The 144,179-nt window shown below is 45.2% G+C and overlaps 1 protein-coding gene across 3 annotated transcripts; it reads right to left on the bottom strand.

The window, feature by feature from the left end:
- Positions 1 to 28,741: 28,741 nt before the first annotated feature.
- PICK1 (protein interacting with PRKCA 1) lies at positions 28,742 to 131,864 on the bottom strand. 3 transcript variants are annotated; one of them, XM_069205206.1, is made up of 13 exons: positions 131,761 to 131,864; positions 101,895 to 101,985; positions 101,313 to 101,424; positions 100,499 to 100,627; positions 99,974 to 100,040; positions 85,067 to 85,156; positions 81,239 to 81,292; positions 80,666 to 80,728; positions 79,582 to 79,715; positions 78,629 to 78,721; positions 66,694 to 66,744; positions 57,000 to 57,144; positions 28,742 to 35,007 (listed from the first exon to the last, which is right to left on the bottom strand). In XM_069205206.1, the coding sequence occupies exons 2-13, from the start codon at positions 101,933 to 101,935 to the stop codon at positions 34,757 to 34,759; spliced, it is 1,230 nt and encodes a 409-aa protein (XP_069061307.1). In that variant the 5' UTR covers positions 101,936 to 101,985; positions 131,761 to 131,864; the 3' UTR covers positions 28,742 to 34,756. The 3 variants fall into 3 exon arrangements, with proteins under 3 accessions (XP_069061307.1, XP_069061306.1, XP_069061305.1); XM_069205205.1 differs by having other exon boundaries at positions 131,738 to 131,774; XM_069205204.1 differs by lacking the exon at positions 131,761 to 131,864 and adding an exon at positions 131,515 to 131,717.
- Positions 131,865 to 144,179: the final 12,315 nt, after the last annotated feature.

The raw sequence follows: 144,179 nt of genomic DNA, 5'->3' as shown, positions 1-144,179 counted from the left end.
AGGATTTAGAGCAGCCATCACGTAGCTGTGAAACTCGTACTGACCAGTGTCCAGCACATGCATTAAAATGACTGCTCTGTTCACTTACTATGCCCCAGGTTTGGCAAAGACACAGAAGGGGCCTATTGCTCATACATCTATGTACACACATACAGTACAGTGCAATCTCACTTAAGAGCACTGTCTAAGAAAGTTGCTTACACTTATTTTCCTCAAGGCCAGTAGAGGTTCAGGTGCTGCATTCCTATTTTTTTTGTCCGACTACTGCTGGTTGGAGATAATCTGTGTTTCATTCAGTGCAACTAAGTATAAGCGGACTCTTCCCGTAAGCTGGACTTGGGGAAGTTGAGTCTTTGACTTCATGAGATGATCGGGGAGGCAGCACCTATGGTGGCTGGTGGGTCTGTCTGCTCTAACTGGAAACTACTGCTGCTGCTATTTCTGAGGGAAGAGTTAGGTTTCTCCTTTTACCTCATTCAACCTGGTGAAGGTGTGGTTTCATGTAAGTGGTATTATGCCATGTGTAGAGTTACGTTTCACATCCGTAGGTGAGAATTTAAGAGCATGGCTCTTTCCTGTAGCGTGTTCTAGAAAGCAGGGTCCTAATGTACAATGGTAAGTTCACAAAGCTGAGGGTATTTTTGTACTCATTATTTATTCACAGGTTATAATTTCAAGCATATCAAATCAGTAAAACATACAATATCAGGAGACTAACATCGACACAAGAGAATATTAAGAGGGGAGGAGCACAAAGGAAATGCAGAGGTAAGTTCAGGACAATCCGACCCTTGCAAGCTTTCTCCAAGCCCACATAATTACACCAGCCACCATGGTTTCCCCCTACTTACTATCTTGGAGTGCCCAGGCTGCCATATGCCTTAAATGGTAGACACATCAATTACTGGGCAGTTCTCATATAAACTCTGCATTTTTATTCTGAGAAGGTTGCAAATGTATTTGATGTATTCATTGCCTCAGGATCAAAATAGTTCTTATGGAGGAAATGCTTCCATAAAATCTTTGAACGTACCCTTCCTGAGAACAGAGCCTATACATAGCGTATATCATATATTATTCATAGTTCAATCTATCCTTCTATAGAAAGACATCCAGGCATGTGGTGAGATCAACCTTACTGCAATGATCATTAGATGCATTATTCAAGAAAATGTCTGCACCCCCATATGAATTGCTAGAATACCAAAAGCAGTCATCAGTTGATCTAACAGAAACAGTATGTCTAGTTCTAACTGAATTCGCCAAAGGACATCTATCCTAGTACTCCTGGGCTTCTCTGCATCCCCAATACACATGATCATACGATCCTCAAAGGAGACACCACCTAGGACATATTTCAGAGGCTCCAACAACCACTAAGCTGCCACAGATCCTAGTGTACGCTATAAAATTGTTTGAATGCAATCATTAGTGCTGGAGTAAAAGTTCACATTCTGACACATCCTCTCGTAAGTAAGTCATTTATTTATTTGTATAGTTAATTGAAACTAGTGCAATAAAAGTGAAGCTTAAATAGAGATATAAAATACAATATAAAACCATGGTTAAAAAATGCATATTTTAGCAACTACATCATAACTTTTAAAAATTGCATGATCAGTTGGAGAATGGACCTCTATATGAGCAGAATGTTACGGGCCGCTCTTGTTCACCAGGAGCCCCAATATGCCATATTTCCTTATATGATAGGCTTAGAAAAGTGCAATGTGCAATATGTTTGTTAAAAGAGGGTATTTGCTCACTGTTTGTCCATCGGGGAACCATGGTTTAAAGTGAACGTCTTATAGGCCCAGTTCCAATATTGCAGGTCGAGGGTCTCCCACATTTGTTTCGACTGCAGATGCAGAAGGTGTGGGTAAGCTGGCTTTTATCATTTTATTTTCTACCAAATCAAGAAATTTTACCAGCTTGCAATAGAGTAGTGGATCCTCTGGCTTAAAGCAGCCCAGAACTGCCTGTCTCCACGTACGGATCCTTGTAACTTGTACTGTACTTTAAGCAGACAGATCCTTTCTCTCTTTGGTTCATTGTAGATGCAGAGTAAGTGCTGCAGGTCATCCATACCTTTGCCACCCAAGCAGCAGCAGGTTGGGGTTTGCTTCCTCTGCCAATGTGGAAGGAAGGTGTAGAGCAGACAGGAGTATGCCCAAATGGTGTTTCAGAAATGTTTTCTTGTGTCTAGAGTGGCCTAGGCTGAAGAATTTTGAGAGGCAAGTGTGCGATAGCCATTGACCGTGATCCAGGCCTGGCTTCGGCATGCCAATGTGGCTTTAACTTCTGCCAGTGAGAGGCTTTTGATTGTTCTCCAAACCAATTTGTTTTTAAAGGCTGTGTGACTGATTGGGATGTCCCAGGCCTGCGACAGCCCAGAGTTAGCGAAGAATTCCTGGAGGAAACGTCTGGCAGGTAATGTATTCCTGTACTGCAGCTCCAGCCAGAGTAAACGGTGAGTGTGTTGGGAAAGGCGTTCCTGATCTTATGCCAGCAAACCATGAATGCTCCTTGCCTGGCCAGAGACTGCTTTGTTAAGCTGAACACCATCTGGATCTGTGCTGCAGATGAGTAGTTTGGGATGCTGAACGTAATTCTATCAGCCTTGACCAGGGTACTGTCCAAGATTTTAGAATCTGTGCTTCTTAATGCTTCACTTCCATAAGTGATTGTTGGTGATATTTTGGCTTGGGCTAGCCGGAGGAGAGGTTGCCACGTCGGGTTGTAATTTTCAATGTTAGGTTTCTTAGTGTTACTGCCAACGTCAGCCCTTGTCTTTTAATCATTTCTCTGTGTGTTGAATTGGCCCCCCTTATCAATGGCTATGCCTAGGTACTTAGAATTTGCTCTATCTGGATATGTGTGTTCCACATACCAGACTCAGGGTTTTTTCCTGACACCATTAATGGTCATTGCTTTTGTCGTTTCGAAATTTACTTCCAGGAAGTTCTCCTCTGCATAAGTCTGCATTTCATTGAAGAGGCATTGTGGACCTACTTGGGTGTGGCTGACCAGGACCACATCATCCGCATGTAGGAAGCTGGATAGTGCAGTGTCCCCCAACCTGGGGGCATGCAAATTGCAGTTGAGTTCTGCATCAGATTCAACATGTACAGGTTGAATAACATGGAGGTGAGCATGCACCCCTGTTTTAATCCTTTGGTGTTGGAGATTCGCCTCAAAAGGTGTGTGCCCTCACCCAGTTTCACCTGTACCTAGATGTCTGAATGGAGTACAATTAGCATGTCCAGCAGTGGCCGCGAGATGTGTCAATGAGCCAGTTTCCTCAAAAAGCCTAGCCTGGTCTATGTTATCGAATGCTGCTCCGAAGTCTATGAAGCAGAGACTGCTTAGAAGACCTTGTCATGTCTATGAGCATTCCCATGGCAAGGATGGTGGTTGTTGTGCCAGTGGATTTGGTGAACGCAGTTTGGTTGAGTGGAACGATTACATTTGCTTATGTCCAAGCTTGTAGTTTTTCTAGCAAAGTGCTTCATTACTGATCAGGGCGACCAGGCAATAGCTTTTGGTGAGGATTTGTCTCCACATCTGTGTGTTGGGAAGATGACTGAGCCTTTCCAGGAGGCGGATAGTTCCCCCAGTGATCTAATTTCATGAAAAAGAGGATCCAGGGTCGCCGCCCAGTATTCTGCACCCTGCTTAAAGAGGAAAGGGTGGGATGGCATTTGGTCCCGGGGTCCCTTCCCTCCTACTTTTCACAATTTGACAATTAATTATAGTTGTGTGGGATGGCCAGGGCTCGAGCTGGCGACTGCCGTTGGTGCAAGAGTGCTGTTGCTTGCTCAGTCAGTGGACAAGATGTCTTCTGCTGCCGTAGTCGCGGGCTGGCTGATGAGTTGCTGATTGAAGTGGGCCCTCAAGAATTATGCCCAGTTCTCTTCTAGTTCTGTTGACAGTCCATTTTTATTTTTTAAGTATGCTTCTTTGTTGGCGAGGTAGTAATTGCAAGTAAGAATCACCAGGTTTGCATCTCAGTAATCTCAGTGTGCTGTGTATAGCCCTTGTGAGTTGTTTCAGTTGTTTCTGCTAGGCAGTGGGGTTCCATACAGTTTCCCTAGGTGTTGGGTGAGTTCTTGTTTGGACTGATGTGGAGAAGGAAAATACTAAGGTGACGTGAAGCTTTTGCATCCTTTAGTGAGGCTGCATGTGGTTGTTTCTTGAGCTTGAAGTAAATCCTTCACCAACTGAAGCACCTCCTCGATCATTGCTAGCAAAGTTTTTATTAGCTTAAAATTGATCGTAAAGCTGGAATACAGGACTTCTGCCAGGCGTTTTGGTGCAGGCGCAGGTGCTAGGAAAAGTGTCTGCAGTAGCTGATGATCACATCCCTTTGTCCCCTAGTTGTAATGAGGTGACACAATGGGAGGGAACATAGAACAACTGGAAGGACACAAAAGTGTAATCTAATGTTGAGTAGGTGGATGTGGAGTAAAAAAAAAAAAAAAAAAAAAGCTGCCGACGGAAAATCATCACAAAATCTTCTGTTGAGTGCCCTAAAATTGATTTGGTCCAAGTTGTCCAGTAGGTGTCTGGCAGTTTTGCTCACCCTGCTGTAGGGGTTTCTGCTTTGTTCTGGGATGTTCCAGTGTAAGGACTGACTCCTTACTTTGTCGTCCGCAGATGAGCCCAGGAGGTGTAAATGTAGGTCCTCTGAAAGAATGAAGTTGGAAGTGTTGAGCTTACTTATATGCATCAGAAGCTAGTCCACAAGGTATTCATAGTCTTGTTCCTTGTGTTTGAGACGGATGTAAGTGTTGAAAATTACCTCTGTGGTAGTTTGGACTCTTGATCTAGGCAAGACTGCTGGTTAAAGGATGACAGTACTTTCGTTTGTAGGCGATTTTGCCTATCCTACAACAAATTGCAATTGTCGTCCCAATCTTACCGGCACAGTAGCAGCACCTCACCAAAAACACAATAGTAAAAAGGTGATTTGTGGCAGCCTTTACGCATGGACTCAAAACAAGACATCTCAGGAAGTGTTGTGGTTAAACTTAGATTACCCCTTTCTCACAGATATATCATGTCTCATATAAACACAGGTAATGACAAAGATGCAATAAAGTTTCAAATAGTTTTTATTTAACACAACTGTAATTTGCGATAAGTTGCATGGGCTGCAATGATTAGGATAATGAATAATGCAAGAAACAGAATTCTGAAGACAAGAGTCATTATTACAAAGACCCCCAACATCTTGCAATGCATGTAAAAGACATACAAGATGTAATATGCCCTAATACCCTAATGTGATAGGCCTAACATCCTACCTAAAGGAGAGCTGGGTTTGCTAAACCTAATCTGCCAATGACATGTCCATGAGAGGAGCCCCCAACCCTTGTTACCTTGGAATGAGGTCTCTATCTCAGACTCCGCAGCGTCAAGATGACGTGTAGCATTGATATCAGCGATGGTGGTGATGCCCTCTGGTCAGAATCCCTCTGATTATCTGTCTAAAGTGTGATGTATTTATACAGATATACCAGGACCCCTCACGTAGGTGTGTTCCCAAACAATAGATAACAGACATGCTTGGGACGGCAATTATTATAAACAATCCCTCCAAAGTATAGAGAGGGAAAATCCCTAGGTGTGAACACCTACTGTTTGTTTGTCTTTATTGCTTGATCTTGACGCCTTAGCGTGGTGGCACTGATAATGTAAAACATAACAAGTGGCCTAACTATAAACAAGGCAGCCATCTTAGATGAATTAACTAATTAAATGGCTAAGACAGAGCAAGCTAAGTAGGTTAAAAGTCAATAGGTGTCGGGGGAAGGATTCTGCAAGCCAGAGGCTAAGCTATCTCCTGTTATCCCATTAAAACAAACTAGGATTCACTACACCTCCTTCTTCTTTCTATCAAAAATTAGGCTTGCCTTGACTGTGATTATGGATCGTGAAGTTGGGTGGACTTCCTCTGCCATGGTTGTGCAACTTGATGATATGTAGGTTGCCAGCCCACCTGATAGGTGACTGTATTAAGACTGCTTGACTGCTGGTGTGAAAAAAGACATGAATCACTGTAGTTGTAATGGTTCGGACAACCAGGTTTCCTGAACCAGAATCACGTCAAAGGATTTAACATAGGACGGGAACTCTGGCTCCATAACTTTGCTTGCCAGGACCACTACCGTTCCATGAGCCCAAGCAGAGTGCAGATTTACTCTGTGAGGGTGGTGTGCTCCGGTGCACGATTTGTCATTGGCTGCCAGAGTCACAGTTAATAGTTCTAGTTATCCGCCTGACGTCGAGTACATATTTGAGTAATGAGAACGAAAGTGAGATTGATTATACCTGTCACTGGGCACCTGCCTCCTTTCAGGCAACTGACCCTGAGAGCTCCCGTAAGTACCAAGCTGGTAGTTTTTGCTCTGCCATTAGCTGCAATGACCTAGTTGGTGAGTAGGGGAGCAAGATCACCTGTGTTATGATGAAGAGTAATGTTTATGCCCCACTCCTTAAATATTTGATGTTCAGCAAGCACTTTTTGGGGAATTGATAGCGATTGCTAAGTGGTCTTTGTAACCTCCTGTGCTGATATGGCTACTGGTCAGATAACCTCTTTCGCAAGCAAGTCAGTTGACCTTATGCCCGCTAAGGTTTGAATAGTTGACAGTAGCAGTAAGATCACAATTGCCCTTCTACTTACACTCAGGTTTGAAAAGGAGGATACTGGAGTCCAGGTGTGAATTAGGAGGGGTGTGTGTTGGATTGCCCCGCCCCCTTGGGTGCTGCCTGGCTGCTTCATACCTGTTGACGGATTTAGATCATTTTCACTTGGATTGTTTTGACCTACAGGCAGGGAGTGGCAATTGGTAAATGAAGGCCTGGCCTCTCCTGCCTCTTGACCAGACAGGCCTTCTATGTGGAGGTCCCTAAATGAAGAACCCTGTATACTCCTGGAAGATGTTTGAGTGCCTAGGCCCAAACGGGGATATCCTCATGTGGGGCTGGGGAACTGATAGACCTATATTGCGCTTCTGTTGGCGCTCTCCTGAGACTGCCCCCAGCAGGGATAGATCCCCTGACCACTGCTGGGTTACTTGCTGGATTCCCTTCCCATATTGGATACTTTCTGAAGGAAGGCAAGGGTATGCTCGTAATTTGTGGCCTGGGTGGAGTAGCATTGTTCCTTGAGGAATAACTTTGAAGATCTCTGTTTGAAGTAGTCCTTTTGTCCGCAGATGATGATGTTTCTGGTTCTTCCTGCATGTCAGCCCGCTTGAGATCTTGATGGGAGGGGAGGGGTTCTTCCAGGGACAGTTGGTTGGTGGCTCTTACGCTGTCTGGAGATTGTGGGGCTGGGCCAGAAGGTGTCCCCTCCATGTTGGTTTGTAGTGGACAAAAGAGGGGGTACATGGCTGGTTGTTTGAGTCTCTCTTTTATTCCGGCCCTTCCTCCTTTGCATTTGTCTTTGTTTTGCGTTTTTTGGCTGGGATGACCTCAGACAGTTGTGACATTTTGACAAGCTCTGTGTTAGTCTGCAGTGGGATGAACGGCGGAACTCCCAAGCAGGCTGCCAGTGTGTGTGGAGACTGGATGTTTTTGGGGTCAAATGACTCAGGGTGTGGCTTGCTGTGAGCTGGCTCTCTTGGGCCACAGTTGTCCACTCTAATGATAGACACTTACTTGAATTATTTTAGGACGTTACTGAGCATGGTAGGAAGAGTGGACAATTTGTCCACAATCGGGCCGCAGCTACAGACCAATTTTGCTTATGACTGTGCCGGTTTAATCAATGAGTTAAGGTCCCCCAGCTTCTCATCAATGCCCGTAACGTGGATAGCAAAAGTGTTGAGTAAATTCAACTGTATATACATCTTGTCAGACTGGTATTGGAGATCCTCAACTGACAATTGCATGTTGTTTAGCGGGGATGTCCACGCATTGTCCATCTGCAATGGAGCCGTTTTGCCCAAGTTCGCCCCACTCCTATTGACCGATTCTGGCGTTTCTATTTAACTTTGAGCTGCAGCAAGGTACGAGAATTCCTGTGGTGAGCCCAGCGACTAGGAGGCCAACATTTCTGCCCACTCCTGGTTGCTCAGATATGAGAGGGCCCCCTGCTCATTCACCTGATGTTCACAATCCCCAGAGACCTCTTTAGACTCTGGCGATTCTCGGTGCTCGGGTGGTGGCGAGTTTAAGATCCTAATTTTTAGCAGTAGGCCTTAAAAGGATTTTGAAGCAGTTGAACTTGGACAACGTTAGTCGCCAGGGCCATGGCCATGCTGTGGTCCCGAGGTGAGGCCAGGAGGTCTTCCTTGTCAAATATATGATATTCTGCCTCAAAGGCCTGGTTTGTCGGTAACAGTTCTGCCCCCTGGGGTCTGCGGCCAGTCAGTCCTCTTGTCCCTCTAGGCTTGACTGCAAATACTTTAGGGTAGATTTTACTGGAGCTGAGTTGCTGCCCTCCCCATGAGAGTGCTTCCTGTGCTCTATGGGACATGGGGTTCATGGGAGTCTCCTCTGCATGATTGACTGTCTCTTGCGATTGTGAGAGCTGTAGGGGCTGAAGTGATGGTTGGAAGCCATGCCATGGATTTCATGCTGGTTGAAAAGATGGTGGAGCCTGCGTCTTTCAGATGAAAGAGTGAGTGGGGCTTCTCTTAGCAATGGTCCCTGACTGGTCTGTGCTCCTGCTTGATGTGATGAGTGGTTCTGATTCAAATGTGATTAGGGGGTCCGGAGATTGTGCTTGGTTCTTTACTTTTGCAGATTCCGACTTTTTCTGCTTTACTCTTCCCAAGCTCGTATGGGGTGGTCCCCTTGTCTTTCCTGACTTCATTAGGATTCAATTGGCTGTCCCCCTTACAGTAAAAAGTTCCACTGTAATGTGTCTCATAATCCTTTTACTTCCCTTCACTTCGCTTTTTCCCATTCTTTTAATTGATTGTTTTGCTGTGTGTTGCTTCACTTTAATCTGCTTTGCTTTAACTTTTTTGATTATTTTCCTTGGCTCCTTTAACTTTGACTTCATTTAACTTTGATTTTCCATTTTGTCATTTGATTGTTTTGATAGTTTGGGATGTTTTAGAGGAGAGCAAGCTATGGTTGGGCTGATGCTGGAATTGGTGCAGAGGTGGCGGACGTAATGTGCGGAGGATTAAGGTCCTTGTCCCTTCTCCTATCCCATGGTAATTATAGTGCCTGCTTCTCAATGCAAATATCTCAGGACCCAGTGGATTCTGCCCATTCAGTGCCGCCTCACTCCTCCTGTGAGATGCCAACCTACCAGGATGTCTTGGCACCTTATTACAAAGGGAGGGGACACAAGCATGTGGGTCTTGTTGCTGGATTGGAGTGTCAATGATTAGTTGAAGATTTGGTGATAAGGGCAGGCTGAGGTGGTCGTAGGAAGTGTGGGTGAGCGGGCTGCACCAGGACCTGCTTGGCTGCCTCCACAATGTGTGAACCCACCTCTCCTTTTGCAGTCGATTGGAAACCCTTTCCCCAGGTCGACTGCGTGAAGTCCAGGTCCTAGTCCTGACAGCTCTAGTGCTCCCCTCGATATGCTCTGATGGCAGTGTACTGGTGGAGGGAGAGGACGAGATAGGGCAAATCAAAATCAAATCAGGGAGGACGAGCAAATCAGATGTAGTCCTAGGCCTGAGGGGGATGAGCTGAGGCAGTAAGGAAGCATGGCAGCTCGGACCAAGGAAGGTGCAGACCACAGGCTGCGGATAGCCGGAGCAAGTTTCTGGAGCCGGAGTGCAGGGTTTAGCTTGTCAGAAAGCTGCCAAAAGGGGTGTAGATGACAAAAAATATTCTCTTTACCTGCACTCGCTGCTGGCTATGCGCTCCCCACTCGTCAGCCCAAGCCGAGCAGCCTAGCGTTGCAGACCTGAGACATCCTCTCATATATGTTGGTCCAAAGCTTATGCAGTAGGGTTTTTGAGTCCATCACATATTTTAGGTTGTCCAGGGAGTCTCACATCAATGCAGTTTAATGCTCAGTCACACCACTTGAACAGGTGAGGTTCTTCTCTTTGTTGGTTAGCTTTCTGTTTAGCCTCCTACTCCTTTTCCGAACTCCTACACCACTTAAATGTAGATATGCCAATGCATCTATTAAACTTAAGCAAAGCTCAGCTTTGAGGACTTTGAATTTCACTATTCAACCTATTAATTCGGCTTACTATCTTTAGCTTGTTGAACTACCAGAGGTATCCTCGCGCCAGATTAACCTGTCAATCCATTGTGACTAAAAAGTTCATGCTTCTTCTCCACTCACTCAGAGAGGGTGAACACCCCAGACTGCTACCTACATGCAATGTCTCCCTTTGCTACTATGCACAATAGACCCACAAAGATATGGATGTGTCTGGAACACCCATCTCCTCCAGCATGCCGAGGAGTGGTGATCTTTGGCTGCATCTCTGTCAGACCTTCAAGTACCTCTCGAAGGGTGCCCTCAACTCTGCACTATAATCTTTGGACAGTGGTACATGACCAGACCATATGCAGGAAGGTGACCCCACTCCTGACCACACCTGGTGCAGCGTAGGGTACGTCCTGTGTAAATAATTAAGTTGAATCAACCGCAGTTGAGCTGAAATGGCCAACTCCCTGGGTGCTATGCATGCATGCATCCCTACAATCATCGTCATCAAGGTTGCAGATGCCTTCCTGCCATCTGGCCCTCAGTGGGACCATAAGGTCAGGCTCATTTAGTACAAAAGGCTGGTACAGCCTGGAGACGCCCAACTTCCCCAGCAGTTTCAATGTCAGTCTGGCCTCCGGGGGCTATATTCCGCTATCATTTGGGCACCTCTACTTAGTAGCCCCAGGAGGCTGCTCAGCTGCAAATACCTGTAGAACTGCAAATTGTTCATATTCCTGTTTCAGATCAGTAAAGGATTTCATTGTGCACCTTGACCATACATCATCCAAACTAGAGATGCCGATACAATTCTATTTTCTGAATTCGCTCTCTACTCATGCTTGGAAGTCAGTGACCAACCCACTGTGGAGTCTCCCTGGCAGGTCTCTGGTTTCTCTTGTATCATATAAATGAGGAACTCCAAAAAAAAGCTCAAAATGTTACATGAAGAGATTCACATTTGCCGACGTGTCCAAACATACTGACCATGGTATCATCAGTAAGTAGTGTTTACACAACGCTTTTAGGCCTCACTTATGAAATGCACAATTTCACCCGGAGTGATAACTCTGGGTGCAATTATGCCACCTGCAATTAGAAGTCTGTCTGGGGCTGGATTTATGTGGTCCACAAACTTAGGACCCAATATTTCCAGGCCCAGGAACACAGGTCCTATTTTTGATGCTGTGGGGGCAGTGGTTGCATGTAGCTGAACAGTGGGGATCAAGACATTATCCGTGCACGAGCATGAGGAAGCCAGTGGAGTAACGAAACTTGAGTGGGGGTCTCCCCCCCCCCCCTCCTTGGACTCACTCAGGAGCTCTCAGGCCAGGATACTATGCTGAGGGGGACCCCATGGAGATCGGAGCACCTCGCACTGCGGGGACCTTTATTACGCTACTGATGGGAGCAGAAAAAGCTGGTACAGAGACAATGAACCTTGCAACAATGGAGAGGTTGTGTAGCAGGGTGGGTCACTTCTATACAAGATCGAATGGCAGAGCTGTGAATGAATATGATGCACAGACCACAAATCTTAAAACCTACCTGTGATTTTTGACTAATAAGTGAAGTTAATCGTACTGCAGAACGAAATATGTTAGCTAGTCCTTCGGGACCGAATTTTGCAGGATCTCAGTCAGTGACACCGTTTTCAATTTTTGTATTCTTAATTTAAGAATTGTACGTTCCAAATGGGGCCCAGTTCTAAGCCTTTCCAGCTAAAAAAAAGAAATACCTTGAATTGTATTCATTGCTCAAATGACTGCAAGACCCTCTTCCACAGTTTATTTCTTTGACATAGTGAAGTCCTTAGCTATCAAGATGTTTGTGTGGAGGAGGACAGAGTGGAGAATGAATAGGACATCAAAGGGTATTGTAGGGAGTCTACACCAATACACGATCTATTCAAACAAGTAATCCAAGGAAATCTCCCACAGTAAGACTGTTACCAGACCTTCTGTGAAGGAAAGCCCGAGTCCCTTTCCTCCCACTACTGTTTTGTGTAGAAATTACAACCCTATTAAGATTCAGTGTGAAAAGGTAATCGGTTGCCTCTATAGACCCCTATTCAAATATTTTCCCCCAACAGATCAGAAGAGTTAGTGTTATTACGTTTGGCAGGTGAAGTTATGAACAAGCACTGGGAAGACCAACAGGTATTGCTTTCCCAATGCAGTTTGTCGATATTGCACAGCACTAGTAACAAGCATTTACAATGCAACGGGTCTCACGTTTGCTCATGTTAGAGCTGATCGCGTTGTAAACTCCTAACCCGACTTTTCACCTATCGGGCAAAAGTGCATTTATGTGCATAACCCGAAAAAGTGAAATTAACTACGTAAAGAGCTCGACTTCTGCCAAGCGAGATCGTGCTCGTAAATTAGAGAAAAAGAAGTCCACGAGCCCGATGGAAAACAGCGAGCCTCGCATGTTTTCTGTACTTGGTCACTGCGCTCGAGGAGGGCTAGCCACCGGAAAAGGCATGACCCATGCGTGCCTTCCACTAATGAAAGCAAGCAGATTTTATTAGGCAAGCCCATGAACCAATAAAAAACACTGACGTGAAGTTGACAGGGCTCCGAGCCCTTTTCTAAATACTAAAGCGTCTCGCTGCGATACGCATGCGCGAGCGCATGCAACGCAGGCTCGACCCTAAAAAACGAAATGCTTTTTGTCAATGCACCACTGCATCAGCAAGGAAATAAAAGTTCTACAGAATGACAAGTGCCATTTTCCCTTTTCATTTTAAAGTTAATGATCCAAGATGGAGGATGCCACCTGGCTAGATAAGTCTAAAAAATAAAATAATAGAAAATGCTAAATAAAAAACTACCATGTGGGCAATGGAGGAGTGGGCAGGGGGAGACGCACATGAGAAGTAGAGCAACATGGGGGGTGGGAGAGAAGCACACAACAGAACGGCATGGAGTGCAGGAGGATTTAGCACGAGAAGCGCACAGGAGAGAGCAGCAAACAAGACAGCAAGCAGTTCAGCACGCAGTGAGTGGGTACCTGGTAGGGGATTAGTACAAGGGAGACATCTGCAAAACATGTGCCATCTCAACGAATGCTTAACCAAAAAGAAATAGGTTGTGACCTAAAAGTGAGCAATGGAAGGATACAAGTGAGCAAATCAAAAGGATTGTAAAGTGGCAATGCTCCAGAGGTGGGAAAAACACAAGAGGAAAGCAGCCATTGAATAATAAGAAGCAAGGACATGAGAGTGACAAATCCAACCAACAGTATGCAATGGACAGTTCACAATAGGTCTTAAGCTATCATATTGTGCTGCCTGGTAGGCAAGACCTAAGAAGCAGTGCTATGTAATCTCTAAATGTTCAATCCTGTTACACCTTTTCTCTAGGCCCTAAGGCAGTCAATGGCTACTGGGCAGTTCCAGGGTGGATAATTTTTTTTTGCTTAGTTGTAAATTTAGTTAGGTATCAAGGGTAACTTCTCTGAACTCCCAAATAGTGAAGTATTTTTCTTAATGTGCGGGATTGTGGAGTACATTTTAAATACAGATTTCCAGATTATGAAAATATTGCACATAAAACAAACATACCTAAGGCAGGAAGCTTTTTTGTCATTTTATAATAAAGACCCAATTAAAACAATTTCAGTCATATTAAAGTATATCTAATTGAAAATCGGTGTCCTTAAGCATACTGTATATGCACTAACAACCTTTTGAGGGGAACTTTGCAATCACTCAATGTCTTTTGTCATCTAGCTGAATTTTAATACTTTTTATAACATGATTTATTTTCCCCCATTTCTGTCAAAGTGTTTCCCGACTCAACTAGTTTCACCAGTTTTGATGCCTGCTCTCTTACCTCATGCCCCACCAAAACAAAATACATAAACCCCCCACAGATGGTGTGTTGCATCATGAAGGCTGGCAATTGTACCAATTCTGGCTTCCTTTGGGTGTCCAGCCAGCCTTCATGAAAATAAGGTCTGCCCCCTTGCCCGAAATGAGAGAACATTGGAGAAGGGCAGCAAAAAGGAATAAGGAAGTGATGAAGGGAAGTAAATGAGCCACAATGCTGTATGTGAACCGTCACAGGGAAATTCCCTTTTTAAAATTACTAGGTAACGGGTAAAAAGAAATCACGGTGGGGACGTCACTTGCAATGTGTGAAGGTGAAGTTTCTGCAATGAAATCACCTTCAATTGTTCTCTGATGTCCTGCGAAACATTCAAGCCTCAGTCTTACTATGGCTTTGTTTAAAGTAAAATGTACAAAGGTCCCACACAGAATGCCACAATGACTGAAGTATTCTATGATAGGTCTGTCATTCGTCTTAATTTCTCAGTAACCCTTACAGAGAGATAGGTGGGACAATTTAGCACGTTTTATCCAAGGCTGGGGAGAACCTGCCAAAATTGTTTGAACACTCAAAGATCCACCATCAAATGTGAGCTAGGATTTACAGCAACAGAAAACTGATAGACTTACAATGCCAAAGAACTGTCCAAAGTTCAATGTTTCAGTGTCCTTTAATGAAGCTACCAGTGCTCTGTGCCAAGCGGGTACTGTAAAGATCAATGGGCAATCAGTTAACTCTCCAATTGGTCTCAAAAATCACAGATGAGATGGGGGCACAACTGGCAAGTGAGTTGCCAGAAAAAAAATACTTCCCACTTTGAACCAAAGCTCTTATGGTACCCAGCAGGCGAAGGAAGTCATCGGGACCCTTCCCAAAAAAGTTTAATTGTCTTTTCTATCCAAGCATCTATCCATTCATCCTTCCATACACCCACTGATATCAACCATTTCATCTTTATATTCTGTCATCCATTCATTCCTTCATCCAGCAGTCTTCAGTCTTTCACCATTCTGTTCACCCATCCGTCCATCCAAATCCATCCATCTCAAAATCTATCCGTCCTTTCAGTCATCCATTCATCCCATCCACCATTTCATTCATTCATCCTTCCTCACCTATCCACCTTTCCACCATCCGTTCATTCACTCATCCATCCAGTTAGCCTGTCACTCATTCATCATTTTACTCAATCATTCATTCTTTCACCCACCTATCCATTCACACTTGCACTCATCAATCCAACTATCTGTCCATCCACCACCCCTTTCACTCATTCACCCATTCTTTCACTCATCCATCCTTACACCCATCGCTGCCACCCGTTTACCCTTTCATTCAGCCAACCATCCTTCTATCTATCCATTCATTCACCCCTTCACTCATCCGTCCAACCTGTCACTTAACCATCCACCCACCCACCCATCGACGCTTTTACTCAGCCAGCCATGGGCTCAAGACGCTTCCGAGTCTACTCAGACTAGAAACTGGCTAGCAAAGCAGTTGTGACTCATGGCAAGGGAATCCATAATTAGAGGTCTGTATTTTATTAACTTCTAGCTACTCTCAAACGAGGGGTGAAGACACAGGAATGATGGCACACACTGGCTCCCAATTTAACCAGTGAATTTAACTTTAGAGTCAAGGCACACATTTTTATATGAAATGTGATATCTGTGTAAAAGTAGGTCACAGAATAACAGGCCGGAATAAACGAGACCTATTTCAGCCCACGTAAGACTAACCCCATTTATAGCCTGAAAGTAGAAAACCTATCTACTCCACTTGGATTAGATGTGCCTCATTTGGGCTCGAAATAATAAAAGCGTGTGTAATACTTTGTTATTCTATTTACAGACATATAAAGCTGCTGATATTTTAAACCTTTGGTTACTTATATGTCTGTTTTTGACTAAAGATTTGGGAATATGGATTTGCTTTTCAGTTAGTTCGTAGTGTATTTTCTACATCTGTTCTACAAAACCATTAAAAAAACACTCACACAAACACACGAATTGGTAACGCGCCTGTATTTCCCTGAAGAGGCTAATAATTAAATCCAAACGACCGGAATTGATGCACACAGCAGACTGTATGATAAAGGTTTCAATGCTCTGTGGAATGTCAGCTTTGAGTACTGTTACCCATCCCTACACAGAACCATAATGGACACCTCGCATTGAGCTCCCTTTAAGATGTCATGAAAAATAACATTTGGAAAGATGAAAAGATGCGTATTTCTGTCCAAAGCATTGATTTTTTATTAATATTACAGACCGTTCTATCGCTTCTCACAGAGATGCGGAGCACAGCATTCCAGTGTAAGAAAAGGCACAAAATAAAACACATTTGAGTTCCTGCGAAATAAAATCTTGATTCGGACCGTGTGGAACAAGAGTGCCATCCACTGGCCACTAGGGATAATGCACAACTTCCACTATCCTGTTAAAAAGAGGACACCCACGCTTTAAATTGTGCAATATATCCTAGCAACCAGGATAAACCAATGGAATTGAAAGAAATATATAAAGCGCTGTAATGACAGTAGGGGCATTCTGGTGCAAGGACCATCAAAAACAGTTGCAGAGGACACATTAGGCTGGCAGATCTCAATTTGGCTTTCTTCTGATGCTGCAACAGGTTGTAAATGGAAAAGGTTTCGGGGGAATATGACATTTAAGCTAGAACCGAAGAAGCTGTCCTTCCCGCCCCTAAACAGCATCTGTCAAAAGTCGCCCACAGACCTTTATTTTCAGAATAAGCCAGGACCACTCGAGAACTCCTTAACTGAGGCCAAAGCTCCACTTCGACTGGCTGATTCAGTGAATATATTACCTCGATTAAAAGCTAGTGAGACTAAATTTCAGGACAATTTTCACCAGAAAGGATCTGCTTGAGAAGCTGTAGATTATGTAATTGGCCACTAATGCAGGGTGGGGAATGCTCTACAAGTACATGGTGCATCACAGTCATGCATGCAGGGAGTGAAGCGTCTGATCAAAAATATCTTTGATACAAAATAGTACGAAACACTGCTCAGAGCATTTCTTGATTCACTTTCAATAAATCCTATGGAGAACGGAGAGAATACAGGAGGTGAACTTATACTTGTTTAGGTCCTCTTCCACTATTTCCCCAACAGTGTCCATGTTCCTCTTTAAATCCTGTGTCTATGCACTGCATGAGAGCTGCAGCAATGCTACCCTTCTAAGAAGTGTCAGGCACAAGAAAGAGTACAAACTTGCATAAAATAAACAAAGCACAATAGTAAAATCCATCACAAATACTAACATGCCTTACAAGGAATTCCGAGCATTTCAAACTAATATTTAAGAAAGGGTTGAACTGGGTGCATTGGTGAAGGGAAAAATATTAAGATGTGGTCATGGCTTTGAAATTATTCAAATATCCTAATTTAAATTATTTGGGCAAGCTGAATGTGGCACAACTGTTTCCGTATTACCTATCTTTGGGCTGGGAGGGGGAGGTGGGCAGGTTTTCAAAAATACCATAATAAGCATTTCAAATTCAGAAGATCACATATTCTCAAGTCTTTCCTCTTTTTAAATGTCTTTGCTGTTATCTTTATATATTTTTGTAAAATACTGGGTGCATGCTTTTGAAATAAATAATATTCAATTAGCTTATATGGGAGTGCTCTGGTGTTTCATCGTTCTATCCCTAAACTGAGGTCCCATTAAGAAACCGAGGCTCTGAGAGTGGACAAGAATGTCAGACAAAAATCCAACTGTCAGTCTTCTGTGCTCTTCCAAGTTAAGTCCGTAGAGACAAACATTTTTTTAAAAACTCTACTTTACAAAACAAATAGTATAACATAATTAAAATGCAACAAGTAAAGGGGCACATTCAAAAGTGGAGATTACACAATTGTTCCCGAGACAGACACAAAACGAGAAAGAGTGGTTCAGAAAAGGCAGATTTGCTACACATGGAAAAGGACTGCTTCAAAGCCGTCTTCGGAATTTTTTGAAAATGCTGAGACAGCTATTTTGACTCATGTGCTTGTCACAAAGTGGCAGCTCTATGGAAGTTTATACCTAACAATATTAAAATAGAGAGGAGCTAAAGGTATGCAACAATTGTGATCGAAGTGTAACCTATACATCTATAAAAATATTAAAATATGAGCTGCCAGTTTCTTGGAAAAGGACCAGACATTAATCACTTCACAGGTGCCCCCTATATCAGTGTGTTAACTCCAGAACTGGGGAGGGGTGAGGGCTAAGGGTGGGGCTTAGTTTATTTTTAAACATATGTGGATATAATTGCGCAATATTTACCAACAATAAAACTATTTTCCATTGCAGCTTCTGGCATACCTCCAGGAAGATGTCTGTAGCTGGGAAATATGATGAGATAGAGATTAAACAATCTACAAATGTCTATAAAACAAGAACATAATCTGCATTCTCCTCTAAAATAGAAATTCGTGCAAAAGCCAAGCTAGGTGGGACACCTCACTCAATGTCACCATGGACACTGCTTCCGAGCTGGGCTTCTAATCTACAAATCTTTGGTAAAAGGTGTGTTAATCTAACTAGTTCAGTGGAAGCACATGAAGTTGACACCACTCGGAATGTATATGTACTCAAAGTAAAGAACTGGGTGGAAAAATGTCTGTCATGACATTAAACGAATGTAATGTCCCTAAGAGACCTCGAGTCTGACAGGCTGGTTTAGAGCTTAAACAACTCCAATCTAAAGCAGGCTAGGACAAAGTTCTGGACACGTTTCTCTTGCGTGGTTAGGTTGGAGAAACTGGCAGATACACAAGCATGCATGGCTATTAAAGCAAAACGGGCTTGCGGATACAAGTCCAGCAACATGCAGGATGCTAAGAAAAGAAACACTCAAATCTTTCAATGCAGCCTCTACTGGCTTTCAAAAACTCTATGGAGAAAGAACTAACTGGAAATAGGCTGAACTCAAACTTCTGGTAAGATTCAAGTATTTTTCCATAGATGCTTCAGTGTCCAACTTTCTTCTGTAGCAGCAGTGCTGACATACGAGGCACTGGTAGGGGAAAGAAGGCTTGCTTTAAATTACACAAAGCGTTCCTGATCTTATGCCAGCAAACTATGAATGCTCCTTGCCTGGCCAGAGACTGCTTTGTTAAGCTGAACACCATCTGTGCTGCAGATGAGTAGTTTGGGATGCTGAACGTAATTCTATTAGCCTTGACCAGGGTACTGTCCAAGATTATAGAATCTCTGCCTCTTAGTGCTTCACTTCCATAAGTGATTGTTGGTAGAATTTTGGTTTGGGCTAGCCGGAAGAGAGGTTGCCACGTCGGGTTGTAATTTTCAATGTTAGATTTCTTAGCCTTACTGCCAACGGCAGCCCTTGGCTTTTAATCATTTCTCGGTGTGTTGAATTGCCCCCCCTTATCGATGGTTATGCCTAGGTACTTAGAATTTGCTCTATCTGGATATGTGTGTTTCACAGATACCAGACTCAGGGTTTTTTCCTGACACCATTAATGGTCAGTGCTTTTGTTGTTTCGAAATTTACTTCCAGGAAGTTCTACTCTGCATAAGTCTGCATTTCACTGAAGAGGCATTGTGTACCTACTTGGGTGTGGCTGACCAGGACCACACCATCGGCTTGTAGGAGGCTGGATAGTGCAGTGTCCCCCAACCTGGGGGCATGCAAATTGCAGGAGTTGAGTTCTGCATCAGATTCAACATGTACAGGTTGAATAACATGGAGGTGAGCATGCACCCCTGTTTTAATCCTTCGTTGTTGGAGATTCGCCTCAAAAGGTGTGTGCCCTCACCCAGTTTCACCTATACCCAGATGTCTGAATGGAGTACAATTAGCATGTCCAGCAGTGGCCGCGAGATGTGTCAATGAGCCAGTTTCCTCAAAAAGCCTAGCCTGGTCTATGCTATCGAATGCTGCTCTGAAGTCTATGAAGCAGAGACGGAGGGGCTGCTTAGAAGACCTTGTCATGTCTATGAGCATTGCCATGGCAAGGATGGTGGTTGTTGTGCCTCTGGATTTGGTGAACCCAGTTTGGTTGAGTGGAACGATTACATTTGCTTATGTCCAAGCTTGTAGTTTTTCTAGCAAAGTGCTTCATTATTGATCAGGGCGACCAGGCAATAGCTTTTGGTGAGGATTTGTCTCCACATCTGTGTATTGGGAAGATGACTGATCCTTTCCAGGAGGCGGATAGTTCCCCAAATAATCAAATTTCATGAAAAAGAGGATCCAGGGTCGCCGCCCAGTATTCTGCACCCTGCTTAAAGAGGACCGTTGGGATGGCGTTTGGTCCCGGGGTCCCTCCCCTCCTACTTTTTACAATTTGATAATTAATTATAGTTGTGTGGGATGGCCAGGGCTCGAGCTGGCGACTGCCGATGGTGCAAGAGTGCTGTTGCTTGCTCAATCAGTGGACAAGATGTCTTCTGCCGCCGTAGTCGCGGGCTGGCTGATGAGTTGCTGATTGAAGTGGGCCCTCAAGAATTATGCCCAGTTCTCTTCTGAGATGGGTGATGCTGTACCCCCATGGGAAGGACACATTATTTTGTTTACTGTACCCCAGAAGCGAATGTTGTTTTTTGATTTGATGTTGGAGAAAAGCTATGACCAGAGCTCGTCTTCTCGAGTTATGTTGACAGTCCATTTTTATTTTTTTAAGTATGCTTCTTTGTTGGCGAGGTAGTAATTGGAAGTAAGAATCACCAGGTTTGCATCTCAGTAATTTCAGTGTGCTGTTTATAGCCCTTGTGAGTTGTTTCAGTTGTTTCTGCTAGGCAGTGGGGTTCCATCCAGTTTCCCTAGGTGTTGGGTGAGTTCTTGTTTTGACTGATGTGGAGAAGGAAAATATTAAGGTGACGTGAAACTTTTGCATCCTTTAGTGAGGCTACATGTGGTTGTTTCTTGAGCTTGAAGTAAATCCTTCTCCAACTAAAACACCTCCTCCATCATTGCTAGCAAAGCTTTTATTCTCTTAAAATTGATTGTAAAGCTGGAATACAGGACTTCTGCCAAGCGTTTTGGTGCAGGCGCAGGTGCTAGGAAAAGTGTCTTCTGTGGCCGATGATCACATCCCTTTGTCCCCTAGCTGTAATGAGGTGACACAAAGGGAGGGAACATAGAACAACTGGAAGGACACAAAAGTGTAATCTAATGTTGAGTAGGTGAATGTGGAGTAAAAAAAAAAAAAAAAAAAAAAAAAGCTGCTGACGGAAAATCCTCACAAAATCTTCTGTTGAGTGCCCTAAAATTGATGTGCTCCAAGTTGTCCAGTAGGTGTCTGGCAGTTTTGCTCACCCTGCTGTAGGGGTTTCTGCTTTGTTCTGGGATGTTCCAGTGTAAGGACTGACTCCTTACTTCGTCGTCCACAGATGAGCCCAGGAGGGGTAAATGTAGGTCCCCTGAAAGAATGAAGTTGGAAGTGTCCAGCTTACTTATATGCATCAGAAGCTAGTCCACAAGGTATTCATAGTCTTGTTCCTTGTGTTTCAGATGGATGTAAGTGTTGAAAATTACCTCTGTCATAGTTTGGACTCTTGCTCTAGGCAAGACTGCTGGTTAAAGGATGACAGTACTTTAGTTCATAGCAGCACCTCACCAAAAACACAATAGTAAAAAGGTGATTTGTGGCAGCCTTTACGCATGGACTCAAGAACAAGACATCTCAGGGAGTGTAGTGGTTAAACGGAGATTACCCCTTTCTCACAGATATATCATGTCTCATATAAACACAGGTAATGACAAAGATGCAGTAAAGTTTCAAATAGTTTTTATTTAACACAACTGCAATTTGCGATAAGTTGCATGGGCTGCAATGATTAGGATAATAAATAATGCAAGAAACAGAATTCTGAAGACAAGAGTCATTATTAAAAAGACCCCCACCATCTTGCAATGCATGTAAAATACATACAAGATGTAATATGCCCTTATACCCTAATGTGATAGGCCTAACCTCCTACTTAAAGGAGAGCTGGGTTTGCTAAACCTAATCTGCCAATGCCATGTCCATGAGAGGAGACCCCAACCCTCGTTACCTTGGAATGGGGTCTCTATCTCAGACTCCGCAGGGACACGAAGACTGGGTCAGCGTAAAGATGACGTGCAGCATCGATATCAGCGATGTTGGCGATGCCCTCTGGTCAGAATCCCTCTGATTATCTGTCTAAAGTGTGATGTATTTATACAGATCTACTAGGACCCCTGACGTAGGTGTGTTCCCAAACAATAGATAACAGACATGCTTGGGACGGCAATTATTATAAACAATCCCTCGAAAGTATAGAGAGGGAAAATCCCTAAGAGTGAACACCTACTGTTTGTTTGTCTTTATTGCTTGATCTTGACGCCTTAGCGTGGTGGCACTGATAATGTAAAACATAACAAGTGGCTTAACTATAAACAAGGCAGCCATCTTAGATGAATTAAATAATTAAATGGCTAGGACAGAGCAAGCTAAGTAGGTTAAAAGTCACTAGGTGACGGGGGAATGAGTCTGCAAGCCAGAGGCTAAGCTAACTCCTGTTATCCCATTAAAATAAACTAGGATTCACTACACCTCCTCCTTCTTTTTATAAAAAATTAGGCTTGCCTTGACTGTGGTTATGGATCGTGAAGTTGGGTGGACTTCCTCTGCAATGGTTGTGAAAGTTGATGATATGTAGGATGCCAGCCCACCTGATAGGTGACTGTATTAAGACTGCTTGACTGCTGGTGTGAAAAAAGACATGAATCACTGTAGTTGTAATGGTTCGGACAACCAGGTTTCCTGAACCACAATTATGTCAAAGGATTTAACATAGGACAGGAACTCTGGCACCATAACTTTGCTTGCCAGACCACTACCGTTCCATGAGCCCAAGCAGAGTGTAGATTTACTCTGTGAGGGTGGTGTGCTCCGGTGCACGATTTGTCATTGGCTGCCAGAGTCACAGTTAATAGTTCTAGTTATCCGCCTGAGGTCAGAGTACATATTTGAGTAATGAGAACGAAAGTGAGATTTACTATACCTGTCACTGGGCACCTGCCTCCTTTCAGGCGAATGACCCTGAGCTCCCGTAAGTACCAAGCTGGTAGTTTTTGATCTGCCATTAGCTGCAATGACCTAGTTGGTGAGTAGGGGAGCGGGATCACCTGTGTTATGATGTAGAGTAATTTTTATGCCCCACTCCTTAAATATTTGATGTTCAGCTAGCACTTTTTGGGGAATTGATAGCGATCGGGAAGTGGTCTTTGTAACTTCCTGTGCTGATATGGCTACTGGTTAGATAACCTCTTTCGCAAGCAAGTCAGTTGACCTTATGCCCGCTAAGGTTTGAATAGTTGACAGTAGCAGTAAGATCACAATTGCTTTTCTACTTGCACTCTGGTTTGAAAAGGAGGATACTGGAGTCCAGGTGTGAATTAGGAGGGGTGTGTGTTGGATTGCCCCGCCCCCTTGGGTGCTGCCTGGCGGCTTCATACCTGTTGATGGATTTAGATCGTTTTCAATTGGATTGTTTTGACCTACAGGCAGGGTGTGGCAATTGGCTAATGAAGGCCTGGCCTCTCCTGCCTCTTGACCAGACAGGCCTGCTATGTGGAAGTCCCTAAATGAAGAACCCTGTATACTCCTGGAAGATGTTTGAGCGCCTAGGCCCAAACGGGGATATCCTCATTTGGGGTTGGGGAACTGATAGACCTATATGGCGCTTATGTTGGCGCTCTCCTGAGACTGCCCCCAGCGGGGATAGATCCCCTGACCACTGCTGGGTTACTTACTGGATTCCCCTCCCATATTGGATACTTTCTGAAGGAAGGCAAGGGTATGCTCGTAATTTGTGGCCTGGGTGGAGTAGTATTGTTCCTTGAGGAATAACTTTGAAGATCTCTGTTTGAAGTAGTCCTTTTGTCCGCAGATGATGATGTTTCTGGTTCTTCCTGCATGTCAGCCCGCTTGAGATCTTGATGGGAGGGGAGGGGTTCTTCCAGAGACAGTTGGTTGGTGGCTCTTACGCTGTCTGGAGATTGTGGGGCTGGGCCAGAAGGTGTCCCCTCCATGTTGGTTTGTAGTGGACAAAAGAGGGGGTACATGGCTGGTTGTTTGAGTCTCTCTTTTATTCCGGCCCTTCCTCCTTTGCATTTGTCTTTATTTTGCTTTTTTGGCTGGGATGACCTCAGACAGTTGTGATGCTTTGACAAGCTCTGTGTTGGTCTGCAGTGGTATGAAGGGCGGAACTCCCAAGCAGGCTGCCAGTGTGTGTGAAGACTGGATGTTTTGGGGTCAAATGACTCAGGGTGTGGCATGTTGTGATCTGGCTCTCTTGGGCCACAGTTGTCCACTCTAATGATAGACACTTACTTGAATTATTTTAGGACGTTACTGAGCACGGTAGGAAGAGTGGACAATTTGTCCACAATCGGGCCACAGCTACAGATCAATTTTGCTTATGACTGTGCCGGTTTAATCAATGAGTTAAGGTCCCCCAGCTTCTCATCAATGCCCACAACGTGGATAGCAAAAGTGTTGAGTAAATTCAACTGTATATCCATCTTGTCAGACTGGTATTGGAGGTCCTCAACTGACAATTGCATGTTGTTTAGCGGGTATGTCCACGCATTGTCCATCTGCAATGGAGCCGTTTTGCCCAACTTCGCCCCACTCCTAGTGACCGATTCTGGCGTTTCTATTTAACTTTGAGCTGCAGCAAGGTACGAGAATTCCTGTTGTGAGCCCAGCAACTAAAAGGCCAACATTTCTGCCCACTCCTGGTTGCTCATATATGAGAGGGCCCCCTGCTCATTCACCTGATGTTCACAATCCCCAGGGACCTCTTTAGACTCTGGCGATTCTCGGTGCTCGGGTGGTGGCGAGTTTAAGATCCTAATTTTTTGCGGTAGGCCTTGAAAGGATTTTGAAGCAGTTGAACTTGGACAACGTTAGTCGCCAAGGCCATGGCCATGCTATGGTCCCGAGGTGAGGCCAGGAGGTCTTCCTCGTCAAATATCCAATATTCTGCCTCAAAGGCCTGGTTTGTCGTGAACAGTTCTGCCCCCTGGGGTCTGCGGACAGTCAGTCCTCTTGTCCCTCTAGGCTTGACTGCATATACTTTAGGGTAGATTTTACTGGAGCTGAGTTGCTGCCCTCCCCATGAGAGTGCTGCCTGTGCTCTATGGGACATGGGGTTCATGGGAGCCTCCTCTGCATGACTGACTGTCTCTTGCGATTGTGAGAGCTGTAGGGGCTGAAGTGATGGTTGTAAGCCATGCCATGGATTTCATACTGGTTGAAAAGATGGTGGAGCCTGCGTCTTTCAGAAAGAAAAAAACTTTGAGTACATTTTTGGTTTGAAAGAGTGAGTGGGGCTTCTCTTAGCAATGGTCCCTGACTGGTCTGTGCTCCAGCTTGATGTGACGAGTGGTTCTGATTCAAACGTGACTAGGGGGTCCAGAGATTACGCTTGGCTCTTTATTTTTGCAGATTCCATCTTTTCTGCTTTACTCTTCCCAAGCTGGTATGGGATGGTCTCCTTGTCTTTCCTGACCTCATTAGGATTCAATTGGCTGTCCCCCTTACAGTAAAAAGTTCCACCGTAATGTGTCTCATAATCATTTTGCTTCCCTTCATTTCGCTTTTTCCCATTCCTTTAATTTATTGTTTTGCTGTGCGTTGCTTCACTTTAATCTGCTTTGCTTTAAAAATAATTATTTTTTTCCTTGGCTCCTTTAACTTTGACTTCATTTAACTTTGATTTTCCATTTTGTCATTTGATTGTTTTGATAGTTTGGGATGTTTTAGAGGAGAGCAAGCTATGGTTGGGCTGATGCTGGAATTGGTGCAGAGGTGGCGGACGTAATGTGCGGAGGATTAAGGTCCCTGTCCCTTCTCATATCCCATGGTAATAATAGTGCCTGCTTCTCAATGCAAATATCTCAGGAGCCAGCTGATTCTGCCCATTCAGTGCCGCCTCACTCCTCCTGTGAAATGCCAACCTGCCAGGATGTCTTGGCACCTTATTACAAAGGGAGGGGGCACAAGCATGTGTCTTGTTGCTGGATTGGAGTGTCAATTATTAGGTGAAGATTTGGTGATAAGGATAGGCTGAGGTGGTTGTAGGAAGTGTGGGTCAGCAGGCTGCACCAGGACCTGCTTGGCTGCCTCCACAATGTGTGAGCCCACCTCTCCTTTTGCAGTCGATTGGAAACCCTTTCCCCAGGTCGACTGCGTGAAGTCCAGGTCCTAGTCCTGACAGCTCTAGTGCTCCCCTCGATATGCTCCGACGGCAGTGTACTGGTGGAGGGAGAGGCCGAGATAGGGCGAATCAAAACCAAATCAGGGAGGACTAGCAAATCAGATGTAGTCCTAGGCCTGAGGGGGGATGAGCGGAGGCAGTAGGGAAGCACGGCAGCTCGGACCAAGGAAGGTGCAGACCACAGGCTGCGGATAGCCAGAGCAAGTTTCTGGAGCCGGAGTGCAGGGTTTAGCTTGTCAGAAAGCTGCCAAAAGTGGTGTAGATGACAAAAAAATATTCTCTTTACCTGCTGCTGGCCATGCGCTCCCCACTCGTCAGACCAAGCCGAGCAGCCTAGCGTTGCAGACCTGAGACAACCTCTCATATATGTTGGTCAAAAGCTTATGCAGTAGAGTTTGAGTCCATCACACATCTTAGGTTGTCCCGGGAGTCTCACATCAATGCAGTTTAATGATCAGCCACACCACTCGACTGAACAGGTGAGGTTCTTCTCGATGTTGGTTAGCTTGCTGTTTAGCCTCCTACTCCTTTTCCGGACTCCTACACCACTTAAATGTAGATATGCCAATGCATCTATTAAACTTAAGCAAAGCTCAGCTTTGAGGACTTTGAATTTCACTACTCAACCTATTAATTTGGCTTACTTTCTTTAGCTTGTTGAACTACCAGAGGCATCCTTGCGCCAGATTAATTTGTCAATCCAGTCACCCATTCATCCCATCCACCATTTCATTCATTCATCCTTCCTCATCTATCCACCTTTCCACCATCCGTTCATTCACTCATCCATCCATTTAGACTGTCACTCATTCATCATTTTATTCACTCATTCATTCACCTAGCCATTCACCCTTGCACTCATCAATCCAAATATCTGTCCATCCACCACCCCTTTCACTCATTCATCCATCCTTTCACTCATTCATTCATCCACCCAACCTTTTATTCACCCCTGTATCCACCCTTTCACTCATGCATTCATCCATCCATTCACTAACTCACCCACCCTTACACATTATAATCCTTTGTCTGCCGAGTTGTAGACAGAAGAGGCCCACCAAGAACTCCATACTCACTCTAGCTGCTAAAGCGGGGGGTCACAACACCCTTCTCCAAACCTATCCATTCATCTCCAAAACTATCCACCCATCCACTAACTCACCCATCCTACCTTCACTCCATCCATTCTCCCTTTCACCTATCCATCCACCCTTTCACTCAAACACCCATCCATCCACCCAAACATCATCCATCCCTCCCAACCATCAATACACCCTTAAATGCGGCCACCCGTTTACCCTTTCATTCAGCCAACCATCCTTTTATCTATCCGTTCATTCACCCCTGCACTATCCATCCACCCTGTCACTAAACCATTCACCCATCCATCCAAGCCTTTAATCAGCCATCACTCCATCCTTTCAATCATCCATCAACCCTTTCACCCAATTCATTCAATCATCCATCCACCCTTCACCCAGCAACCATTCTTCACTTAACCACCCTTTCACTCATTCATCCATCCATCTCTCTATCCACCCTCTTACTCACTTATCCACCCTTTTGTTCACACATCCATCCTTCAGTTCATCCACTCACTTATCCAGCCACCTTTTCAAATTAATTAAGAGCCTTTGTCGGCCGACCTGCAGACAGAAGAGGCCCATCATGAACTCCACCCCCGCTGTAGCTGCTAACCCGGAGTGTGGGGAGGGGGGAGGAGGCGGGTGTTGGAGGGTTGGGGTCAAGACGCTTCCGAGTCTACTCAGACTAGAAACTGGCTAGCACAGCAGTAGTGACTCATCGCAAGGGAATCCATAATTAGAGGCCTGTATCTTATGAACTGCTAGCTACTCTCAAACGAGGGGCGAAGACACAGGAATGATGGCACACAGTGGCTCCCAATTTAACCAGTGAATTTAATTTTAGAGTCAAGGCACACATTTTTATATGAAATGTGATACCTGTGTAAAAGTAGGTCACAGAGTAACAGGTCCGGAATAAACTAGACCTATTTCAGCCCACGGAAGACTAACCCCATTTATAGCCTGAAAGTAGAAAACCTATCTACTCCACTTGGATTAGATGTGCCTCATTTGGGCTCGAAAGAATAAAGGCGTGTGTAATACTTTGTTATTCTATTTACAGACATATAAAGCTGCTGATATTTTAAACCTTTGGTTACTTATACCTGTTTTTGTTAAAGGTTTGACTAAAGATTTGCGAATATGGATTTGCTTTTCAGTTAGTTCGTAGTGTATTTTCTACATCTGTTCTACAAAACCATTAAAAACACTCTCACACAAACACACGAATTGGTAACGCGCCTGTATTTCCCTGAAGAGGCTAATAATTAAATCCAAACGACCGGAATTGATGCACACAGCAGACTGTATGATTAAGGTTTCAATGCTTTGTAGAATGTCAGCTTTGAGTACTGTTACCCATCCCTACACAGAACCATAATTGACACCACGCATTGAGCTCCCTTTAAGATGTCATGAAAAATAACATTTGGAAAGATGAAAAGGTGCGTATTTCTGTCCAAAGCATTGATTTTTAATTAATATTATTACAGACCGTTCTATCGCTTCTCACAGAGATGCGGAGCACAACATTCCAGTGTAAGAAAAGGCACAAACATAAAACACATTTGAGTTCCTGCGAAAGAAAATCTTGATTCGGACCGTGTGGAACAAGAGTGCCAGCCACTGGCCACTAGGGATAATGCACAACTTCCACTATCCTGTTAAAAAGAGGACACCCACGCTTTAAATTGTGAAATATATCCTAGCAACCAGGATAACCCAATGGAACTGAAAGAAATATATAAAGCGCTGTAATGACAGTAGGGGCATTCTGGTGCAAGGACCATCAAAAACAGTTGCAGAGGACACATTAGGCTGGCAGATCTCAATTTGGCTTTCTTCTGATGCTGCAAGAGGCTGTAAATGGAAAAGGTTTCGGGGGAATATGACATTTAAGTTAGAACCGAAGAAGCTGTCCTTCCCGCCCCTAAACAGCATCTGTCAAAAGTCGCCTACAGACCTTTATTTCAGAATAAGCCAGGACCACTCGAGAACTCCTTAACTGAGGCCAAAGCTCCACTTCGACTGACTGATTCAATGAATATATTACCTCGATGATTAAAAGCTGGTGAGGCTGTTTCAGGACAATTTTCCACAGAAAGGATCTGCTTGAGATGCTGTAGATTATGTAATTGGCCACTAATGCAGGGTGGAGAATGCTCTACAAGTACATGGTGCATCACAGTCATGCATGCAGGGAGTGAAGCGTCTGATCAAAAACATCTTTGATACAAAATAGTACGAAACACTGCTCAGAGCATTTCTTGATTCACTTTCAATAAATCCTATGGAGAACGGAGAGAATACAGGAGGTGAACTTATACTTGTTTAGGTCCTCTTCCACTATTTCCCCAACAGTGTCCATGTTCCTCTTTAAATCCTGTGTCTATGCACTGCATGAGAGCTGCAGCAATGCTACCCTTCTAAGAAGTGTCAGGCACAAGAAAGAGTACAAACTTGCATAAAATAAACAAAGCACAATAGTAAAATCTATCACAAATACTAACATGCCTTACAAGGAACTCCGAGCATTTAAAGCTAGTATTTAAGAAAAGGCTGAACTGGGTGTATTGGTGAAGGGAAAAATATAAAGATGTGGTCATGGCTTGGAAATTATTCAAATATCCTAATTTAAAGACCCTGGCTTGAGAATGATTTGGGCAAGCTAAATGTGGCACAACTGTTTCCGTATTACCTATCTTTGGGCTGGGAGGGGGGTGGGCAGGTTTTCAAACATACCATAATAAACATTTCAAATTCAGAAGATCACATATTCTCAAGTCTTTCCTCTTTTGAAATGTCTTTGCTGTTGTCTTTATATATTTTTGTAAAATACTGGGTGCATGCTTTTGAAATAAATAATATTCCATTAGCTTATATGGGAGTGCTCTGGCTTTTCTGGTGTTTCATCGTTCTATCCCTAAACTGAGGTCCCATTAAGAAACCGAGGCTTTAAGAGCGGACAAGAATGTCAGATAAAAATCCAACTGTCAGTCTTCTGTGCTCTTCAAAGTTAAGTCCGTAGAGACAAACATTTTTAAGAAAACTGTACTTTACAAAACAAATAGTATAACATAATTAAAATGCAACGAGTAAAATGCACATTCAAAAGTGGAGATTACACAATTGTTCCCGAGACAGACACAAAACGAGAAAGAGTGGTTCAGAAAAGGCAGATTTGCTACACATCGAAAAGGACTGCTTCAAAGCCGTCTTCGGAATTTTTTGAAAATGCTGAGACAGCTATTTTGACTCATGTGCTTGTCACAAAGTGGCAGCTCTATGGAAGTTTATACCTAACAATATTAAAATAGAGAGGAGCAAAAGGTATGCAACAATTGTGATCAAAGTGCAACCTATAAATCTATTAAAAAACAAAAATATGAGCTGCCAGTTTCCTGGAAAAGGACCAGACATTAATCACTTCACAGGTGCCCCCTATATCAGTGTGTTAACTCCAGAACTGGGGAGGGGTGAGGGCTAAGGGTGGGGCTTAGTTTATTTTTAAACATATGTGGATATAATTGCGCAATATTTACCAACAATAAAAATATTTTCCATTGCAGTTTCTGGCATACTTCCAGGAAGATGTCTGTAGCTGGGAAATATGATGAGATAGAGATTAAACAATCTACAAATGTATAGGCAACAAGAACATAACCTGCATTCTCCTCTAAAATGGAATTTCGTGCAAAAGCCAAGCTAGGTGGGACACCTCACTCAATGTCACCATGGACACTGCTTCCGAGCTGGGCTTCCAATCTACAAATCTTTGGTAAAAGGTGTGTTAATCTAACTAGTTCAATGGAAGCACATGAAGTTGATACCACTCAGAATGTATATGTACTCAAAGTAAAAAAAAACTGGTGGAAAAATATCTGGCATGACATAAAACGAGGGTTATGTCCCTAAGAGACCTCGAGTCTGACCGGCTGGTTTAGAGCTTAAACAACTCCAACCTAAAGCAGGCTAGGACAAAGTTCTGGACACGTTTCTCTAGCGTGGTTAGGTTGGAGAAACTGGCAGATACACAAGCATGCATGGCTATTAAAGCAAAACGGGTTTGCGGATACAAGTCCAGCAACATGCAGGATGCTAAGAAAAGAAACACTCAACGAACAAATCTTTCAATGCAGCCTCTACTGGCTTTCAAAAACTGTATGGAGAAAGGAATAACTAGAAATAGGCTAAACTCAAACTTCTGGTAAGATTCAAGTATTTTTCCATAGATGCTTCAGTTTCCAACTTTCTTCTGTAGCAGCAGTGCTGACATACGAGGCACTGGTAGGGGAAAGAAAGCTTGCTTTAAATTATACAAGGCATCCAAACAGAGAAAATCTACAATTTCAAATCTATGAACTCAGTTCTTCATTTTCCTGGTTTTAAATATCCAAGAAATGGGTGTTTTTCTTATTTAAAACCTTCCAAAAACGAAGACCGAAGCCAAGAGAAAAACCACAGTAGGTTTGGCACCTTCAAAGTTTTATTTTAACGATATTTTTGGGTAACTGCATCAATATTTATGGCCAAGCATAAAATGCAGAATACCTGTTTTGGATGAGATTCAAAGTAATTAAAGACTAGAAAACACAAACTTTCTCCCAAGCAGTAGGGCCTGTCCTTCGAGAAACAGAACAGGTGGGAACCCTAGGTCACCGTTAAATTGTAAACAACCATTACAAATCTATCAGGACAGGAGCTATGCGCTGCATGCAGCTTGGTGCATGTCAAACTAGAGTTTAAAAAAATAAATAGCGTTGTAAACATGTATGCACCAAACTGTGTGTTATGGAAGTGGGATAACCTTAAAGAGAAGAGAAAATGTAGTTGTGCTTGTGGCAAACTAATGTTTGAAAAATCCTTGTTTTAGGAGAACAGGCACGGGTGGTTTGGGTAAACTCTAATGTGACAAATGCCTATTTTCCAGACTACAAGAATACTGGGCATATATTTAACTTCAGAGCATGAGAGTTCTCTATTTTACATTTAAATGTGTCTATAGGAGCATCATTAAATATTTGTAAAGGTCTGAATGAATGTACGGTTTAGAAATAAAAACATTTTGCCAACCCATAGATTTGCTTAGCAAGAACCTTGGCTCTTCTGGAGGTACAACGTACAATTCCTGAAAATATGTCCAAGTCTAGACATTCTGGGCTCAGATCCCTACAAAATTTCCCCCCTGTCTGGACTTTCTGGGCTCTGAGACGCAGCTAAGACTTCTGTCAAAGAACCGTTAGTGCTTTTTCTAGATCTCTTCGAAAAAAGTCCACAGAGTCTAAGTAGAATCTGACAGAAAATTCCCCCCCCCCAAAATATTAAAATGATCATTAAAATATTAGGTAAGAGGAAATTAATTAGAGATAGGGTACTAAATGGAGATTACGCTAGAGCAACTCATCAGACACCGCAAGGCATAATGGTGGGGGAGAGAGCCTAAGCCAGCCTACTGCACTTTGGTAGGGACCCAGTGACTGTCAACAGGCAACAGACAAATAATACACTTACAAACTGGGAGAAAGTAGCCAATCAGCTGTCCAATAAGGCAAAAGTGGTGGGTAGTGAAAATGAGCAGACACACTGTGGGATGTTCACTTCGACACAGACGGTGAGACTGAGTGAGCAGGGTAGAGGACAGGCTAGTGAAAAGTAGCAGTTACTCGAGGACAGTACATGCACAAGACATCATAGACTCACTCAGGCTAGAAAACTACTCCACATCTCATCCGGGAAAGTACAGTCTGTGACCCACATTAGAACAATGGAATGTTAGGGGCAGCACAAAAGAACAAGGGAGAGCCGGGGGTGGGGGGGGACTGGGGCAATAATGGCTGATGTAGGCCTTATTCTGCAATCCAAAGTGTTTTCCTTTTTCTTTTGGGTTAATGTAGAACATCCTACCTTCAGTGGGGTGGAAAGTTGTTATGGCTCAGGCTGTACCCACTGTTAAAGTGTTTCCATCGCACTAGTGGTGTTCTCACGCATCTCAGGCCTACAACTCGAGAAAGGATCTTTGATGGCTGGTACATCCCCTCTCGACGGGCTTTAACGCTATAATTAAAACACTCTAGCTGCACCCTATAACACACTACATCACCTGTCAGATATGCTTGTCTTTAGACAGACAAATGTCCAGACAACCTTCACACTGGGGCCAGAGGAAGGGTACAATGCATTGTTATTAGACAGATTTGGCCCACCCTCTTGTTTCAACTGTAAATTACAAAGTGTTTTTTCAGCTGTGTAGTTTCAATCCCCCCTTATATTATTAAATCCTCCCAAAAACAACGCCAACACTTCTGCCCAATTTGCAACGTGATGTCCTCTATCAAAAATAGGGAACTGTACAAGAGAACCTGAAAGGTGCTTCAGCGGCAATTTGCTAGGCCAGCAGTCTTTAAAGTCCCCGTTGAGGTAAGAGATGTATACAGCATGTATTCTTGGATCAGAACTGCTTGACTTGTCATGCATGTACAACAGCTTTTACAATATCTTTGAGGAGGGATAGAGCCTGTCACAGCAACTCCACTCCCAGGAGGAGAATGATTGGGACACATTCAACAGCAGTGTGTGGGTGCTTGGAAGGACTGTAAGCTTGTCCGCGCACGTTCAATACAGCCACTGCCTCAAAAAACTACTGCTACTGCAAAAGTGCATCCTAAAGCAAACCGGAAGTGCAGCAGCTTTCTCAGTACCAGGGGATGCGTGTACTTTTCTGACCAGAACTAATGTACCTGCATGCACCCACAACGAAGTCCTAAGACTCCTACTGGGAGGGTCCTGGCACCTATGATTGCTCAAATGTCTGCAGCACTCCAACCACTAGGAGTTCACCGGATGTTTAAACAATGCAGAGGTACTCTATGACACAGAACGCATGGACCTGGAATGTACTGTAAGGATGCCTGCAATAGTACGAAGCAAATACATCAGTTTCCACAACCCCTACAAGAGGAGCCTCTAATATACTTCACCGATACATCATAAACAAGGCAGAGCACAGCGAACTCTGCAGTTCCACAGTTCTTTCCTGGTATGCAAGACTCCTCCAGAGGTTTGAGAGTAGGCAAGGAAGAGCTTTGCCATTTCCACTGTACAGGCACCTAGGCTGAAAACCATCATGTTACTTTTCAATCTTCTAATCTGTAGTGCCATCGGCTTACAAATACCATCTTCCTCATAAAGATGTGGCTGGACAGGATGTTCCAGGGAACTGCTCTATCAAACACTACAACAAAAGTAAATAAATACCCCTCCAAAGAGACTTAAATACAGAATCCCAGCACCCACACCCTAAAGAAACAATGGAATGAAGAATCCTTCCAACAGTGAATCATTTGTGGGATGGGAAAGATAAAAGCATACATTTTTATATCTCTGTCATAGACCCATACCCGCACACCAACCATTGTCACTAGGCATGATTCATCAGTGAACAACAAAGTTGAGGCAGTTAGTGCAGCACTACGCATCATCAATTAGTTTCTCTCCATTTTCTTCGGCTTGTGGCTTTGGCCTGCAGTCCTCCTCCTCCTCCTCTTCCTCATCTTCTGCCCCATCTGTGAAAATGTCCTTCTGCCCATAAGTCAGAGTGGTGCGAGCAAGGTCCACCTCAATGGGGAAGACATCAGCATCTCTCAGCACAGCGTAGCAATCATCGTAGTATCGAGACATAGTGGAGACAAACCGCTGAAGCTGGAACACAATATCCTGGACTGGAAGGGAGTGGGACATGGGAAGACGTGTTGGTACAGTTAGAAATTCCACACCAGTTTATCTCTAATAGAAACACGTTCCTGGATAATATATCACAACAGAGTAGATCATAGGAGTTAGCGGGGACTGCTGTACAACTTGTTGCTTGCTTTGGATGGACTAAGTTCTAAAAAAAAAATTTCTCTGCTACCTAACTGACCAAACGGAACAGTTCTGAAGGAATGAGGGCAAGCAGCCCTAGATGCATCCCAGAGTTAAGAGTCCCATACCACACACACAAAGACAAGTGTAAATATATAGAAAATAACATTTCTACACAAGCTCTTTTTTAATTATTATTTTTAAAAGAAACAAAAAGAAGGAAAGCTGTTTATGTACAATCCTCAACAGATGTGAAAATGCACTGTAGCTTTAAGAAAGCAAGGGACCATTGCCACCCTATGTTGCTGCACTGTTAAAGTTAGGGGCCTTAGTCCATTTTGACAAATGGCTGAAAAACAAAAACTAACAACTCTTGATTCCAATTCACTGGCTCTATTAAGGAGGGCTATATAGTGGTTTATGAATATATCCTTGATAGGAAAACTGGGATAAGAGGCAAGTTGGTTTTGTTTCTTTTTTATGGGATCTTCACTAATGTTTAAAAACATGGAATAAAATGAGAAGCTTACTTTTACTAAAGGAGGTCAGAGAACTGTAAGCAAAAGTAAATAGGATAAGACCAAGTTGGCATAGAATACTTGATATATGTATTTACAAACTATTGGATCTTATATATCAACGGAATGGACTATTATTATTGTCCTGTAAGACAGGTTTATTATTTCAGACAAGGACTGGAAGGATAATCCTTGAGAGAAGTAGGGATATGGAAAATGTCACTTACTTATCTGTTTGTGGCATGAGACACTGCAGATTCACATGCTGTGCATTATCCTGCCATCTAGTGTTGGGCTCGGAGTGTTACAAGTTGTTTTTCTTCGAAGAAGTCTTTTCGAGTCACGAGACCGAGGTACTCCTCCCTTTCGGCTCCATTGCGCATGGGTGTCGACTCCATCTTAGATTGTATTCCCCGCAGAGGGTGAGGTAAGAGTTGTGAATATACTAAAAGTGCCCATGCAATGGAGTAAGTATGTATGTACATAATGTGTATTAAAATAGTATTTATTTACAAATTTACAATTTTCATTCAACTTGCAACAGCTAGAGGCTCCCGGGGAGGTGGGAGGGCGCATGTGAATCTTCAGCGTCTCATGCCACGAACAGATGTACACTGGGTAAGTGACATTTTCTGTTCGATGGCATGTGTAGCTGCAGATACACATGCTGTGCATAGACTAATAAGCAGTGATCTCCCCAAAAGCGGTGGCTTAGCCTGTAGGAGTTGAAGTTGTTTGAAATAATGTTCGTAATACAGCCTGTCCTACTGTGGCTTGTTGTGTTGTTAACACATCTACACAGTAATGTTTTGTGAATGTATGAGGCGTAGACCATGTGGCTGCCTTACAAATTTCTGTCATAGGTATATTTCCTAGAAAAGCCATTGTGGCGCCTTTTTTCCTAGTGGAATGCGCTTTTGGTGTAATAGGTAGATCTCTTTTTGCTTTAATATAGCAAGTTTGAATACATTTCACTATCCATCTGGCAATGCCTTGCTTGGAAATAGGATTTCCTGCATGAGGTTTTTGGAAGGCTACAAACAACTGTTTTGTTTTGCTAAACTGTTTTGTTCTGTCAATGTAATACATTAGTGCTCTTTTTATGTCTAATGTATGTAAGGCTCTTTCGGCTACTGAGTCTGGTTGTGGAAAGAAGACTGGGAGTTCCAATGTTTGGTTTAGGTGGAATGGTGATATAACCTTTGGTAAGAATTTGGGATTTGTACGGAGAACCACTTTATGTATTTGTATAAAGGGTTCTTGTATAGTGAATGCTTGTATCTCACTTACTCTAAGAGATGTGATAGCTATTAGGAAGGCTACCTTCCAAGTTAAGTATTGCATTTCACAAGAGTGCATGGGCTCAAATGGTGGTCCCATGAGTCTTGTTAATATAATATTAAGGTTCCACGAAGGTACTGGTGGTGTTCTCGGTGGTATGATTCTCTTTAATCCCTCCATAAATGCTTTGATACCTGGGATTCTAAAAAGAGATGTTGAATGTGTAATCTGCAGATAAGCAGATATTGCTGTGAGATGTATTTTAATAGAAGAGAATGCTAATTTAGACTTTTGTAAGCGTAGTAAGTAACTTACAATGTTCTTTGCGGAAGCATGTAGTGGTTGAATTTGATTATTATGGCAGTAGTCAAATCTTTTCCATTTGTTTGCACAACAATGTCTTGTAGTAGGTTTCCTAGCTTGTTTAATGATCTCCATACATTCTTGTGTAAGGTCTAAGTGTCCAAATTCTAAGACTTCAGGAGCCAGATTGCTAGATTGAGCGATGCTGGATTCGGGTGTCTGATCTGTTGTTTGTGTTGAGTTAACATATCTGGCCTGTTTGGTAATTTGACGTGAGGTACTACTGATAGGTCCAGCAGAGTTGTGTACCACGGTTGGCGAGCCCAAGTTGGTGCTATGAGTATTAGTTTGAGTCTGTTTTGACTAAGTTTGTTTACCAGATAAGGAATGAGTGGGAGAGGGGGAAAAGCGTAAGCAAATTTCCCTGACCAAGTGATCCATAACGCATTGCCCTTGGACTGAGGGTGTGGGTACCTGGATGTGAAGTTTTGGCATTTTGCGTTTTCTTTTGTTGCGAATAGGTCTATTTTTGGTGTTCCCCAGCGTAGAAATTAATCTTGTAGGATCTGGGGCTGAATTTCCCATTCGTGTGTTTGTTGATGATCTCGACTGAGATTGTCGGCTAACTGGTTTTGAATGCCTGGGATGTATTGTGCTATTAGGCGAATGTGATTGTGAATTGCCCAATGCCAAATTTTCTGTGCTAAGAGACACAGTTGTGACGAGTGTGTCCCTCCTTGTTTGTTGAGGTAATACATTGTCGTCATGTTGTCGGTTTTGACAAGAATGTGTTTGTGGGCTATCAGTGGTTGAAATGCTTTCAATGCTAGAAACACTGCCAACAGTTCTAAATGATTTATGTGCATTTGTTTTTGTTGATTGTCCCATTGTCCCTGTATACTGTGCTGGTTGAGGTGTGCTCCCCACCTCATCATGGAAGCATCTGTTGTGATCACGTATTGAGGCAATGGGTCTTGGAATGGCCGCCCTTGGTTTAAATTTATAGGGTTCTACCATTGAAGCGAAAAGTGTGTCTGGCGGTCTACCAACACTAGATCTTGGAGTTGACCGTGTGCTTGCATCCATTGTTTTGCTAGGTACTGTTGTAAGGGCCGCATGTGTAATCTTGATTTTGGGACAATGGCTATGCATGAAGACATCATGCCTAGAAGTTTAATTACAAACCTCACTTGGTAGTGTTGGTTTGGCTGCATGTTTAATGCTATATTTTGGAACGCTTGTACCCTTTGCGGACTTGGAGTGGCAATCTCTTTTTGTGTATTGAGTGTTGCTCCCAAGTATTGTTGTATTTGGGATGGTTGTAGATGTGATTTTTGGTAATTTATAGAAAACCCTAGTTTTTGTAGAGTTTCTATAACGTATTGCGTGTGAAGAAGACACTGTTGCTAAGTGCTGGTTTTTATTAACCAATCGTCTAAGTATGGGAATACGTGCATGTGCTGTCTCCTTATATCAGCAGCTACTACTGCAAGGCATTTTGTGAATACCCTTGGGGCTGTTGTTATCCCGAACGGTAGCACCTTGAATTGATAATGCACGCCGTGGATTACAAACCTTAAGTATTTCCTGTGCGAAGGATGTATGGGTATGTGGAAATATGCATCTTTGAGATCTAACGTTGACATGTAGTCATGTTTTATGAGCAAGGGAATCACATCTTGAAGTGTTACCATGTGGAAGTGATCTGATTTGATGTAGAGATTCAGCGTTCTGAGGTCTAATATGGGTCTCAACGTTTTGTCTTTTTTTGGAATTAGGAAATATAGTGAGTAGACACCTGTTCCTTTTTGATGGTTGGGTACTAATTCTATTGCTTGTTTTTGTAACAATGCTTGGACTTCTAGTTGTAACAGGTCTAAGTGTTGTTTGGATATTGTGTGCTCTTGGGGGCACATCTGGTGGGAAATTTATGAATTCTATGCAATAACCATGTTGGATAATGGCTAGGACCCATGCGTCCGAAGTTATGTTTGTCCAGTTTTTGTAGTATGCAGTAAGTCGCCCCCCCACTGGTGTTAATTGTTGGGGGTTTGTGATATTGAAGTCACTGTTTGGTTTGACTTGTTTTAGGGCTTTGGAATTTTCCCCGTGCTCTTGGGAATTGTCCACCCCTGTATGAGCCTCGAAACCCTCCTCTCTGGTACTGCCCCTGATAGGTGGGTCTGGTTTGTGAGGTGGAAGGCTCTGGTGTTTGCGTACGAAACCCCCCTCTAAATTGTGGCTTTCTAAATGTGCCTCTGCTTTGTGGGGAGTAGAGCGCGCCCATGGCTTTGGCCGTGTCTGTGTCCTTCTTTAATTTCTCAATTGCCGTGTCCACCTCCGGGCCAAACAATTGTTCCTGGTTAAAAGGCATGTTTAACACAGCTTGCTGGATTTCCGGTTTAAATCCTGAGCTCTGTAACCATGCATGCCTGCGAATGGTTACCGCAGTGTTGACTGTCCGTGCTGCTGTGTCTGCCGAATCCAATGCGGACCTTATCTGGTTGTTGGAAATAGCTTGTCCTTCTTCAACAACCTGTTGGGCACGTTTCTGGTGTTCCTTGGGCAAGTGCTGTATAGTGTGTTGTATCTCATCCCAGTGTGCCCTGTCGTAGCGAGCCAGTAGGGCTTGCGAGTTTGCGATGCGCCATTGATTAGCTGCCTGTGCTGCCACTCGTTTGCCCGCTGCATCGAACTTCCTACTCTCTTTGTCAGGCGGTGGCGCATCTCCTGGCGACTGAGAGTTTGCCCTCTTTCTTGCTGCTCCCACGACCACCGAATCTGGTGTCAGTTGCTGTGTTATAAACACAGGGTCCATTGGGGGAGGTTTGTATTTTTTCTCCACCCTAGGCATGATTGCCCTTCCTTTCACTGGCTCCTGGAAGACTTGTTTTGCGTGCTTGAGCATGCCTGGGAGCATTGGCAGACTTTGGTAGGGACTGTGGGTGGATGCCAAGGTGTTAAATAGAAGTCATCCTCTATTGGCTCCGAATGCATTGCTACATTGTGGAATGTAGCTGCCCTTGATAATACCTGCGTGAATGCAGTGCTGTCCTCTGGAGGTGACGGCCTTGTCGGGTATCAATCTGGACTGTTGTCGGAGACCGGTGCATCATATAAGTCCCATGCATCCGGGTCATCCTGTGTCATCCCTGTATGTGTCGGTGACTGCATTGGGGGAGTTGTTACCGGGAACCACTGTGGTGAATGTAGTGGAGAAGGCTGTGGCGAAAACCTTGGTGGTGGTGTTTTAACTCTTGCCACCTTTGCCTTTGGCTGCATTTCTGACTCCTGAAATGCCAGCTTTCTTTTGATTTTAATTGGAGGAAGAGTTTGTATTTTACCAGTCTCTTTCTGGATATACAGCCTCCTTTGGGTATGGTCTGGTTCTCCCATACTTATTTCCTGCTCAAATCTATGTTCATGCATTTGGCCGGAAAGTCCTTGCTCTTCCGTGTAAGAGCCTAATTTCGGCTCCGAGGCTGCTTTTTTCGGTACCAAAGGTTTCGAAACACTCTTTTTCGGTTCCGAGGTAACTTTTTTCACCTTGGGTGTGTCGAACTCTCGGTGCCGAGATCGTTCGGAGCCTGAATCTCGACCGGAGTCGGATGTCTTCGGCAGTTGTGTGGCCTTTTTCGGTGCCGATGGTTGGTCACCGTGTCTTCGATGGGTTAAGCCATGGCCTGCTGGCGGTGGCATCCCCTTGGCCTTTATGATCTTGGAGTGAGTCTTGGACGGGGCAGTTTTACTCACAGTTTTCTGCGTTGTCCCCGGTCGCTCACTTTCGGAGTCGTCTGAGTCCGTTTCCTGGATGGAGATTCTTTCCTCCTCTTCGACCTTGATCTGTTCTCTTGGTGTCTACGCCATTTGCAGTCTTCTGGCTCTTCGATCGCGTAGGGTCTTTTTCGATCGAAATGCCCGACAGGCCTCGCAAGTATCCTCCCTGTGTTCCGGTGATAGACACAGATTACAGACCAAGTGTTGGTCTGTATAAGGATACTTCGCGTGGCACTCCGGACAGAAGCGGAAGGGGGTCCGGTCCATTAGTTTCGACGATGAACGTGGTCAGGCCGAGCAGGCCCCGCTCAAGAGTGGAAGCCCCGAAGGGTCGCCGGAGCGCTTCTACTATCGGTGCTGATATACTAACACTAAACCGGTACCGAGCGTGAACAATACCGTCAAATTTTCGATATTTAGCTAACTTTCCCGATTCGAAATACGGAGCGAAGAGGAACACGTCCGAACCCGATGGCGGAAAGAAAACAATCTAAGATGGAGTCAACGCCCATGCACAATGGAGCCGAAAGGGAGGAGTCCCTCGGTCTCGTGACTCGAAAAGACTTCTTCGAAGAAAAACAACTTGTAACACTCCGAGCCCAACACTAGATGGCAGGATAATGCACAGCATGTTTATCTGCAGCTACACATGCCATCGAACATGTAATGTCTTATGATTTTTTAATGCGTTGTTAAAAAAAATATAAAAAAGAAATTAAAGAATCTTTTAGGCTACATAAAATTTGATATTATGCAACAATAACGTATGTTGAATTTGCTCCCCTTTATTAGTGCATTATAAAATGGAAGCCAGAATAGGTTTCTGATGGTTTAAGAACTAATGCAGGTCCATTTGACCAGAGTAGCCCGCTGCTTATGATTACTGGAGTACCTGCCTTTTGCTGGTAAGTAGGAGTGACTTCCAGTGAAAAGGATGCATTGCAATGACAAATGTTATGACCACTGTTGCAGTGACCTACAACCGTTTGGTACAGGTAGGAGCATTAGAACTCTGACTTTCACCACTCCTTATCCCTAGGTTTCCTTTTGTATGTACACCTTTTCATTTATAAAGCATACCGTTATTTTCATTATTACCATTCACTCTCTCCTTAACATTTCCCTAAGCACATGGTTTGGTTCCTGGTTACTTTATAATTCTGGTAAGGGTGAATTATCTGTTTTCTCCTGTCCATTTTACCTAGAGTAGAAGTGATTATATTTTGTCAAGGACAAATGTAATAGTGAATTACTACTCTATGTTTCCATCTTAATCTCAGATCATGGCCCAACCCTCTCTTTATACTGGCATTCTTCCTTCAAAAAAGGGATATAACAACTAGTGGTTCACACTGATCTTTTGAACGAGCCTAATTTCAGACTGGAATTTTGTACCTCCCCTAAGGATTTAATGGATAGTAAAAATAACTTCCCTAATTCCAAATCACTTGGGATGCTTATAAAGCTTTGTCTTGTGGCTGTCAGTTTATAGAACCACTTATGGAGCAGGGAATGGAATTGTCTAGAGTTGAGGTAATATTTGTGTCCATACGTTAATGCTGTTCAAACTTGTATTTATGGTTCATTAATGCAAAGCCCTTATTATTAGGGTGAGTGCTTTAAATAAATGTTGGAAGTTGGACTGCACTACTGACAGTAGTCCCAGTAAAAGAATGTGTACACACGTTTGCAAACTTTAGCAATATGAAGCTATCTATAATGCTCCCAGAATGCTCTCTCATTCGATGCAAATATTTGCAGAAGCTTGAAAGCAAGATTTGTGATTCTTTGTTTTCAAAATAAAATGTTCACAAAAAATGCAACTGGGAAAAAAAAAGTTTTGCTAAATTATTATTAATGTTAGGTAACATTTCTTTGAAGCATCATTTAGTAAAGTGTGTTGATGCCTGCTAGTGTTTCCCAAACATATTCATAATGGAAAACCAGTTTCAACAAGATGATAAGAAACATGAAAATAAACAAGCATTGGCAAAGCAAATAGGTCTGACATTGGTGGTCAATCTTTTGGTTTTGTCAAAGCTTGTCTTGTTTTGACATGGATTTTGTAAGTGTAGGAAGTTGGCTCTGTATGTGCTATTTCAAAGTAAGGAATAGCATGCACAGAGTCCAAGGGTTCCCCTTAGAGGTAAAATAGTGGTAAAAATAGATAATACTAATGCTCTATTTTGTGGTAGTGTGGTCGAGCAGTAGGCTTATCCAAGGAGTAGTGTTAAGCATTTGTTGTACATACACATAGACAATAAATGAGGTACACACACTCAGAGACAAATCCAGCCAATAGGTTTTTGTATAGAAAAATATCTTTTCTTAGTTTATTTTAAGAACCACAGGTTCAAATTCTACATGTAATATCTCATTCGAAAGGTATTGCAGGTAAGTACTTTAGGAACTTCAAATCATCAAAATTGCATGTATACTTTTCAAGTTATTCACAAATAGCTGTTTTAAAAGTGGACACTTAGTGCAATTTTCACAGTTCCTAGGGGAGGTAAGTATTTGTTAGGTTAACCAGGTAAGTAAGACACTTACAGGGCTTAGTTCTTGGTCCAAGGTAGCCCACCGTTGGGGGTTCAGAGCAACCCCAAAGTCACCACACCAGCAGCTCAGGGCCGGTCAGGTGCAGAGTTCAAAGTGGTGCCCAAAACACATAGGCTAGAATGGAGAGAAGGGGGTGCCCCGGTTCCGGTCTGCTTGCAGGTAAGTACCCGCGTCTTCGGAGGGCAGACCAGGGGGGTTTTGTAGGGCACCGGGGGGGACACAAGTCCACACAGAAATTTCACCCTCAGCAGCGCGGGGGCGGCCGGGTGCAGTGTAGAAACAAGCGTCGGGTTTGTAATGGAAGTCAATGGGAGATCTCGGGATCTCTTCAGCGCTGCAGGCAGGCAAGGGGGGGGTTCCTCGGGGAAACCTTCACTTGGTCAAGGGAGAGGGACTCCTGGGGGTCACTCCTCCAGTGAAAGTCCGGTCCTTCAGGTCCTGGGGGCTGCGGGTGCAGGGTCTCTCCCAGGTGTCGGGACTTAGGATTCAAAGAGTCGCGGTCAGGGGAAGCCTCGGGATTCCCTCTGCAGGCGGCGCTGTGGAGGCTCAGGGGGGACAGTTTTTGTACTCACAGTCTTAGAGTAGTCCTGGGGTCCCTCCTGAGGTGTTGGATCGCCACCAGCCGAGTCGGGGTCGCCGGGTGCAGTGTTGCAAGTCTCACGCTTCTTGCGGGGAGCTTGCAGGGTTCTTTAAAGCTGCTGGAAACAAAGTTGCAGCTTTTCTTGGAGCAGGTCCGCTGTCCTCTGGAGTTTCTTGTCTTTTCGAAGCAGGGGCAGTCCTCAGAGGATGTCGAGGTCGCTGGTCCCTTTGGAAGGCGTCGCTGGAGCAGGATCTTTGGAAGGCAGGAGACAGGCCGGTGAGTTTCTGGAGCCAAGGCAGTTGTCGTCTTCTGGTCTTCCTCTGCAGGGGTTTTCAGCTAGGCAGTCCTTCTTCTTGTAGTTGCAGGAATCTAATTTTCTAGGGTTCAGGGTAGCCCTTAAATACTAAATTTAAGGGCGTGTTTAGGTCTGGGGGGTTAGTAGCCAATGGCTACTAGCCCTGAGGGTGGGTACACCCTCTTTGTGCCTCCTCCCAAGGGGAGGGGGTCACAATCCTAACCCTACTGGGGGAATCCTCCATCTGCAAGATGGAGGATTTCTAAAAGTCAGAGTCACCTCAGCTCAGGACACCTTAGGGGCTGTCCTGACTGGCCAGTGACTCCTCCTTGTTGCTTTCTTTGTTCCCTCCAGCCTTGCCGCCAAAAGTGGGGGCCGTGGCCGGAGGGGGCGGGCAACTCCACTAAGCTGGAGTGCCCTGCTGGGCTGTGACAAAGGGGTGAGCCTGTGAGGCTCACCGCCAGGTGTCACAGCTCCTGCCTGGGGGAGGTGTTAGCATCTCCACCCAGTGCAGGCTTTGTTACTGGCCTCAGAGTGACAAAGGCACTCTCCCCATGGGGCCAGCAACATGTCTCTGGTGTGGCAGGCTGCTGGAACTAGTCAGCCTACACAGACAGTCGGTTAAGTTTCAGGGGGCACCTCTAAGGTGCCCTCTGTGGTGTATTTTACAATAAAATGTACACTGGCATCAGTGTGCATTTATTGTGCTGAGAAGTTTGATACCAAACTTCCCAGTTTTCAGTGTAGCCATTATGGTGCTGTGGAGTTCGTGTTTGACAGACTCCCAGACCATATACTCTTATGGCTACCCTGCACTTACAATGTCTAAGGTTTTGCTTAGACACTGTAGGGGTACCATGCTCATGCACTGGTACCCTCACCTATGGTATAGTGCACCCTGCCTTAGGGCTGTAAGGCCTGCTAGAGGGGTGTCTTACCTATACTGCATAGGCAGTGAGAGGCTGGCATGGCACCCTGAGGGGAGTGCCATGTCGACTTACTCGTTTTGTCCTCACTAGCACACACAAGCTGGCAAGCAGTGTGTCTGTGCTGAGTGAGAGGTCTCCAGGGTGGCACAAGACATGCTGCAGCCCTTAGAGACCTTCCTTGGCATCAGGGCCCTTGGTACTAGAAGTACCAGTTACAAGGGACTTATCTGGATGCCAGGGTCTGCCAATTGTGGATACAAAAGTACAGGTTAGGGAAAGAACACTGGTGCTGGGGCCTGGTTAGCAGGCCTCAGCACACTTGCAATTGTAAACATAGCATCAGCAAAGGCAAAAAGTCAGGGGGCAACCATGCCAAGGAGGCATTTCCTTACACAACCCCCCCCCAAACGAAAGAGGATGAGACTAACCTTTCCCAAGAGAGTCTTCATTTTCTAAGTGGAAGAACCTGGAAAGGCCATCTGCATTGGCATGGGCAGTCCCAGGTCTGTGTTCCACTATAAAGTCCATTCCCTGTAGGGAGATGGACCACCTCAACAGTTTAGGATTTTCACCTTTCATTTGCATCAGCCATTTGAGAGGTCTGTGGTCAGTTTGAGCTAGGAAGTGAGTCCCAAAGAGGTATGGTCTCAGCTTCTTCAGGGACCAAACCACAGCAAAGGCCTCCCTCTCAATGGCACTCCAACGCCGCTCCCTGGGGAGTAACCTCCTGCTAATGAAAGCAACAGGCTGGTCAAGGCCATCATCATTTGTTTGGGACAAAACTGCCCCTATCCCATGTTCAGAGGCATCAGTCTGCACAATGAACTGCTTAGAATAATCTGGAGCTTTTAGAACTGGTGCTGAGCACATTGCCTGTTTCAGGGTGTCAAAGGCCTGTTGGCATTCCACAGTCCAGTTCACTTTCTTGGGCATTTTCTTGGAGGTGAGTTCAGTGAGGGCTGTCACAATGGATCCATATCCCTTCACAAACCTCCTGTAATACCCAGTCAAGCCAAGGAATGCCCTGACTTGAGTCTGGGTTTTTGGAGCTACCCAATCCAGAATAGTCTGGATCTTGGGTTGGAGTGGCTGAACTTGGCCTCCACCTACAAGGTGTCCCAAGTAAACCACAGTTCGCTGCCCTATCTGGCATTTGGATGCCTTGATAGAGAGGCCTGCAGATTGCAGAGCCTTCAAAACCTTCTTCAGGTGGACCAGGTGATCCTGCCAGGTGGAGCTAAAGACAGCAATATCATCAAGATAAGCTGTGCTAAAGGACTCCAAACCAGCAAGGACTTGATTCACCAACCTTTGGAAGGTGGCAGGGGCATTCTTTAAACCAAAGGGCATAACAGTAAACTGATAATGCCCATCAGGTGTGGAGAATGCTGTTTTCTCTTTTGCTCCAGGTGCCATTTTTATTTGCCAGTACCCTGCTGTCAAGTCAAAGGTACTTAAGAATTTGGCAGCACCTAATTTATCTATGAGCTCATCAGCTCTGGGAATTGGATGAGCATCTGTCTTGGTGACAGAATTGAGCCCTCTGTAGTCCACACAAAACCTCATCTCTTTCTTTCCATCTTTGGTGTGAGGTTTGGGGACTAAGACCACTGGGCTAGCCCAGGGGCTGTCAGAGCGCTCAATTACTCCCAATTCCAGCATCTTGTGGACTTCCACCTTGATGCTTTCCTTAACATGGTCAGACTGTCTAAAGATTTTGTTTTTGACAGGCATGCTGTCTCCTGTGTCCACATCATGGGTACACAGGTGTGTCTGACCAGGGGTTAAGGAGAAGAGTTCAGGAAACTGTTGTAGGACTCTCCTACAATCAGCTTGCTGTTGGCCAGAGAGGGTGTCTGAGTAGATCACTCCATCTACTGTGCCATCTTTTGGGTCTGATGACAGAAGATCAGGGAGAGGTTCACTCTCTGCCTCCTGATCCTCATCTGTTACCATCAACAGATTCACATCAGCCCTGTCATGGAAGAGCTTAAGGCGGTTTACATGGATCACCCTCTTGGGGCTCCTGCTTGTGCCCAGGTCCACCAGGTAGGGGACCTGACTCTTCCTTTCTAGCACTGGGTAAGGGCCACTCCATTTGTCCTGGAGTGCCCTGGGAGCCACAGGCTCCAGAACCCAGACTTTCTGCCCTGGTTGGAACTCAACCAGTGCAGCCTTTTGGTCATACCAAAACTTCTGGAGCTGTTGGCTGGCCTCAAGGTTTTTGGTTGCCTTTTCCATGTACTCTGCCATTCTAGAGCGAAGGCCAAGTACATAGTCCACTATGTCCTGTTTAGGCTCATGGAGAGGTCTCTCCCAGCCTTCTTTAACAAGGCCAAGTGGTCCCCTTACAGGATGACCAAACAGAAGTTCAAAGGGTGAGAATCCTACTCCCTTCTGTGGCACCTCTCTGTAAGCGAAAAGCAGACATGGCAAGAGGACATCCCATCTCCTTTTGAGTTTTTCTGGGAGCCCCATGATCATGCCTTTTAATGTCTTGTTGAATCTCTCAACCAAGCCATTAGTTTGCGGATGGTATGGTGTAGTGAATTTGTAAGTCACTCCACACTCATTCCACATGTGCTTTAGGTATGCTGACATGAAGTTGGTACCTCTGTCAGACACCACCTCCTTAGGGAAACCCACTCTGGTAAAGATACCAATGAGGGCCTTGGCTACTGCAGGGGCAGTAGTCGACCTAAGGGGAATAGCTTCAGGATACCTGGTAGCATGATCCACTACTACCAGGATATACATATTTCCTGAGGCTGTGGGAGGTTCTAGTGGACCAACTATGTCCACACCCACTCTTTCAAAGGGAACCCCCACCACTGGAAGTGGAATGAGGGGGGCCTTTGGATGCCCACCTGTCTTACCACTGGCTTGACAGGTGGGGCAGGAGAGGCAAAACTCCTTAACCATGTTGGACATATTGGGCCAGTAGAAGTGGTTGACTAACCTCTCCCACGTCTTGGTTTGTCCCAAATGTCCAGCAAGGGGAATGTCATGGGCCAATGTTAGGATGAACTTCCTGAACAGCTGAGGCACTACCACTCTCCTAGTGGCACCAGGTTTGGGGTCTCTGGCCTCAGTGTACAGGAGTCCATCTTCCCAATAGACCCTATGTGTTCCATTTTTCTTGCCTTTGGACTCTTCAGCAGCTTGCTGCCTAAGGCCTTCAAGAGAGGGACAGGTTTCTTGTCCCTTACACAGCTCCTCCCTTGAGGGTCCCCCTGGGCCTAAGAGCTCAACCTGGTAAGGTTCAAGCTCCAAAGGCTCAGTTCCCTCAGAGGGCAGAACTTCTTCCTGAGAAGAGAGGTTCCCTTTCTTTTGCTGTGTTGCAGTTGGTTTCCCAACTGACTTTCCTGTTCTCTTGGTAGGCTGGGCCATTCTTCCAGACTCCAGCTCTACTTGTTCACCCTGTGCCTTGCATTGTGCTCTTGTTTTCACACACACCAGTTCAGGGATACCCAGCATTGCTGCATGGGTTTTTAGTTCTACCTCAGCCCATGCTGAGGACTCCAGGTCATTTCCAAGCAGACAGTCCACTGGGATATTTGAGGAGACCACCACCTGTTTCAGGCCATTGACCCCTCCCCATTCTAAAGTAACCATTGCCATGGGATGTACTTTTCTCTGATTGTCAGCGTTGGTGACTGTGTAAGTTTTTCCAGTCAGGTATTGGCCAGGGGAAACCAGTTTCTCTGTCACCATGGTGACACTGGCACCTGTATCCCTCAGGCCCTCTATTCTAGTCCCATTAATTAAGAGTTGCTGTCTGTATTTTTGCATGTTAGGCGGCCAGACAGCTAGTGTGGCTAAATCCACCCCACCCTCAGAAACTAGAGTAGCTTCAGTGTGGACCCTGATTTGCTCTGGGCACACTGTTGATCCCACTTGGAGACTAGCCATACCAGTGTTACCTGGATGGGAGTTTGGAGTGGAACCTTTCTTGGGACAGGCCTTGTCTCCAGTTTGGTGTCCATGCTGTTTACAGCTATGACACCAGGCCTTTTTGGGATCAAAGTTTTTACCCTTGTACCCATTGTTTTGTGAAGAGGCTCTGGGCCCACCCTCCTGTGCAGGTTTTTGGGGGCCTGTAGAAGACTCTTTACTATTTTTAGTTTTGGTTGTCTCATCACCCTTCCCCTGGGGAGTCTTTGTGACCCCTTTCTTTTGGTCACCCCCTGTTGAAGTCTTGGACACCCTTGTCTTGACCCAATGGTCCGCCTTCCTTCCCAATTCTTGGGGAGAAATTGGTCCTAGGTCTACCAGATGCTGATGCAGTTTATCATTGAAACAATTACTCAATAGGTGTTCTTTCACAAATAAATTGTACAGCCCATCATAATTACTTACACCACTGCCTTGAATCCAACCATCTAGTGTTTTCACTGAGTAGTCAACAAAGTCAACCCAGGTCTGGCTCGAGGATTTTTGAGCCCCCCTGAACCTAATCCTGTACTCCTCAGTGGAGAATCCAAAGCCCTCAATCAGGGTACCCTTCATGAGGTCATAAGATTCTGCATCTTTTCCAGAGAGTGTGAGGAGTCTATCCCTACACTTTCCAGTGAACATTTCCCAAAGGAGAGCACCCCAGTGAGATCTGTTCACTTTTCTGGTTACACAAGCCCTCTCAAAAGCTGTGAACCATTTGGTGATGTCATCACCATCTTCATATTTTGTCACAATCCCTTTGGGGATTTTTAACATGTCAGGAGAATCTCTGACCCTATTTATATTGCTGCCACCATTGATGGGTCCTAGGCCCATCTCTTGTCTTTCCCTTTCTATGGCTAGGAGCTGTCTCTCTAAAGCCAATCTTCTGGCCATCCTGGCTAACAGGAGGTCATCTTCACTGAGAGCATCCTCAGTGATTTCAGAAATGTGGGACCCTCCTGTGAGGGACTCACTATTTCTGACTAACACAGTTGGAGACAGGACTTGAGGGGTCCTGTTCTCCCTATTTAGGACTGGAGGAGGGACATTGGCCTCCAAGTCACTAATTTCTTCCTCTGTGATGTCATCATCAGAGGGGTTGGCTTTTTCAAACTCTGCCAACAGCTCCTGGAGCTGAATTTTGGTAGGTCTGGAGCCAATGGTTATTTTTTTGATATTACAGAGAGACCTTAGCTCCCTCATCTTAAGATGGAGGTAAGGTGTGGTGTCGAGTTCCACCACCTGCATCTCTGTATCAGACATTATTCTGCTAAGAGTTGGAATACTTTTTTAAGAATCTAAAACTGTTTCTAGAGTCTAATTCAAACTTTTAACAAACTTTTAAACTCTAAAAAGACAATGCTAAACAGGGACTTAACACACAAGGCCCTAGCAGGACTTTTAAGAATTTAGAAAAATTTCAAATTGCAAAAATGAATTTCTAATGACAATTTTGGAATTTGTTGTGTGATCAGGTATTGGCTGAGTAGTCCAGCAAATGCAAAGTCTTGTACCCCACCGCTGATCCACCAATGTAGGAAGTTGGCTCTGTATGTGCTATTTCAAAGTAAGGAATAGCATGCACAGAGTCCAAGGGTTCCCCTTAGAGGTAAAATAGTGGTAAAAATAGATAATACTAATGCTCTATTTTGTGGTAGTGTGGTCGAGCAGTAGGCTTATCCAAGGAGTAGTGTTAAGCATTTGTTGTACATACACATAGACAATAAATGAGGTACACACACTCAGAGACAAATCCAGCCAATAGGTTTTTGTATAGAAAAATATCTTTTCTTAGTTTATTTTAAGAACCACAGGTTCAAATTCTACATGTAATATCTCATTCGAAAGGTATTGCAGGTAAGTACTTTAGGAACTTCAAATCATCAAAATTGCATGTATACTTTTCAAGTTATTCACAAATAGCTGTTTTAAAAGTGGACACTTAGTGCAATTTTCACAGTTCCTAGGGGAGGTAAGTATTTGTTAGGTTAACCAGGTAAGTAAGACACTTACAGGGCTTAGTTCTTGGTCCAAGGTAGCCCACCGTTGGGGGTTCAGAGCAACCCCAAAGTCACCACACCAGCAGCTCAGGGCCGGTCAGGTGCAGAGTTCAAAGTGGTGCCCAAAACACATAGGCTAGAATGGAGAGAAGGGGGTGCCCCGGTTCCGGTCTGCTTGCAGGTAAGTACCCGCGTCTTCGGAGGGCAGACCAGGGGGGTTTTGTAGGGCACCGGGGGGGACACAAGTCCACACAGAAATTTCACCCTCAGCAGCGCGGGGGCGGCCGGGTGCAGTGTAGAAACAAGCGTCGGGTTTGTAATGGAAGTCAATGGGAGATCTCGGGATCTCTTCAGCGCTGCAGGCAGGCAAGGGGGGGGTTCCTCGGGGAAACCTCCACTTGGTCAAGGGAGAGGGACTCCTGGGGGTCACTCCTCCAGTGAAAGTCCGGTCCTTCAGGTCCTGGGGGCTGCGGGTGCAGGGTCTCTCCCAGGTGTCGGGACTTAGGATTCAAAGAGTCGCGGTCAGGGGAAGCCTCGGGATTCCCTCTGCAGGCGGCGCTGTGGGGGCTCAGGGGGGACAGGTTTTTGTACTCACAGTCTTAGAGTAGTCCTGGGGTCCCTCCTGAGGTGTTGGATCGCCACCAGCCGAGTCGGGGTCGCCGGGTGCAGTGTTGCAAGTCTCACGCTTCTTGCGGGGAGCTTGCAGGGTTCTTTAAAGCTGCTGGAAACAAAGTTGCAGCTTTTCTTGGAGCAGGTCCGCTGTCCTCGGGAGTTTCTTGTCTTTTCGAAGCAGGGGCAGTCCTCAGAGGATGTCGAGGTCGCTGGTCCCTTTGGAAGGCGTCGCTGGAGCAGGATCTTTGGAAGGCAGGAGACAGGCCGGTGAGTTTCTGGAGCCAAGGCAGTTGTCGTCTTCTGGTCTTCCTCTGCAGGGGTTTTCAGCTAGGCAGTCCTTCTTCTTGTAGTTGCAGGAATCTAATTTTCTAGGGTTCAGGGTAGCCCTTAAATACTAAATTTAAGGGCGTGTTTAGGTCTGGGGGGTTAGTAGCCAATGGCTACTAGCCCTGAGGGTGGGTACACCCTCTTTGTGCCTCCTCCCAAGGGGAGGGGGTCACAATCCTAACCCTACTGGGGGAATCCTCCATCTGCAAGATGGAGGATTTCTAAAAGTCAGAGTCACCTCAGCTCAGGACACCTTAGGGGCTGTCCTGACTGGCCAGTGACTCCTCCTTGTTGCTTTCTTTGTTCCCTCCAGCCTTGCCGCCAAAAGTGGGGGCCGTGGCCGGAGGGGGCGGGCAACTCCACTAAGCTGGAGTGCCCTGCTGGGCTGTGACAAAGGGGTGAGCCTTTGAGGCTCACCGCCAGGTGTCACAGCTCCTGCCTGGGGGAGGTGTTAGCATCTCCACCCAGTGCAGGCTTTGTTACTGGCCTCAGAGTGACAAAGGCACTCTCCCCATGGGGCCAGCAACATGTCTCTGGTGTGGCAGGCTGCTGGAACTAGTCAGCCTACACAGACAGTCGGTTAAGTTTCAGGGGGCACCTCTAAGGTGCCCTCTGTGGTGTATTTTACAATAAAATGTACACTGGCATCAGTGTGCATTTATTGTGCTGAGAAGTTTGATACCAAACTTCCCAGTTTTCAGTGTAGCCATTATGGTGCTGTGGAGTTCGTGTTTGACAGACTCCCAGACCATATACTCTTATGGCTACACTGCACTTACAATGTCTAAGGTTTTGCTTAGACACTGTAGGGGTACCATGCTCATGCACTGGTACCCTCACCTATGGTATAGTGCACCCTGCCTTAGGGCTGTAAGGCCTGCTAGAGGGGTGTCTTACCTATACTGCATAGGCAGTGAGAGGCTGGCATGGCACCCTGAGGGGAGTGCCATGTCGACTTACTCGTTTTGTCCTCACTAGCACACACAAGCTGGCAAGCAGTGTGTCTGTGCTGAGTGAGAGGTCTCCAGGGTGGCACAAGACATGCTGCAGCCCTTAGAGACCTTCCTTGGCATCAGGGCCCTTGGTACTAGAAGTACCAGTTACAAGGGACTTATCTGGATGCCAGGGTCTGCCAATTGTGGATACAAAAGTACAGGTTAGGGAAAGAACACTGGTGCTGGGGCCTGGTTAGCAGGCCTCAGCACACTTGCAATTGTAAACATAGCATCAGCAAAGGCAAAAAGTCAGGGGGCAACCATGCCAAGGAGGCATTTCCTTACAGTAAGCCATTACTGTAGTGGGAACTGCCAGGCACTCACCATTGTAACATACATTGGCAACAAGTAAAAATATGTTTGGTCTCAAAAAGCACACACAGACATCGTACTTCCTGGCATGGAACAAAACTACTTTGTGTGCTGATTTGCTGCTTGAGAAAGATAAGACTGCAATCACTCACAGTGAAGCCAGCCGACATGATGTGAGAGAGAATTTTAATAAAAACAAAAGGTCTTGGATAACTCCAGACCTCATTAGGGACCCAATTCTTAAAGAAAGTCACTAAAGTGCATGCAAGGTAGATGCCTTTGCATTAGTGCAGATTCACCTATTTCATGAACTCATAAGAGTTTAGACAAGTAGACCAGGAAAGTGTACTCCTAGAAAAAATTTGTGAATTGCATTTTAGCACAATCAAATATGCATGTGTAGATTTGCTCATGTGAAAATCTGTTGAGCGTTTACAACTTCACTTTCCCTCCAAGCACTTTTTCTCCCAATCCTGGAAGAAGTTTTACTGTGGCTCTTGTCAGGATTCAGTTTCCAGCATGGAAAAAGATTAGAGAAGGGCTGGTGAAAACCCTTAAAACATGTAAGTTAGTAGGTTTGCACAGACTCAAAGGGAAATTCCAACCCTGGAACTATTGCTTACTGCTACCTCCAGCCCCAGTATGTAGATCTGTGGAAAGGTGGCAAAATAAGGAAATTGATAGTATTCAAGCCATACGATAGTAGTAGTCCTGGCATAATCAGAGAATATATTATCAGAGCTCTTTTATAAGGAGTTTGCTGCCATATTTTGTCGCTGCACTACATAGCACTAAAGGGACAAGTAGATTTTTTTTACTGGAAAAGTGGATTTGTGAAGGAACTTGTCATATGAACAAGTAGATATTTTAATAAATGGCACACCCCTGTCTATAAATTATCTAGATACAAACTCAACCTTGAGAAGTCAGAAATCTTGCCTTTTCTGTGTGATGGATTTCAATTGAATAATAAAAAATAAAAAATTCTGGTTTGCCAAATCTAATAGGAACACTATTAAATTAAATTTGGACCTTATTAAAACAATGATTATAGATGTCTCTCGAAGAATGGTCTGTATTATTTGTATCTTGGTGCAAACATTTGAATATGATGACAATAATGATGGCTCCAGTCATGTTATATCTGATCCCTAAGCTGCCAGTTAATATTCCCAAGTAATCTTTCATGGCCAATTTGTTATCAAATTTTTTATGGAATTCCAAAAAAGCTAGAATATCGCTATCTAAACTAAAACGTCCTGTGAAGGATGGCTGAGTATGCTCCTCCAAGTTCTCTTTATATCATGCAGATTCTTTCTTAACACATTAATGAAAGTGGATGAGGACACCAGTAAAGTTTGAGACTGTACAAAACATTGAAAAGTGACTCACTCAAGGTAACACAACATTATTCTGCTGTGGAGGCTGTATGCCTATTAGAGCAGTTTATTTTCATTTTCTTCTCCTTTAAAAAGCAGCAAATTAAAAAGGAAATTGGATTGCAATGCTGCTCTATATATTTCTACATCATGTCTAATTTTAAAGTGAGTTTTCTTTTGATATATACTTGTTTATAAAAAGATACAAAGTAGGAAGAAAATGTTGCCTTTGCTTACATTATGTTTTAAGTAACGCTATGTATGTTATGTGAATTGATTCTTTAAAAAGAACTGAAGCACAATACCTTGCTCTAGAGAGGAATTTAGTAAAGCCGGGAAAGGGCTAGTGTTCTGTTTAAGATATGCTTTATTATAAATGGGGGTATGAGTTTAACGGTGATCATAGGCTGATTTTGGACACTATCCTTAGAAGACTGTCCATTACCATCGCACTAAAGGGGAACAACTTTCTATCACTTGGTAAATTATCAGTGAATAACAGAGGAGAAAACGCCCGTTCTCTATTCCTTACCTTATCTGTGTGACTTATCCAAAAATTAAACAGATCACAGAACTGTGGTGATAGGGCCATACCCCGGGATGTTCTTATATCAGTCAGTTCTTTTGCAATCCTGAAAACTTCCTTTTGCATATTAGATTAATTATTTATCTTATTGCACTCTACATTGTGTAGTTTTGTTTTGGCTTGGCTTCTCTGAGCACTGTGTTGTGCCATGAGGCAGGATTATTTCCTCTGTCATCCACATTATGGACAGTGGGCCATGTAAGTGGTTAGAATGAGTTTCTCTGTAATAAAACAATGTTCCAAGTCACTCCATATCTTCTAATTATAAAGCAATTATGAAACTCCTGTGACGGAGAACAATAATTCCTGTGTTTCCTTGGCAGATGAAATATGTAATGAGCAAATTACTTATGGGAAGTGTTTTTGATGAATCCAGTGACTGAGTATCTATTAAAATAATGGAACTACACAGAGGGATGAAGGAAGAAAAGAACAGACGATCAAGTTTGAGTTTTAATAAACAAAAGTAGAAAGCTAATAAGGTTACATGTTTTAATATATGTGGTGCTGTTATATAACCTGGGTTATACAAGGACTCCCTGTCCATATCTCCTTAGACAGGGGTGTTTATTTTATGGCCAAAGAGAGAGATCCAAGCCAGAGTTTCAGAATAACTATTCATTTGTGAACAAATTCTCTTTACTTTGAAATACTACGTGGATACTCTTAAAAATTGCTGCTGATCTGGCACTTGTCCACTTATTATTTAAAACTCTGTTCTACAACATGGTCCTAGCAAAGTTTTTAATAGCTAAGGCCATACACAGATAAGCTATTTTGAGAAATGCTTGGACAAACAAGTGAGCATACGTTTTTCAAAGGTAGTGAGAAGGGAGGGAGTACTTGGCATTCTCTAGGTTGCCTATGAGAGAACATGAACAATAAACATTGCAGGTGGTTTCCTGTGTGCATAGAGAGCACATCTGCAGAAAGGTTTCATTAGGTCCATTAATGCAGCAGCACCTTGAGAAGAGCTCTTGCTGACTGCAATGTGCCAGAAATATGCACAACTTCAAACTAGGACACCCTCAAGCAGTAGGAAATTCAAATCAATTCATATTCTGGTTCTAAAGTATAGGGAAGAGTTATCAAGGTAGAACAACTAAGATACAAAACCAAGAGCATGGAATGGTCAAGGGTCAAGCAAAAGACAGTGAAAGTCTTTACTCATACTTAAGCAGGGCAAACAGATCTCAGAAAAGTCAACTTTGCAAAGGTGAGGACATCCCCAGGAATGCTTTATAAAAAAATGCAATATTCAGCGTTACGAAGTAATATGTATAAAATAAAGGGAGGCACTAGACATTTTGAATCGCTGTGGAAGGCAGGTCAAGAAACATTTCAAGGAAAGACTCTCGGCAAGATGTAAACAATGAGGAATGGTGAGCTATGATGAGATAATGTCAGAAGTGTTGCAGTAGGGCAGGAGGCAGGGAAAGTAGTGTAGGATAGACTTACCATGTTTCTGGTCCAGCAGCTCCACTTTCTCCAGCACATCCTTTCTCATCTTAGCAAAGCGGGAGCGGGCTTCCTGCCTACAGCGCAGAACCAATCGATACTCATAGTTGCCAGTGCCCACGCGATACAATGGCTCACCAATGGCCTGTTAAAAGAAAACAGACTTTTAGTTAAAGGAGCTCTGCGTGTAAAGCTGTGATATGTTTGAGCACAGGCATCTCTGAAATCCCACTGGCGATCAGGTTTTGCTAACTTAATTAACGGGGGTAGGTATTGGCTAATGGAGCAGGCAACTATTTCATTGAGTAATTCAGTCCTGTTGCTTATTCAGGTCTTTGAACCCTGACAGGATCATTTACAGGTGTGCGTTGAAACCCTGGTCTCCAACTCTATTTAGTACCTACTCCTTTCTCTGCAAATATCCCTTACAGGAGTGGGAGGTGGACTTGAGGACAACTGTGCAATTCTGGGCAAATCACTTTATATCTTTTGTTAAAGTTCTTCTGTTTATCAAAGTGAGGAGTTCTTTCCAACACCAAAAACCCGCAATGCTCAGTAATGATCTGAACTCCTTAATCACTTGACCTTTATTTCTGCCGCAGATGCTACACAATTGGCAGTCATGTGATGGATTATTTTACTTACCCTGTAAGCATCTGCCATCTTGTGTTGGATCCAGATGTGTACAAGCTGTTTTTCTTCAAAAAATCTTCTGGAGTCACACTGTAAATAAGACTCCTTCTCTTCGTGATAGTGCGCATGGGCACTGACTCCATTGTTAGACTGTTTTCCCGCATGTGGGAGAGAATGGAGTGTGAGTAAAGTGTTAGAAAGCGATGACCATGTGTATAAGAATGTTAAGGTATACTATAACGACACAGGTTTCCAGGAATGAGGGCAGGCGCATGTGAACGTACAGCATTACATGCCACGAACAAGTGCTTACAGGGTAACATAATCCGTTCAACGGCATGTGTGGCTGTAGATACACATGCTCTGCATAGACTGCAAAGCAGTGCCCTCCAGAAAATGGTGGCTAACGCTTGAGTGTTGTATTTGTCTTAAAAAGAGCATGAAGCACTGCCTCCCCAACATCTGCATGTTGAAGTGCTAATACATCCACACAGTAGTGTTTAGTACGTACAAGTGTGTGGAGTTGACCACGTAGCTGCTTTACAAATTTCAGCTATTAGTATGTTACCCAAGAAAGCCATAGGTCCTCCTAACGTACGAGTTGAGTGTACTCTAGGAGGTGTGGGCAAACTTCTTTTAGCTTTGGCTATATTTAATTTTCAATCTTGAGATATCTGCTTTAGCTATAGCTTTTCCCGTTTAAGGCTTGAAAGCAACAAAGAGTTGTTTAGTATTACACAACTCTTTAGTTCTGTCAAGATAATACATTAAAGCTCTTTTTACATCTAATACGTGCAGAGCTCTTTCTGCAAATTGTTGTGGAAAGAAAACTGGTAATTCAACTGTTTGGTGTATGTCAAATGTGGAAACTACCTTGGCTAAAAATTTTGGGTCGTTCTTAGGACTACCCTATCCTTACGTATCTGAAAAAATGGTTCTTACAAGGTTAATGCCTGAAGCTCACCAACAAATGTTAGTGAGGTGATTGCTATTAAAAAAGCTACCTTCCATGATAGAAACTGCAGTGGACAGTTATGCAATGGTTCCAATGGTGGCCCCATAAGCCTAGTGAGTACAATGTTGAGATTCCAAACTGGTGCAGGTGGCACTCTGGGTGGAACTACCCTTTGTAAGCCTTCCATGAAAGCTTTAACAACAGGTATTTTGAGCAATGATAAATGCTGTCTGTTTTGCATGTATGCAACTACTGCTGCAAGGTGAAGCCATATTGAAGTATATGCTTGGACACAAGTTTGTAACAGAAGAAAATAGACAATATATTGAACAGATGTTCTAAAGGGTTCAGTATGCTTATCACAACAACAGAAAACGGATCTTTTCCACTAAGCAGCATAGCATGCCTTGGTGGTGGGTTTACATGCTTCCTTAAGAATGGTCATGCACTCTGGAGGAAGACTCAAGTATCCAAACTCTAGGACTTAAGGAGCCAAATCGCGAGCTCTTTGGGATTTCAATGCCTTATTTGTCAGTGGTCGGAGTGAAAAGATCCGGATGTAGGGGAAGCATCTAGTGAGGTACTACTGATAGTTTGAGTAGCATGGTGTAACATGGTTGTCGTGCCCAAGTGGGAGCTTCTAGAATGAGGGTGAGATGTCTGCCTGAGTTTCTGGACCACAAATGGAAGCGGGAGAGGTGGAAAAGGGCAGGCAAATATCCCTGACCAACTCATCCATTCAGCATTGCCCTTGGATAGTGGGTGTGGGAGCCTGGAGGAGAAGTTTGGGTATTTTGTGTTTTTTTTACAGCTGCGAATAGGTCTATGTGCAGAACCCCCCACCTGTGAAAGTATGGAAGGACTTGAGGGTGGAGTTTCCATTCAAGAAACTTGTTGCTGCATCCTGCTGAGGTCCGCGAAGTAGTTGTCCATCCCTGGGAGGTAGTCCACTAACAAGTAAATACAGTGTCTTATTGCCCAACTCCAGAGTGTCTGAGATAGGCATGGTAACTGTATAGAATGTGCTCCCCCGTTTCTGCAAATAAAACATGACAGTTGTTTTTGTCCGTTCAGACCAGAACAACCTTGCCCATAAGACGAACTAGGAAAGCTTTGGCTGCTAGATGAATGGCTTTAAGTTCCAAGTAGATGATGTGTAGGACTTGGTGTTTGGAGTCCCAAAGCCCTTGTATAGATAGACTTTGTAGGTGAGCACCCCATCCTGTCAGAGATGCATCTGCTGTAAGAGTGATCTGGAGAACAACGTTGAGAAACGACCACCCTTCTGACAAATTTTGCATGTTCCACCACTGCAAAGAGTGATGAGTGCAGCTGTCTACTAACACTAGATCCTGTATCTGACCCTGTGACTGAGACCATTGACTTGCCACACATTCCTGCAGCTGACATGTGCAGTCTTGCATGTGGTGCTATCGCAATACAAGATGGCATCATATCCAAGATCCTTTGAACTGTTCTTACTGTCATCTGTTGATTGGGGTGTTCCTGCTGCTGCAGGGTTGTGATATTTTGAATCCTGGCTGCATTTGGGTAAACCAGTCCTAGCTGTGTGCTGAAGACAGCTTCTAGATAAGGTATGATTTCAGTATGTTGATGGTAAACCCCAGCTGATGAAGGAGACGGAGTGTGGTCTGGGTGTGTTGCAGACATAGTGGAAACATACTGGATTTGGTGAGCCAGTCGTCCAGATATGGGAAAACATGAATACTCTGTCTGCGCAGATGTGCTACAACTACTGCAAGACATTTTGTGGAGACACAAGGTGAGGTAAGAACTCCAAATGGGAGTACTTTGGACTGGAAGTGTTTTCCTTGTATTACAAACTGAAGGTATTTCAGGTGATCTGGATGTTTTGGAATGTGGGAATTTTAAGTCTAGCGCAGACATAAAATCTCCTTGTTGTAATAGAGGGATATAGTAATTTAATGGCCTGAGATCTAGGATAGGCCAAAGTGATCCGTTCTTTTTGGGAATGAGGAAGTATAGTGAATATACTCCTGTGCCCTTCTGATAAAATGGAACTGGTCCTACGGCTCCTTTGAGCCTGAGAGCATGCACTTCTTGAGTTAACAAATTTAGAAGTTCCATGGAAGGTTTGTGTTTACGACGTGGTATGTTTGGAGGTGTTTTGATGAGCTCCAGGAAATAACCACAGTGGATAATATCCAGCACCCTGTCATCTGTTGATATAGTTTTCTAAGTGGGAAAAATCTGCTGTAGTCATCCCCCGACGGGTGTTAAGTGACCGGGGGGCGTGAGAAGAGAGTCACTGCTTAGATGCAGAAGGGGTGGCAAGCGTGGAGGCACCTTTCCATTGACCTTTAGAATTGTTATCCCTATAGGTACCTCTGTAATACTCTCTTGAAGTGGATGCTGGGTGGTGTTGTCTAAAGGAGGCAGAGGAATCTGATGACGTTTGTTTGCTATGCTGCTTAAAGGAAGGTCGTTGAAAGGAACCACGAGTGATAGGAGTTTGAAGTGCTCCCATAGACCAGGTGACTTCAAGAGCACACGTAATGGAGTTATTGGAAATTAACTTGCCTTCCTGAACAAGTTGTTGTCGTTTCTTTTGATACTCCTCAGGAAGATGTTGAATGAGATCTTCCATCTCATCTCACTGTGCTTTATCATATCTTGCTAATGGCCCCTGGGTATTAGCGATTCTTCAATGATTGACTGCTTGAACTGACACCTTTTTGCCGGAGACATTTATGAGTTTAGACTCCTTATCTTGTGGAGGAGCATCTGCTGAAGTTTGAGAATTAGCTAATTTACGAGCATTTGAAACAACTAATGAGTCTGGTGGAATATGTCCTCTAATGTAAGCAGGTTCAGAAGGTGCTGCCGTAATTTTTTATCTACCCTGGGTGTTATAATTCTGCCGGGTACTGGATCCTTGAAGATCTCATCTGCAGGACGGGTCATTCCTTTTAACATGGGCAGATAGAGTCAATCCCTAACAAAAGAGAGAGTTTAAAAAAGAAAACCATCCTCTATATGATCCTTGTAATAAGGGCTCTGATGGTAAGCGCCCACCCTAGCTATAAGCTAATTGAAAGATGTTGTGTTATCTGGTGGTGAAGGCTTAACTGGGTAAAGGTATGGGTCTGGATCTCCTGGGGAATCAATGTCATATGTGTCCCAGGGATCTACTGGTGGCTGAGCTAAAGTATTATCCCCTCTCTGATTTTCTGTATATGATTGCAGACAGCCTTGTATGCTGGGTGCAGGGTGCAAAGGGCACCTAAGGCGTTTTAAAGGAAAATGGTCACTGCGAAAAGAGGTTGTAGGCTCTGGCCAGGAAGCCACTTGGGCTGAACCAACAGCCGGTCTCAGGCCTCACGATGCTCGGGCACAGGTAGGCACCTTTGGTCCTTGTGAGGAAATGCCTCCTTGGCATGGTTACCTCCTAACTTTTTGCCTTTGCTGATGCTAAGTTATGATTTGAAAGTGTGCCGGGACCCTGCTAACCAGGCCCCAGCACCAGTGTTCTTTCGCTAAACTGTACTTTTGTCTCCACAATTGGCACAACCCCGGCACTCAGGTAAGTCCCTTGTAACTGGTACCCCTGGTACCAAGGGCCCTGATGCCAGGGAAGGTCTCTAAGGGCTGCAGCATTTCTTATGCCACCAGAGGGACCCTTCACTCAGCACATGCACACTGCCTCACAGCTTGGGTGTGCTGGTGGGGAGAAAATGACTAAGTCGACATGGCACTCCCCTCAGAGTGCCATGCCAACATCACACTGCCTGTGGTATAGGTAAGTCACCCCTCTAGCAGGCCTTACAGCCCTAAGGAAGGGTGCACTATACCACAGGTGAGGGCATATGTGCATGAGCACTATGCCCCTACAGTGTCTAAGCAAAACCTTAGACATTGTAAGTACAGGGTAGCCATAAGAGTATATGGTCTGGGAGTTTGTCATACACAAACTCCACAGTTCCATAATGGCTACACTGAAAACTGGGGAGTTTGGTATCAAACTTCTCAGCACAATAAATGCACACTGATGCCAGTGTGCAATGTATTGTAAAATACACCCAGAGGGCATCTTAGAGATGCCCCCTGAAAACATACCCGACTTCTAGTGTAGGATGGCCAGTTCCTGCCAGCCTGCCACACACCAGACATGTTGCTGGCCACATCGTGAGAGTGCCTTTGTCACTCTGAGGCCAGGAACAAAGCCTGAACTGGGTGGAGGTGCTTCTCGCCTCCCTCTGCAGGAACTGTAACACCTAGCGGTGAGCCTCAAAGGCTCACCCTTTTTGTTACAGCGCCCCAGGGCATCCCAGCTAGTGGAGATGCCCGCCACTCCGGTCACTGCTCCCACTTTTGGCAGCAAGGCTGGAGGTGATCATGAGAAAAACAAGGAGGAGTCACCCACCAGTCAGGACAGCCCCTAAGGTGTCCTGAGCTGAAGTGACCCCTGCCTTGAGAAATCCTCCATCTTGAGTTTGGAGTATTCCCCCAATAGGATTAGGGATGTGCCCCCCTCCCCACAGGGAGGAGGCACAAAGAGGGTGTAGCCACCCTCAAGGACAGTAGCCATTGGCTACTGCTCTCCCAGACCTAAACACACTCCTAAATTCAGTATTTAGGGGCTCCCCAGATCCCAGAAAATCAGATTCCTGCAACCTGAAGAAAGAAGAGGACTGCTGACCTACAAGCCTGCAGAGAAGGAGGAAGACGACAACTGACTTGGCCCCAGCCCTACCAGCCTGTCTTCAACTTCGAAAACCTGCTCCAGCGACGCATCCGACAGGGACCAGCGACCTCTGAAGCCTCAGAGGACTGCCCTGACCCCCAGGACCAAGAAACTCCTGTGAGCAGGGGCTCTGCTGAACAATCTGCAACAAACTTGCAACTTTTCAACAACTTTAAAGACTTCCCGTTGGAAGCGTTAGACTTCACACTCTGCACCCGACGCGCCCCCGGCTTGACCTGCAGAAAACCAACACCTCAGGGAGGACTCCCCGGCGACTGCGAGCCCGTGAGTAACCAGAGACGATCCCCCTGAGCCCCCACTGCGACGCATGCAGAAAGAATCCAGAGGCTCCCCCTGACCGCGACTGCCTGTAACAAGGGACCCGACGCCTGGAACCAACACTGCATCCGCAGCCCCCAGGTCCTGAAGGAACCGAACTCCAGTGCAAGAGCGACCCCCAGGCGACCCTCTGCCAAGCCCAGGTGGTGGCTGCCCCAAGGAGCCCCCCTGTGTCTGCCTGCATCGTTGAAGTGACCCCCGGGTCTCTCCATTGTTTTCAATCTAAAACCCAACGCCTGTTTGCACACTGCACCCTTTCTGTGCCTTCTTGTGTCCCCCCGGTGCTCTACAAAACCCCCCTGGTATGCCCCTCTAGGACCCAAGTACTTACCTCCTGGCAGACTGGAACCGGAGTACCCCTGTTCTCCGTAGGCACCTATGTGTTTTGGGCACCCCTTTGACCTCTGCACCTGACCGGCCCGAGCTGCTGGTGTGGTAACTTTGGGGTTGCCTTGAACCCCCAATGGTGGGCTGCCTATGCCCCAAACTTGAGACTTGTGAGTGTTTTACTTACCTTCAAAACTAACCTTTACTTACCTCTCCCAGGAACTGTTGAATTTTGCACTGTGTCCACTTTAAAAATAGCTTATTGCCATTTTTACAAAGACTGTATGTGATATTGTTTTTATTCAAAGTTCCTAAAGTATCTGAGTGAAGTACCTTACATTTAAAGTATTTACTGTAAATCTTGAACCTGTGTTTCTTAAAATAAACTAAGAAAATATATTTTTCAATATAAAAACCTATTGGCCTGGAGTAAGTCTTTGAGTGTGTGTTCCTCATATATTGCCTGTGTGTGTTCAACGAATGCTTAACACTACCCTCTGATAAGCCTATTGCTCGACCACACTACCACAAAATAGAGCATTAGAATTATCTACTTTTGCCACTATTTTACCTCTAAGGGGAACCCTTGGACTCTGTGCACACTATTTCTTACTTTGAAATAGTATATACAGAGCCAACTTCCAACAGTCCTCTTTTCCACAGCTTAGGGGCAACAGGTGCATAGTTGTCTTCAGGTGTCAGGTTTTCCTTCCTGGAGAAGTCGCGGTAGAGGGGGGGCTGCATGCAGAGGCTACAGGTGTCGTCAGGGAGTCTAGGAGGGGTGAAACCATGATGACTCCGACTCTGGAGGGCTGGGGAACCTTGCTGGCACTAGTGGCCCACTTCAACTCAGACCAGAGGCGACATGTGCAGGGGTGGCTCCAGGTGAGAGGTTTTGGTGGTTCTGGAGGCTTCAGAGTCTTATCTTAGAACAGGTTCACTGATCACAGGAGGTCTTGATTCTTTATTGAAGACAGGCAGTCAGCCAATATACTTGCTAGTGTAGGCACTGTTAATATACGTGGTGCATGAGTAACCAGAGTAGGGATCTGTGGTATCGCATTGGCCTTGGCGGTTGCAGTGGAGGATCAGTTGGTGAAAGATTTAGAAATCTCCTATTGTAGTCTTTGAAACATATGCTGGAGATTATTGACCAAAGTAAGTGGCAATTGTACTGATTGTTCTTGTTGTTCCTGTTGGCCAGAAGCAGAGTACTCGTCATCATAATGTACTGGTTCTTCACCTGAGGTATAATATTGGTCCACATAATATCAGTCGTACTCATCATCTTAATACTCCTGGCACTTCAAATGAAGCGCAGAGGAACTATGCACTGCCACAATTGGACCTTCATCCTAAGGCTTGTCGTCATGCAATAAAAGTGAGGTGGGAAAGGTAAAGCCTTACTTGGCAACATATGGGCAGGCAATATTGTTTCTGTAGTGTATTTTCCTTTTGTAGATACAGGCATCAGTGGTGTCAATGGTATTTTTTGTCAATGGTGCCATTGGTGGCAAAGCCGTCGACAAGATTTGCAATGTAGGTGTTGTTGTCAATGGCGCTCTCATCTGCGTTGATGGTGCTCTTGTAAATGATCTCATAGTTGACAGTTTGGAGATATAGCCGCCGTCAGCGGTGGTGTTGACGACAATTCAAATTAGGAGGCAGTAATCGCTTTTAGAGGTTTTGTCACCGGCGAAAGGGATTTGGAAGACTTTTTCTGGGTAACTTCCTTCAGAGATGGAGTTGTGGGCTCAGAAAGAACCTTTTTCTGAGAAGTTTCTCCTTTTTGGAAGCATGAGGACATTGATCAGATTTTTTGGAATATCATAAGGACCCATGTTGAGCCGTCATCAAAGCCTTTTTAGGTGACCCTGGAGGCACTTTCTCTTAAGACCCTTGCCTTTTACGGGATTTTTCTGTCTTAAAGGAATCATTACTGTCCTCCTCAAATGGACGGTTTTCTTTGGATTTCAGTTTCTGTAGATAAATCAACAATCTTCCCTCTCTGTCTTTCAGAGTTTTTTAGACAAAGTGTGGCATACCTTACGGTCTTTAACTTTATGTTCAGAATGGAGCCAGCAGATGCAATCTTTGTGAGGATCCTCTTCGTGCAGTCTCTTTTTGGCATATGTCCCACATGGCCCGAACAATCCTTTCTTAGTTTGTTCTCTCATTATTGAGTAGTCAGAATATAAAAAACATATATAAATCTTGACCTAATGAGAATTCTTCCTGAATGGAGAGCAAACTGCAGAAAACTGAGCAGAGCTCAGGGAGACTCATCACACGACATGCAGTATAAAATCTGAGGGATTGAAGCCTCTGTAGTGAGGTTTCTAAAGGGTGCTGTTGCATGATTGGCTGGACTTTGGGTCTTATTAAATGAAGAGGATAAGCTAATGAGGCGATTTTTTTTTTTTAACATTAACCCTAGTATTTGACTATTGCTTTTTATGATATTGTGGGACTCCCACTTAGACGGGGGAGGATTCAAGTATGTGAATCTATGAAAGATCCAATACTGTTGAATCAGTCTTACTTTCTATTGTCCAATCAGGGTTAAAAGAGAGCAAAAACATCATGCAGTCCCAGAAGAAGAAGTATCTTGCTCAGACGACAGGAACCCCTCTGCACTGAAACTTCCGACACATGCCACCATAAGCCTTGAACAAAGAGGTACAGATATACAAGCAAGCATCTCTTGTACTTACAATACAGCTGTACTCCTCGTCATCCATCTCCTTCACCTTCAGGCAGTATGACTACAAAACAAAGCCAATCCAAAGATTATCAATAGTTGATCTTATACTATGCTTATATCATACTAACTTCACACACACACACACACAGTGTGGTTTTGGAGAATATATCTTGCGATAGTTTAATTGCAGACATTAACTTCCTTTCTCTCCCTGGTTGGGTCCTCAGTTTGGAGAACCGCTAGATAACTTTGAGCCAGTGTCTTTCAGGACCAACAGCCAATGAACATGACTGGGGTGTTGTCCATAGCATCAACATATTGAAATTCATGTTATCTTCTCAGGCAGCCAGGCTAAGGGCAAAACTGTGCTAGTCATCCCCTCCAAAACCACCACTTGACTGATCATTATTTAACACCTCATGTATCTAACATAAGAAAAAAAAAATGTTACTTATCTCAAAAAGATCTTAATTTTCTCTCAATGACAAGCTGATTTTAACTCCTGGTCAATCGTGTGGTGAGCTAGGAATCTGATTACAACATTACAGGTCATTCCGTATATCTCTCTTGCCACTTTCCCAATTCATACCCTCTACACGTTCCTCACTTTTATGCAGCCTCAGTCTTACTTCATGCCTGCTGATGACCCCACTGACGGCGACAACCACACCATTCTCTTGTCAGTACTATTGCACTTTTAGTATCAGAGTTATTCACAGTTAATACTGAGCTGAAATTTTCTATAGCACCCCGTTCCCCATTCATGTAGTTTATTAGCACTGTAATTAATGGGTGTTGCCAGTGCTCAATTTAATGGTACTGCATTTATCAAGCTCGGAAGGATGGAAGGTGAAGCTCTGCAGGTCACATTAGATGTTGGCAAGAAGTCTTAAGTTATTGAATAATCTTGGCCATTTGCCTCGTCCCTTTTGTAATCTGTCTGTGTAACACAATTAAAGACTGCGGTCTTCCCATTTGTGACCCAGTTCAGTTGCATAGTCCCTCCATGTCCCAAGATTCTAAGCCCATGCACGTATGCATCACTCTGTGTTATTTGCATCTCTTGCTTTCTATGTTTTCATCATGTCCTCCAGTATTTCTGCCCTTGCTTTGTACTGACCGTAACTGAATTGAATTCTTATAAAGAGCAACTGCCACTCCCAAGGAGCATCCTGGTGCTATGCGAAGAAGCCACTCAATCATGTAGAACTGAAATCAGGAATGCTCCAAATCACAGAATCAGGGAGAAGCAGAGTGAATCAGGGATCGTAAAAAGCCAGGCCTTTAGTTCCTTTTTAAAGCTTGCCTCTGTCAGTGAATCCTAAGGCGGGGAGAGATTGTTCAAGACCCTGAAACCTAGAACAGAGAAAGATTTACCACCTTGTGTCCTGAGTCTAAAAAGGACCAGCTTGATAAGGCTTGCCTCAGCGGATCTCAAGGGCCTATTTGGGGCATAATGAGCACAGGGGCTCTGAAACTTAATAAGAGGGTGTTTTGAAGCACCCTTTTATGTACTGGCAGCCAGTGTAAAGCCATCAACGGAGCTAAGGCAGATGAACGTCTCAGGAGTCTTAGTACCAATCTGGCATTGCAAAATTTGGAGTTTATGGACAGCCTGTTTGGAGGCTCCAATATACAGACTGTTACAATAGTCCAATCTGGATGTTATCAGTGTGCAGACCACAGTCTTTATGGCTGCCAGTGGAAAATAGCAAAATAACTTCTTCAATTATTTTGTGTAGGAAAATGGCCCTTGTTGCAGTTACCATACCCGCCCGCCCCACTTTTTGCCTGATACTGATGCGGACTTGACTGAGTGTGTACTGGGACCCTGCTAACCAGGCCCCAGCACGAGTGTTCTTTCACTAAAAATGAACCATTGTTTCCACAATTGGCACACCCCTGGCACACAGATAAGTCCCATGTAAAAGGTACCAATAGTACCAATGGCCCTGTGACCAGGGAAGGTTCCTAAGAGCTGCAGCATGTGTTGTCCCACCCCAAGGGACCCCTCACCTAACACATGCACACTACCATTGCAGATTGTGTGTGTTGGTGGGGGAACAAAAGGCAAAGTCACCAGGGCACCTCCCTCAGGGTGCCATGCACATAAAACACTGCCTGTGGCGTAGGCAAGTCACCCCTCTAGCAGGCCTTAAAGCCTTAAGGCAGGGTGCACTATACCACAGGTGAGGGCATAGCTGCACAAGCAATATGCCCCTACAGTGTCTAAGTCCATTCTTAAATATTGTAAGTACAGTGTGGCCATATGAAGTATATGGTCTGGGAGTTTGTCAAAATGAACTCCACAGTTCCATATTGGCTGCACTAAATACTGGGAAGTTTGGTATCAAACTTCTCAGAATAATAAACCCACACTGGTGCCAGTGTTGTATTTATTTAAAAAACACACAGATGCCCACCTGTATTTTACCCAATCATTCAGTGCAGGACTGAATGGTCTGTGCCAGCCTGCCACTGAGAGACAAGTTTCTGCCCCCTGGGGTGAGAGCCTTTGTTCTCTCTGGGGCTGGAAACAAGGCATGCAGTGGGTGGATGTGGTTCACACCTTCCCCCTGCAGGAACTGTAACACCTAGCGGTGATCCTCAAAGGCTCAGGCTTCGTGTTACAGTGCCCCAGGGCTCTCCAGCTAGTGAAGATGCCCAGCCCCCGGACAAAGCCCCACTTTTGGCAGCAAGTCCAGAGGGATAATTAGGAAAAACAAGTAGGAGTCACCACCTCTGCCAGGACCACCCCTAAGGTGTACAGAGCTGAAGTGACCCCCTCCTTGCAGAATCCTCCATCTTGGTTTGGGTGACAGAGACGAATAGGAATAGGACTGAGGCCCCCTCCCCACAGGGAATGGACACAAGGAGGGTTTAACCACCCTCAGGGACAGTAGCCATTGGCTACTGCCCTCTGACCACTACATATGTCCCTAAATTTATTTAAGGGCTCCCTGAACCAAGCTAGTCAGTTTCCTGACGACCTCAAGAAAAGGAGAATGACTGCTGAGCTGAAAATCCCACAGAGAAGAAAAGGAGACAACAACTGACTCGGCCCCAGCCCTACTGACCCATCTCCTGCTTCAAAAAGCTGCAAAAGAAGAAGCAACGTGTTTTACAGGACCAGCAACCCCTGAGAAGCCTCCAGGGGACTGCCTGCATCGCTGAGGACCAAGAAACTCCTGTGGACAGCGGACCTGTCCAACAAGAAGAAAAAGCAATCATCCTTAAAGGGACTCCTACCTCACTACAGAAGCGGGAGTCCAAAACTACTCTGCACCCGACACCCCTGGCCCATGTCCAGAGGAACCAACCAGCCAGAGAGGTCCCCCAGGCGATTCCGACCAAGTGTCCACCCTGGGCTGACCTCTCCACCCCTCCATGACAACGCCTGCAGAGGGAATCCCAAAGACCCCCATGACCGAGACTGCCCGGGATGGAGATCCGACGCCAGGAGAGGCACTGCACCCGCAGCCCCCACACTCGAGAGAAACCGACCACCGGTGCAGCAGTGACCAGCAGGCGTCCCTCCTCCCTGTCCAGTCGGTGGCTAACCTCAAAAGCCCCCCTGTGCCCTGCCTGCAGCACCTAAGTGACCCCCGGATCCACCCACTGAGCTCCATTGGCGAACCAGACATCCTGCTTGCACCCTGCACTCTGCCGCCCCTGTGCAGATGAAGGTGCATGTTTGGTGCCTACTTGCCCCCCCTCCCCCCATTTCTCCTCTAAACCCCCCCTGGTCTGCCCTCCGACAACGCAGGTATTTACCTGCAAGCAGACCGGAACCGGAGTACCTCCTGTCTCCATAGGTGCCCATGTTATTTTGGCTCCTGTTTGACTTCTGCACCTAACCAGCCCTGTGTTGCAGGTGCTGAGTGTTTGGGGTTTGCTTGAACCCCCAACGGTGGGCTACCTGTCCCTGGAGACTGAACCTGTACGTTGATTACTTACCTAAACAACTGTACTGTTCTTTCTTCCCCCAGGAACTGTTGAAAACTGCACTGTGTCCACTTTTAAAATAGCTTTTTGACGTTTTAAGAAAAACTGTGTACATTGTTGATCCCCTTCAAAGTCCTGATTATAACTATGCAAAGTACCTTTCATTTTATGTACTTACCTGCTAATTGAATCTTGTAGTTCTAGAAATAAATTAAGAAAGAATATTTTTCTACATAAAAATCCTGTTTGTCTGGAGTTAAGTCACTGAGTGTATGTTTCTGTTGTTGCCTGTGTGTGTACAACAAATGCTTAAAACTACCCTCTGATAAGTTATGTCGCTACCCGATATATCGTTAACGAAGGTAAGTAACTTGTACATCTGATAGAGACTTCTTGTTGCAGGTTCCTTACCTTAGAATAGATACCCAAGCAATGCCATCCTCGGAGGTGGGCTGCGAACCAAGATCATACTAGAAAGTCCTGCAGGACTGAACAACCAAAGTATCCGTCCTGACAGACCTGACAGTCCAGGAAGTAATGTTTGGCAAACGTGCAGGGATGCCCACGTAGCTGTCTGGCAGATATCCAGGACGGGAACTCCGCGTGCTAACTCAGTGGAAGCAACAGTTGCTCTGGTGGAATGAGCGTGCAAGCCCTCAGAGGGTTGCTTCATGGCCACAGTGTAGCACATCTTGATGCAAAGAAATACTCATCAAGAGATGGTGCGTTTTTGCACTGCTTTCCCTTTCTTCGCAGTCACATATCCAACAAAGAGTTAATCGTCCACCCGGAAATCTTTAGTATGATTTAGATAGAACGCCAATGCTCTTCTTGGGTCCAGACCATGTAGTCTCTCCTGCTCATTTGAAGGATGCTGGGGTGCGAAAAGTAGGCAAAGTGATGGACTGGCCTACATGAAAAGGTGTAACAACCTTGGGAAGGAAGGAAGTCTTAGTGCACAACACCACTTTGTCAGGGTGTACAGACAAGAATGGGGGCTTGGAAGAAAGAGCTTGAAGCTCACTCACTATGCGAGCAAAAGTGATGAAGAAAGACAGTCTTGAAAGTGAAGAGCCGTAAAGGGCAATTGTGCATTGGCTCAAAGGGAGTACACATTAAGTAAGTAAGGACAAGATTGAGGTCCCACTGAGTCATGATAAATGGAGTGGGAGGGCATAAATGGGTGAGACCTTTAAGAAATCGATTGACAATGGGAGACTTAAAGAGTGAGGGCTGATAAGGTAACCCAAGAAAGGCCGAAATAGCCAATAAATACCCTTTAAGGGTGCCTAAAGCAGAGCCCTGCTGGGCTAAAGAAAAAGTGAACAAAAGAACCTCGGAAAGAGGAGCAGAGAGGGGATCAACAGATTTCTTGGTACACAATGCCACAAATTTACGCCAATGACCGGCGTATACCGTTTTGGAGGAGGGACGCTTGGCTGCCAAGTTAACGTCACAGACTTCAGGTGCAAGGTCAAAAGCTGTCAACTGCCGCCTCTCAATCTCCACGCATGAAGGCGGAGATTTGACAGGTTCGGTGTAGAACCGTCCCCTGCTGCTGCGACATTAGATTCTCCCAAAGAGGCAGTCTGAGTGGAGGATCTGTGGCCATGCTCAATATCTCTGGATACCATAATCTCCATGCTCAGTCCAGAGCCACCAAGATAACTTGGGCCGGTCATTCCTGATCTTCTTGAGAACTCTCTTGAGAAGTGGTATAGGCGGAAAGGCAGAAAGGAGCCCGGAGAGTTCCACTCGAGACAAAAAGCATTTGAGTGAGTGCCGCCTTGAATTCCAATGTGCAAAACAGCTGACATTATGCGTTCTCTGCAGAGGTGAACAGAACGTACCAAGACTCTCCCCACTGCTGAAAGAGACCATTCGCCACCTCCGGATGGAGACGCCATTCGTGACCGGCTATGCATCAACAGCTGAGTTAGTCTGCTCTGGCGAGAGCCCGCCAGATGTTGAACCACCACGGTAATGTCCTGGACATGGCTGGAACATCAGAGGTGTAGTGCCTCCTGACAAAGGGTCCACGACCCTACTCTGCCTTGTTTGCTGCAGTACCACCTGGTAGTAGTGTTGTCCGTGAACACTTGCACTACTCTCCCTTTGAGAGAGGGATAAAATGCTTTCAATGCAAGCCTGATCGCCCGTAGCTCCAGAAGATTGATATGAAGATCAGACTTTGCTGGAAACCAGAGGCCTCTGATCTCCACCTCTCCCCTGTGGCCACCCCAACCCAGAAATGACGCATCTGTAACTATGGATAGATCTGGCTGGAGAAGGGAGAGGGATCTGCTGAGGACCCAATGCGGATTTGAAAGCCACCACTGCAGGTCTTTTGCTGTCCCTTCTGAGATCTGGACCATGTCTGAGAGATTTCCCTGATGCTGCACCCACTGGAACTTCAAGTCCCACTGCAGAGCCCGCATATGCCATCTGGCATGCGTTACTAGCAGGATGCAGGAGACCATGATGCCCAACAGCCTCAGAGTCAGCCTCACCGAAACCCAAGACAGAGGCTGAAAGATCGGAATCATAGCATGAATAGCTAGGAGTCGCTTTTCGGGAGGATAAGCACAAAACTGCACTGTGTCCAGAACAGCTCAGATGAAAGGGAGCGTCTGAGAGGGAGGCAGCTGTGACTTCGGCACGTTGATAGTGAACCCCAGCGTGTGCAGGAGGCTTGCCGTAGTCTGAAGGTGGGAGACAACCTTCTGCGGTGAGTCCGCCTTCAACAACCAGTCATCGAGGTAGTGGAAGACTGAAACCCCTAACCTGCGTAGATGAGCTGCAACCACCGCCATCACTTTCATGAACACCCGAGGGGTGCTGGTAAGGCCAAAGGGGAGCACAGTAAACTGAAAGTGCTCGTGACCTACCACGAATCGTAGTTAAGGTAAGTGGGCAGGAAGGATGGGAATATGGAAAAAAGCATCCTGAAAGTCCAATGCTACCATCCAGCCTCCTGGGTCCAAGGCAGCCAGGACCTGACCCAGGGTGAGCATTTTGAATTTCTCCTTCTTGAGGAAGTAATTGACGTCCCAAAGGTCTAGGGTGGCATGTAAGCCCTTGGCTTTTTTTGGGCACCAGAAAGTAGCGAGAACAACCACCACTACCTACCTCTGGCGCAGGGTCCTTCTCTATGGCTCCCTTGGCCAATAGAGCTGTAACTTCTTGGCGGAGAAGTGCCAAATGATCCTCCAGAAGATGACTGACTGATGGAGGCATGGCTGGTGGGACAGATTTGAAGGGAAGGGTGTAGCCCCTTCGAACGAACTGCAAAACCCACCTGTCCGTAGTGATGGATTCCTAGTGGGGCAGGTGATGATGAATCCTGCCACCAACTGGAGCAGAGTGAGGGGACGGACTAGGGAGGGTTTGGAGGCTGCAGCGGGGGCAGGGGTGGACTGGGCAGACCTCTGGTTCCCTGTCACGCGCCCACGTGGGGTTCTGCTTCCCCGACCACGCAGCGGCTGAAAAGCATGGGTGGCATGGTAGCTGGGATGGGGACGTGACAAGGAGCCCCTTCCTTGGCCAAGAAAGGGGCAAAAAGGGGGACTGTTGGGGGCAAGGGCTAGTGGAAAAGCCAAGGGACCGAGCCATAGCCTGGGAGTCCTTGAACCTCTCCAAAGCAGAGTCCGCCTTGTCTCCAAAGAGACGGGAGCGATCAAAAGGCATGTCCATAAGGGTCTGTTGGACATCACCCGTAAAACCAGACGTACACAACCAGGCGTGGCGCCTCAAGGCCACCAGGTCGTCGCAACCTATCTGACTAGAGAGTAGGTAGTGTCCAGCTCACGTCTGATTGTGAACTTTGCAGCATCTCTCCCATCAGTGACAGCTTGGGAGACAATAGCATGGGTCTCCTCTGGTATCTGTGGCAGAACCTGCGCGACCGCATCCCACAGAGAGTGGGTATAGCGGCCCAAAAGGCATGCGGTGTTCATGGACCGCAGTGCGAGACTGGAGGAAGAAAACATCTTCTTCCCAAATTGTTGCAGCCTTTTTGATTCCCTATCCAGGCATGCAGAAGGGAATACACCCAAGGTAGAGGAAGCCTGGATGACAAGGCTCTCAAGTGTAGGGTGTGCAATAGTCCTGTTCACAGGAGCCTCTGTGTTGGGTCTGGACAAAGTACCCAAGAGGACCCCACTCGGTGACCAGGAACAAAGCTTGTACTGGGTGGAGGTGCTTCACACCTCCCCATGCAGGAACTGTAACACCTTGTGGCGAGCCTCAAAGGCTCAAGCCTGGTGTTACAGCGCCCCAGGGCACTCCTGCTAGTGGAGATGCACGGACACAGCCCCCACTTTTAGCGCAAAGTCCAGAGGAGATAATGAGAAAAACAAGGAGGAGTCACCCTCCGGCTAGGACAGCCCCTAAGGTGTCCTCAGCTGAGGGGACCCCTGCCTTAGAAAATCCTCCATCTTCCTTTGGAGGATTTCCCCCCCAAGAGGATTAGGGATGTGACCCCCTCCACACAGGGAGGAGGCACAAGGAGGGTGTAGCCACACTCAGGGACCGTAGCCATTAGCAACTGCCCTCCAGCTCTAAACACACCCCTAAATCTAGTATTTAGGGGCAACCCAGAACAACAAATTCCTGACGACCTGAAACAAGAAGGACTGCTGACCTTAAAGCCTTACTGAGACGACGGAGAAAACAACTGACTTTGCCCCAGCCCTACCGGCCTGTCTCCAGACTCAAAGAACCTGCAAAAGCGACGCATCCAGCAGGATCAGCGACCTCTGCTGACTCAGAGGACTGCCCTGTAACCCAAAGGACCAAAAAAACATCCAAGAAGAAACCATCTTTGAAGGGACTCCAGCCTCACTCCGGAAGCATGATTCCCCAACACTCTACACCCGACGCCCCCGCTCATGTCCAGAGAAACCAACACTACAGTGAGGACCCCCAGCTGACTCCCACGAAATTGACACCCTGAGACGACCTCCCTGCACCCCCCACGGCGACGCATGCAGAGAGAATCCAGAGGCTCCCCCTGACCGCAACAGCCCGGTAACAAAGAACACGACGCGCCTGGAAAAAGCACTGCACTGCACCCGCAGCCCCCAGGCCCGAGAGAAACCAACTACCGGTGCAGGAGTTACCAGCAGGCGGCCCTCATCATCGCCCAGTCGATGGCTGGCCGGAGAAGCCCCCCTGTGCCCTGCCTGCATCACCAGAGTGACCCCCGGGTAACTCCATTGATTTCTATCTAAAACCATACACCTACTTTACACACTGCACCCGGACGCCTCTGTGCCACTGAGGGTGTATTTTGGGTGCCTGTTTGTGACCCTCCCCCAATGCTCTAAAAAACTCCCCCCCCCCCCCCGGTCTGGTCCCCGAGGACGAAACCCCTCCTGGTCTGTTCCCCGAGGACACAGGTACTTACCTGCTAGCAGACTGGAACTGGAGCAGCCCTAGTCTCCATAGGCGCCTATGTTATTTGGGCCCTACTTTGACCTCTGCACCTGACTGGCCCTGTGTTGCTGGTGCTGAGTGTTTGGGGTTGAATTGAACCCCCAGTGGTGGGCTGCCTGTGCCCCGGAGACTGAACTTGTAAGTGCTTTACTTACCTGATAAACTAACTTTTACTTACCTCCCCCAGGAACTGTTGATTTTTGCAGTGTCCACTTTTAAAATAGCTTATTGACATTTTTGCCAAAACTGTGTACCTTACTGTTTTACTTCAAAGTTCCAGACCTACTTATGCCAAGTACCTTACAATTTATTGATTAACTTGAATTCTGAATCTTGAGGTTCTAAAATAAATTTTAAAAATATATATTTTTCCATATAAAAACCTATTGGCCTGGAGTTAAGTCTTTGAGTGTGTGTTCTCATTTATTGCCTGTGTGTGTACAACAAATGATTAACACTACCCTCTGATATGCCTACTGCTCGACCACACTACTACAAAAAAGCGCATTAGTATTATTTAATGTTGCCACTATCAACCTCTAAGGGGAACCCTTGGACTCTGTGCATACTATCTCTCACTTTGAGATAGTATATACAGAGCCAACTTCCTACAACGTTAATGGTGGGCACCACCAACGTCTGTAGCGTCGATAATCAAACCAGCGCCGGGGAAGGTCACAGTGGTACGACTAACGTCGGTGCAGATCCAGAGGGGACCTCGGTGGCCGGAGCTGAAGCTGCCGGCGCGGAACCTGAAGGCCCCCCCGACTGAACCCCTTGGGCCCAAAGGCGCCGTATCGGGGTCGGCCTGCCCAAAAACAAGGTGCCTGGCCTAATAAAAATCATTCAATTGGGCAGGGGTCGCTCCGGCTCCTGGAATCTCAGGGAAGCGCAGAGCAGACCCAGAAGCAAGCTACGGAGATGTAGGTCTTCAGCGTCAACGCTCCTCCATGCCACATCAGCCGAGCGACGGGGTGAAGTCAAAGGGTGCTGAGACTGCTTCGATGACTTCTTACATTGGCCCGAAGAGGTAGAGGAAGAAGAGTGATGGCGGCTCTGCGAGCGGACTCAAGACCTTCCCCTAGAGTGAGATCGAGACCTACGGAGTCAAGCGCTGGGCCGCCATGAGCTTGAGAGACTGCTCCCTGAAGGCTTTCAGGTGTAAGGCCCGGCACTTGGAGCACAAGTTCGGGTCAAGATCGTGCTCCAGGCACCACAAACAGACCCAATGCAGATCCATCACCGACATCATGCAGTGACAGTCCTCGCAAGGCTTGAAACCGGTCTCGGGGGACATCTTGACGCACCAAAAACTCGACAAAGGGGTCGTCATTATGGTGACTATGACACCAATGACACCCGCGGAGTCGACTGATACCACTTACTGACGCGCAAGGGTATTACTCGAAGAAAAAGATCTCCGGACCCAGTCTGACACCTGGGGGAAAATTCTAAGGTAAGGAATCTGCAACTAGAAGTCTCTATCAGATATAATGTTACTACTGCTTGATTAAATTGTAATCAGTTTACTAGCCTTGTACGGATGAAAAATTAGTCTTCCTGGCAGGACTCAAGGCAGTGACACCAGATCACATTAGATGTCAGCTGCAGGCTTTAAGCCACTAAGTAAACCTGCCAGTTTGATGACATGCCTCTCTCCTTTTCTGTCCTTCTTTTGTGTAACACAAGGGAGGGTTCTGGTCTTATCATCTGTCCCCAAGTTAAGTTGCTGCTTCCTTCTATCCTCAGATCATCTAGGCTTGCACTTCCCCAATGCCCTGTACTCCATCTCCATGCCTTAATTTCTCTTGCCAGGTTTATTTCCCTCCCGTCTTTCAGTATTTCTGTACCCAACATTAACAATGTACTTCCTCCGTGTCAACCCATCAACATCCTTTTTCCTTTTACATATCATACCTACCTCTGTAGCTTTGTCCTGTGCCAGATCCCTGCTCCCTTACTGCCCAATTCTTTCCCCAGTACTGTTACACCTTTATCCTCCTTGAGTTCTTCATGACTGTTAACATTAATAACCTGTTCTTTTCTGTAGCATCTAACTCCACGATGCACTTCTGCCACTTCTAAGCACTGAATCGGCAGAGTCTTGGGTTGCTTGTGTTCAGTTTCAGAGAGGACCTGGCCTGGCAGTTGGGCTCACTGTTCCTACTGGAGAAGGCTCAAGACTCATTTGCTTATAAATGGGACTAATCTGAGGAGTCATGGAGAGCAAAAGAATGATGAACTAGAATGCTACCCTGAGTGATTGCCAGTGATAAGACTTATTGCAAGCATTCCTCCCACCAACTTTTGTGTGCTTATTGTACTGGACTTCATCATCAAATATCAATAAGATCTTTGGTGGAGACCATGAAGATAGAGAAATTACTGGTAGGATAGTGGCCAGTTTGTTTGTTATTTGCTGCACGTTTAATGCATTCTCCCATCACTTTTTGCGTGTCCGGTACAATAAGCTTCTGAGCAGCACATCCGATCTATCTCACTCTTTGCCACAAAGACACAATAAAAGGAAACAATGATGCCCTTACTGTGGAAACGATACTTACAAGATACTCAAACTTGACATCCAGGTACTTGCGGATTGTCAGCTTAGTGTCAGGAATGGCTTTGTTGAGGTATGTGTTCAGGTCATTAAGCATCTGTGAAAGGGAAGCAAAGGCGAAACAAGAATCCAGGCGTATCAGATGCTGAACTGGGAGTTTCAGGTCATCACAGTACAGGTCATCTTAACACTCATTTGCAGTATGTCATCCTACTCTGCTATCAAGCCACAACACACAGGTGTCACATCCTGTACAACTTATGACTTGCAGCGCAAACCGGTATAGGACGACAAGAACCCAGAAAGAGCAATGAAGACACACCTTAGTACTGCACCACACCACTAGCTTCTCTGTCAGTACTGCACTAGGTACAACACTGCTGTAGGACCTGCCACACAAGTCTGTTTATCTCAGCTGAACACCTAGACTTACATAGCTGTCTGAAAAATGCACCTACTGACTGAACCATTATGTGTCAGCTAACTTTCAGACCTTCACCACAGCTGAATTTTGACATATCACAGTAAAGGGCAAGCAATTCTGCCAATGAGCTAAATCGTGATATGAAGCATTGGCAAGTTTTACAGTCCTTGTACGCATACAAACACCTGCCAGGCAGCAGATTTCTCTCCTTCAGCACCTTCTTCTATTTCAATGATGGTACCAAAAAAGCATCTCAGCCATCTGCCCTTTAGTTGGACATGTGGCATTCTAAGCAACTGCAGCACTGAGACACAAACATTAACAACACACCTCAATTGTGACTTACTCCACCACCTGGTACTTTAGTACTGCGAATTAAGCCCAACTCTGAATATACCTCAATCCTGCGAAACCACTTTTTTATTTTTAGAAAAAGCCCAGGATTGTGGCGATCAACAAACTTTTGTGTTTGTTTCAAGCAGGCTTCACCCACCCTTTATACATTATCAACCTGCTCAGTTCCCTGATGTTACCGGCTTGATGGTCTTTAGCATTCGGATCCCAAACTTCTCAATATTGCGGTGTGCGTCAGCAAACTTGACAAAGGCTTCACTGGCAGCAGGCTGGGGTTCCCGAACCCCAATCACAGAAAATACATCTCCAAAGGCTGTTAAGGTGGCGAAGGAAGAATAAACACATTGAAATAGTCTTAAAAAAAACAAAGCAGCATTGGCAGAAAGGGAAAGCGATTTGATGGGGTGTGGGGAGAGCACACACACAAACAACCCACCCCTCTCTCTCTCACCACCCGGGATTATACACAGGGAAATGATGATCTTTATTCTCATGTAAAATATGCACCTTAACAGTGTAAATGGAAAAACTAGGACTAAGTAGGCAGTTTTGTAAAACGGATGTGTTAATATATTCTTTTAAATAACATTAACATTTGTATTTTGTTTTTACTGATTTGATACTAATAGAGCAGGTTTAAAAAATCTGCATCTTACTTGTGCTTGCCAAGGAAAGTATTGGAATATGTACACCAATTTTCTATTTTTAATAGTACTAAAGGCTTGCATGCACGTCATGGTTACCAGTGAGAATACGTGCTCCATCACATATTTCTAATGTTGCGCACCCCCTTTCTGTAACACATGTACACAAAAACCTCTAGTTTGATTGCAGAAGCATGTGCACTGGTATTACCCCTTCATCAATGCCTGACATTGAGGGTATTTTGATATAATTTGCCAATGCAGCATCGTCCCTGCTTGCTGATAACATTCAGTACACAATAACAATCTGACTTAGGATGATCCTGTGCATTCCATTACAGCCTACATCCTGTTCCTAGAAAACTACCCTGCAGTCCATTATGCTCTTATGACAGAAGAACGCACTTCCTTAGTAACTAGCCCCCATTGTTTTATTCACTCACTGGGCAAGTCTGCGACTTGCATTTATGTATTCTGAGTGTTGGGCTAACGTTCACAATTATGTGTTGTGGTATCTTTAAAACGGTTCAGATCTCAAAGGCGGTCTACGGAACTAACGTCCTGGTTCCCATCAATAATCTGTACCCCAGATTCTTTGAAGCATGAAGATGACCCTTACCGCGATGTGTTTGTGATAGTTCAAAGAAAGATCGAAGGAGGAGTCTGGTATGTTCCATCAATCCTGGGAAGGAAGAGAAGCATAGCAGGACATACATTAAAGATACAGGGTTTACTAGGAGAAGAGAAAGAAAAGGGGCAGGCAAATGCTGAGCGGAATCAAGAGTTAGTTAACCAATAGAACAAAGTAACAGCATAGCTGTAAACAAAGAATATACCGAACCAATGTCAAAAGAGACTTCAAGATTGTAAAACTCACTATGATTCCCTCACCCAACACCAGGACAATACCCCTGCCTCATCAAGTCATTGCCTAAAGAGGTCAGCAAAAATACAACAGGTGAGGAGAAAGCCTTCCAGCACACGAGAGCAGGCATCTGGTCTCCGAACTGTAACCTCTGAGTTAAACATAACTTCAGAACCACTGATGGTGTTGGCACAAAGTGGGAGATGTTCATAAATTGACAGACCCAAACCCTACTCAAACCCCATCACTAAATGTAATGATAGAAAGTGATTTTTTATGCAAACAAGAAGCAATGCCAGAAAAGACCCAAATGAAGAAGGCTATTACCTTTGTAAAGCTCAGCGGTCCGTTCCAGTTCTTCCAACCGCTTCACAAGGCCATCTGAAGAAACAAAGACTCAAAGATGAAGTCTTAAAGAACTGTGGCTCAAAGGAGAATAATGCACCTATGGGCAAGGGTTCCAACATGGGTATTTTTCAATAATTGATCTGAGACAAGGAGAAACAGAATGATAAGCACAGGTATTTTGGCCCGCTGCCCATCAATGCCATTAAGGGCGAGCCCAACATTCTAAAGTTATTAAACAGCAATATTTTACAGCTTTTTGAAGAGGCCAAATACATATTTTACAATCGACTCTTTCAATTAACATTTCAATGTGAGGTCACAATGTCTCTGGAAACCAAAGGACCAATTGCAAAAAAACAGCTTTCATTACTGACATCTGCATTTCACTGTTATCACAGAGTGAGCAAAAGGACAGGCTCTCTGTGCAAGCCATAGAACTTTCTATAACTCATCATGCTCCAGATGAAAATTATATGCATTTGATCTCCTCCAAAACGAAACTTTCACATGCTTAGATCCTTCTCTCTAGGTTCTCTGTGAAATATCACAGTCAGATTAACAGCACCCTTCAGAGACGATATGGTGGTTATACACTGATCATTAACCCATTGAAAAATTCTTTACCTCAGTGCCATTGTTCACCACCTCTACCCCTCCCCTAAGCTCATCTGATCTTAAACTTTAGGAATGATACTCATAACACTTTCAACTCCTCTTAAATCGCTCAGAACTACTCACATGAGAATCGTCTGGCTCTCATCCAAGCCTCAACTGATACCGAGTCCCCCAAGCCTGATCATCAGGTACCAGACTTTTACACTGAATTTCAACACCCAATTGCCCAACCACAAGCAGCATACACAAAGCTGAACACTCAGACTGCCTCTATCCCTGAATACAATGATCAAATCTATTAAGATCCTACGCCAGTAATACACGTTGAGTCTGTTGAATTCACTTAATTAATGACACCCTTCATTTTATCTTTCATACTCCCACCACTATCTCTTTTTTTTTTTTATCCACATAGCTTTCTGAATGGAGTCCTGGATATCTACACACATCTACATTGTAAAGGGTAGGATACCAACGACCTAAACAAATTAAGATAATCTCACACTCATTACACATCCTAAGGAGCACAAACAGAACTGATTTCTGCCAGCCTGTCACCCGAGACACTGTTCTGGTCCCCTAGGGTGAGAGCCTTCTGCTCCCAGGAGGCCCATAACAAAAGCCTGTCTGGAAAGAGGGTGTAACACCCCCTCCAGCATGATGACCTGCTGATTAGCCTTCCTAAGGCAGAAAGCCTCAAACTGCTGCTGCCTTTTAAATGAGAATCTAGGCTCCCTCTCACAGGAGAGGATGCCGACCCACTTGGGACCTGGACAGGGTGGAAAATTGGCTGGTCAGGTAAGTGTGCCAGCTTCAAGCTAGTACCACCCCTAAGGTGGGCTAAGCCGAGGTGAACATGATTTGTCAGAGGTAGCCATCTTTGAGATGGCTTACCTATGAATTCTGGGACAGGTTTATGACCACTTCCCAAAGGAAGTGGTCACCCATGGGGTGTAGTGACCCCAAGGGTCAGTAGCCCATTGACTACTACCCTACACATCCCTATCGCCCCTACATTCAGTATTTAGGGGAGCCTCTCTGACACCAGAGAAGCAGATCCTGACAACCAAAGAGGACCAAGGACCCCGAAGAGCTGCAAAAGCAGATGAGGGGAAAAGAAGCAGTTGACCTGGTACCAACCTTGCCAGCCTGTCAGCATACCTTGTCGAAAATCTCAAGTCCACTGTGAACAGTGGACCTGTTCTCCAGCAAACTCCAAAGAAAAGACTCTGAAGCCTCCACAACCGCCAAACCCTGACACCTGAAGTCACCACTGCACCTGCTGTCTCCGACCCGAGTTGAAGTGGACCACGGATGCCAGCAAAGTTCCTCAGCCCCCCAGAGTGAGTCCATCATGGTTTCATCCTTATGGATTCCCAGATGATGCCTGCAGCCCCCACTTTACCACGACTGCTCCGGTAAGGAAAATCCACCACCTAAAGACACCTCTGCACCTAGTCGCCCCTGAACTGAGGAGAAGAGGACCAAAGGTGCCTACCAGTGCCAGAGCATCGTAAGGCCTGAGTCCCGCTGTTGGTTCAGCCCGACTGGCTTCCTGGCTTGCAGCCTCTTTTCACAGTGACTGATCTCCATTAAAACTCATTGGGCACCCACCGGTGTATTGCACCTGCACCCAGCTGCCCCCATGCCTCTGGTGGTATACTGCTAGTGCTGCCTTGGACCTTGCCCACCACTCACCTTAACTCCTGGAGATTGGTCTTCTAAGTCGCTGTACTCTCCTTGTTTGCAAAACTTGTTTTTCCTCCCATAGGGTAGAATTGCAGAACTGAGAAATTGAAGTGTCCTCTTATTAAAGTCAAAATAATTCCTCTTTAAAAACTTACTTACCTGAACGATTTTTCTCTGATGCCCAAACATATAAAGATACTTGCTTTTTTTTATAAATTGGTGTGGATCTCCTTCGAGCCGTTTGTCTCATTTAATGATTATTGTGTGTATCTGTGAATGTCTTGCCCTCCTCTGTGTTAAGCCTAAGGATGCTCGACCACACTACCTCCAAAGAGAGCACTTTCTGATTGCATAGCAAGCCCCTGTCCACTTAATGGGGAACCCCTGAACCATTTACACAGTATTGACTACCACAAAAAGGGCCAGCTCCCTACACATACTCTATAACTTACCCAGTCGTTGCTTCTCATGTCTCACTTCCTTTTTTTGCCACAGTCCATAATGAGATGCTTCTCAGCCTTGAAAATATGAACCCTTTCTGAACCAAGTCAATAGTTCAGATCCTTTCTATATTTAAATTATTCAATCCATAGTTCTTTCTTCTAGCATTGTTACTTCTCTTTTGAACCTCTGCCAATCTAATCATGTGTCCCACTCAATCATGTGTACCCAATGTTACGGGACTATCATTTAAAAACAAAAATGCAGACCTTTCCTCTCACTCAACTATTGCTCTCTTTCTCCACTGATTTAACTCCAAAACCTTGGGACAGTTGGCCTTCAACCAGTGTATTCATTATCTCTCTAAGCATAGCTGGCACCCTTCAATCACTCAATTGCCAGAAACCCTGGAATGCCAATCAATTCAAGGGTATGTTTATGTTTTTGGTCCATCAATGCCATTGTAGCCAGAATCTTTCTGCTCAATGTTTTCAGAATTAGCCTCCCCTCCCTTTCTACACACCCAAATCATTCTTCAATACGCTAGACATGTGCAAAGTGGGTTACGGTAATAGCCTGCTTACAAGAGCCCCCAAAGCACTAACTGCCATCAAATTTGAAATACTGAACTGTGATGCACAGGTACTCTCAAAGCACCAAGTCACAACGATTTGGGGTCTATTTCTCTATTTCTTCCCTTTTAAATACTCTCATACTGAATCTCCATTCTCTGCTAACCATCACATCATCTGTTTCCTAAGATCTTGTGTTCCACCTCAATTCCAACTGTGACCACTTTTTAGACCTCTGCTCTGGAACAATGTACAAATGGATCCTCAAAAAAAAAATCTAAATAGGAGCATTTTCCCCATATGCTGTACAGTTACTGCCATTTCCATTGACACTAAGTAATTGCTTTTTTTGCCTATATTCACAGTCCAAAAGCATATTTCTCAATGTACCAAGACTTCTTGTTAGGTAAAGCATTTTTGGTTAAAATGTGTCAAAACCAACAACAGATATATGAAAAGAGAAATAAAGTGGCAAGTGTCTGAACTTTACCATTGCAGAGGATGGCCCGGCTCAGCCCCAGTGCATCCGCTGTTCCAGAGCTCACATTCTCTACCAATCTGTGTTTCACCTTCTTCAGCACTAAGAACAATAACAGACAAATGTTAGAAACCTAGAGTTGTGTAGGAGGCAACAGGGTGTGGACAGTGCTGAATTAGCCCCCACTTTCAATAAAGAAATCCAATAGTGAAGAGATCATAGTGTCCAGGAACAAACAAATCCAACGCATTATGAGCAGCAAAAAACTGGGACCTTAATGCAAGGTCTGACTCAAAGCAAGTAAAGTTTAGAGATGAAAGAACGAGTTACTTACCTTCGGTAACGACTTTTCTGGTGGATACATTAGCTACCTGTGGATTCCTCACCTAATGAATACTCCCATGGCGCCAGCATTCGACGGAAATCTTACTAGTCTCTGCACGTCGACGAGGACGTCACTCTAGCCCACGCGACGCCGTCTGACGTCATACAGGCAAGAAGAGGTCCTCGACGACGTGCGGACGTCAGTACCAATCATTTTTTACGTGCATGAGAACAACCAGGCAATGCAATGAAAGAGCAAGGCAACATCCCATTACATTGTAAAAATACACAACATTGCATGAATAACTGTAAATCTTTTATATATATATATAACTCTCTCTTTTAAAAAAAATATATACACATCAAGTATATACACAAAGATATATACATATATACATATATATAAATATAATATATACAACATCTATTGCACCCTCAAAGACCAAGAGGAGCGTACTCAAGGATTACTTGGTAAGACCAGAAAGGCAACGGGGAGGCGGGTGGGACCGTGAGGAATCCACAGGAAGCTAATGTATCCACCAGAAAAGTCGTTACCGAAGGTAAGTAACTCGTTCTTCTGATGGATACAACTACCTGTGGATTCCTCACCTAATGAATAGAGTCCCAAAGCAGTACCACGCCCGGCGGTGGGTGCCTAAATGGTCAAACCAAGAAATCCTGCAGCACTGACCGTGCAAAATGGCCGTCCCTTCTAACCTCAGAATCCAAACAGTAATGTTTTGCAAAAGTGTGAAGGGACGACCAAGTTGCGGCCTTGCAGATGTCGACCACAGGAACACCTCTGGCCAAGGCCGAAGTGGCCGACTTAGCTCTGGTGGAATGAGCTCTAATGCCCTCAGGAGGATCCTTCTTTGCCAAAGAGTAACAGATTTTAATGCAAAGAACAACCCACCTGGATAGTGTTCTCTTGTGGACTGCCTTTCCTCTCCTCTTGCCCACGTATCCAATAAACAGCTGATCCTCCAGCCTGAAATCCTTTGTTCTATCAATAAAGAAGCTCAACGCTCTCTTTGGGTCCAGACGGTGCAGTCTTTCTTCCTCTTTGGAAGGATGAGGCGGAGGATAGAACGTGGACAAAGTAATTGCCTGAGCCAAATGGAAGGGTGAAACAACCTTCGGGAGGAAAGCAGCCTTGGTCCTCAACACCACCTTATCCCCATAAAAAGTTGTATAAGGGGGCTTTACCGATAAGGCCTGCAACTCACTCACTCTCCTTGCAGATGTTATAGCTATCAGGAAGACTGTTTTTAAAAACAAATACCTTAAGGGGCAAGAATGCATAGGTTCAAAAGGGGACCCCATAAGGAAAGTCAGGACCAAGGACAAATCCCATTGCGGCATAACGAATGGTTTTGGAGGATATTTATTTAGAAGACCTTTTAAGAATCTGATAACAATAGGGGATTTAAATAAAGATGGTTGGTCTGGAAGACATATGAAGGCTGACAAGGCCGATAAATAACCCTTAATGGTAGCCACTGCACAACCTTTCTGCGCAAAAGACAAAACGTCCGATAGATGAGAATGCAAAGGATCAATCTGCCTCTCTCCACACCACGCAACAAATTTAGACCATCTATTAGCGTAGATAGATTTAGTGGAGTGTCGCCTGGCCGCTAATATAACATCCACTACCTCAGGCGGGAGAGAGAAGGAACTCGGGTTGCCCCGTTCAATCTCCAGGCATGTAGGTGCAGACTCTGGAGGTTGGGGTGTAAAACCTGCCCCTGCGACTGCGAGAGGAGGTCTGCCCTGAAAGGGAGACGGAGCGGAGGGCACATTGAGAGTTGGAGAAGGTCGGAGTACCACACCCTCCTTGGCCAATCCGGAGCTATTAAGATGACTAGCGCCCGGTCTTGGCGAATCTTCCTCAATACTCGAGGAATCAAGGGTATGGGAGGAAACGCGTAAAGCAACTGGCCGCACCAGGTTATTTGAAACGCGTCCCCTAACGCTCCCTGCATCGGATACTGGAGGCTGCAGAATAACGGACAATGCGCGTTCTCTCGAGTGGCAAACAGATCTACCCGAGGAAACCCCCACCTCTGGAAGATTAAACGGACTTGATCTGGATGGAGACGCCACTCGTGGTCTGCCGAGAAATGGCGACTGAGACTGTCCGCACGCACGTTCAAGACTCCGGCCAGATGGTTTGCTATCAAGCAAATCTGATGGTCCTTTGCCCAGGACCATAGTCGAAGAGCTTCTCTGCAGAGAAGGTACGACCCCACTCCTCCCTGCTTGTTTATGTACCACATCGTGGTAGTATTGTCCGTTAGGACCTGTACCGACTGACCACGAAGGGAAGGGAGGAAGGCCTTGAGAGCCAGACGTACAGCCCGTAACTCTAACAGATTGATGTGAAACATCTGTTCCTCTGGAGACCAAAGACCTTTGATCTCCAGATCCCCCAGATGAGCTCCCCACCCTAGAGTGGAAGCATCCGTTATGACTGTGGCCACTGGTGGCGACTGCTGGAACGGCTTTCCTTGTGAAAGATTGTTGCTTGCAATCCACCACTTCAAATCCACAGCAGCATCTCTGGAGATCTTGACAGTACCCTCTAGATCCCCTTTGTGTTGAGACCACTGCCTTCGGAGGCACCACTGAAGAGCCCTCATGTGCCAGCGAGCATGCGTGACCAACAGAAGGCAGGAGGCAAACAGACCGAGCAGACGAAGGACCTTGAGGACTGGAACTACCGCTCCATTTTGAAACATTGGAACCAAATCCTGAATATCTTGAATCCGCTGAGGCGGAGGAAAGGCCCGACCCAATGTTGTATCCAGTACTGCCCCTATGAACAGGAGGCGCTGAGAGGGCTCTAGGTGAGATTTGGGCTCGTTCACCGAAAAACCCAGGTCGAACAACAACTGGGTTGTTGACTGCAGATGATGCGACACAAGCTCCGGGGACTTGGCTTTGATCAACCAGTCGTCCAAGTAAGGGAATACTGCTATCCCCTTCCTTCTGAGTTCTGCCGCAACCACCGACATCACCTTCGTGAAGACTCGAGGTGCTGAAGTAAGACCAAACGGAAGGACCGCAAACTGATAGTGTTGCGATCCCACCACAAACCGGAGATACTTCCTGTGTGACTTGAGTATCGGGATATGAAAGTAAGCATCCTGCAAGTCGACAGACACCATCCAGTCTTCCTTTTTCAACGCCAAAAGCACCTGTGCTAGGGTCAGCATCTTGAACTTTTCCTGCTTGAGGAACCAATTCAAGATCCTCAGGTCCAGAATTGGTCTCAAACGACCATCCTTCTTGGGAATCAGGAAATACCTTGAGTAACATCCTCGACCCCTTTCCTGCTCTGGGACCAACTCCACCGCGCCCTTGGAAAGGAGGGCTTGTACCTCCTGTTCTAGCAACAGGAGGTGTTCTTCTGAACAATAAGAAGGGCGGGGCGGGATGAGGGGCGGGAACTCCCGAAAGGGAAGGGTGTAGCCTTTTCCCACAATACTGAGAACCCAAGTGTCCGTTGTAACAGTCTTCCATTTGGTGAGAAAATGCTGTAATCTTCCCCCTACAGGAGAGGAGTGAGTGGGAAATGGTGGAAGCCTAAGGCTGCTTCCCCTGCTGCACCCCGCCAGAGGATGAGGAAGAGGCAGATTGCTGCTAAGAGGCTCCTCTGGTGCGGACCCTACCTCTCCCCCTGAAAGATCTATAGGGATGGGAAGAGGCAGGTTGCTGATATCTTCCCCGAAAGGAAGAGGAGGAAGAGCCACGCCCAAATCCACGAAACCTCCTGAAAAATCTGGAAGAGGCCGTGGAAGAAGGAGCTTGGAGCCCTAACGACTTAGCCGTGGCCCTGCTTTCCTTAAAACATTCCAAGGCCGAATCAGCCTTGGCTCCAAACAGTTTGTCCCCATCAAACGGGAGATCCAACAATGTGGACTGTACATCTGCAGAAAAGCCCGAGTTACGGAGCCAGGCCGGTCTCCTTGCCACCACAGTTGTGCCCATTGCTCTGGCTACCGAGTCGGTGGTATCCAGTCCCGTCTGGATAATCTGGGTCGCAGCAGCCTGGGCATTTGAGACAAGATCCAAAAGACCCTGGGGAAGCTCTGTAAACGATGAGGAAATGTCATCCATCAGAGCATGAATATACCTCCCCAGGATACAGGTTGCATTGGTGGCTTTTAACGCCAGACTGCAGGACGAAAAAATCTTCTTGGACTGCGCCTCTAGTTTCTTTGAATCTCTGTCCCCAGGCACCGTCGGGAAAGAACCAGGCGCTGACTTGGATGAACAGGAGGCCTGCACCACCACGCTCTCCGGCGTAGGGTGTCTAGATAGAAAACCAGGGTCAGTCGGAGCCGCCCGATACCTCCTGGCCACGGCTCTGTGAACTGCTGGGGAAGATGCCGGCCTCTTCCACACCTCTAACACCGGATCCAGCAGAGCGTCATTAAATGGCAACAGAGGCTCCGCCGCAGCTGAGGCCGGATGTAGCACCTCTGTTAAAAGGTTTTGTTTAGCCTCCACCACCGGCAAAGGCAGGTCCAAAAAACTAGCTGCCTTCCGTACCACTGCATGAAAGGAAGCAGCCTCCTCAGTATATTCCCCCGGGGACGAAAGATCCCACTCAGGGGAAGTGTCCAGCCCACTGGCCGACTCCAGTCCACGCAGCCCATCACCCGAGTCCTCTAGCTCTCCTTCCTCCAGGGCTCGTTGGTACTCCTGCTCTTCTAATACACGGAGAGCACGTCTCCTCGAATGAAGTCGTTGTTCAATACGCGGAGTCGACAATGCCTCCGCCGAAGTCGAAGATCGGCGCCGATCTTCAGAAGCCACCGGCGCCACAGGTAACTTCGGCGCCGACGAAAGAGCAGCTGAAGCAGATGGATCCACCGGAGTCACAGGCCGAAATCCCGATGTCGACGGGATGGAAATCCCCGGGGCCAATCCTTCTGAAGCCACCGGAGCGGCCACCGGCGCCGACACTGGCGCCGAGCCCACGTTCCCAAAAGGGAGAAAGGGCATAAAGGGTGCTGGCCGAAGAGGCGCAGGATCACCCAAAGAAAAGGGCAAAGGCCCAGCCGGAGCACCCCCTGGAGCCATCTGTTGGAAGATGGCATACATCGCATTCAAGAATGCGGAACTATCGGCTCCAGGGGTGGGAAAAGCCGGATACTGAGGTGCCTGTCTCGGAGGCGACCCCGACGCCGGCCTCGACGTCTGCGCCGGAGAAAACACCTGAGGCTCCAATACCTCAATCACCGACGCCTGTCCAGGTGAAGTTGGAGATGCCGGAGAGGGCAACGGCGTCGAAGGATGCGGCGTAACCGTGGGACTGATCTCCCATGTCCTTCGGCGCCGATCCGAAGACCTGGAACGAGTCTCCTTCGAATGACGCCGAGATTCTCTACGGCGCCGGGAGTCTCGATGACGCCGATGTCTTGGAGAAGAAGACTTCTTGTGATGCTTCTCCTTCGATTTTGCCATAAATAGCTTCGCCTCACGTTCTTTGAGGGCCTTTGGATTCATGTGCTGCCATGAATCACAAGTCGAGACGTCGTGGTCGGAGCTCAAACACCAAAGGCAATCGGAATGAGGATCCGTCACCGACATCTTGCCTCCACACTCACGACAAGGCTTAAATCCAGACTTTCTCTGCGACATTATTACCACAGCGAAAGACTACGCAGCAAAAATACACTGTAACCACAAAAGTAACAGTTGCTCCCTCGAAGATAACCGTTTCGAATGCACGGAAAAAAGGGAACTGACGTCCGCACGTCGTCGAGGACCTCTTATTGCCTGTATGACGTCAGACGCCGTCGCGTGGGCTAGAGTGACGTCCTCGTCGACGTGCAGACTAGTAAGAAGATTTCCGTCGAATGCTGGCGCCATGGGAGTATTCATTAGGTGAGGAATCCACAGGTAGTTGTATCCATCAGAAGCATGCTTTATCTCCCATTAAGAATAGTGGCTTTTTACATGCAAGAGGATTACAGCACCTTTTAAAAAAGAGATCTGAAAATGCACAAGTAAGATCAGGAGTTGTAAAATAAATCTAGAATGGAAAGCTACCACCAGAACTCTATGCCAATATCAGTGACTATTAGACCAATATTTTAACAGATAGTGACTCGTCTATTCTATAACAAGGGATCTTTTACAAATTCCTGGCTAGGTCACGAGCAAATCAGCTATTTTTCCTGTAAAGGGGGAAAAAAGGTGGGCAAATTGCAACTCTCTGGAAAATAACTAAAACGGTGAACAATTGTTGATGTTCCAGTGGGATACCCAATTAGAAGACAGTCACATAGTATCAACAAGAACCCTTCAGAAAAGAAGCAGAGATGGGTGGAGAGGAATAATTACACTACAAAAGGTCTTCAGAAAACAGACGTCGTCCAATACATAGTAATATAGGGAACTGAAAAAGATATACACATATTGTTGGAAGCTGGCTCTCTATATGGTGCACACAAAAGAAATACACCACGCAGAGTCCAGTGGATTGGTGCAGCACAGCTCTGGTGAAACCTGCTGTTATAACACTTTGGGGGGGTGGGGGGGCATGGGTACCTCCTCCTGGTCATCTGTGGCGTTGGTTGGGGTCAGGGAACTGCAAGGCAGAGGACTGAACTGCAGGGAAGTATCTCCTCTACTCCAAGGGAGACTGGTGGTGACTTAGAAGTGCTGGCAGGCTACTTGAGCCTTTGGAAATTCTCCACCTCGCGGGTGGAGTCACTCTGCCGCAGGGTGTGGGCAGGTAGGGTTTCGCACCAGTATGTCCAAAGCTCTACTTCTTGTCAGGTAGTGGCTCTACTTTGTCCTTCTCTTGATCAGTCAAATCGCAGTTCTTGGGTTCAGGGGTGCCACCTAAATACTCAATTTAGGTGCGTTACAGGGAATACCAGGTAGCAGCCAGTGGGTTGCCTACCTTTAGGGTGACTACGACCTCTATATGACCACTTCCATTGGGAAGTGGGGATAACCCTGACCCTAGCTAATTCTGTCCTAAACAGGATGAAGGAATTTGAAAAGTGGTGCCCACATCAGCTGGTCTACCTTAGGGGTGGGACTGGAATGATGTGGGCCACCTCCTAATCTTATTAACTTCCCAGTCTGTCTTGCTGCCAAAAAGTGGGGTCAGTAGACTGGGTGGTCATCTCTGCCATCTGGAAAGACCAGGGTTGCATTACCAACGCAGATGGTTCTTTGAATCTTCCCGCCCTGGTATGTCCACCCTGCCTGGAAGAGGTGATGATAACTCTGCCCAGAGCTGGCAGTTCCTGGCCTGAGAACAGGCTCTCACCTCATGAGGTCAGAAATCTGTCTAGGGTGACTATGCTGGTTTAGACCAGTCAGTGAAAACACTGGCAGTCGGGTAGGTTTTCAGGGGGAATATCTAAGGTGTCCTCTGAGTGCACATATTAATAAAGCCACCACTGGATTCAGTGAGGGTCTATTAATACAAGATGTTTGATACCAAACATCCATATGTTCATAGAAGCCATCATGTAGCTGGGGAACTCGTATTGACCACTGTCCAGCACATCCATTTAAAATGGCTTTTCGGCGCACTTACTATGTCAAATAATCGACAAAGACATAGTAGGGGCATATTTGTTCATGCACACATGCACTCACTTGTAATATAATGCACTCTGCCTTAGGACTCAGATATTGCGAGCAGTGTTTTAGGAGACATGGCACACAAATATGTGTCATGTCGTGTTTTCAATTTTGGTAGCACCTTGTCACGCAGCCTGCAATGGCAGTCTGCAAAAGTTTGGTGCGGGATCCCACAAAGTGGCACAAGTTGGGCTGCAGCTCTGAGGGGTCCTCTTCAGCACTTATGCCTTAGGTACCTGTGGTACCATTCATTTACCTAGGTGCTAAAGGGCCTGGTCACTCGGGGACCAAGTGGCCTGGTGTCCTGCTTTGGGGAAGGAACACTGGCAAGGGGGACCTAGTTAGCAGGAACCCAGTGCACTTCAAAGTTGCACTTAAAAAACAGGCAAAAAGTGTGTTTGGAGTGGGAGCTGCAACTAAAACTCAGCTCCCTACACATATGCTAAAGATAACAACAAATAACGAAAAGTATAATATAGTATAATAAGCCACAAACATTAAGACATAATAGATTTAATGATTAACTCATGGAAACTTAAAGTTTTATGGACTACACAAGCTTCTCTTGCAAATAACATCAGTTTCCACATGCAGGACACGATGTGGGAGGAAGAGTGTGTCTTTTTCTTCAACTACCACTGAAATCCAAGGTCCCCTTCTGCAGAAGAAGCATATATTTTGTGCAAGAAAACAGGCTCCTCCTCCACACACCAGGGATAGGAGTGGGGGTACAGCATAAATGATGTGCAAAGGTTTTGTGTTGGACAGTTTTGTTCTGAATAAATGAACTGATGAAGCATGAACTTTGCAGTTCTCTAAAGCCTAGCTCTAAAACTCAGTGATGCAGCCCATTCGTGTTCTGTGAATTTACTTTCAGGGTTAGACTCCCATTTCACTTTCAGGTCTCCCAGCTCACATTTATAGGATATTCTGATGCCCTGGACAGGTCTATCATCAGTTTGCTTTAAGATTATAACCAGGGTGCAGTCAGTTTACTCTCCACGAAAGCTATGCAGTAACATTAGAAAATCAAGCATGATGAGGCCTCACTCCTATAAAAAAGACCCATAAACAGGGACACAGGAACAACTTTGCAGCAAGTCAACAGTGGCCTGATTGAACATATAAAAAACACCTTTGGAAAAGGAAAACACTATAAAGCTTTGGCAAACCAAAAAGGTCTTTCCTATAAGACCTATTGGTTTGGCAGTGATTTTTAACCATTCTGCACAGCAGTATGGATGCTGTGCACCATGGCTAAAAATTATGAAACAAAAAGTATCATTTTGTTGGAGCCCATCCAATGGACACGCATGCCTACAAAATGGGACAAGCATATTTTAGCCCTTCTGCTATAGAGCAAATGCACTAAACAAACGCAGGAGATGGGGTTGGGGCTGGGGAACGGGCGAGGCAATGTGGAGGGAACAAAGGCAGAAGACTAGGGTGAACGTGGGGAATGAAGGTCAAGCAATAGGCAATGGGGAAGCACACAGACAATGAGGGTGGGAGATGAGGAAGCACACTGACAACTGTGGGCAGGCAGGAAGCACACTTAAGACGGCAGTGGGCAAGGAAAGGGACAATGGAGAGTGGGCGGGCAGGGAAACACAAAGAAAATGGTGAGTGGATGGGGAAGCAAGAACAGCAACAGAAGATGGGTAGGCGGGCAGGAAGCAAGAACAGTAAAGGTGGAGAGAAGGTGAGGAGAAAGACATGAACTAAACAAGGGAGACAGTTGGAAAACACATGCACACTTGAAGAATACTCAAGCAACAAGAAATAAATGTACACATGTAATGGGTCCTTGCTCCAGGGGAGAAAAAACATCAGATGAGAAAGAGAACGGAAAGCTCATGTAAGCTGGCAAACAAAAACTAAGCAGAAGAGAATGGCAATAACGTTCACGCAATGGGCAGACAGTGGGCCCTCTTTAGTCTAACAATATGTCTTTCAACAGACAGTGTATGTGCTGTCTTAGGCTAGAAAATGAAATCAGATAAAAATACACACATCACTGTACCAAATGACAGCCCTGATATCAAAAACATACACAGTGAAAGGGCGATGACGAATAAGCTTGGATAAGCCTGGTGCATTATAACTGAAGTAGATTCTATATGGAGTGACCCTTAGCTGGCTGAACAGCAATCTAAATCAGGATAGTAAAAATGGCTGTGGACTCATTATTGAAGATAAGTGATAACCAGTAACAGTAAATAAACAGGTAGCTGTATGAAAAGCAAACACTGGAAATTGCACAGTCTATATATCTTTTTTCATTTCATTTTTGAGTTTCTGAGCAAACACAACTTCAACTCATTTAAGAACACTGTATATAGTAGCAGCCATACAAAAATATAAATATTGATTAAAGCATTAAAGAAATGCATTCAAATGGAGTCTATGGTGCGTACAGAGTAGGGGTTAAGAATAGAGTGCCTCACACAGAACTACTTATAGTGCAAAGGGAGGGTGCAGCTGCTTGCCTGAAGAATTGATGAAAACAATATTCAATTATAAACCTTCAATAATCAATACATCACAGCATCAGTTCAACTAATCAATGATTAAGGTGCTGTCCAGAAAGTGTGCAAAGTGATTTCAAATCTTTGAAAACATTTTCACCCTCTCCTACTTTTTTGGCATATACGTTTTTCTTATTATAGGCTATTCATTAAGCCACATTTGGAAGTCTGGAGGATCTCTTGATTGCCAACGGTTGGTTATCAACGTATGGGCTATTAAAATTGCTATATACCACCAAGCTTGTAAGTTTGTTGCCCTTAAATATAAATGCCTGGATATGCCCAGGAGAATAGATTTTGGGTCTGGGAATATTAGGGTTCCTAAAATATCCTGATTAAACATAATAAACCTTTCACAGAATACCCTTAACTTCTGGCATCCCCCACACTATATGCTTCCATGTACCCGCCATGTTACACCTGGGACAGCTGCCAGAAATATTCACATTCCAATCATGAAGTTTTTTGGGTCACTGGGCATACAACTGCATCCAGTTAGAATTTGTCCCCTCGACACCTGGCAATTAAAGTTAGATATTTCTAACCATTCTTCAGTCAGGTTTATACCCACTTCTTTCAATCAACCATTTTGGGCGAGCCGAAACAGTTTAACGGAGGGGTCATAACACCATCTCAGTCTTTTAGCCAAGTGGTTGATCTTTCTTAAGAGGTTTTTTAAGATTAACATTTCCATCACTATTGCCCTTGACCTGTCTTTTTGAAAAGGGAGGAACTTCCTTAAGATATTATGGACTTGTAAATAGTGAATACTTCTCCCTGTTTGAGCTAAAGAAAGCTTCCCTTTAACTAACTCCACAATATTACCTCATTAAGCAAATCTAGTCCTGTATTCTCCCAAGCTTAGCTCTTTCCCATCTAACTGTCTGTTGTAAATTCATGAGAAGTTTAAGAGGGGTTGCAGAATACAATGAGTAAATATTAAGGTAGCCCCATAGCTGCTTTTGTTATATTTGAAGAAAGTTACAGTCCTATATCTAACCAATTTGGGGTTTTCGTAATGGGGCTTAGGGAGGCTTGGACAGGGAAATAATCCCTTCAAGCACTTTTTTTCAGGATAATAATTAGCACCAAGCATTGGCGCAGCCAATTGGTCTCATTTACGCAAGAGGTTTTGCCTTTGCCAATGTATTTTAACCATGTTGCACACCAGTGTGGCTACTGTTCAGCAAGACTCAAAGTTAGTGGTGTGGAGTATTGTAGAGTGCTGCAGAAAGCTGTAGGGTGGAGTGGCGAAGAGTGGAGTAGAGTGCTGTGGAGTAAAGTGTTATAGAGGAGTGCAGAATAGAGGGAAGTGGTTGGGTATAGAGTGGTGTAGAGTAGCACAGAGTGTCAGAGTATAGTGGCATAGAGTGGCATACAGCGAAGTGGTGTTGAGTGGAGTTTGTCAGAGTGGAGTAAAGTGGCACAGAGGGAGGGCTGTAGAAGGGATTGAGATAGAGCAGACAAGAGTGTTGTACAGTGGAGTGTCGCAGAATGGAGTGGAATGGCAGGCTGGAGTGGCACAGAGTACGGGGATTACAGTGTCAGAGTAGAGAAGAGTGAAGTGATGTAGAGGGGATTGGAGTGAATTAGAGTAAAGTGTCGTAGAGCACAAGGACGTAGAGTGAAGTGGTGTAAACTGGTGTGGTGTAGAACGTAGCAGTGGAGTACAGTAGTGGACCAGAGTGGAGTGGCACAGAGTGGAGTACAGTGTTCTAGAGGTGAGTGGAGCAGAGTGGCGTTGAGGGAATTGCGTAGAGTGGAGTGGCCTAGTGTCGTGGACGGCACAGAGTTTGTACAATGGTGTGGCTTAGAGTGGAGTAAAGTATTGCTTAGTGGAGTGCTGTAGAGTGGAGCATCCTAGAGTTGAGTGGTGTAGAGTGGAGTGGCACAGAGCGGAGTAGAGTGGGGTAAAGTGGCATGGCATCGAGGGAATTGTATACAGTGGGGTACAGTGTCGAAATATGGAGGGTTGTAGCGTGGAGTAAAGTGGTGTAGAGAGGAGTGGCATGGTGTGGAGTAGATTCACAGAGTGAAGTGGTACAGAGCAGAGTGCCATAGACTGGAGTATGGAATAGAGTGGCCTAGAGTTAAGTGGCATAGGCTAGCATAAAGTGAAGCAGAGTGTCAGAATGGAGGGGCGTAGAGTAGAGATGCACAGAGTGGCATATACTGGACTGGAGAAGCACAGAGTGGAGTAAAGTGTCACAGAGTGGAGTGATGTAGCTTGGAGTAGCGTAGAGTGGAGTAAAGTGGCACTGAGTGTCGTAGAATAGAGTGGTATAGAGGCTTGTTGAGTGGAGTGCCAGAGTGGATTGTCATAGAGCGAAATGCCACAGAATGAAATGTCATAGAGAGGAGTGGCCCAAAGTGTCAGAGCGAAGTGGCATAGAGTGATGTAGAGTAGATTGGAGTAAAGTGTCAGAGTGGAGTGGCATAGAGGGGAGTAGTGTGTTGTGGAGTGGTGCGGAGTGGAGTACAGTGTTGTATAATGGAGGGTCATAGAGTGGAGATGTGTAGAGTGAATGAAGGGACATACAGTGGAGTGGCGTAGATTGGAGTAGTATGGCACAGGGTAAAGTAGCGTGGAGTGGTGCAGAATGGAGTGGCATACAGTGGAGAAGCATTGAGTGAAGTGGCATAGAGTGATGGTGCATAGAGTGCTGTGGAGCGTCATAGAATGGACTGGTATAGAATTGAAGAACGTAGAGTGGAGTAAGGTTTCGTACAGTGGATTGGCGTAGGATGCCATAGAATGGAATGGAGTGGAGTAGCGCAGAGTGGACTAAAGTGTCATATAGTGGAGTGGCTAAGGGGAGGAGTGGTGTAGAGTGGAGTGGCATGAAGTGGCATAAAGGGCCACAGTGTGGAGTGTTAGGGTGGAGTGTTGTAGAGTGGAATGTCGTAGGATGGAGTGGAATGGCATTGAGTGGAGTGTTGCAGAGTGAAGTGACGTAGAGGGGAAGTGTTGACAATTGGAGTGTCGTGGAGTGGAGTGGCACAGAGTGGCGAGGAGTACAGTAGAGTGGTGCAGTGTCGTAGGGTAGAGTAGTGTAAAGTGGAGTATACATGGTGTGGTAGAGCACTGTTTTTAACAACACATTACTAATTGAAATGACCATTACAACTGCACATAGTGATACTTATAAATCTTTACTGATCTGATGAGGTGCTTAGGAACTTTGAATAATTTGTTCTCAATTTTCTATATTCTTCTGCTTAGTACCTTTTTCACCAGAGACGCTCTTATTTTTCGTAGGTCTCTCTAGCTGACATCCGCTTATTGTGTTGTTTGGAATGTTTATAAACTTATAGTTCTTCGAGTGGGAAACATCTGTGCAATATGTATGTTCAATATCCAGAGCTCTATACAGGCATCTGAGCCATTTTAGAAATGGATCTGTCTGTCCTACCTTTTTTTATTAAGATAGTTGGGTCCTTTACTGACCAGTCTCGGGCTTATTTTGGAACTCAATATTGGTGGCATGCATTAAAGACAGTCATATACCAGGAGTTGCCTTTTGGTTTTTTTAAAGAGCTGAAATTCATTATGTAAAGCAAATCAAATAATGGAAAGGTTTGTAAACAGTAACTTTATCTGATTATTTCCAATTTAAAGTTAGCAATGTTCCTGAACTGCAGCTGCTCCTGACAATTCTATCTTCTTCCCACACGTCAAAGTAAGAAAGGCATTTTATAAATCCTCTACGCTGATGGGTGAATGCTGCTGCAATGTTTTGTATGTGCCCTGTGCCCAAAACCATGTAGAACAGCCAGCCTACTCCCTGAGCAGCACGTGCAAGCAATCCCAGGCAGTACAGAGGAGGTAAGTTCTGGTCACATGAGGAGGATCCCCGCCTGGCTTTGCCCCCACAGGGTATGAGAGGCCACACTCCTGTCTAAAAGCAGCACCCCAACCAATGCAAGATCTTTAAAATTATTTTTGTGGCTCATCTACTATTCGGCATCCGCGCAGCTCCAACAGAACACTATTGTAGATGTCAATGTAGGGTGCATGATCTATCAAGAGGTCAATCAATTCAAAAACTCGGACAAAAGCTTAAAAAATTGCCTCTTAAATGAATTTATGATCACATGACCCTCACAGAAACAATAGGCTATTGCTGATTTGACAGAAAAAAAAGGAGTGGAGAAAAAGATGTAATAGAAGGGGGGTGATCACACAATCACAATGAGGGTAAACACGCAACAGCGTGGACAACTACTACCAATAAAGATAAAACCAGCAGAGTTTTCAAATTCTTTATTTGGGACCTGCAAAGAAAACATAACAACATCTGGCTAGAACTGCTTTGGAGAATGTAAAATCTCTTGTAAATATTGAGAAACCTTGGAATTCTGCTATTAGAGCGACCATGGAATCTAATGCTGAGAGATTACTCGATCTCCAGCATACCAGCCACAGACAACTAACATTGGGATTTCTTACCTATATCGAGGGATTTTCCCTGCTTTGGGTCAGCTTGCAACTTGTTGTAGTGAATGGTAACTTCTTCCTAATGAGACGGGGAAAAAACAGTGCTAGAATTTTAGCATGCCCACATCATCTTCCAATGTTAGTAGTTTAGTTTCAGAAAGTATCTGTGGTACATTAGGAAGAAAACAATTTCCAGACATGTAAAAGATGGCTGTGTGCTTCTACTTATTTTGGTAATCTTAGGTCAAGGAAACATTTCCACACTATGCCCCAGTTTATCACTGTACAGCAACAGATTCTGGGTCATTAGGCAAGTCTTTTATTTTGCCCCCCACAGTGCCTTGCAACATTTGATTTTGGGGGAAATCTCAGCTAATTTTCCATAAAACTAAAAGGGGTACTTAAGACAGGATGGAGTCTACATGCATCGTTTGTACTGTTCCTGACCAAAGACTGTAGGTTAAACACTATCTCATATACTCTAACCTTGTCCTCTTCTTTACTTGCAGATCCAGACAACTCTCACACAAGACTTACCTTAACATTCTGGATCATTTTGGCTACTTCCACCTTGGTCTTGCCCTTGACTGATTTGCAGTTGACACCAGTAATTTCATCACCTGCTGCCAGCGTGCCATCAATGGCAGCAGGAGTATTATCAAACACCTATGGGAGAAGGAAAGGCTATTAATGTATACAGATGTGGTGGAAAGTGAAGTGTGAAGGAGTGAGAAAGAATAGGAAATAAAAGGGTGAAAATAGAGAGCGAAAGATAGAAGAGAAAAAGGGGTAGAGAAAGACAAGGAGAAGAAGGAGAGATAAAAAGGTGTAGGAAACAGGGTTTCAAGAAAGGGAAGACACCGGGGAAGCGGGAGGACAGACAAAGAGAGAAACTAAGAAAAGCAAGGATGTTGAGAAAGGAAGTAGTTGAGTGAGTAGGAATTATGCAGTACCACTAAAGCATGTACCTAGCCATGCTTGACAGCTAAGCACGTGTGACCTAGCTAGCAAGCAATGTGTGACCCAGTGTAACCTTCTAAATTGATTTGGGACTGCCAGCTGATCACTCTGTACAGTCCCTCAGGAAACAGAATTATAAAATTATTTGGCCTGCTCATACATCTACTTCAATGGATACCATTTTGGAATGTCATAACTTGTGAATGTGTGAACAAGAGGCAGATACTCTTCATCGAACACTATATAAACCTTTTCTGTCTAGATTGTGAGGGCAGTTAAAATGTCTAAAATGGGCCTGCACCTCACCCGAGATGATGGAAAATTATCTCTTGACCTCTGCACTATTCTAATTAATGTACAACCTTAATTCAGCTCAAAATAATCAACTCACCTGCACAATGTAGAGGCAAGGGCAGTACTGAGCTCCACCTCCAATGCTGATCCCAATCAAATTCTGACTGTCCTTCTTCAGGGTCACGGTCCCTGGAACAGTGGGAATCCCGCTGAGAGAGGAAAAGATATAAGGATAGAGAGGGAAGAAGACAACAAAAGATAAATGAGGTGCTTGGTGTGAAAGAGAGGGATGTGATACAAAACGAGGGAAAATTTGAAAAGGGACAATGAATAGCCATAGAAAATGATGACATGGGGATGTGGAAGGGCGAAGGATAATGAGAGAAAAAAGTTTTTTAAAAAAAGTAAGTACAAAGTGCCCCAAGCATATCAACATTATAATAATGAAAAAATACCGAAGAACAGTGTTATTTGCAAGGATGAGATTCTTGCTAAGTGCAACTCTGTAAAGTGCACTTCTGAAGACCTATGTATGTCCATTTTATCAGGGCGCGAACTCCCCAACAGCACAATCTTTGTGCATATTAATGTTCACGTGACCAGTCCTAAATGAGGTATGAAAATGCTTCCTTCCCACGACATAAGAATGTTTCTCTTGCACAAGAGAAGAATAACTCACAGCTTATCCTCCTCGAGATCATATTCGAAATCCGAGAACATGGTGCAGCAACAGACCTTCCTGGACTTTGGAATCAGTCAGTTGTCTAGTGCTACAGGAAAAGAAAGTGCACATATGAGATATCTAAGTCGGAACAATAACTGCATAATACCAGGTATTAACTCTAAAAACAGTTGTATCCTGTGGTTTGTACCCATGAAATGTTAAAGTGCTAAGTCACCACACAGAATATTCATTGTGAAGTCAGCAGATTCATTAGAGTTGCAGCCATGCACAAGAAACGTTATCATACTGTTTAACCTCAATGCGTAGGGTGAATACCCTCAAAATGTATGAGAGCTATGTACGCCTTAAAACATGGCCAGTAATAGCACATGTTGTTCATGCAGAGAGGATAACAAGATGTGACATACAAAGACAGGATTTTTTTTTAAATTATGATGTGATAGACTCTTTTGCAATGCACAATGGGGTAGAGTCACGTTATGGTTCAGAAAGAGGCCTGCAGGGTCATGAGATTGAAGGGAGTAACAGGGGACAAGTGGTGATCCAGTCTGCAAGAGGATGGGCAAACAACAAGTGTATATATTGGAATCCCAAGGCAGTCAAAGCTTACTGTGCATTAACATTGACAATTGGTGACAACTGAAATTGTTTATCACTCAAATCCTATTTTCACGCCAAATGGATGGCCTGGTATTCCTTTATTGGTGACAGTGTGTAATTGTGGGTAGTGACTCCCAGGACTCACCCCAAGATGGAGCCCGGGATCATATGACAGACAGACAGACAGACAGACAGACAGACAGACAGACACGTTCTGTGACCAAGGCTACAGCTGAAACGCGTCAGGGAGAAGCAGTCTCCTCAAATTTACATTTGACTGTGCAGGAGTGTCAGAGTTTTCCTTATGGATATAGAGGAAGTTTGTGCTTATGTCTGGGGCGACTGGAGCCCAACTCGGACTCCTGTGCTGCCTCAACGGGACTCTGGTGGCTTTGTGAGTTGAGATATATGTATAGTCACAGAGTTGTTACAGCACACTCCGGTGCAGGTGACGAGGGAAGCCAACCCTGGTAACATCAACTGTTTGCAAAAGAAATCACTGCACTCCAAGACCTCCACAAGTGTAATTTTATTAAGACTTTCCAGCAACCACCAATGCATTTAAAGTTTTGCTCACATTTGGTGAGTCGTCCTATAACTATGTTGCTTTAAATAGAAACGATCCATCTTACCACCCATGAGGCATCGTGGACTTTGTAGTTAGCTTAATACATACAATAAACAAAAACAGGATAAAGTTTAAAACAACAAAAACGCAATGAAGGGGGGCTATGCTATGATATACATAACACTGCATAAATAAAGCAGTGTTGAGAGAGAGAGAGAGAGAGCACGGCCTGCTAGGGAGACCTTTGCACTACGCACTTTATTAAAGGGTACTGTGAATTGCCCAACCATTTAATTGCATTAGGCACTTTACTATGTAATTTTTTATGTTAATTATTGGGTTGGATGTTTCATCTTCAATATTCAACAACACAGTGAAGATATTTAGACAGATACATTAACATGCTGCTGTAAACTGTTTGTATAAAATATAAGCACATGGCGCTTTAATACTAATTATATTGTTATACTTTCAGTTTGATGCAGAGCAGGTTTAGTTAGATTTTGATATAAATCTGATGGGACTCTTTTTGATTGACAATTTAATATTATTGTTCAAGCATATGTTCTAAATCATTTTACTGTCGGTCTTTTCAGTCTATTAGTAGCCCACTTGGGCAATACTGAATCAAAGCTCAAGACACTTTAGGAGAGCTTTTTTATGCTATTGATTTCACGTGTTTCCATTGTGAAATATAAAAGTTTGAATTGTAAAATCATTACAAGAAAGCTCTAAAAGTTTTGGCAATTTTAATGTTTTATATTAATATTTTGAAATTCAAACCTTACGCCGAACTGGTAACTTGTTGTAACCAAGCTATAGTCATTTGAGTCTGCTTTTTATTTCATTACCGATGTCACGCATTAGCACTGGTGTAAATATGTGTTTAAGATGGCACTTGGTTGTCAGTGACCAAGGCTACAGAGCTAGCCAAAATGTGTTTGATGGATTTGTCAGCACTGGTCTAAATAAAAGTTTCAAAGCAACAGAACGCATTAAGCGTTGGCTCCTTTGTTGGATAATTTAGAAAGGATTATTGGTGACTGTTTTACATGGAGTGCTGGCTCCCGAGTTGCCGATGCGCACCCTGGTTAGGAGCACAGCGGCGTCCAGTAACTTTGGAGGAAGAAAATAAATATATATATCAGGGGTGTGGAATTTAATAAAATATCTACTTGTGCATGGGACAGGTTGCTTCATAAATCTATTTGTCCTGTAAAAAAAATCTACTTGTCCCTTTGGTGCACTGTAGTGTGGCGACAAATTAGGGCGTCAATCTCATTATATAACAGCTCTGCTAATAACTTCTCTAATTATCCCAGGGCTAATACTAAACTAGGGCCTGAATACTAGCAATTTCCTTATTTACCTACTTTTATGCAAATCTACATAATGGGTGTTAGAAATGGGGTCTTTGGTTGACAGTCAGGTTACCCCCTGTTCAAGCAAGGACCCTCACTCTAGTTAGGATAAAAGAGAATCACCCTCAGCTAACCCCTGCTTACCCCCTTGGTAGCTTGGCAGAGCAGTAGGCTTAACCTCAGAGTGCTGGGCGTAAAGTATTTGTACCAACACACACAGTAACTTAATGAAAACACTACAAAATGACACAACACCAGTTTAGAAAAATAGGAAATATTTATCTAGACAAAACAAGACCAAAACGACAAAAATCCAACATACACAAGTCAAGTTATGATTTTTTAAAGGTTTAAAATAAAAAGAGTCTTTAGGTAGTTGTAACACCACACTAGCGCTGCTAGCGTGAAAATGTACCTGGTTTGCGGCAAAAATAACCCCGCACGGGCGGTGTGCGTCGAAAATAACCCTGCACGGGTATATGCGTCGAAAACAGCTCGGCACGGCGAGGCGCGTCGAAAAAGCCAGCAACGCGACGGTCCGAAAGTCCCGCGGCGCTGGTTGCGATCTCTCAGCCTTCGTCAGCGATGCTGCGCGTCGTTTCTCCTGCTCCGGGCGTCGATTCTCCGGTCGCGTTTCCTGCGGCGTCGTTTCTCAGCTGCGGAGTCGGCGTTGCGTCGTTTTCTCAGCCGCGATCGGGTTCGCGTCGATCTTTTCTCCGCACGGCACTCGTTGCGTGTATTTTTGTCCTTAGGCTGCCAGCCTCTCCTTTCAGGGTCCCAGGAACTGGAAGGGCACCACAGAGCAGAGTAGGGGTCTCTCCAGAGACTCCAGGTGCTGGCAGGAAGAAGTCTTTGCTATCCCTGAGACTTCAATAACAGGAGGCAAGCTCTACATCAAGCCCTTGGAGATTTCTTCTTCAAGATGGAAGGCACACAAAGTCCAGTCTTTGCCCTCTTACTCTGGCAGAAGCAGCACTGCAGGAAAGCTCCACAAAGCACAGTCACAGGCAGGGCAGCACTTGTTCCTCAGCGATCAGCTCTTCTCCAGGCAGAGGTTCCCCTTGATTCCAGAAGTGTTTCTAAAGTTTGTAAGTTTGGGTGCCCTTCTTATACCTATTTTAGTCTTTGAAGTCACCTTCCTTCAAAGGGGACTCACACCTTCTTGTGAAATCCTGCCTTGCCCAGGCAAGGCCTCAGACACACACCAGGGGGCTGGAGACAGCATTGTCAGAGGCAGGCACAGTCCTTTCAGATGAGAGTGACCACTCCACCCCTCCCTCCTAGCAGAGATGGCTAATCAGGAATGCAGATCACACCCCAGCTCCCTTTGTGTCACTGTCTGGTGTGAGGTGAAAAACAACCCAACTGTCAACTGACCCAGACAGGGAATCCACAAACAAGGCAGAGTCACAGAATGGTTTAAGCAAGAAAATGCTCACTTTCTAAAAGTGGCATTTTCAAACGCACAATCTCAAAATCAACTTTACTAAAAGATGCATTTTTAAATTGTGAGTTCAGGGATCCCAAACTCCACCTGTCCATCTCTTCTCTAGGGGAATCTACACTTTAATCATATTTAAAGGTAGCCCCCATATTATCCTATGAGAGAGAGACAGACCTTGCAACAGTGAAAACGAAATTGGCAGTATTTCACTGTCAGGACATATAAACCACATTACTATATGTCCTACCTTATCCATACACTGCACCCTGCCCTTGGGGCTACCTAGGGCATACCTTAGGGGTGCCTTACATGTAAGGAAAGGGAAGGTTTAGGCCTGGCAAGTGGGTACACTTGCCAAGTCGAATTTACAGTGTAAAAATACACACACAGACACTGCAGTGGCAGGTCTGAGACATGATTACAGAGCTACTTATGTGGGTGGCACAACCAGTGCTGCAGGCCCACTAGTAGCATTTGATTTACAGGCCCTGGCACCTCTAGTGCACATTACTAGGGACTTACTAGTAATTCAAATATGCCAATCATGGATGAACCACTTACATACAATTTAAACAGGAGCACTTGCACTTTAGCACTGGTTAGCAGTGGTAAAGTGCCCAGAGTAACAAAAACAGCAAAATCAGAGTCCAGCACACATCAACAACCTGGGGAACAGAGGCAAAAAGTTAAGGGAGACCACGCCAAGGATGAAAAGTCTAACACGTGTCCCCCCCAGCTAAAAGTGGGGAGCAACTACCCAACCTCATGGGAGTTCTCATCACTAAGGCGGAAGAACCTGGACAGACCATCAGCATTGGCGTGTTCTGTACCGGGTCGATGTTCCACCGTAAAGTCCATCCCCTGTAGGGAAATGGACCACCTCAACAGTTTCGGGTTCTCACCCCTCATCTGCATTAACCATCTGAGGGGTCTGTGGTCGGTCTGAACTCGGAAGTGAGTCCCAAACAAGTAGGGTCTTAGCTTCTTCAGTGCCCAGACCACAGCAAACGCTTCACGTTCTATGGCACTCCACCTACGTTCCCTGGGTAGTAACCTCCTGCTAATGAAGGCTACGGGTTGATCTAGGCCCTCTTCATTCAGCTGTGAGAGTACTGCTCCAATACCATGCTCTGAGGCGTCTGTCTGTACAACAAACTCCGTGGAGTAGTCAGGTGCCTTCAGCACAGGTGCTGTGCACATGGCAGCCTTCAGGGCATCAAAAGCGTTCTGGCAAGCCTCTGTCCAGATCACTTTCTTGGGTTGCTTCTTAGAAGTCAACTCAGTTAAGGGGGTAACAATGGTACCATATCCCTTAACGAACCTCCTATAGTATCCTGTGAGACCTAAAAAGGCTCTCACTTCAGTCTGGGTCTTGGGAGGCTCCCAAGCCAGAATCGTGTCAATCTTAGGCTGTAGGGGTGCCACCTGGCCACTCCCCACCTGGTGTCCTAAGTACACAACAGAACCCTGCCCTATCTGGCACTTGCTCGCCTTAATAGTGAGGCCTGCCTTCTGCAGGGCCTCTAACACTCTCCAGAGGTGTTGCAGGTGTTCCTCCCATGTGGAACTAAACACAGCAATGTCATCCAGGTAGGCGGCACTGAACTCATCCAGTCCTGCCAACACCTGGTTGACCAACCTCTGAAAGGTGGCAGGGGCATTCTTCATCCCAAAGGGCATCACATTGAAGTGGAAGTGCCCATCGGGGGTAGAGAATGCTGACCTCTCCTTTGCCCCTTCAGTTAAGGCAATCTGCCAGTACCCAGATGTTAAATCAAACGTACTGAGGTACTTGGCAGCTCCTAACCGATCAATGAGCTCATCAGCTCGGGGGATGGGGTGTGCGTCAGTCTTGCTGACCGCATTGAGACCCCGGTAGTCCACACAGAACCTAAGTTCTGGAGTGGCACCAGGAGCAGTAGCCTTTGGGACCAAGACCACTGGGCTGGCCCAAGGACTGCTGGAGTGCTCAATAACCCTGAGGGCTAACATTTTGGAGACTTCCTCCTTAATGCAAGCCCTCACCCTGTCAGTCACCCTGTAAACCTTATGTTTAACAGGTGTACTGTCCCCAGTGTCCACATCATGTGTGCACAGGTGTGTGACTCCTGGGATCAGGGAAAACAGTGAGGCGAACTGTCCCAGCACGTGGCGACAGTCCCTCTGCTGTTCCTCAGTCAGGGAGGGGGAGAGGATCACTCCCTCCACAGACCCATCTTTCTCTCCTGCAGACAGGAGGTCAGGAAGAGGCTCACTCTCTTCCTCCACCCCGTCATCTGTCGCTAGGAGCATGGATAGCTCAGTTCGCTCAAAGTGGGGTTTGAGGCGGTTGACATGTAGGACCCTCAAGGGGTTCCTGGGGGATTGCAAGTCTACCAGATAGGTGACCTCGCTCTTTCTTTCCACCACCTCAAAAGGCCCAGTCCACTTATCTTGGAGAGCCCTAGGCTCTACTGGTGCCATGACCCACACTTTTTGTCCAGGCTGAAACTCAACCAGAGTGGCATTCTGGTCGTACCACCGTTTCATGTCCTCCTGGCTTGCTTCCAGGTTCTCCTGAGCGAGACGCCTGAAGCGGGCAGTCTGGTTTCTTAGTGCCAGCATGTAGCTAAATACATCCTGGGGTGGTTTACTAGGAGCTTTCTCCAAAGCCTCCTTCACCAGACTGAGCGGTCCCCTCACAGGGTGGCCATAGATGAGCTCAAAGGGGCTAAAGCCAAGTCCCTTTTGAGGCACCTCCCTGTAAGCGAACAGAAGGCATGGCAAGAGGACGTCCCACTTACGCCTCAAGGGCTCTGACAGGCCCTGAATCATGCCTTTCAAGGTGCGGTTGAATCTCTCAACCAGACCATTACTTTGGGGGTGGTAAGGGGTGGTGAACTTGTAGGTTACCCCACACACCTTCCACAGAGACTTCATATAAGTGGATATGAAGTTTGTACCCCTATCAGATACTACCTCCTTGGGGAACCCCATGCGGGTAAAAACCCCCATCAAGGCACGTCCCACCACGGGGGCGGTGACCGTCCTTAGAGGAATAGCTTCTGGGTACCGTGTGGCATGGTCCACCAAGACCAGGATGAACCTGTTGCCCAGGGCTGTCTTGGGATCCAGAGGCCCCACAATGTCAATTCCTACCCTTTCAAAGGGAGTACTGACTACCGGTAAAGGTTGGAGGGGAGCTTTGCATTTCCCCCCACTCTTGCCACTTGCCTGACAAGTCTGACAAGATCTACAATAAGCAGCTGACTGCTTGTTCATCAAGGGCCAGTAAAAGTGGGAGACAAGCCTCTTATAGGTCTTGTCCTGCCCTAGATGTCCTGCCAAAGGCACATCATGAGCCAAACCCAGTAGGAAGGTCCTGAAGCCCTGGGGTACCACCAGCATACGAGCTGACCCCGGCTCAGGAACCTTAGGCTCACTATACAGGAGGCCATCCTCCCAATAAATCAGGTGAGTACCTGGCGCTCCGCCAGCCGCCTGGGCTGCAGCCTGTTGCCGCAGTCCCTCAAGAGTAGGGCATTCCTTCTGCGCTGTGCAGAATACTTCCCTGGTGGGTCCCCCTTCCTGCTGCCACTGCGACAGCTCAGGGACCTCCCCCAGTTCAGCCACCTGTTCCCCTGTAGGTTCCGGGGCATCACCCTCAGGCTCTGCCTCCTCCCGGACCGTGGGAACTTCTGGGGCGGGTTTCCCGCGCCTCCTGCCTTTCCTCTTCTTGGCGGTCCCCTGGGCCACTGTTTCAGGCTCCAGGGGCTCTTGACTACCCTGATTGGCTGCCATAGACCGGGTGGATACGCATACCCACCCAGGCAGACCCAACATCTCCAAGTGAGACCTGTGTTCCACCTCCTTCCAAGGGGAATCCTCCAGGTCGTTGCCTAGCAAACAATCAACAGGCATGGTTGGACTCACAGCTACTTTCCAGGAACCTGAGACCCCCCCCCATTCAAAGGGAACCTGCGCCACTCTGCAGAGGCGCTCAGAGTTGTCTACTGCAACTACTTGGTGAAGTACCCGGGGATCAATCTGCTCTTCAGACACCAGGTGACTCCTCACTGTAGTCACACTGGCTCCTGTGTCTCTCAGAGCCTCCACCCTCTGTCCATTGATGGTCACCCATTGCCTGTACTTCTTAGTGTTATCAGGCACTAGGTTTCTCTGGACCATCTCACTGTCCCCTAGTGAGACAAGGGTCATTTCTGCTGGTTCCCACCCACCTGAAACCAACTCCTCCCCAAGCGCTACACTGGCCAAACCCTGGGACGGTGCACCAGTGGGTGCCGGTGTACTTTTGGGGCATTTGGGGTCCCCCCTCACATGACCCACCTGGTTACATGAATAGCACTTACGTAGGGGACCACCTGCCATTGGCTTCCCTCTGGAGAACCATGGCTTGTTTTCACTGGGGGGTTGGGAATTCTTACCCTGGGAATCAGTTTGGGGCCCTTTAGAGAACTCATCCTGTTTGCCCTTACCCCCCCCTTTCGTCTGAGAGGGACCCTGCCCACCCTTGGCGTGGTCTCCCCCATACCTCTTTTGGACCCTGGTGCTCTCCCAGCGGTCCGCTTCCTGTGCAAGCTTCCTGGGGTCAGTCAGCTTGCTGTCAATGAGGTGCTGGCGCAGCTCTGGAAAACATAAACTGTACAAGTGCTCCCAAGCAATTAAATTGTAAAGCCCCTCATACGTGTTTACCTTACTGCCCTTCACCCAACCATCCAGTGACCTGCAACAAGAATCAACACATTCCAACCATGTTTGGGATTCCTTTCTCTTGTAGGATCTAAACTTCTCTTTGTACTGCTCAGGGGTGAGACCATACCTGGTAAGTAAGGCCTCCTTCATGGCAGGGTAGGTGAGACTCTGAGCATCCCCTAAGGCCGTCAGTGTGTCCCTCCCCTCTGCCTCAAAATGCTTCCACAGGGCTGCCCCCCAATGAGCTTCAGGGACCAGGTTCATGTGGAGAGCTGACTCATAACCCTTGAACCACAAGTAGATATCATCCTCCCTCTTATAATCCCTCACAAGGTCTTTTGGGATGTGTACCCTTCTCTCAGGCTGCACTGTAGAATTGCTGCCACCATCCCTACTGGACTGGTTTCTATGATCTATCTCTTTCAAGCTAAGCTCATGAGCCATTGTTATCTTCTTCTCCTCAAGGGCTAGCCTTCTCTGCTCCAATTGGTACTCCCTTTCTGCCTGTCTGTCCTGTAACTCTTCAGGTGTCAGACCCTTGGAGGATACACTGCTACTTGCCCTAGAGATTCTCCCCTGAGACATAGCAGGCCCACCCACTACATCAGTGTGAGTGACTTGCAACTCCTCTTCCCCCTCTGGCTCCTCATCTGTGTGCCCCTCAGCTGCTTTGGCTGCCACCCAGGCCCTCAGCGCCTTTTGCAGCTCAACCTTCTTGGCTGAGCTCTCAATGGGACAGCCAACATTCCTACAAAACTGCTTCAACTGAGCCACCTTGTAGCTCTCCAATTTCTCCAAATCAAAAGCAGTTTCAGCTAGGGCATCTCCAGACTGAGACATGATGAGAGGTTAAAAAAAAATATGCACAGTTCCAAAAACAGAAAAGCAAGTTCTCAAATGAAGTTTCAGCAAAGTCAATCCCGGGATCAGTGAAAAAAAAGAAACTGAATGCAGAGAAAAACAGTCCAAGTAAAAAAACAAAAATCACAAGACTAGTAGTATGTGGTCACGTAGTGGTCTGAGATCAAAACAGTAGTGTACACTCAATTACTGTATGTCAAGTACAAATACAAGTCCAAATCCCGACCGCTGGTCACCAAACAAGTAGTATGTGGTCGCGTAGTGGTCTGAGATCAAAACAGTAGTGTACACTTAATTACTGTATGTCAAGCACAAATACAAGTCCAAATCCCGACCGCTGCCACCAATGTTAGAAATGGGGTCTTTGGTTGACAGTCAGGTTACCCCCTGTTCAAGCAAGGACCCTCACTCTAGTTAGGATAAAAGAGAATCACCCTCAGCTAACCCCTGCTTACCCCCTTGGTAGCTTGGCAGAGCAGTAGGCTTAACCTCAGAGTGCTGGGCGTAAAGTATTTGTACCAACACACACAGTAACTTAATGAAAACACTACAAAATGACACAACACCAGTTTAGAAAAATAGGAAATATTTATCTAGACAAAACAAGACCAAAACGACAAAAATCCAACATACACAAGTCAAGTTATGATTTTTTAAAGGTTTAAAATAAAAAGAGTCTTTAGGTAGTTGTAACACCACACTAGCGCTGCTAGCGTGAAAATGTACCTGGTTTGCGGCAAAAATAACCCCGCACGGGCGGTGTGCGTCGAAAATAACCCTGCACGGGTATATGCGTCGAAAACAGCTCGGCACGGCGAGGCGCGTCGAAAAAGCCAGCCACGCGACGGTCCGAAAGTCCCGCGGCGCTGGTTGCGATCTCTCAGCCTTCGTCAGCGATGCTGCGCGTCGTTTCTCCTGCTCCGGGCGTCGATTCTCCGGTCGCGTTTCCTGCGGCGTCGTTTCTCAGCTGCGGAGTCGGCGTCGCGTCGTTTTCTCAGCCGCGATCGGGTTCGCGTCGATCTTTTCTCCGCACGGCACTCGTTGCGTGTATTTTTGTCCTTAGGCTGCCAGCCTCTCCTTTCAGGGTCCCAGGAACTGGAAGGGCACCACAGAGCAGAGTAGGGGTCTCTCCAGAGACTCCAGGTGCTGGCAGGAAGAAGTCTTTGCTATCCCTGAGACTTCAATAACAGGAGGCAAGCTCTACATCAAGCCCTTGGAGATTTCTTCTTCAAGATGGAAGGCACACAAAGTCCAGTCTTTGCCCTCTTACTCTGGCAGAAGCAGCACTGCAGGAAAGCTCCACAAAGCACAGTCACAGGCAGGGCAGCACTTGTTCCTCAGCGATCAGCTCTTCTCCAGGCAGAGGTTCCCCTTGATTCCAGAAGTGTTTCTAAAGTTTGTAAGTTTGGGTGCCCTTCTTATACCTATTTTAGTCTTTGAAGTCACCTTCCTTCAAAGGGGACTCACACCTTCTTGTGAAATCCTGCCTTGCCCAGGCAAGGCCTCAGACACACACCAGGGGGCTGGAGACAGCATTGTCAGAGGCAGGCACAGTCCTTTCAGATGAGAGTGACCACTCCACCCCTCCCTCCTAGCAGAGATGGCTAATCAGGAATGCAGATCACACCCCAGCTCCCTTTGTGTCACTGTCTGGTGTGAGGTGAAAAACAACCCAACTGTCAACTGACCCAGACAGGGAATCCACAAACAAGGCAGAGTCACAGAATGGTTTAAGCAAGAAAATGCTCACTTTCTAAAAGTGGCATTTTCAAACGCACAATCTCAAAATCAACTTTACTAAAAGATGCATTTTTAAATTGTGAGTTCAGGGATCCCAAACTCCACCTGTCCATCTCTTCTCTAGGGGAATCTACACTTTAATCATATTTAAAGGTAGCCCCCATATTATCCTATGAGAGAGAGACAGACCTTGCAACAGTGAAAACGAAATTGGCAGTATTTCACTGTCAGGACATATAAACCACATTACTATATGTCCTACCTTATCCATACACTGCACCCTGCCCTTGGGGCTACCTAGGGCATACCTTAGGGGTGCCTTACATGTAAGGAAAGGGAAGGTTTAGGCCTGGCAAGTGGGTACACTTGCCAAGTCGAATTTACAGTGTAAAAATACACACACAGACACTGCAGTGGCAGGTCTGAGACATGATTACAGAGCTACTTATGTGGGTGGCACAACCAGTGCTGCAGGCCCACTAGTAGCATTTGATTTACAGGCCCTGGCACCTCTAGTGCACATTACTAGGGACTTACTAGTAATTCAAATATGCCAATCATGGATGAACCACTTACATACAATTTAAACAGGAGCACTTGCACTTTAGCACTGGTTAGCAGTGGTAAAGTGCCCAGAGTAACAAAAACAGCAAAATCAGAGTCCAGCACACATCAACAACCTGGGGAACAGAGGCAAAAAGTTAAGGGAGACCACGCCAAGGATGAAAAGTCTAACAATGGGGCTTGAGGAAGCATTAAGCAATAGTTCCAGAGTTGTAATGCCTTTGAGTCTGTGCCAACCTACTGTTGGACCTGGCCCTTTTTACAGAATCATCCCCAGACTTTTTGCCTTCCTACTCCATTCCTTTTTTTTTTCTGACCCTTGTTGATGGCTCTAGGACTGAGCACTGTATCACTGCTGATCAGTGCTAAAGTGCATGTGCTCTCCCTTCTAAATTTGGTATGACTGGCTTACACCTAATTGGCACATTTAATTGACCTGTAAGTCTCTGTACAATCGTATCCCTATACCCAGGGCATGTAAACTAAAAGCTACTAGCTGGCCTACAGCGCAGTTTGAGCCACTCACAGAAGTATCCTTTCAAACATGTCTCAGGCCTTCTACCGCAGGCACTGCATGCGCAGTTCACTGCCACAGGGACCTGGCATCTAAACTTACTTGCCAGGCCTGAAGCTCCCCTTTCACTACATACAAGTCGCATAAAGTAGGGCCCTAGCTAGCCCTCTGGGCAGGGTGGTGTGTGGGTAAACGGCAGGACATGTGCCTGGCTCTGAGGCCTGTCCTGGCAGTGACAAACAGCCTATTTGGTTTCTCACTGCTGTAAGTACTGCCTTGGTCATAGGATTGCTTTGGAAATGCCCTACTGTATGACTAAGTGGTATTGTCTAATATATGAGCGGTAGCGTAGGTATGTTTGGTATGGTTGTACTGGTAGTGAGAAATGCTGCCTACTGGTGTAGGAGGATTTTTTATTACCATTATAGAAATTACATTGTAGGAAGTGGGCATTTCACTTTGCTTATGACTGGTGTTTTGCAGCTTGGCTCCAATCCATGTCTGGGGCAGAGTGACAGCTGAGCTTTGTGCATACTTTTCAGACAGCCTGTACACATGGAGGTTGGAGGTGTCAGAGGTGCATCGGCATATTGAATGGTCTTCTTGGGCTAGAAAAGTGAGAGGTGGGGCACATCTGCATTTGTAAAGGCTGTGTCCTGGCCTCACACAACGGGCTCGTTTACCCCCCGCTGAGGTCTGAAGCCTGTGCTGGATTAGAGAGGGGTCACTCCTGGAACCAGTTAGCACTGGTTGGAACCTCTTCGCCCCCTTTTGTGGAGACTGCGCAAAATGAGTGTAAGTAAAGGGGCTTTTCCCCATATTTGAGAGACACTAATGGATTACTGAACTGAACACAGGATGCTGCTGGAAGGACACGCCGGGAACTGCCTTTGGACTGCTGCTGTTGTGCTCATCAATGACCTGCTGGGTCACTAGGAGGAAATGCCACTGCCTGCATACCTTTGTGCTGGCCCGTTTGCTTGGGCCCTGCCGCCCTGTGCCCCATTTTGCTCTCTCCAGGTGCTGGGTGGTGTGCCCCTTGTTCCTCTGCAGCTCTTCTTGCGTCACAACACTGGAGAGCGGGGCAGCTAATCATCTCCATAGCGCAGAAAGACGCTTTACTTGGTGTGCACTTCTAGTGCGTGACAAGCTCTCTGCGATTTTGTTTTTCCCAGCACAAGGGAAGTATCCCCGAGGAGCCCTTTACCATGTGTGGTGAGCGCAGTGTGTGTGTCTGCCCCAGGCACGGGAGGAGCGCCCTCCATGTTGCCGCGACCCGGATGGGTCTAGAGGAGCCGCCGGCCAAGAGCAATGAAGTGCGGCTGAGATGTGCTTGCAAAATCTACCCAGGGCACAGGAGTGTTTGGAGTTGTCCCCCCCGGGGCACAAGCAGGAACGGCTTCCTGGAAATGTCACCGCCATGACCCGATACAGTGTTCTGCTTGCGCATCTTGTCGAGTGCGCCCGCGAAGGCCCCAGGAGTTCCCGAAGGCTTGTAAACCCCCTTGTGGTGATGGGACGGCTGGCAGCAGACTCAGGTGGGGCCTGGGACAGGAGGCTCGGCCTGTGGAGACCCCTGGCCTCAGTGTGCGACGCGCGGTCTCCCGAGACGACAGGGAGCCGCGTGCATTGTTGGACAGGAGGGAAGCCTCATCTGAGGCCCACGCATGGCTGAGGGTTAAGAAAATGAGGTTGCCCGCGAGTGAGGAGTGGGGTCGCACGTCCAATGGACTGCTCCCCCCCCAATAGGAGCATCAGAGCTCCTTGGTCAAACTGGGTGCTCATCGGGAGGCCCAACCCTGCTGAAGCCCCCGAGCACTACCATAAGGGTGGTGTGAGGACCGCAGGAGCTCCCATGGTAAACAGGGTGGACTATGCTCCCCGTGTAAATCCCCCTGGATGATCTTGTGTTTACTCTGCATAGTGGTGGGTGATAATGAGGGCATATACCATTTGGGGAATGTGGTTCATGAATGGGTTGTGACCCCAATGCTCATGTGTTGATGCTGTCATGAGAATTGTGGAGTGATGTTTCATCTTATGTGCAGCCATGGTGGTGTCGTGGCAGTTGTGATTATGTGTTTACAATGACGTGTATTTTTGATAACAATGATGACCTGACTACTGCTTGTGTTGCAGAATAACCAGTAACCTATGAGTTTTATGCGACTGCTGCTGGCTTTTGCATAGTACTAGTAACTGTGTGATGTTCTGACAACTACTTGTGTAGCAGGGTATTACTGACATGTTGTGGTTGGTCTAATGTTTTATACAGTACAGTTTATTTTTTTATAACTTGGTGTTGTGTTTCCTTTGTGGTGTATTTATTGTGCCACGTATGTTGCGTGTGGTATGCAATCATTTAACACATTGCCTCTGGGATAAGCCTGACTGCTCGTGCCAAGCTACCAAGGGGGTGAGCACAGGTTATCTTGAGTGTGTAACTCCCTCGCCCTGCCTAGAGTGGGTGAGTTCTGCCTGGCTTCAGTGAGTGCCCTAGAAAACCGGAAACTCAATTTTTAACACCTACTAACTTGCATTTTTAAGGATTTTCCCCAGCTCTTCTCTCTTCTCTAATCTCTAATCTTTTCCCATACTGAGTATGGTTGGAAATTTACTCCTGACAAGAGCAGAAGTAGAAGTTCTTCAAGGGTTGAGAAAAAGTGGTTAGAAGTGAACTTGTAAGTGCTCAATAGATTTTCGTTTGAGCAAACCTACACATGTATATTTGCTCGTGCTACAATACAGTTCACAAATATTTTCCAGGAGTACAAATTCCAGGTCTACTTCTGTAAATTCTTGTGAATTCATGAAAGCCATCATTCTGCACTAATACAAGGACATATACCATGGGTGCACTTTTGTGACTTTAAGAATGGGCCCCTAATTAGGGCTGGCATTAACCAAGACCTCTTTGTTTTTATTAAAATTCTATATCTCTCTATATCCATCCATCAGTTGGCTTTACTGTGAGTTATAGCACTCTGCTCTTTCACATGGAACATACTGGCAAACAGAAACGTAGTTTTGTTCAGTGCCAGGAACTACTGCGGCAATGTGTGCTTTTTGAAACCAGAACATATTTTGCCAATGTTTGTTATAGTGGTGAGAGCCTGACAGCTGCCACAACAATAAAGTTTTACAAAAGCTGTGTCAAAACAAGACACACATTGACAAAACTAAAAGACTGGCCATCAATGTGTGATCTGTTGACTTTGCCAATGCTTGTTTATTTTCATGTTTCCCATAACGTTGTTGCAACTGATTACACTGATTTTCTATTACCAATATTTTGGGGGAAATACTAGCATCCATCATCACATTTTACTAAATGATGCTTCAAAGAAATAACATCTAAAATTTCACAGTAATTTAGCAAAACATTTTTCCCTAGTTGCATTGTTTTTCTAAACATTTTGGGCCTCATTATGACTTCGGCAGTCCTTTCCCAGGACCGCCGAAGCCGCAGCAGGCAAAAGACCGCCAGTACTAGAGGTCTTTTGCCCGCCATATTAGGAGTATTCCGCTGGCCCAGTGGAAAACTCCCCACAACATTGACTCCGGCTCGTAATTGAGCCGGCTGCAATGTTGTGGTGTGTGGGGTGCGACAGCACCCATCGTGCTTTTCACTGCCCGTAATTCGGGCAGTGAAATGCGCGATGGTGCTGTCCATGGGGGCCCCTGCACTGCCCATGTGAAGGGCATTGGCAGTGCAGGGGTCCCCCAGATGCCCCCACTTCGCAAGCCTTTTCATGGCAGTGTTAACAGCCATGGAAAGGCTGACGGATGAGGACTCGTAATCCCCAGTGCAGCACTGTCCTGGCAGATTACAGCCACTAGGCTGGAGGCTGGCGGCCGCCTGTCGGTTGGACCGTGAAGCTCCAACAGTGTCATAATGGGGCGGTCGGACCCACCTGTCTGCATCGCAAGGCTGGTGGCCTTAATGAGGCCCTTTATTTTGTAAGCAAAGAATCATCAGTCCTGCTTACATGCTTCTGCACACATTTGCATCTAATCAGAGAGCATTATATGTAGACTCATATTGTTAAACTTTTCAAATGTGTTTGTACATTTTTTTTTTACTGGAACCACTGCCTGTAGTGCAGTCCGAGCTTGCAACATTTATTTACAGTGTTCACCTTAATAAAAAAGGCTTTGTATTAATGAACGATAAATACAAGTCCGAACACCATTAACATATGGACACAAATATTGCCTTAACTACAGACAGTTCCCCTTCCCTGTAAACTGAAAGCCAAAGGGTTTGTGCTGCACGGACCCCCCTCATCATAATTTCTTACACATGGTCAAGGCAAAGCAAGTGTTTTCAATCTGAAATTCCACCTTGAAAAGTTAGCTGTAATCCTTGATGGAGGTGTTTGCATCCTTGCACTTGTCTAGCGCACTATGTCAGGTAGTGACTGACGAGTAGGTTCTTTCTTATCATGTGCTTCTGAGACCAGAGATCGCCTTCTCCCTTTTAAAAACAACTATGTAAAGTTGCCTAGGAGCCCTGCCCTTTTGGCTCCCACCCCATACACATTAGTGGTATGTAATGTCTTACCACCATTTTCCCAGGATGATGCACAATTTACTACAACAACCCACTGAGTGCATATAGCTCTGATTTTGGAAATGTGTTCTTGATGCATAGGACTATGATCACATCTCCACCAAACAGAAAGCACTTCATGAGTGCCATGGGGTAGGCTGCAGGCCATGGGTGACACAGGGTTGTGTGGTTATGGGGGTTAGCTGCATGGTCTGGACACAGACCAGGCCCTGCAGTCAACCCCGGACGTGCACCACCAAAGGTCGTGCTTGGCGTTGGGTGGTTACAGGGGGTGGCCAGCCCCTGTCACACACATCCAAAGGAATTAAAATTACTTCATGTTAAAAAAAAAAAACATGGAAATTCACTGAAAAAAAAAAAAAAAAAAAAGGTTACAGAGATGTTATAGTTAGGAAATAAAATAAAAAATTTAAAAAAACATCAAAATTCACTTACAAATACAAAGGTTACAGCGACATCATAGTTAGGTTCACATTTTAGACATACAAAACTATAGAACTCAGCTGTAATAGTCGAGTTATTTTAAGTAACGATAACTTGTGCCCTAAGGCAATTATAACTTGAGCCCTCATCATGCTCTGCTAATTACCCTAGATATTACAGAAACCATTACATCTTTTTTAACACCATCGATAATATTACTGTAACATTTGCAGTAACATTATTGATGAGAAAACTGCGCATGGAGGGGGCGCCATTTATGGTTACCTTAGGGCACTTGGTACTTGAAATAACTCTTTAACAGCTGAAATTCTATGGTTTTGTATGTTTAAAATTATAACGTCACTGTAACCTTTGGTTTTCTAAGCGAATATATATAATATTACCTAGTTAGATACCCTTACCTTTAGTACCTAGTAGTTATAGTTAGGACCCAATTCCCATAGACAAAGCGTATTTTTGTTCTGCCAATAACTTTGGCACCATTTGACGAATCTTCACAAAATGTTCCACATTAGTGTGCCACTCACTTCAGGTCTGTCTGAAAGCTTTGGGGTGATTCGTCAAGTGGTGGGCCTAGAAAAGGGGGCAGGGAGCACAAAACATGTCTTCCCTATGCAATTTCCCATCAGGATTTTGAACACCACTATAGTCTGAACCGCTAAACGGAATAACACCACATTTAGCAAAAAGGTAGATCTTGGTACAGTAAGATCTCTTTGTGATTTTGTGTAAATCCGTTCAGTAGTTTTTGAGATAGTAAAGGAAAAAGATAGCTATCTAGGGACGTGGCCGATCCAACAGATCTCATGCCGAGATCGGATTGGCTGCCAACATTTCAACAAGGATATGTTGCTAGCCATGCCCCAAGATAACTAAAAACTTGCGCTCTTGCCATGCACTTGCTACCTACCCCACACATAACACATCAGTAATGCCATGTTTTATTACATAATTTATAATATAACTAACATCTGCATGGCAGGGGCGTGAGTTATAGTTATCTTAGGGCACAAGTTATAGTTTCATGAGATAACTATAACTGTTGAATTTCTACGGTTTTGTCTGTGTAAAATCTAAACGTGACTATAACATCCCTTTCATCTTAGATTTTCTTTACTGAATTTCTAAGGTTTTTTTAATTCCATTTCCTAACTATAACATTCCTGCAATCTTTGGTTTTCTACAGTGAACATTATATTTATATACATGGTGTGTATATTTCTATATAGTGATGTCTATAATCTGTACACTGCTTTAAAGCATCTATTTGAACCTCTACGTTTTGGTAACTTTTTATAACTTGGGTTCAATGGAGTGATTTGAATGTATCTATCTATTTGAGCCTTCAGTATTTTCACTGATTTTAAGTCTAATTAAATTGAGCATGTGGCATTGGGTCCCTGGATACGTGCCACACATTTATCTCCTGTTCATTCTAGTGAGCATATTTGGATGTGGGATCGTACATCTCTGGGAATGCAAACTCTCTTTTGGTGTCAATGGTTGTGAAAATCTTCACTACTTTGTCTCCGCCTCCTGCATAGTGCACTTCAGCTCACAGCCATCCTTTTCCTCTGGCTTTTCTATTTAACAACTTGTCTACAACCCTCCTGGGCCATGCCGCTGCAGCTCTTTGCATCCTCTGTCACACCATACTCACAAATGACTGAGGTGGCCCACCTACCTATCTCAAAACAGCTGTTTTCAAGCCACAAGTTCATACTGTATTATTTTCTGGCTTCTCCCAAACTGTCTTCTCCAATATGCCCAGTTCCCTGTCCTTGTACTTGCTGCCCCCTTCACTTTATTCTAACTGCCGGGTGCCTACCTCGCTGCTTACCATCTTTTTGTTCAGGTTACTGGAATAATGTGTCATTGATACCATGGTGCAGTCCTTGGCATTATGTCTTCAACTTTTTACAATCTGGGAGTTGTTGACTTAGCTCATTCAAACTTAACTACATTAACACACCATCCACTCACTCAATTTGCACACTCACTCACACATTATTCCTAGGTCCCTTGTTTTTGTCCCAGTCATTACTTTTGAGAGGTCTTCCATCTCAGAGAAGAGAAACAAAACAAAGTAAAAGGCGAAACTTCGTCCCCTCTATGGGCATTATAATAGGTAGACTGAGACCAGGACAGGAATGCAGGATCATTGCTGGGCTTGGATGACCAACAACATGCCTGGGGTTCGGTACCGGCACAGGAAGAGAAGAGATTTCACAAGGTCTATCAGAGAACTCTGCAAGAGAATCGGAAGGAGTAAACTGTCTCAATTTCTCTTGGAGTGGCTGCTTCACCGAAAGTTTGACTGTTGGTGAATGGAGGAACTGTCCAGCTGCCCCGGCAAAGCATGAGGTGGTATGGTTAAAGCCAGTGTCATGGAGCACGTGCTGGGTGGGGAGATTAAGCTCAGAGTTCCACAGCCCGACATGCGTGTCAGTTTTAGTGTGCTTTTAATACGGCTGATGTGGGGAGCGAGGCAGACAGCTCTACATATATGCTGACTTTCATTTTAGTAGCGCTCCTTTACGCATTTTCTGTTTATTTATTTGAGAAATGTCAAGTGAGCAGTGTGTATTTTATCAACGCTGCAAACTGATTGTTGGGAAAATATTTCACGATGGACATGCATATCATTCATCCTTATTCTGTCAATCATCTGAACTTCTGGATCAATGTTGCACCCTTTTTCAAAGTCTTCTTTCCCCAACTCTTCAGGAGATCATCTCAGCAACAACAGTTTTCCTTCGCAAGATGATAGCGAGATAAAGTATACAAGATAGAGGGAGAACAAGACGGCAAGACCTCAACCACATTGAAGAGTCAATGCTCCTCATCATGTCATTTACAAATTAATATTAAAGAAGGTGATTGTTCCAGTTCCAAAGAAAGAGAAGGGAAAAAAGGGAAAAAAGGGAAAGAGTAATTAGTCATCATTTTACTAGCCCTCCTTGGAAATAAGTTTGAGTTCCAGGTGAGTCTTTTGGAATCAGGTCTACCCAGAGAGTGTTCACAAAGATGAAGATTCCTCTGGTTGCATCTTTATATCTTCTAGGTTGGAACATTTTTCTATAATGATCGACTGAACACTTCCTGCTTCATCAAAAAAAAGCACCCTAGGGGGGCGGATGTTGGCAGGAAATGATGGACTGTCTACAACATTATGGGTTACTGATTAATTTCCCAAACTGCAAATGGGACACAGCTCAAAACAAAGCGTTCACTTCACAGGAGCATACTTCCACGTTGTGTGATGGTGTTTTTACCAGGAAAAGAGCAGTCAAGCTGATGTATATATGGTCTTAACTACCATCCCTACACCAAGTTCAACTGCAGTTGAATGTATTGGGACATTTGATATCATTATTTCCTCGTGCTCTGGGTCAGACCTCATCTGATGCATCTCCTAAAGCACTGGAAACCTGCTTCTATTACTCTGACGAAGGAGATTCCATTGACTGCACAAAACAAGCTACCATTTCAGTGGGCGTTGAACATGAAAACAGTGGGCAGAAACAAAGAAGAAAGTGACAAGAGGTGCCAGCTCAAAGTGGTGGGAAGCAATGTTATTGGACATGTCAGGTCCAGGAAGATGGTCACTCAATGATGAAGAGAATTCTTCAAATTGGAGGGAACTATGAGCAATACATCGAGCCTTGTTACACTTCTAGACAATCTTGATACATCATCATAAATCAATACAGACAAAGTGGTGGCAATGTTGTACATAAATAGACAGAGAAGAACAAAATCTACATCTCTCAAGCCGATTGCTCGGAATATTGGATTCTGGGCAGAGCTTCACCTTCTCTGTCTAAAGGAAATTTACATCAGTGGGAAGGAGAATGTAGCAGCAGACAAACTGAGCAGAGTGTTTCGGTTGTCTCGCCATCTATTGCTAACTCCACATGTTTTCTCAGGGATATTGCAGAGATTCTGGAACCCTCTCAGACCATTTTGCTTCTCAAGAATACAATTAAATTTTCAAGGTTCTGATCTCGTTTTGCTGTAAAAGGAGCTTGGGGAATGGACAGCCTCTCAGCAACATGGCCTCCTTGGCTTTTATCTTTTCCTACTAGTCCTTTTATCCCCAAGCTGCGTCTGAGAACTCAGCAGAGGTGGCAGTATTCCTATGCAACTGACCACACAGAACAAGGCTCTCTCTTTGATATCCATAGCTCTGGTAACGTCCATGGAAAATTCATCTGTCATAATTCTATCTTGGTGAACCAGGATGTCGGCCTTTGTTAAACTTTTCACTGTTGGTTTGGAGGCTGCGAGGATTGGGCTTGAGGCAGAAGGATCCCACAGCATTTAGCCACAGCTATTCAAAGGCCCAGGCATCTGTTAACTCTGACGTCCTATTCTAGACACTTGAAGAACTTGCAATACTATTGTTTGTTAAAGTATTTTTCACTGGTTACTTGTGTTATCTCTGCTATACATCAATGTTTGCATGATGGTTTTCAAAAGAACTTGGGAGCAGTCAATTTAAGAGCCCAGTTGTCAGCAATAAACACATTTAGGGACCTATAGGGTGGGCTGGGTAGCAATAATGATCTGGCATGGAGACTCCTAAAAAGACCAGGTACTAATCCTTCAGAACCTCAATGGGACCTTGTGTTCTCTGGGTAAATTTGACTTCAAATAGTTGTCTATGAAGGCACCATTTCTGGTAGCAATCAGTTTTGCCAGCAGAACTGACAAAATTAGGAGCTTTGCTACGCAAACACCCCCTTTTGAAAATACTAAATGACAAGATTGTGTTGAGACCCAACTCTGCTTTTCTTCCCGAAGACTAAATCTAGAATGCACAGAGTCCAAGAGATTATGGACCCTTTATTCTTCCCAGTTCCAAGTTTTAGAGATGAGGAACTGTAACATTTACTGGGTGTTAAATTAAAATATTTCATCCAGAATGTTCTGAAACCATCAGAAAACAGGACTACCTATTTATTGCTTTTTGTGGGGAAAATTAAGGTCAGAAGGCTTCCAACAAAACGAAAAAGTAGATGGACACGATCAACAATTTTTACGGAATACTTTCCTTCTGTTGTTCCAAGTCCAGCAGGAATTCAAGGAAGAGCCACAGGGGGGTGCGGCAGTCTCTTGGGCCGAGATACAATGACTGCTGCCAACAAACCTTTGTCGAGTGGCTACCTGGGCTTGGGTATATACTTTGTCAACCATTACAGATCTGAGGGAGGGGAGCTGGAATGTCATCCAATCGGTCAAAATTTTTGAATTCAGTTGTTTCTACTGACTGTATTATGAAATCACTAATCAAAGGTGATGGGCATAATAAGTGTTTGGCTTAAGCATTGTGTATAAATGTTTCCTTACAATGAAGGCCAGTTAGCTTTGGTATACTTCAAAAGTAATGGCTAGGATGAGAACGAGAAGCATATGCATAATATTCTGGTTACTTAAGTGTAACGTTCGTTATCCTTAGTTCTACTCATTCTTATCACAGTCGTTATGATACACCCACCCTCCATGACAGCAGACCTTCATTTGGCTTGGTACGGTCAGGAAGAGTTATGTTATGGGTGGACTACACTCTTATATGCCCATAGGATGGATGGAGTTTTGCCTTATACTAGCCATTGTTTCTTTTGCCTGACGTAGGAGGTGGTTTAATAGAACTAAATATGATGAGGACGAGTAGGAGTAAGGATAAAGAAGAAATACAAATAGGTTACCAAGGCATTTTATTCACCTGTTAAAATTCTCGTACTCGCCAATGCACTTGATGTTACTGTTGTAAAAATGAGCCATCAAATATCATCCAATAAGTCTCATTGTGAATTAATGCTTACTAGTAAAATGCATTCTGGTAATTTATAAAGTGGACCACCAAGGTATCTTCTATTTCTACATAGAGATCTTTTTCTATCATGAAACACAGGTTTGCTTATGCCCAATTTCAACAGCAATGACTATCTGGGAATTTCACAGAGTGCTGCCTTAACCTACAGCTATTAATCATCTTTATACGAGAGAGTCCTCCAACAGGACTGGTGTGCCTGGTCATTTTAAAAACTCTTCTCGATATCTGTCAATAGCTGTAAATTTATTTAACAACTTACAGGCCCAAATGAAAAGTTGTGGGTGTAATACATTATTAAAATCGCTAAGAAAATCACTGTGGCATACTTTTAGGCTATTTGTGCATTTATATTTTCTTTCTATCTGGTAGTATGATTTATTAAGTTAAACAGTTGCTGCTGATGCCTGTGTGTGGTTAATAAGTAACGAGCTCAAATAGTAATACGACCACTGCAGAGGTCCATGGTTACCAGGCCAATGAACTCATTGGCTTTACATTATGTAGTAGTAAAGCTGGCTATTTTCAGAGATTAAAAACAGTCAAATACCGGATTGGGTGCTATGTGTGGGCTAGATTGGAAAGGGCCTAGGGTCTCTGTTTTGGTGTACTGAAGCACGCCAACATGTTTTCCTTCCAATTCACAGCGCTGCAATGGAATGCAAGCATGGAACAAACAAAAAAAAAAAAAAAAAAATCAATAAAACACAGACTGCACCTCGATAATATATACTTTGGATTCTGAAAAAATATAAAAACCCACGAAAAAAACGTAATTTTCAAAGGGGACACAGTGTGATTCTGATCTAAATCTTAAACACCACTGATTTTTCAAAGCATTTTAACATTTATTTGCACTAATCATTTTCACATATTAGATTTAATCAATATCTGTGTGCTAAAATGTATTGCTTGTTCAGGACTATCAACGGCAGCTATTCATCTAAAAACGCATTCAAATGAATTTTTAGAAAAGACAAATACTAAACCGTTTTTTGCGAGACTAACAAGAGTAGTTTGAGATCTGTGATACACGTAGGTTCTGGTCTTAAAAGATGCGGACAACAAAAATAACATGTTGGCCCTGCTAGGTGCAGGTTCACCATATTACATGTTCCACCAAGGACACTATTGTTTGAGTCCTAGGCGTCCAGTTCACAGTTTGTTGTAATTGGGAATTGTGTCTAACAGGGCCAATTAAAGTGAAACAAGACTACAAATTAGGAATAAATATCGGAGCATGATGTGCCTTAGAACAAGAAATTGCCTTGTCAAGTGGTTCTTATGTACACACCCTGTAGGCCTGTAATAGGTACACACACTTGCACGAATAAGGTCCAGGCCAGGGGGTGGTGAGGAGAGAACAAATGTACATGCAAATAATGTGTGTACATATGGGTAGGGTGCGTTAGTGCAGTGCAGAACGTAAGACAAAGGGAGGCATTTCCCATTCAGGATGCAAAATAATTCAAAGTGGTTGAACGGGAGAGGCACTTGCCAAAGGCATTCATTTTGTGTAACTGAGCAGAGTTAATTTTCAACAGGGTGTAAGAAGAGTCACACCTGCAAGTGGGCCTTTTCTTTTGGGCAATAGGTGTATTTTATTTAACACCAGGAGATCCGTTTCCATAGACAGGAGAGGCAGGCAGCGGCACAGAAGAGGTAAGTTGCACTACAACACCATGAGGTCACCTTGCATCCAGACACACACCGGCAGCAAAATGTTATACACCAGACTATCAAAATAGCAGCAGGAACATAGGTTGCCTTAAGTTTTTTGCATTCAGTTGCACAGTCATAGCAGCAGATGTTTAGAGGACTCTGGGAAAGCAGATATGTTATTCTAACTCCAGCCCTAGATTACTTGGTGAAAGTGTAGCTTCCTTCAAAATGGTCCAGAAAGATTATGTACTATTCTATCCCCAATCTTAGAATATTTTGAGGAAGACTAAAAAACCTCACTTATTGTAAAGGGGATAGAAATGTTGTAATTTAACATCTCTGCAAAATGTAAACTTGTGCTACTCTGAGCAACTAACAGCAAATAAAGGGTAACTGTTGTGACGTAAGTTAGCATGTAGAAATACGCAGACGGCAGTAGATTGAGAGGGTTTATTGTAAGTTAAATGAATACATAAATGACCCCGCCAGGAGCAGATATAGTTAGATGCTCAGCCTGGGTCTGTCTGGCTCAACTGCCCTTCAGAGAACCCCCATAATACAGTCCATGACATAGTTGTGTAACCTGACAAGCAAGAAAACACACACACCCCTCCTTTAAAAAACGCACACAAAACAAATGCCTCTCATCTTAAGAACCACAATGAAAACACTACAAAAATCAGCAGACAGCAACATTTCACAACAACATCAAATGATGCATGTAAAAACGGCTACACAAAACATGCTGCTAATATGACCACCACCAAACTACACCAGTTGGCCAGATGAGCATACCTATGTGGCAGACACAAAACAACTAGGGAAACAAACTTAGAAACAGGTATGTGATATATTTCAAACCAGACACCAATCCCCTGAAAGGGAATCTTGTGTTTAGTAATGAGAATGTTTCACAATACACTCTCATCCCCTGTAAGGTCATCCAGTGCTTTAGCAGCAGGTATCTTTCAACCCACACACTCATCACATTTAAAGGCATCTAGTGTTTTTGAAACATTGATCTTTCAACCCCCACACACAGCCAACCTGTAAGGGCATCTTGGTTTTAGCAATGGGAAACCAGTGCTCGAAAAATCTACTCGATCACTCGCTATGGCGAGTTTTATATGATAAGGTCGAGCTATTGTTAGGTTCTACTCGACCCTCTGGCAAGTGGACAAAGAATGGATGTTCTATTCAGTCAGAAACCGAATTAGCAATTAAGATGCCTTTAAACCTTAATCTGGTCACATTTACTCTGTATTCAGAGACAGAGGTCAAAAGTCAGTTTATCTTCTTGCAACACAAATACTTTTCCTTGTGACTGCAGGGTTCCAGGATTTTGTAAGGTGAACTGTCCAATCTACGTGAAATAAAAGGCTTTTGGTATCAGATTTTTCATAACACAAAACATTTATACAACTAAGTCAACTTTACAAACATTTCAAAATATATTTCAGTCGTTGTGAAAGACCATTTTTTCTACTTCTGTGTGATGAAAACAATATTTAAATAGGATGAAAAAAAGGTCAGAGCACTTTACTTGGTGATGTGCAAATGATACATGTTTTCTGAAACACAATTTTCACAGATTATTGTTAATACACCATATAGTTTTATCCGTAAAGCTGCAAGTTAGTGGGAAGGTTTTTGGACATTTCTTGGACATTTACTGTCTGTAAATTACAGTGTGCTATCACATCATGCTTTATCAATGTATTTATTAAAAATGAGTGATTAAACAAAGTGAGAAACACTCCTGCCCTAATGACAAAGCTATTAATAAACTAAGAGGCAAGTCATGCATGGTTCATTTGTACCCTATATGTGGGCTAGATTTATTATACATAAAGCAAATGTTTAGTGTATGTAATCAAACAAAAGAGGATTTTTTTTACAGCAGAAATGCCAAACTCACATATTTGAAGGTGCACTCACGTGAGAATGAAGAAAAAGGCGACTGTAAAATACTATATTTACCTAGGATCACACAATTTGAGGCCCGTTTCCGGGTCCAGTATATTACAGTTAGGTCAAGTAGATCATTCAAGTTACTCGACCTGCAGGTCTAGTAACATTTTTATGATTTTTCGAGGCCTGGAAGATTTTCCCCCATTACGGTCATCCCCTGTAAGAGAATCTTGAGTTTTAGCAATGGGGTTCCCTACCACTGAGAAAGAATCACATAAAATAAGGCTCTGCACAATGAATCACTTCCCTGCCACCAGAGGAAACATGTAAAGCAGGATTCAACACATCCTAAGCACCATTCTGCCACTGAGGAAGAATCATGTGAAACAGGGTTCAGCACAGCCCGAGCGCCTCCCTGCAACTGAGGGAGAATCATGTGAAACAGGGTTCAACACAGCCAGAGTACCTCTCTCTCACTGAGGGAGAATCATGCAAAACAGGGTTCAAAACAACCCAACTAACAGCTACACATCAACAATATTTTCACACACTGAGAACAAACAGCAAATAGACCATGCCACAATACAAGCAACGTACCAATAGAACAGGGTAGTAACATCCAATGAACAGAGAACAGACCACAAGCAAAACGGAATGCAAGTAAAGTGAAATGTAAGTGTCTTATGCACACTCCTGCAGAACAATAAAAACCTTTGATATATCTTACAAATCCTACACCAGCTGCACTGTGGAACAAACTATAAACCTCAAGGACCCAAATACATTATGAAATACAGTAATAAGTAATCTGCATAACAAATGCGCATGTGTGTGTTTGTGTGACTGCTTCATGGCACCAAATTTTTTTGGAACTTGCGAACTACAAAAACTTGGATGATGTAACATGAGTTACAAAACCACCCTAACATTCACTTGCACTCATTCACAAAAATGCCTTTAGATTGTGAAAACGGTTACATGACAAATAACATCAAAATAGTATCCTAAGCTATGTATAGGCCTCAGAGATAACATGTTGAACCTCTTTAGAAATGCCCAGCACACATCAGCCTTTCTGAAAGAAAACAGTGGGCATTAAATGGTTTAATAGTACAAAGAACACATGCTAACACATATACTTTTGAATCAGCTTACATATTCGAACCATTAATAAAACAGAAATACAAAACGTGTTTGCAGGCAGCTTTTTCTTAACAATGGCGATGCTCCGATATAATTGGATCCACTCGCCACTAAGCAAGCCACAGAAAAATCTTTCATTAGGAGCACAGAGAAGTCAGTGATGCTCAGATCCTTCCGATAAATGTAGCTTGGAATACTATAAGCTCATTAGGAGCTTGGTAAAAGTCAATCACTGTCAGTGGGGGAAAAAACAACGATAAACAACAACTTATCTCCGGATGATGCAGATTCCCAAAGAGTGAAAGTGAAATAGCACAATTGTTTTCTTTTACATTTTTTGTGCCATCCTGGCTTCATGAGCTACTGTAGCCACAGCACACAATGCCTCCAAGCCCATGCATAAGACTTGAGGATTTGTCCTTGACTAAGACGTGATGAGGCTGAAAACACTTCCTTCTTTCATCTCATCAGGGACGCAATCTAACAGCCAGCACTTTGCAAGGAAAGAAAAGAGATCGCATACTGATGATAGATTAAGGGCAGAATTTGAAAACTCAATCTTGCAGAGTCAACTCAAATCTTGGTATATGAAATGAAGTACTGCCAAGGTACCTAAAGGTGCTGTTCGGGTGCAATCTCCATGAGATATTTTAATGCCGGAAGTATAACACAACCGTAGCACACAATAGCGTTCTGTTTTGGTATGCAGCGCTATAGTCAGCTTCTCGTGGGTCTTATCACACAGCATAAGCAGATCTCATTCTTGTTTTAAAAACTTATCATACCACATTCACTGTTGTGAACTGGCACACAGCACTGTCCTCTGGGGCAGAGTTCCTTTAGTTAAAAGGCTCTCGTTGAAGCCACTTCCCACTTGATATGAAGGAAGTCTTGATGTAATCTCAAACAACTCTGTGATCTTAAGGACCTTTTCCAGAGGAAGTCTCTCGCAGGAAGTTTCCAATTCAATACCTTAGTAATAACGTAGCCTCCTGGGGTATTGGGGTGACAGTATTCTAACCTCCTGGCAACCAGAGACCATAATGAAATTCTCACTCCCAAAAGTAGGCTCTCTCTTTTTGCAGGGCTACTTAATTATCATAGGGTTGCCAGTTAGAAAGACACTTGTGGGGTCATAATTACAAAAACAGTCACCCTTTATTAAGTTATGAAGAGTAGGTTCTCTTCTCTTACCCTCCAAGTCCATGTAGAAGACATCAGCTTTATAAACTGCGGGGTCCTTTAAATATCTTCGCCATTGTTGTGACGCAAGTTAGCATGTGGAAATACGCAGACCTTGCAAAGTGAAACGCAACACCAGATATCCTCCTGCAGTAAACCGATTGTATGGTTGTGTATTTGATTTATGTTCCTAGATTCCCTGAGCACCAGCAACTACAGATGGCTAGTAAAAAAAAGTCTAGTACCGATTATAATTTATCTTCTACGTCCACGTTTTAATCTCTTTAATGAATGTAAGGTGGTTATACAGTCTCGACACTCAAGTCAATAAGAAATTCTACACCAACACCATGTCAGGAGCAGATCCTGAACACTTTAACAGAAAGGATAATCGCACGTGCAATGCGAGGTACTGCGTGAACTGTGACTATTTATTTATGATTCAAGGTAATGGCACTTAAAAGAAACACAAGTCAACCCTTCATAACCAAGCAGGTGGTCCCTGGAAGCGGGTCTTACCTTCCACCTCCCGGCAGAGAATCTTAAAAATTAGACGGCCTCTACTTCAATTTCGACATTACACGACTTCAATAAATAACAGACCGGTCAGTTTAGAAAAAGCAATTATAAGTCGCATATAAAATATCGTAGTCTGAATGGTAAATAAAGAGACTCAGCTACACGGATCTGCGTAGCCATATTGTTCAAGGAATCCTGCGATTGGTTAGGAAAATGACCCTACCTCAGAAAAGACGGCCCACTCACCCCGGAAGATACAGCTTCTCATGCTGCACCGGAAGAAAACACTCCGGAAGTGATAGTCTAGTCGTCCTCAGGTCGCCATTCTAGGCTGTTAGCTCTACCGCCTGTGGCTGAGTGAGCGTTCGGGCAGACTCACCTGGAGGACTTTCTACACCAACAGAACCAGAGGTGGCGACCCTAGTGTAGGAATATAAAACCAGGCGCAGCAAGTGATAAGCAGCTGGATCATATGAGCACAACAGCGAGGGTTTCCTTAGCAACGGCGTTTCTTTGAGTTCATCACGTGGTCAGCAGTGACGTGAGGGCGCCTGATGTATTTGGTAGAAAAGCGTAAAGAATAGCGTTGAGAACCGGAGCTCGCCCGAGGGCAAGGCCGGCTTTAGGGTGGGGCGACCGCACCGGGCGCTATGTTTGGCAATAACTTCCAAAACTTTCCACTTAAAAGCACATGCTAAAACGTTCCTTGTGCGTTTAGCCATCAAGAAACAATTAAACTGTCGCGATACTGCGTGTGATTAATGTTCCTGCTAGAGAGAGATGAGAGTTAAAAAATTTCTAGCTATCGCGTCAAGAATTTTAGATTCTATTAGGGACACATAGGCAAGGATTATGCTTATCTTAACTTTACTGACAAACACAGCAGCCAATAAAATGTAACCGCTTCAAAAACTGCAAGTCCCATGAGCCCTAGACCACCAGTCATGGCTCAATACTGTCCATAAATAGCCTGAACGCTATAGTCCTTCCTCTTTCTTTGCGAAAACAGTTCAAACGTGCATTAACTTGCAGAACTTGGTAGTGAACTCTCTCCGGGTCCTTGAAATGATCCCAAGACGTTGGAGAATTTAACTGCACCAGCGTTGATCCATTGGAGACTTTCACGAAGTCGTGTTGGATGCTCCTGAGTGAGACAAAAAATCAAACTAATATTGAGGTTTACCATGGGAGGGTATATCATTCACATTTTATGTTATAACAATTTAACATTTATAACACCATTGCCATAAAATGTGCATAACGGGTGGGATAATCCTAGCCTCCGTGTCCTTAATAGAATCTAAAATTCTTGACGCGATAGCTAGAAATTTTTTAATTCTAGGTCAGGACCGGAGGCTTCGGATTATGCTAGTTCAAAGTCTATTTACCAATTCTGACACTACATCAACAATGGGTTTGTGATAAAAAACTTTGAAAGTGGAATCATTTGACCAGTCTGCTGCCGCCATGATGTCCTCTAGCCTGGCTTCAGTAGCAAAGGCTTTCGAGGCCATGGCTCCTCTAACCGAGTGGGCCCCAAAAACACTTCTATCAATACCAGCTTCGGCCAATAACCACTTGACCCAATGGGCCAATGTTGCTGCAGTGACTGGACTAAAAGGCTTTTGTAACGAAATCAATAATTGCCCAGAAACATTCTGTCTGAATTCTCTTGTGACATCTTCATAACTTTTCAAACACTGAACAACACACAGTTTCTTATTGTGCGGGAAAGAGGGGTATGAAATACATTTGGATGAGGTTTTTATACGTCTAGAAATGGAAAAGGATACTCCATTCGGAGTAAATACTCTACCTGATAAATCCAGTGCTTTAACATCTGAGACTCTTCTGCAGGAGAGCAAACATAATAGTATTGTCAATTTTGCAGATAGTTGTTTGCGAGATAAGCCTTCATTATCCGGCCAGTTTCTAAGGAAACGTAAGATGATGTTAACGTCCCATAAGGAGGTATATTTCGGTTGAGGGGGTTTTACCATACGGATACCCCTAAGCAATTTGAAAATCAAGGGGTGTTCCCCTACCGGTTTCCCTTGGATATGAGGGTGACCCGCAGAAAGAGCTGAGCGACAATTATTAATTGTCCTATATGCCAAACCCTGGGAGGCCAACTCCGAAAGAAAATTGTCTATGACATGAATCTCTGACCCCAGGGGATCCACACTCCTTGTATTGCACCAATGTACCCACTTCCTCCAGGCTTGCTCGTATCTTTTCTGAGTGGAGGGGGCCCAAGATTGGGATAAGAAAAACATTGCCGAAGCCGAAACTCCAGGCACTTGCCATCGTCGCCTGAAAGTCTCCAGGCCATCAGGGTTAACAGTCCCTGCAGAATTAGAGGGTGAAAACTGTTCAACGGATCCAAGAGAAGGTCCACAGACCATGGAATTATCACCGGAAAGTCGTATGACTGGTTGATTGCGGAAGGGAACCAGGGTTGAGCACTCCACAAGGGAGTCACTAGAATGATTTCCGAGCGTTGGCGACGCACTTGTGCCAGGACGCGATGAATCATCACAAAAGGAGGGAAGGCATAAAGAAGTTCCTTCGGCCACAACTGTAGGAAGGCATCCGTCTCCTTCGCCTGAGGGTCCGGCCTCCAACTGAAGAAACAAGGAACCTGACTGTTCAATCGAGAAGCAAATAAATGCATCAGACATGTCCCCCAACGAAGTTGGAGAGCTTGAAAAATGTTCTGATTGAGCTTCCAGTCGCTGCCATCTCGAAGGAATCAAGAGTTCCAATCCGCTGTTGTATTGGTAATGCCCGGAATGTATTCCGCCACCACCGAAATCTTCTGACTGAGACAAAAGTGCCAGAATTCCTTCGCTATCTCTGCTAGGAGACGAGACCTGGTCCCCCCAAGGCGATTGATGTACCTGACTGCGGAGACATTGTCCATCCGCAGAATGATACAACAATGAGCCCGGCGAGGCGCAAGGGATTTGATGGCAAACGATCCTGCAAGGAGTTCCAGGCAGTTGATGTGGTAGCATAGCTCCCCCGGGGACCAACGACCCCCGGTCTCCACAGGGCCGCAAAGTGCCCCCCAGCCCCAACGGCTGGCATCTGACTCTATCACCACATCCGGATTGGAAGGAAAAATCGCTCTGCCATTCCATGCATCCATGTGGTCTAGCCACCATGATATCTCTGTCTTGGCTTCTTCCGACAGGGGAATTAGCTCTGAGTATTGAAGGCCCTTCTGAAGGTGAAGAATCTTCAATCTCTGAAGGGCTCTGTAATGTAGGGGGTCCGGGTAAATCGCCTGAATGGACGATGCTAGGAGGCCGACGAGGTGTGCTAATGTCCTCAATGATATAGTCGGAGAGGCAAGCGCTCTCCTCAACTCTTTCTTGATCAAGTTCCGCTTGTTGATCGGAAGAATTAATAAGGATGCCAAAGAGTCTATCTGGAACCCCAGGAATTCTACATTCTGTGATGGGGTTAGGCAGGACTTCTCAGAGTTTATGATAAACCCGAGGTCTTGGAGTAACTGCATTGTCCAATTGAGGTGAGTCAGAACAAGATCTCTGTCTTGGGCCATGATAAGAATGTCGTCCAGGTAAATAATTAGGCGCACTCCTCGTTCTCTTAAAAACTGTACCACTGGGCGTAGGAGTTTGTTGAAACACCAGGGCGCTGAGGAGAGGCCGAAGGGAAGAACCTTGAACTCGAACCACTGAGAATCCCATTCGAATTTTAGGAAACGTCTGTGAGGTGCAAAAATTGGAACTGAGAGGTAAGCGTCTTTGAGGTTCAGACGTACCATCCAGTCCTTGTCTCTTAAAAGATCTCTGAGGAGGTGGATGCACTCCATCTTGAAGTGGCGATACACCATCCAAGAGTTGAAATGTTTGAGACTTAGGACCAATCTTGAGCCGCCGCCCTTCTTTTGGACTAAGAAGATAGTGCTGGCGAAACCTCGAGGATGAGGAGAGGATTGTACCACTGCTCCTTTTTGAGTGAGAGAGAGAATCTCTTCTTTTATAAATTTGCAATCTGCGAGGGAAAAAAGGAGAGGCATAGGGGGGTTCATTTGCCTCGGGGGGCGTAAAATTCTAGTTGGAAGCCCTGGACTGATTGAAGAACCCAAGGGTCCTGAGTAATTGACTTCCAGGCAGGGAGAAAATGCTGTATCCTGCCCCCCAATATGACCTCCGAAGGAGGAATAATTCTCACCTGAGTTTGCGTTGTCTTGGTTGGAGTTACCTCCACGATATCCTCTGGAGGTCCGACCACGTCCCCTGTAGCGATTGGGCTAGAAATTGCTTTCGTTTGAATAACTCCGACGGTTACCCTGAGAGGCGTATCTGGGAGCCAGGTATCTTCGGCCAGGCACTCGGCCCTTGAAACGTCCGGCCCAGATAAAAAGAGCGTTGTTGAATACCTTTTTGATGTTGGACTGGGCTTTGTCAAGGGCTGTGAAGGTAGCAACATATTTATCTCCAAAGAGCATACCATTGGCCAATTATCCTGCCTCATTAGTGGCCAACTCCACGAGTTTTGGATCTAATCGAATGAGGAAGGATCGTCTGCGCTCCGTTGACATGGCGCAGTTTGCATTGCCAAGCAGGCAGATTGCTCACTGAGCCCATTGAAGTATCGCCTACATATCCAACGGGGTCTCTGTTTCTTTGGATTGTATGGCTAAATCCAATATTTTTGTTAGAGGACCGGACACGTCCAATAACTTGTCCTGGCATCCTCTCCAGGCACGGTCTAGACCCTTCTTCGGGTCTTTGGCGAATTTCCGGAGAAAGGTTGCCATGCTAGGATCTAATTCAGGCGTGTCTGCCACTTTGCCGAGAAGGGAGTGGCGAGGGCATTCTGACCTAAGGGTGTTGCGTACCTCCTTTTCAAAACTTCTGCGCAGCCTGTCTTGGACGTAATTAGCCACCTCCTGGTTAGGAATCCACTCAGTGGAGCGAGGGTGGATAATATCTTCTGGTGAGAATAAAATATTCTTGCCTTGAGGGGGGTTACCCTCGGGCATATTATGCTGCATCTTGCGTTGCTTTTTGCGCGGTTGGGGATCAGCTTGCAAATCCTCTGAATCTGATTTTGAGGAGGAAGGATCATGATAACTGGAATGAGAGGATTGCAGAGGGTTAGATGATGAATCTTGAGGAGGGGGAAAACCTCCATATGCATGGTCACGCAACACAGAGGTTGCCATCTGCGACAACATTTCTGCAGAAGAACTGCCACTTGAACGTTGCGGGGTTAAAACCCACTGTTTCGCCGGGGTCCCCGGACTGTAAGCGAGGTTGCTGACTACTCTCGCCCAAAAATTCCATTTTGGCGAAGTTAGATAGAGGTTGGGTAAAGGGTTTGAGGGCCTGAATTAGCGCCCAGTTCACGGAATCTTGCACGTGATAACCAAGTGCTTCCACCAGTCTTTCCTCCATTTGATGCTCTGAGGGTATCTCCTGCAGTTCGCCATACTGCTCATCATCATTGGCGTAGTACGCCATCTTACAGTATCTGGTAATGGAGGAGTTAACAGGGGGGGGGGCAAAGACCCTGCGAGGTGAGTTTATTTATAGAACAGCTATTAGCTGTACAGCCGGCAATTTTTTACTGAGGAGGGAGCCGCCTGCTTAGTAACTCAGTCTCTTGACTGTGCCAGTCAAATATGTTTTAAAACATATATCTGACAATGCCCCCTGAGCAAGGCTCTAATGGTATTATTGCAGCCCCCGTCGGGCGATGAAAAGGCTGTAAAATAATATAATTGTCTTCCGATTCCCTGTGAGGCACACACGCGCTGAGAAGCCGGCCGAGAGAAATCTCCGACCTTCTCAGCGCGCGTGCGCGAGCATGGGAATAGAAAGAGGACAGCGTCCTCTTCAGAGTGAGCGCGAGCTCAGTGAAACAGCCTGCTCCAACTTCACCCCGGCAAAGATTTAGCGAGCGGAGGCCAAAATCAATTATCAAGACAAAATCAATATTTCATATCTAAACGTAATGAAAACATTTAACAACGCGCTCGCGAGGTGGTTCAAGAGTCTTAACACATTGAAAAAATCAAGCACGAAGCGCGCGTCACTTATCTGGCTGCTGGAGCAGCAAAGAAAGAGGAAGGACTATATCGTTCAGGCTATTTATGGACAGTATTGAGCCATGATTGGTGGTCTAGGGCTCATGGGACTTGTAGTTTTTGAAATTGTTACATATTATTGGTTGCTGTGTTTGTCAGTAAAGTTAAGAGAAGCATAATCCGAAGCCTCCGGTCCTGACATAGAATTTTGCCTAGTGGCAGCTTTGACTCAACATAAAGTAGCACAGAGGGTTAATATACCTGTTGCAAAAAAACAAAACTAGGGGGCATATTTAAGAAAAGTGGCGCTGCACACAGTGCAGCACCACTTTTCCTGCACCCCTTAGCGCCACCCTAACAACACCATGTGTGTGTCATATTTAAAATACAGCACACCGTGGCGGTAGTTAGGGGGCCTAGTGTCAGAATTTTTTATGCTAGTCCGGCGCTTTGCAGGATTAACATAAACATTTTTGACACTAATCTTGCAAAGCACCCAGAGGCCCATTGTAACCAATGGACGCCTCCTTATGATGCCTGCTCTGAGCAAACATTAAAAGTGCTGGAAAAAAATGACACAAAGAAATCGGACAAATTTCTTATCATCATGTTTTTGGCCCCGGTAACGGGAGGATGCCCCCTTTGCATACATTATGCCTGGCGAGGCATAATGTAGTGCAAAGGGTTACAAAGTGGTGCAATGCATGCATTGCGCCTCTTTGTAAATGTGGTGCAGCGTTTTTGGCCTTCTTTCGCCACATTAGTGTAAAAAATATGACAATAATGTGGTGTTAGAATGGCACGAGGGGCTCTTAAATATGCCCCTATGGCAGTGCTTAATTTGTGCTTGTTGTTTCCAGTGCGGAGAACCGGCACATATTTTTGAGGGCCGCGTTTATTTTCTGTCTCAAGCATTTACTGCAAGAAAAAGACATATATGGAAAAGATGGAGGAAGAGAAAAACGAAACAGCGTCACAATGGGAAAAAGCAGAAATCCGCAGGAATTAGCTGAAGGGGCAGGGAGTGCCTGTGAATGGATTGAAGAGGCCTGAGATGGCTTCAGTATTATGCTGCCTCTGAATTACATGTTCTCACATTTCATTGCAGTAGCTGCGTGTTTAAGAGGAGGGCTTAGGGCACCGGCACCTTTTTATTTACAAATGAACCACTGCCCCATGGGGCATATTTGAAAAAAGTGGTGCTGCACACAGTGCTCTGCCACTTTTCTTGCACCCTTTAGCGCCCCCCCAACACCACTGTTAGAAATGGAGTTTTTGGTGGGCAATCAGGTTACCCTCTGTCCAAGCAAGAACCCTCACTCTAGTCAGGGTAAGTCACACACAATCCAAATTATCCTGTGCCCACCCTCTGATAGCTTGGCACGAGCAATCAGGCTTAACTTAGAAGGCAATGTGTAAAGTATTTGTGCAATAACTCATACAATAACACAATATAGCACCACAAAAATACACCACACAGTGTTTAGAAAAATATAGAATATTTATCTGGATATTCGTAGATCAACACAATCAAAGATGCAATAAGAATTTGTAGAAATATCACTGAAAGGTGATATAAAGTGTCTTAAGTCTTTAAAAAGCAAACAAAGTCTCTTTCAAGCACAAAGTACCGGGTTTGGAGTGGAAAATCTCCGCAGAGGAGGAGAAGCGTGGAAAAATGGTGTGTGCGTCGGTTTTGCCCCTTCACACACGGACTTGTGTCATTATTTTTCATGCGGGGAGACGTGCGTCGTTCTGCGGGAAGAAAAATGGTGTGTGCGTCAGTTTCACCCCTTCACACACAGACTTGCGTCGTTATTTTTCACTCGGGGAAGACGTGTGTCGTTTTCCGGCACGCGGGCCGACTCCTTCTGTGGGTCACAGGATTACCAGATGTCCCAGGGTCTGTGTGTGGAATCCTAGGCTTGTTAACTGGCTGCGTGTCGTTCCGGGGAGCTGTGCGTGAAATTTTCTTCCTCACGGCAGGTGTCGCGTCGATTTCTTCTCTGGAAGTCGGGCGGCGTTGTCCAGGCGAGGTCGTGCGTCGAAGTTCCGGTCGCACCGTAGGCGTCACGTCGAGCGGCGTCTTTCCGGATCAGCGTGCGGTGAATTTCTCACCGCGGAACAAGCTGTGCGTCAAATTTTTCGCGCACACGGCGTCCAGTTGAAAGAAATAAGTCTTTTTGGTCCCGAGACTTCAGGAAACAGGAGGCAAGCTCTATCCAAGCCCTTGGAGAGCACTTTTACAGCCAGACAAGAGTTTAGCAAGGCAGCAGGCCAACAGCAAGGCAGCAGTCCTTTGTAGAAAGCAGACAGGTGAGTCCTTTGAGCAGCCAGGCAGTTTTTCTTGGCAGGATGTAGGTTCTGGTTCAGGTTTCTTCTCCAGCAAGTGTCTGAGATGGTAGGGCAGAGGCCCTGTTTTATATCCAAATGTGCCTTTGAAGTGGGGGAGACTTCAAAGAGTGGCTTAGATGTGCACCAGGTCCCCTTTCAGTTCAATCCTGTCTGCCAGGGTCCCAGTAGGGGGTGTGGCAGTCCTTTGTGTCAGAGCAGGCCCTCCTCCCTCCCAGCACAGGAAGACCCATTCAAAATGCAGATGTATGCAAGTGAGGCTCAGTACCCTGTGTTTGGGGTGTGTCTGAGTGAATGCACAAGGAGCTGTCAACTAAACCTAGCCAGACGTGGATTGTAAGGCACAGAAAGATTTAAGTGTAGAGAAATGCTCACTTTCTAAAAGTGGCATTTCTAAAATAGTAATATTAAATCCAACTTCACCAGTCAGCAGTATTTTGTATTACCATTCTGGCCATACTAAATATAACCTTCCCACTCCCTTCAGATCAGTAGCTGCCGCTACAACAATGTATGAGGGCAGCCCCAATGTTAGCCTACGAAGGGAGCAAGCCTCACAGTAGTGTAAAAACGAATTTAGGAGTTTTACACTACCAGGACATGTAAACTACACAGGTACATGTCCTGCCTTTTACCCACACAGAACCCTGCTCTAGGGGTTACCTAGGGCACACATTAGAGGTAACCTATGTGTAGAAAAAGGGGAGCTTTAGGCTTGGCAAGTACTTTTAAATGCCAAGTCGAAGTGGCAGTGAAACTGCACACACAGGCCTTGCAATGGCAGGCCTGGGACAAGGTAAAGGGGCTACTTGAGTGGGTGGCACAACCAGTGCTGCAGGCCCACTAGTATCATTTAATCTACAGGCCCTAGGCACATACAGTGCACATTACTAGGGACTTATAAGTATATTAAATAGTCCAATTGGGTATGATCCAAAGTTACCATGTTTAAAGGGAGAGAGCATATGCATTTTAGCACTGGCTAGCAGTGGAAAAGTGCACAGAGTCTAAAAGCCAGCAAAAACAGAGTCCAAAACCCACCTTCAGACAAGGGTTGTGAAATAACAGAATCCATATTAACAAACAATAAAGCAACAAGCCAAAAATAGAAACCACAGAAAAGCAATGAATCGTTAATAAAGCTAAATAACTAAAAATGATATAATTTATTAATTCACACACCTGATATATATGAACATTATAATATAAAGACATTCAGCAACCCCTAGGACAGACAAACCAGGTAAAAAACATCCAATCACACATAATCATACACGCTAAAATACCAGCCTAGACGCAACAGTCATTAGATGACAATATTTACATAAACATGAAATACTCTCTCCTTGAGATAGTGTACCCAGGAGTTCATACAACGAAAATAATAATTTTTCAATGATACCAATATACATGTCCAAGAAAAAATAGTTTTTGGCATTCTTATAGAAGGAAGTCCTCCAGTGTCGGAATGATGTTATAATTTAAGAAAGCTTTTTCTTGTAGATTGATGAATTTTAACCTCGATAGGTCACAATTCCCAAAATATACATGAAATAAGGAGAGAAGATCCAATCAGCCGTCTTAGTCCAGATCTGTGGTGCAGACACACATTTCGGTGAAAAGTGGCCACAAAGAGTCACTCATCTTCATCAGGGCACTTACCATTTAGATCAATATAACCATCCCAGGGTAAGCTATATTTGTCATCAACCAGATTCCTATGATACAAAAAAACAATAACATATATCTATTTGCTTGTCAGACAAGGAAAACATATAAAGGCACACAGAAAGAAAAGAATAGAAAAAGTACAGAAAGCACGCTCAGATGAGTCCCAGTGCCATAAATGCTGGTGATATGCATGCAGATGGAAAAAACACATCCAAAGAGCCAACCTCTCGGATGTATATCTGTGCAGCCGGGCTCACAATAGACATTAAGGGGGTCATTCTGACCCTGGCGGCCGGTGGCCGCCAGGGCCACCGACCACGGGAGCACCGCCAACAGGCTGGCGGTGCTCCCACGAGCATTCTGACCGCGGCGGTTCAGCCGCGGTCAGAAGCGGAAAGTCGGCGGTCTCCCGCCGACTTTCCGCTGCTCGGGGGAATCCTCAGTGGCTGCAGAGCGTGCTCCGCAGCCATGGGGATTCTGACACCCCCTACCGCCATCCTGTTCCTGGCGGGTCTCCCGCCAGGAACAGGATGGCGGTAGGGGGTGCCGCGGGGCCCCTGGGGGCCCCTGCAGTGCCCATGGCATGGGCACTGCAGGGGCCCCCGTAAGAGGGCCCGCAAAGTATTTCAGTGTCTGCCATGCAGACACTGAAATACGCGACGGGTGCAACTGCACCCGTCGCACCCCTGCAACTACGCCGGCCCAATTCTGAGCCGGCGTCCTCGTTGCAGGGGCATTTCCTCTGGGCCGGCGGGCGCTCTTTTGGAGAGCGCCCGCCGGCCCAGAGGAAATGTTAGAATGGCCGCCGCGGTCTTGTGACCGCGGTGCGGTCATTTGGCGGCGGAACCTTGGCGGACGGCCTCCGCCGTCCGCCAAGGTTAGAATCAGGCCCTAAGTCAATAGAAAATGTTTGCACAATACTCCAATAGAAATACACACACCGAAAATAAGTGCATCAAATTAAACATAAAACCCACAAGTTGATAGCCTAAAAATGAATTCTTACTCAACCAACACTTACTATCTAAGAAAGGGCTCTCTGGACACTTGGAAAAGCTCATAGAGGGGTCTGTCATTTGTTCACATACCTAATGTTTAGATAGAAAAAGACACAAAGACGCCAAACACATCAGAGAGGGCAAACCATCTCCAAGAGAGTGAACAGTTATCCAACCTATTTCCTTGCGTCTCCGTAATAGATTCTGTAAATCCTCAAAGACCTTACCTCTACAACGCCGAACCATCGTATAGATGAATCGAGCGAAGATTCAATAGTGAGTCTTAGAAGTTAGCCATCCATATCCTAGCTTGATCCTAGGTCGCAAAGCTAGCGAAAGGGTCCCTAGCCTTTATATCGGCTAATAGACTCCAAGTATGTAAATGGGGTGGGGCGCGCCACAATAAACTGTTGCACAGGGCGCGACCAGTCCTAAAGCCGGCCATGCTCAATGGTGTTTAAGCAGAGTGATTGTGCATGGACATGAAGCAGTGAACTGATGGGTTTCATGCATGCCAACATTTTAGCACAGTAAAGTGGGAGATTTTTTAACAAATGGGCAATGTATTTTCCCTATTGTCTTCTATTGAAGCAGAGACAATTATACTTTGGGCTGCAGCTAAAATAAAGTTATTTTGGCTTAAAAAATCATCAGTCTCCTGCCTGAATCTGGTTTGGAGGCGGCAAGCTCCATTTTGTTGTTACAGGGTGAGGTGGTTTGTAATTATGCATGAGTGGGGAACACTTGGAGGGCACCTAGGATTATAGAGTGAATGGTGGCACATAGAAGAGTGTAGACGCCAGGAAATGTCAGAACCAGGGGGACAAGGGTGTATGGTGAGGAGTAATAGTGTATTGAAGGACAGAAACTATTTCTTCTTAAACAAGGTATCGATTTCAACCACATGGTGGGGGCAGCTAAGGATTAAATGCCTACACTCCCAATTTAATATTGGTACTCGTTATTCAAGCAAAAGGCTGACAAATTTTGTTTCTACTTCTTTAACCTTCCTCCCCTCAAAATTGTCTCTAAAGTAAATTCACAATTTTTTGTCTCTTTGGTGTTCTTGAATGTTGCACATATGCTACAGTACTGAGGAGTGACATACTTTTTTCAGGTGGGTGTCCCGTCACAGAAAGGGCTTGTCTTAGGGCATAGAAGCCTAGGGCAGATGTACTCATTTTTGACTGAAAAGCCGGACTCGATCACACATTACTATTTTAATAATGTTTATGATATAGTCCCCCAGGTATATCTGGATATGTTGTATCCTGAATGGATGCAGACTCTATATATATATATATATATTACAGGTTGGGAGTGCTGCCCATAAGAGGTTACCTGGTCCGCACTCGCAGGGTGGCAGCAGGTTTGGAGTTCTGCGATTGTACTACTGGGGAGGTGGACAATGTGGCTCATTTTATCCTGGCTTGTAAGAAATTTGATGAGGTAAGGCACCGGTGGCTCCTACCTATTTTTCAGTCTAATGGAGCAGTCTCCACTTGCACTTTGTATGAGGCCGGGTAACATGAGCGAACATAACTTGATCGCTTCATATATATATGGGCCACTTTTCCCCT

The sequence above is a fragment of the Pleurodeles waltl genome, chromosome 8, assembly GCF_031143425.1.
Source record: "Pleurodeles waltl isolate 20211129_DDA chromosome 8, aPleWal1.hap1.20221129, whole genome shotgun sequence".
Lineage (NCBI taxonomy): Eukaryota > Metazoa > Chordata > Amphibia > Caudata > Salamandridae > Pleurodeles > Pleurodeles waltl.
Note: the sequence above shows the minus strand (reverse complement) of the source record. Positions and strands in the feature narration are given on the sequence as shown.

Coding starts and splice junctions, on each gene's coding strand:
- PICK1 (XM_069205206.1), bottom strand. CDS start 101,935: ATGTTCTCGGATTTCGAATATGATCTCGAGGAGGATAAGCT. Junction 100,628..101,312: donor CTTGCCTCTACATTGTGCAG/GTGAGTTGATTA, acceptor CTTCTCCCATAG/GTGTTTGATAATACTCCTGC. Junction 79,716..80,665: donor ACTATCACAAACACATCGCG/GTAAGGGTCATC, acceptor CCACCTTAACAG/CCTTTGGAGATGTATTTTCT.